Here is a 144,179-nt window from a genome sequence, read left to right on the forward strand (position 1 = left end):
TTTGGAAGGGGAAACTTCTATCATCATGGACAAAAACTATTAGGAATTATATTCTACAGGGTTCGGAGAGTGTAACAGCTAGAATTTTCAAAACCTAAGGGAATGACTTGTACCTTTCTATTTGGGAAAATATGTTTGTGAGAAGATAATGTTCATGTTATGAACCCAAAACCACAGGATTCTGAAAAACTGTATGTCTAAAGGGAGAATCATCCCAGAGAACCTGAGAAGTAGGTACGAGCCATTAACCTGAGCTGGGAGGATTCAAGTGAACTTTGGGTCCCATCAATATAAGTCATCTTTGCTGTTCAAATGAGTACAGAGCTGCCAAAACTCCTCCATTAAATCAGAACACAGAGGGCTTCAAGGAAGATCTATTAATTCATTCAATTTAAAAATATTTATTGAGGGCTTCCCTGGTGGCGCAGTGGTTAAGAATGCACCTGCCAATGCAGGGGACACGGCCCAGCCCTGGTCGGGGAAGATCCCGCATGCCACGGAGCAACTAAGCCCGCGTGCCACAACTACTGAAGCCTGGGCACCTAGAGCCGGTGCTCTGCAACAATAGAAGCCACTGCAATGAGAAGCCAGCACACGGCAAGGAAGAGTAGCCTACCACTCGCTGCAGCTAGAGAAAGCCCGCATAGCAACGAAGAGCCAACGCAGCCAAAAAAAAAAAAAAAGACACCTGTTTCACCTTTATTGCTCTGAAACCGTTTCTGGAACCAAGGACAGAAACCAAATATATATATATATATGTATTTATTGAGCACCTACTACTTAGGCGAGGCGCTGGGAATATACAGATGAGTAAGATTCAGTCCTTGCCCTTAAGGAGCTTACACTCTGGTGGGGAGGGGTATGGGTGAGTCCAACATACAGATAAATAAATGCACAAATCTATTATGAACTTTAAAACAGACGTTTAGATAAGGTACGGCGGTAGCATTAAAAAGGAAGTGGAAAAGTCTCTGTGGGGAGCCCAATGATTCAAGAAAGACTCCTTTGAGGAGGGGCAGGACTGATGGATTGACAGGTTGCCATCGGGCGACGTTCTGGGCAGAGGAAACCACTGGGCAAGCGGAAACAGCTAGAAGAGAGGCACTGAGGCGTGAAACTGCTTGTTCTGCCCTGGGATCACCCTTACACCCCTTTTTCTCCAGACAAGGAGTTCGATCCCTCACGGTAGGGTACGTCTAAAGAAGATTGGAACTATAAATCCTAGCAAGTAGGGCTGCGAGGCAGAATCTAGCCTGAGGAGATTTCTAAGAGCTGAAACGAAAGCGGCCAAGTTTGCAAAAGAAGGGGGCTCCGGTGGCGGCTTGCCAGAGTTTAATCGTGCGGTCGCGGACATTTGGTTCTCAGGGAGCCCTGCTCTGGGTCCCCGCCCCGACGGCTGACCCTGTGGATCTGCCGGGTGCGCAAATTCCGTTTCCTGAGCCTGGAGCACCCCTGCTCTCCCGTCCCTGCTCGGAGCCGCCAAGAGACGGCGGCAAATTCTACTCCCCTCCCCGGCCACGCCAAGCTGCTCTGGGCAGCGTGTCCAGGTCCGACGCTCGCAGCCCGCCTGCGCAGGTCTCTTGCGCAGGGGCCCGACGCACGTGGCAGCAACTTGCGCAGGCCCAGACCCGCGCGACAGTTCTGCGGCGCTCGCCGCCTCCTTCCGCTCTAGGCTCACGAACCGCCGCGCTGTCAGAGGCTCGAGGGCGGGCGAGCGCCTCAGCTGCTGCCAGAGTGCACCTGTGGGTGTTTTTCCCCTCACCTCGGTTTTTATTTAATTCTTCCCCATCCCCCGATTTTGAGAGGTTTCTTTCTACGATCTGTATGTCAGGCAGTCTAACAATAGGAGTGGCTCGAGGCCTACACGTCTGAGAGCTCCCAGGGCGCCGGACGGAAAAGGTGGGTGTGTAGAGTTGTCACCTCACAGAGTCGCGATCCGGAGCCTGGAGGAAGGGCCCACCTTACCGGGTACTGCGGGCCCACTCTAGGCTTCTCCTGGGGAGCAAAGTTCGGGCTCCACTTCCTCGCTCCAGGCTGCGCCCCTAGGAGACCCACGCGCCCACAGCTCCGGCCGCCATTTCCCACCAGGCCTCCAGGGGGCCTCCCCGCCGCGGCCTTCCCGTCGGCTGCTCCAGGCATGGGGGCGGCTGCGCGGCAGAGGGACGCGCCTCGGCGCCCGGGCCAGTGCGTGGACAATGACTCTTTCTCCCCTCGCCGCCTCCTCCTCCTGACACCGCCCCCGTCGCAGCCCCCAGGCAAACCTATTAGCCATTCAGACCGACAAAACCCCGCGGCCCCGCGCATTGTCCCGCGGAGCGCCCGACTACCGTCATTAGCCCTGATTACGCTGAGCCGCCTGACAGCCCCGCGGGCCGCTCGGCGGACCACCCCCCCATTCACCGCCGACCCCCGGCCCCGCCTCACAATAGGAGCGGAAATCGTCGGCGCTCCCGCGTCCTGGCTGAATAGAGCGAAAAGCTGCTTCTTTTCTCCTCCCGCCCCATTCACTCTGTCGTTGGATACAATATTTTTTTTCCTTTTTGTTAAAATTGGGGAGAAGGAACGAGGTCAAGGAAGATTTTGCTTGAGCTCTTTGCCTGTCATTTGTTTAATGTAAACAAAGAGCAAGTCCTCCCCCATCCCCAGCCTCTCATCCCCTCCCTCCCAGATTTTTATAAACAAACTGGTGTTGGGAAAGGCGGCGCGGGGAGTGGGGGTGGGATGGGGTACGAGGGAGGCCGTGGAAGCCGAGTGGGTCATTAAAGTGGAGGACAGAGGAACTGCGGCATTTGGGGCGCAGGAGCTGTCGCTCTTTCGGTTTAACTGGCGGGTGGTTGAAATATTTATTACCCGTAAAGGAGCCCGAGCTGGGGCTGAGGGTTGAATCCTCACACTGGTCAGATCTGTTGAAATGTAAAAATGCAGCTTCCTTCTACTGTGCTGCAGTAACTGCTTTTGGGGAAATTGTTATAGGAAAAGAATTTTAAGAAAAGAAAGAAAAGAAACCCATCATCATAAGTATTTCTCCAGATTCAGAAACCTTCAGCACTGCTAGTAACTGGAATTAAAAACAACAACAACAACAACAACAAAACCCTTTCTAGACCAGGATAAAGCTGATAAGGAAAAAATATCTTAAAAAGAAAACGAAAAACTTTACAATACCTGTCCATGGGAAGATTTGGACCAATTAAAATAAAGTAAATCTGTGTGAAGATTCGGACCAATTTCCAACAAGTAATCATCAATGAATTGATTATTCACAAAGAATGATTATTCATAGTTAGGTGCCACCAGGTTTCAGATAAACATTTTAAAAAATCTTTTAAATAATGTGTCACCTCTTAAGATGCTAAAGTGAAATTATATAAATAAATCAACAAATTGATGAAACAGAATAGTTACTTTATAATGTAACCCTTAGGCAGCATGTTACTTTAAGCAAATTAGATGTACTTTAAAGGCTTTCACCAAAGCAGGAAGAAAAATCCTCCATCACTGTTTGGCCTTCTCTTTTTTGCCACACAATTAAGCATTATTTAAAAATTATTTGTAAAAAGAAAGTTTAGTTCTTGCTAAGAACTATGTTTATGTTATGTTACCCCCCCTTTTCTTCCCCTTGAGAATGCAGAATGGACACTTCCTTCTGCTTTTAGGCATCATTTGAACTGCCGAGTGGAGTAGGATTCTTAGAATCTTAAATTCCTTGACATCGTTCTGCTAATTAGTCCTTTTCCATACCTCTTAGACCTGGAAGCATCAGCTTAAGAGATAAAATTTGCCAGCTATTTTCTCCAAATGCTGGTCTAGACAGCTGTGTAGTTAGGATGGAGTCTGACTGGGGAACAAGACTGGAAATCTGTTGATTTTTCGTTGAAGTGCGATACTCCTTAGCAGATTCAGGACTAGGGTGAGGCAAGGGAGGCACCTAGAGTGCAAAATTTGAGGAGGTACTCACTCCCAGATGCTGTGCACTTGCTTGACCTTGAGAGTGAATGCCTCTTTAAATTTTGTAGTCTAGATGCCTCCCTTCTCTTTGGAGTCCCGGTCCTGCTTCTTGGCATTCTAGGAAGTACCAGGGGCTCTAGGAAATAAAATAGAGCCTTGAGGAAGCTCTACCATCCTAGCCTTTCAGGACCCACAGAAGGGCATTTGGTTGCTTTCCGGAAGAACACCAGCTTGATCACAAAGACTTCCCCACTCCTTCCATGTAGAGCTCTTGTGCAAGAGAGTTTTGATTGTCAACAATTCTCTGGATAAGGGCCCCGGTATAAAAAGACAACCATTTATAAAGCCCAAATGAGGCCAAATCTGTTTAAGTGATTTAGAAACTAAAAATCAGCCCTTATTCATGTCCTGGGCTTTCCCCATATATCTTGCCATTTGACTGCTTTTTGTATTCCATGACTTCACTTATTTTTGTTTGGTTTGCACATTGGCACTTCTGCCCAAATAATTTAGCAGGCTTCTGAACCAAAGAGCATCTGCTAAGGACAGAGAGGCAAATTGAAAGAAGTCCAATGGCGGAAGTGAGGGCGGGTGCTCCAGGAGGAAGTTCAGCTCAAGTGATTTAAAGATCAATGTCAAATTTTATAATATGCAATCCATTTCACTAGGAAAAAGCTTAGAGACTCTTCCAGGTAGCATTTACTTTTACTAAATGTAGTAGCATTTAGTGCTATGACAGTAGGTGGTTTGTTTTGTTTTGTTTTGTTTTTGGTATGTGTGTCTATGTGCCTGTGTGCACCTGCACACTTTGGGAGGACAAATTTAATCCTGAGAATATTTGATATTTTAAATAGAGGCCATTACAGGACAACGAGGCTCTAGATAACTTGTTTCATGTTCAATACAACGATCAGATTTTTTAAATGCCAGTCCTTTCTCTGCAGCCTTCTATTTGACCTCACTATGGAACATGATTACATCCTTTCCCCCATCTCAGTATCAGTTTTGTTGAAAACAATGCATTTGATTAAAACCTGCTTCTGCGTTGAGAAGATGCTAGTCTAGTTATTACAATCTCTCCTATCTTATTTTGTCTTATTTTAGTACAAGTTCAATACTAAATGTAGTATGTGCTCACTTGCATGATTATGGGTACCTACTGCTTTTGTATGGGTGGGGGGGCCTCAAAGGAGATGGAAAACCTTTCTCATTGCAGAGCGTCTGTTGGAATAGTCTTGTATTTTTATAAAATAGAACTCACTATTGAGTTCCAGAGTTTGGCTTCCAAAATTGTTCCTGAAAGCTGAGTGAGTATCAAGTGGACAAGCCATAGTTAGTTATCTGTGCTGGGGATGCAGGGAGTTGCCTTATAGGGGATGATCATGTTGCCAATTTCTAGGTTTGAATATATCACACATGCACGCATATGTATGTACATACATACACACATGCATACAATTTGACAAGGAAGTGGTTATGGACCTACCTTGGGCTGTTTTAAAAATATACCAGGAGACATCAGAAGAGGCAAAAGATACAGAGAAGACTCTTCTGAGACCATTTGCACAAGGACCCCTACCTGGGGTCCCAAGAGAAAGATCCCTCTGTTTTCTTTTTAGGAATCTGAGAGCAGTTCTCTTAATTAAGAAAGGTTGCTCACCAGGTTTTTATTGTTTGGCTTCTTCACACAGAACCCATCAGCTTCACCCTGCACCTTTAGAAACAGCAAGTTCTCTGGATACAGAGAAACCTACCATGCAGTCTTTTAAATAAGTAAATAAACAACATATATATGTTTTGTTAAAAAAAACTTTAAAGCAAAAGTTATACATATGTAACAGCGTCCTTTCGACGTGAAATACCCACGGGAGATTCAGGGCAGGCTCTCAGCGTGCAGTTCGGGTTCTGGAGGCATCTTTGCAGCAAAATCCTTGGGAAACAGCAAAGCAAGGAGAACGTGGAGCTGGGTCTGGCCTCACCGCGGGCCCCTGTGGTAGCAGACGGAGGGTGCCAGTGGAGCGGGTCAGGCCGCGGGGCGGACACGGCAACCCGAGCCCGCGGGTCCCTGGCCACCTGGATTCGCAAGCGCTGGGTTGCTTGGTCTCTCGTCCTTTCTCTCTCCTTCATTTTGTTTGTCTCGTTTTTTACACCAAATTCTGTTTCTGAGCGTGCTGGGCGGGCAGCTCAGATGTCGCACTCGCTGTCGCTGGACGTGATGGAGATGGCAGAAGTGGCTGCCTTGCTGGATAGGCTGGCGGCCGGGCTGGCGGCGGTGCCCAGCACCTCGGGCGTGCCCTCTTCCTCGGCCCTTAGCGCCCGGTCGGGGCCCTGCGACAGGACCTGCTGCTGAAGCCTATGGGGAAGGAAAGGAAACGAGTCACTGTGTGTAACATAGCCGCCGGTACCCCCACCCCCCGGTCTGCATTCCTTAAGCCCAGAAGTCAGAGACTCTCCCTCAGACCCGGGCAGTTAAAGCGGGTGAGACAAGGCAACAGAGGCTGGGCAGGAGGCGTGCGGTGGCTGTTCTGTGGAGCCCTGCGGTTGCCCCCTCCTCCTTCTTAGTCCTTTCGTGGCTCCCTATCTCCCCAATCTTTGGGATGCTGTGCTCGCAAAGTCGTTCCTGGTGTTGGTCACCTTTGGGACCATTTTATCCACACTCTCAGGATAAATGAGGTGTGGGTGACAAGGAGCTGTCAGGCTCTGGGACAGGAGACACCTTTCCCAGGCTGCGTCTGCCTAGGGCATATGCCTGTGTGAGTGCCCCCGAGGCCGGCAGGAAGGGAGGCCGGCAGGAAGGGCGGCCTGACGGTTGCACAGAGGCTTTGGACCTGGGAGGAAAGGCTGGGTTCTTGGTCAAAATATTTGGCTGATTGAGAGCCACATGTTGGGGAATGAAAAACCTCTGCCGACTAGTTTGCTGTTTTGAGACAGGGCTGCCCACACGAGGGAAGAGTAGAACTCGACTTTCCACTTCTTACAGACATAAGTTAGAAATTTCAAAGCATTAGAGAAGGATGCATCTGGACTTTAAAAATGACAACACTAAACTGCCACACTGCTAATAAGCCAGGCTTCACTTAATAATAGGAGCCTGGGCCCAGGCTGACAAGAATTAGCTTTGGGCCTTGGGGTCTGTAATTGTTTATGGGATTTTAATTTTTCTTTCTTTCTCCCTCTCAATGTAGCCTTGGTTTGGTGACTGGAACCAGCTGCTAGAACGACCCCCAGGCGCCGAGAACCAAAAAGAAAGGGTGGGGAATCGAAAGTCTGGAAGGAAATCCTGACCCAGGATCCCAGAACGCAGTGGGCTCAAAACCGAAGACCTCAATCCCATCCCAATTCCTACGAAATCCAAGTCTCCAGGCCTTGGGTAAGGGCGCCGGGGGTGCTGTCACCTACTCCCTCCCTGGTGAGTTCAAGGCTCAGAGAAGGCCTTTAGGTACCGACCTGTTCTTGGCTGCAGCCGCCCGGTCCCTTTGTCGGCGGTTTTTGAACCAGTTGCCCACCTGCGTAGGGGTCAGTCCGGTTGCCTGGGCGAGCTCACGCTTTTTGCTGGGGTTGGGGTATGGGTCCTGCAGGTACCATTCCCGAAGCAGGTGCCGCGTGCGCTCCTTGAAGCAGTGTGTCTTCTGTTCGCCATCCCAGATGGTGCGCGGTAGCGGGAACTTCTTCCTCACGCGGTACTTGTCCACCGGCCCCAAGGGCCGTCCTCGCAGCTTCTCAGCCTCCTGGTAATGCGCTTCGAGCCACAGCGCCTGCAGTTTGGCGTGCGACTCCTTGGTGAACTTGTGGTTTTCCAGGATATGGTAGAGCTCGCGGTAGTTGCCACCGTGGAAGGCCACGATGGCTCTCGCGCGCAGCACGGATTCATTCTTGTTGAGCGCCTCGCAGGCCGCAGGGGCCACAGGCAGCGACCAGAGGAAGCGACCTAGGCGCTCCACGTCGCCGCTCTCCTCTAGCGTCTCGCATACCCCGGCCACTTGCTGGGGACTGAAATTCAAGATAGGCAGCTGGAACATCGAGGCAGTGACGGCGGCGGCGGAGGCGCTGAGTCCGCAGCGGGACACGCAGCAAATGCCCGCGGGCGCTGCCGGGTACGCCAGACTCTCCTTGGTGGAGCGGCTCGGGGCCACCAGGACGCACGGCCGGGGCAGCGGCGGCGGCGCAACCGCGGGGAGCGAGAGAGCGGAAGGGATTGGAGGAGGTGCCGGCTCCGCAGCTCGGGTTCGGCTCGGCTCCGTTAGGGCACGCAGGCCAGCTAGCGGGCGCCGCTACTGGGGTGGGCGGATTGGCGGCGCGGGCGCCATGGAGACCCCCTGTCAGTCACTGGCCGGCTCTGCCAATCAAGACTGCGACCGGAGCGCCCCGGCCATTTCAGCACCTCCCCGCTCTCGACAGCGCCCGCCGTTCTCCGGTAGATTTAGTATTTTGCAGAACTTGGAGGAGGAAAAGACGGGCGAGAGCCGCAGCTTTTCACTACCACCCCCAGCCTTGTTCCTCTCTCTTCCCCCGCAACCCTGCCCCAGCGCCCCCCGCCCCAGGCAGTGATGCTACAGAAATCCACTTTGGGGCGAGGCGTTGCCTGGGTCAAGAGGGCTCCAGAGGACAAAGAGGACTGGGTCAAATCAGAATCCTCCAAGAGAACTCACCAAGTTTAGTTGTAGAAACAGAAAACCTTGAGGGAGAGCACGAATGGGGAGGGAGGGGAAGTGGATCACCTCTCTTCTTGCCAGCACCCATCCCTGCATGCCTTGCCGGCTGCGAAAGCAGCCGAGTGCTAATCGAATGTGAAGCAGAAGGAACAGGACCCGGGATCTGTAGAAGAGGTCAGTTTGGACTCTACCCCCATCACCTTCAAAAGTCTCCTGATATCATTTAAAATACGAGCTAGGACACTCTCATTCCTGATAACACAGGTGCTGACCATGAAGTAAAACACTCGTTAACAAAAGCGGCGCCGCAAACCCCAAGTTTATACTTTTCAGTTTTATCTCCCCAGCTTAATGGACTTCAACAAATGTGCAGCATAGCCACAGCCACATCTAGAGTGAGAAGTCACTGGTAGGTTAGGACAGCAACTTAAAAGCTTGTTTCAAAGACCTTTTAAAAGAAGTATCGATTTGCTCTTCTTGCAGGCTAATTTTGCCATACCCTGTGTTAGAATGTTTAACTCTTGAGCTGGAGATAGAAACTCTAACCTTGGCCTTTGGACCCAAAAGTAATTCAATAAAAGTAAAATAGAGAAGGGGGAACCACACCAATAGAGAAGGGGGTGTAGAAAGCACTTCTTAAGCCCCTGAGCCCTGACCGCTCCTGAAGAGAGAAAGGGCCTTCTTGGCGGCTCTGCCTTGGGGCCAGCAGTTGAATTGGCAAATTTATTGATTCTCAGTTGACATGCTCATCATACCGTTTTCTGAGACCTAGGTCAAAAGTAACTACGATATCACCTGGGCTTTTGATAGGGGTTTATTTAGTTTGAAGAAAATAATTGGAAGAGGGCAGTCCAACGAAAACGCCAGGAAAAATATCTTTGGAGGTCCCATCCCCAGAAAGGAATCAAATGGGAATGTTCGCCCAAGAACTGGACTGGGCCCGGCTGTCTTTTCTTTAGTATCAAGTACAATTTGTATGTGGCTTGTACAGCTCTGGTAAATCAGAAGGCAGATAGATAGCACAGATGGTTGGAGGTGTCGGGTCAGATCATGCTACGCCTGAATGCAGGGCAAAGCTCATTCTGACGGAAAACCCTGATATTATTTTCACAGATCTTCACAGTTCACTCAAAAAAAAAAAAAATAGCAGAGAGGAAGAAAAAAGCCCTGCAACCATTTACATCATTTCTGTGAGTTTGCTGCCACCTCAACGGAGAGACTTTCTTTTCTAAGAGCTTATTTTCATGAAATGCGACAGGCAGAGAGGCAAAATGGAGAGGGTGATGAGGATAATGTCAAAGCACAAACCTTCTCTAGCTTGAGGAGACTTCCGAATCCGCCTCAAGGACAACTTTTAGTGAGAAACATCACAAACGAGGGCCAACAGTACACGGTGTAGAAAACCCGGCAGGCGGGGAAGGGGTGAAGAGGGGCCCCAGCAGGGCTGCGTTCCCGGCACCCCTGGCCAAGGAAGGAAAGCATCCCCCTTGCTCCAGTTTGCAGAGGTTTCCTAATTTTCCCTCTCGGGGTGTCTCCCCTATGGGCTCTCCCTAGCCCAATAGCTTCTTGATTGCTCTCCTCGAGCAGGAGCAGCCGCGGGTTCGCGGGACCTTACAGCCCTCGAGCGCAGAGGGGACCCCCAACCTCTGCTCCTAGCCGCCGGAGGTGAGGAGAAGTTGTCGGTGCCCCAGGGGACCGCGCCTCCGCATGCCTTTTTGCTGCACAATTTGAAAGTGGTGAATTCCGGCTTCTTACCCTAAGCAAGTCGTGTAATTTTCCGATTCTAGGTGCCCTATGAAAGAAATGGGAATGTTTCTTTCCAGATGTCCCCTTTGGCTTCTGCGTGTCTGGGGCTCTCCGGCGACTGAGACCAAAAGCCTGGGTTGGCCTTGGTGGAATCTCGGGAAAATGACGCTGGCTGCTGCCGCCGAGTCCGAACCCCGCCGGACGCTGTGTCTGGGCGCCGGGGCGGGCAGATTGTGAGAGGTGTCTAGAGACCCGGGTCTACTGTCAGGATATCCTGTCTTCACCATCGCAGGGGGCTTGGCTTAATTTTATCAACTCAAGGGAAATAAACTTCTCCAAGGCACACTGAGGTAGCACGTTCGTTCATCAGCTTCACTCCGGGTAGGGACAAAGGGAAGAAATTTGTGAGCCCCCGTCCCTGAGAATGAGGAGCTTCGAGGATTTCCTTAGAGATAATTCTACTGTGAAGAAGATGGCCCCCCACCCCACGGCTGAAGCGCACTTTTCCGGGTTTGCCAGGCGAAGGCTGGAGCTTTTCTTAATTTTACGGAGGGATAGATTTTTACCAATTTTGGAACTTTGCGCCAACCTTGCAGAGAACTCGCTACACCCGACTTCATTTGTCTTACGTGCTTGACCAGGTAGCCTGGAAAGCGCAGCGGCAGCCTTTGGCCTCGGCCCATCTGGGCAGGTTTGCAACTTTCTGTGGTTGGTTTGCAGCTACTAGTAGATTTGGGAGGCCTTGGATTCTCACTGGGAATACGTAGATGGCTATTCTTTCTGCAAACTCAAGACTTTTATTTTATGGAGAAAAAGCGGGTAGAGGACAATGACCTCCCGGGAAAAATTGTGTCTAATTGTTCATTGCAGAGGCACCAGGGCAAAGCGCCTCCAGGGAGTTGTGAGGTTCATACCAGAAATCTTGAGTTCAGTCTAGGACTTCTATCTTTCCCCTCGTTTTGCCCCTTCTGATTTTGCTCTCTAGAGTAGAGGGACACTTGGAGCCCAGGTTACACTTTGCTGAAAGATTTGCCAGTGGAGAGCACTTTGTAGAGGTCAATACATTCTTATGTCTAGTTTCCAGTCTCTTGTCGTGTTGTCTTTCTTTTCTTTGATTTCTCCTAAATCAAGCTGTAAAATAAATGATGTGTCTGTTTTCTTTCCTATACAATTCACATAGTCAGGGATTTTAACGATATCGTAATTGAATGCATCTGAATTCCTTGATAAAGACGTTTGTGCTGCATGTGAGAGTCACAGACTGGAAAACAATGAGGTCCCAGCCTTTTGTGTATGTCCATTTTGACTATGTGGGGAGAGATCTTTGTTTTCCTTTCCTGGGCCTCAAAGCCATGTGTTGCGAATAGGTGAAAATAATGTAAAAAAAAAAAAAATTCAAGATTAGAAGGGTGTTTTATTGCCTTTGAAATTACAGTATTAAAATTTCACACTCTCATTTATTCATGAATTTAGAATTCTGATTTTTAGATGATACTGTATAAATATAGACATATTTGTTTATGAATTTGGTGGTCCAGCTCTTCAGATTATGAAATTAATTCAATATCCTAGTTTTAAAATACTAACTATCCTAATAAGTTCCCAAGATATATTGCTGTCTTTCATGCATTCTTCCCCTGACTGTATGTATGCACCTTGTAACAAAGAACAGAGATGCCTCTTTGAGAAATGTTTTGTAGATTTCTTGGTGCTGTAAAATTAACTGGATATTATACAAAAATACAAAAAAGTATTACAATCAAAATATTGATCTAATTTTAATAGATGAGATATTTTTGTTATTTGCAAAATTATTTACCATCTGTTTTTTAAATGATGCAAAATTGCTTGTGTTGTTAATTGGAGGAAATGTTTATAAGTTTAAATGTGAGGAAGTTTACCGTTTGAAAGTATTGGTTAATTGGCAGTAATGGTTTTTTAAAATGTTAGGCTGACTATGTAACTTTGTTTTGACCTCCAGTTTGTGGCTGCTTCTAGGCATTTGGATGATAGTTTGTATTTAAGCCAAGGACTGTATTGCAAGTTATACCCCTTATTTAAACTATGGTTTTAAATTCACTTTTCTCTCTCTCTTCTGCTTCTGTGAGGGTAAGTCTAAATCTTCAGAGGGCTAACCACACCACAGCATAGCTTGCTTAGGGCTATGTATCAATGGGTTCTTATGTGAAGGATTAACTCTTAAAATGTAACCAGCATGTCATTTATAAACACTTTATTATCACTAATGAAACATTAGTTTAATGACTGAAAGAATAATTAATTCATAATTCTCTACTAGAACATTGTTTTTTTCCACTAGCAGGTTATTTTTGACCATTTTCAAATCTAAGATCAAAGTATCTTTCTAAAATACACCTAGACACCTTATAATTCAATGAAGTGAAAGAATGTAAATTTGTTTATGCCTTCTGGCATGAGTCAAACATTATTCACATTCGATTTTATGTATTGTATGTCATATATATGCATTAATTACATGTATTATATGTGTAATAAATGATCATTTTCTTCCAAGTAGTGTAAAATCAAATAGAAACATTAGCCTCCAATAAATACCTTAAATTCTGCATTAATCCAGTTCATTAACAGAAAATACTTTTAAAGAATTATATTAAAAAATATAATTTTCATGGCATCTTACCCTTCAAAGTAGCAAATCTCAGGAGGGCAATTATACCCCCTCCTTCCAGGGGACATATGGCAATGTCTGAAGACATTGTTGGTTGTCACAACTGGCACTGAATGCATGGAGGCAGAGATGCCGCTAAACATCTTACAGCGAATTGCCACAGCGGCCCCCACCCCTAACCAAAAATGTCAGTAGCATCACTGTTAAGAAACCCTGCTTCAGAGGAGCTCAAAATAATCAACAAGACACAGACATACAAAACCTGCTAAAATTCTGTTTATTTTGGAGTTGAAGCACTTTTAAAGGAATCAGTGCCCTTTTAATTTCATCTTAGGTCTAGGCCACACCAATAAAATCTCTTCCTAAGGACCCACTGTAATTTTGTTTCTTTTAAAACTTTATTGTAATTGATACTTATGGTGACTGAATACTTAAAAATTTAGAAATATCTCTGGGGAAAGTGGAGTTTTGTTTCTGTTTATGTTCTTTGAGTAACTGGTGGGACAGACAACAATGGTTGAAAGTTATTGCTCAGACCCTCTCCATTTTACAAGTGAGTAAAATACGAAGACCAAGAGGTTAAATGATTACTCATATTATACAACTAGTTAGTGGCAGAGATACATTTAAAACACAGATGCAATCCTGTATTTATCACATACCTTGCTTTCCCTACCCAAGGAAGATGGTATAATTCCCGTTGAGTTTGAGGGTGAGGATCTGAATCACACATGAATATTTATTGGTGGCTGCCATGTGTAAGGTCCTATGCTGTTTCCTAATGCTGTGACTTTCATAGTTTGATGCACACTAGTTCATGGATCTCAGGGAGGCTGAAACTATTCTGGGTGGTGTCAAATGGTGTACCCTTGCAAACCCTAAAAAGTCCTGAACTCTCAAACGTGATTCTCTGACTTCAATTATCTTCATTGCAGGGTGGCAATGTTGGAGTCTGGGTTTATTGATGACCTTTCTCTGAGTCATCACACCGTATGCTGGCAGGAAAATGGAACTGAATTCAGGCTCATTGGGAAGGAGAGATTGGACTCGAGGTGCTGTAAGGCTTGGTTTAAGTAAAAAAACCTCCGAACTCTTTTGTCAGGTCTTTCAAAAGAATAACAGTGATGCTCACTAGCATTTCTATAATTAACAAGCTGTCAACATTTCTACTACAACCACAGAAGTCTATTACAGACAGAGAATTGTGATAAATGTTTCTTTAGGTCTGAAATGTTAGCCTTCATCTTTTCAGCCTAAGGCAATTTTTGAAACCAATTTTGTTTCAATCATTTTGGATCAGTTGTATGGTAATTTTGGAAGTGCAGATGCTCTAGGCCCACCTCTTGAAATAAAGACTTTTAAATGGAAACACAGAGAGGAGTCTGCTTAAGCCGTAGTGGGGACCAGCTGCAAAGCTCTGGCACGGAATTATATAGGCAGACAGTGACAGTAGGTTTAGAAAAAATTAAGAGGCAGAGAAATGTGTGCATGTTTCCTTTAACAGTAGATTTTTCCCCCTCAGATCCTTCACACTATGGAATTTTAATCCTCTCTTTTTTCTGTTTTGTATTTTATCGGTTACTTTCCCTATTATTCCTAGGTTTTTGTGAAAGTAATGTAAGAGAATTTGTCTTTACAGTGATTAAAATTGGGGGCTGAACTGATTTTTTTTGAATTTTAATAGTTAATTTCAACCTTCATTTAGTTAAATTTTCTTTCTACCCTTCTCATCTTCTTTCTGCTTGACCATCTTTTTATCCTTGTCCTTGAAATAATAATTTAGAAGTTCTGCAGTATTTTCTAGTCCATCAATGGTTATCTTTCCTTTCCTTGCTCTCGTTACATATGACTCTATTATTGTCTATAAACTCTATTATTGTCTATAATATCTTCCCATCAAGATGCAGTTTTTCCTACTATGGTATTACTTTCCCCATTGTTCTCGCCATCCAAATAGAATTAGACTTTTACAGTATTTTCACTTCCCCACTTTCCTCCTCCTCTGTTACCCCAATCCCAAAGTTTTCTGAAATGATGTAGTACCTAGAGTTTTCTTGTAGTGTATCCCTTGTGTTTTAAAAATACTTATTTAGCAATTATGTCACACACTTTTAGACAGTCTATTCTTATTACACACACATACAGACACATATTCCTCTCCAATCTTTCCCTCTGCTATGGTTCATTTGTTGATATTTAGATTTTTTTTCTCATATATTTTCCTCATCTAGAGTGTTATTTTTTCCCCTACTGGAAATACCTTTGTGTTTTTCTCTTTATAAAAGCAACACATGCTCACTGCAATAAATATCCATATACTTATGGAGTCAAAAGTGAAAGTTGGGCTTCCCTGGTGGCGCAGTGGTTGTGAGACCGCCTGCCGATGCAGGGGACACGGGTTTGTGCCCTGGTCCGGGAAGATCCCACATGCCGCGGAGCGGCTGGGCTCGTGAGCCATGGCCGCTGAGCCTGCACGTCCGGAGCCTGTGCTCCGCAATGGGAGAGGCCACAACAGTGAGAGGCCCGCGTACCGGGAAAAAAAAAAAAAAAAATGGAAGTTTTTTGCAATGTCATTATTCCATAGATATATCCTTATATACTTTTTTTTTCTACACACAGAGATACAGGTATTTTTTCTTTTGACAGAAATGCTGTCATATTATTCATACTGTTTATAGCCTTCTTTTTTAATGATAACATTTTATGAACATTTTTCCTGATAATAAATACATGTTATCATTTTGAACGGCTACACTGTATTCCACAGCGTACATACCATAACTTATTTAACCAGTCCCTATTGATGATTGTTTAAATTGGTTCCAAATTTTCACCATTAGAAACAATGAAACAATGAGCATCTTTTTGTATTGTCCAATTTTTCCTTCAGATTCTTGGAAGTAAGATGAATGGGTTAAAGAGTTTACATATTTAAAAAGTGATATGTATTTCCAAATTGCCATACAAAAGGACTTTTACCAATTTTTACTTATATCCACACCGTGTGAGTGTCATTTTCCCCCACACCCTGGCCACTATTCTTCTTTTAAATCTTTGCCAGATTGATAGATGAAAAATGGTTTCCTTGGGACTTCCTTGGTGGTCCAGTGGTTAAGAATCCGCTTTCCAATGCAGGGGACGCGGGTTCGATGCCTGGTCAGGGAACCAAGATCCCACATGCCGCAGGGCCAGTAAGCCCGTGCGCTGCAGTTACTAAGCCCTCGTGCAGCAACTACAGAGCCCATGTTCTCTGGAGCCTATGCACGACAACTAGAGAAAAGTCTGTGCAACACAACGAAGAGCCCGTGCACCACAATGGAAAGATCCCATGTGTCACAACTAAGACTCTACACAGCCAAAAATAAAGATAAATAAATAAACAAATATTTGAAAAATAGTTTCTCATGTTTTCAAAATAGCCATTTCTTTGGTTATTAATAAGGTTATGCAGTTTTACATATTTACATGTCATTTGTATTTCTTCTTTTGAGAATTTCCCAATTAAATCCCTTGATTTGGGATGTTTATTCTTTTTATTCATTTGTAGTATTTCTTCCAACATTAAGGATACATTTTTTTCCTGTCATATATTGCAAATATTTCTTCCTGCTTTTTCACTTTATGGTGTTATTTGTCCTATGATTTTTATAATTTTCACATAGATCTATCAAATCTGTTTCTGTCTCGGGTGTTATACGTAGTACAGTGTCCCTTCCATGTTATAGATAAGCTGTATTTTCTTCTCCTGCTCTTTCTAGATTAAAAAAAATTTAAGCTGGGCTTCCCTGGTGGCACAGAGGTTGAGAATCTGTCTGCCAATGCAGGGGACACGGGTTCGTGCCCTGGTCCGGGAAGATCCCACATGCCGCGGAGTGGCTGGGCCCGTGAGCCATGGCTGCTGAGCCTGCACGTCTGGAGCCTGTGCTCCGCAATGGGAGAGGCCACAACAGTGAGAGGCCCGCGTACCGCAAAAAAAAAAAAAAAAATTTAAGCCATCTGGATTTATTTTGAGGTCTCATGGAAATTTGGACTCTAACAGGGTTTTTTCCCCTTCAAATCATTTTCTAATTCTTCTCTCTCCCTCCCTCCCTCCCCCCACCTTTCCTTCCTTTCTTCCTTCCTTCCCTGGACAAAAAAAACTAGAAATGCATCCCCTTTCATCCCTGGCTCCATTTCCTTTCTAAGACCCTTCCTCCTTCAATCAAAAGAGTGTAAACTTTTCTTTGTGACTTTTCTTCCCCTTTCTGCTTCTCAGCTAATTCACCCCTGGCCTCAGAATGTTCTGGAAACCTTCAATTCCAGACCTGGGTTTGTCTTCTGACAGCTTGGGTTCTCTTCTTTCTCTGGCAGTCTTGTTTGGCCTGGATGTGTCTAGACTGTGCTTGTTCTTGGAATGTTAAGAGGGTGGAAGCAGGTGGGGTTGCCTAAGGTGCCAAGAAAACTTGCGCGGCTGGAAGAAGACAGGAGCGAGTGTGTCACCATGCAGGAAAGGGAAGCTCTTGACCTGGGCCTTAAGGACTTGTTGGGATGAGCAGAGATTCAGTGGTCTGGAGACAGTCTAGAGATTAAAATCAGTGGCTCTAAGAGATTTTTAAGACCAAAAAGTTGCCTCTGTTGTATATTTCCCAGAGTTTAGTTTTACCACCTCTGAATCCTGCCATTATTTATTGATTGATAATTCTTTTCCCACAGATATGAAACTCCACTTTTATCACATATTAAATTTCTATGTATACATAGGTATTCTTTTGGACTTTCTGTTCTCTTTCACTGATATGTCTATTTATTCCTATGGTTCCCCTGCTGTCGTTCAAATACATTTAAATATTTGATAGGGCAAGTTCTTCTTCAGTATTTTTGAAGAAAAATTCTTTGGCTGTTTTGTGAATATTTTCTTCCAGATCACCTTTAAGGTAAGTTTTGTCAAGTCTTTTTCACAACCCCAGATTCCAGTGGAGTTTTCATGGAATTGTGCTGTTTTGCAAACTGGCCCCATAAATGGAGGCAGGGAGAGACTGAAGAAAGAGGCAGACCACTCCAGATTGGTAGGTGGCAGGTTTAGTAACCAAGGGAACTTATTTATGAGACTTGTCTTGGTTGACTGCAAGACGAGTAGATCTCTGCATCTGCCTGCCAAAGATGAAACCGTGTCCCCTGCATCGGCAGGCGGATTCTCAACCACTGTGCCACCAGGGAAGCCCTACCTGTTAGTATTTTAATCTGCTGCTTTGATATCCTATTTTTGCTTTCTATCAACCTTGCTGCTTGCCAGTTATAGGGGCGATGAAACCTCCATTCAATGTCATGTTCTTTTGCCCAGTCCTGCATATCATAACCTTTGAAATGTGACCTCCAATTACTATCTATTTGATGAAGGTATCTGTACATGGTACTCAGCTTCTCTAATCCCCTAATGGTGGCAGCCTGGTTTGAGCCGTGGCAGGGGAAAGATTGGGTTAGGCCAGATTGCAGTGTTCATGAAAACCAAGGCATATTTAGAAGCCTTACTTGGAGGGAGGGGACCAATGTAATCAATTGCCAATACCTCACTGTTTGGGAACTCCAGTATATGGCCCCAGACTCCTTTGGTAATTGCCTTAGGTGTTGTTTAGAACACAAAGGGCATGTCGTTACTGCATAAACCAAGTCACTGTATTTGAAGGGCAATCCCGCATCCTTGACAATATGCCATCCCACCCATATGCTATTGTGGGTGGTCACTCTTTCTATGCAACCAATCTGCCATATATAGTGAAGAGTCAGTTGCTAGGGCTTGTACCTTAGCTAGGGCATCAGCTTCTTGATTGCCAGGGTGTGTCAGTGCCTTGTGAACCAGCTTGTGGAAGACAGTAGGGACAGCCTGAAGCTCTTCCAGGCAAACCTAAAAATCTTTCCACACATCCTGACCCTACAGAGGCTTTTTCATGATCATCCACTCCTTAGCTTCCCATTGTCCAAGTCATAGGGATCATCCCTTTATAATAGCCCAACTGTCATTGCAAAGGGTTAATGACCAGGGTTCATGAGTGATCACCAGCCAAACTGCTCTGAGTTCAGCCCACTGGCTGCTGTGGTTTGTTCCTGTTTCCAGGCATCTGTTTATCAGATATCAGCAGGAATTTCCTCCACTCCTTCTCTATAGGCTGCAGGGGCTGCCACAGGAATAGGGGTGGAGGCATTCAGAGCATCTTCATATTCTACAGGACTTAGTAGCACCTGTATTTCTAGAGACAGTGGGCTGGCAGACAGGGTGCTCTTCTGCTGCATATAGGTATGCCACTTAGTCAAAGTGGGAATTTGAGCCATGACAGAAGTGGGTTGATGAAACATATTCTCCATCCACCCTTTGATAGGAAGGGAAGTTCTTACCATGATATGCTGTTCTTTCATGAGAGAACCTACCCTGAGGAGCACTGTATACACTGTCAGGAGCTGTTGCTGTATGTGTGTGTTGGGGGTGGGATGGGTATATTGGGTTTCTGCCCCCTTCCAGGACTGGTACCAAAATCCTAGGGATACTTTCTCATTCTGTTGCCCCTGCCACAACACCCAACCCAAAGCTTCCAGAGTCACAGATACATCTAACTCAAATGGTAGCCCTGCATGAGAGATGCCCAGAGCTTTAATCTGCTTCACTAGTATTTTTGTCTTTTCAGAGGTAGCTTGTTGCTCTCATTCCCAGTCCCACACGTGCCCTTTCTTCACCAGGCAGTATAAAGGATGGAGACACTGTGCTAGGTAGGGAATAAAACCAAAACCCCCAAATTCCTACAAAAACTTGCACCTCTTTCATGTTCTTAAGGGTTGGATAGGCTTGCACCTTTTTGATCACAGCTACTATGATAATGCACATCTTACCCAACCAAATAACTCCCCCAAACTTTATGGCCGTGCCTGGGCCTTGAATATATAGGCCTTGAATATATCAAATAAGCCTAATTAATTTAATTCTCTTTTATAAGGAGAGATTACATATCTCTGAGATGTTCCAGGGGCCCTCTAGAAAATCCCAGTTAGTTCAAGGTCAACAGGACTTTGTTAAGAATTTGATTTGGGGTAAGTTTGTCAAATATATCAAAAGGTTTAAAACACTTGATTGAATAGGACCATAGGTCACCGTGAAACAGTACTTAGTTATCCAGTTAACCAAAGTGATAATTAGAGACTTCAAAGGCAAATACGTAAAGTTATGTAGTTGTAAAAACAAAACCAAACCACAACGTACCTCTTTTAATAGAGAAGACTCAGTTTTCTTAAGTAATCAAAGCATGATAAAGGTAACAAGAAGCACAGAAGATTATTTTGATAAAACACAGAATCTCTGTTTTCTAGGCAGATTACTTAAAAGGTGAAGAAAAACCTTTCACAGTCCCACTAAGAACAGACCAACAGTCCAAAACAACTTTGTCCTTTTAGCAGATGAAAAAAATTGTTTCATTTTTACACAAGTACACTATTGATATTAAAGCTTATTTTTCTTTAAGCCAATCAAATAGAGCTAATTTACAGATTAATTTTGGCAATACCCTCCAGAGGTAGAAAAATGTCACATATATGTAACATATATTCATAGACATCCATCAACATACAGACAGACACAGAGACTCCATAGCTTTCATTCTAAAACTTTAGCCAAGAATCAGGTACAACAATATAAAACTCACTGATTTATAAGCCAGTTGAATCCAAATGTGTTTCTGGTAGATGGAACAAGTTAAGTTTACCCACTCACATGGCTAAAGCTTTTTACTAATATTTGTGGAGAAGACTTTTAAAATTAAAATTTGTATTTGCCCTTTACCGGTAATCTTATGGAGCTGTGGACTAGATTTCGAGCAACAGCGCTTCTGTAGTCATCTGTATTTTAAATAATCTCTTTCCCTCCTTTTTTCTGTTCAGTCTCAGGCAATCATGGGCTGTTTTAGTTATCTCCTGAGGTATTTCCATTTCAGATAAAATTTACAACTTGAAGGGACAGAAAATGAATGCAAGTTTTCTCCTGGGAGTTTTGGGGTATATTTCTCTATTATCAAAGTCTAGGGTAATTACTATTTAAAATTTTTCTTTGCGTTAAAGGTCGGATGGCATGGGTCTACTCTGCCTATTTCATTGTCAATCACAACAATATCCTCCTCTTTGCTCTCCTCACTTTCCCAAAGATTCTACCTCTTACTGTCCTAATCAGGCTTTATCACAAGCACATGGACTTTAATCAATGGCAGCTTGTGATCTCCTAGCTTTCCAAATTAGCATTCTAAGGTCTCCAACTTATTATTTTGGTCTTCCAAAATTGTCTGCCGCTCCTGAAACTAGCAGAGTAGTAGATAACTGCATGTCCTTTTCTAACTTCAGCTCTTCTTCCAACTTTCTAACTCAAGTTAGTCTCTAGTTGGGCATTGATGGTCAGTCAAACTGCCCACAGTAGAGGCCAGCCCACTGTGGCAGCCATTTGTTTCCCTTCTTTACTTAAGTTCTCTCTTAAGTGTAGTTTCTCAAAGAAGCTCATTAAAACAGCCACGTTTTTGGGGTGTCCTCATTCTCATGGGGTGGTCCACATGCATCTGACATATGGGCCACCTCTCCTCACATAGAGGTCAATGGCCAACTCAGGATTTCCCCCACAGATGACTCTTTCTCAAGGCCCATTTATTCCATCTCCTGGCTGGCTCACCAGTTGTTGGTTTGCAAACTGGCCCCCTGAACACAGAGAGCAAGGAGAGAACAAAGAAAGAGGCAGACTACTCCATATTGATAGCTGGCAGGTTTAGTAAGCAAGGGAACTTGCTTATAAGACTTGTCTTCGGTGATTGCAATTTGAGTAGGTCTCTGAACCAACCCATCAAATCTTAAAAGTTTATAATAGAGGCCTTAACTGGGTTCAGTCACATATACAATCCAGATGGTCTCAACAACACCTCACTCTCTTAAGGCTTCATCCTTGAAAATGACTCCCACTGTTGGAATGGTAAGCAAAGTGTACATTCCATGGACAGAGGAGGGGGTGAGGACCTTCCAGTTGCCTGGGTCCAGCTCTTGGGTCAACTGGCGGTCATGTCCTCTTGATGACCTCCTGCAACAAGTTTCATTACATAGATTAATTTGGGATAAATTGCATCTTTACAATGTTGAATGCTCCCATTCAGGTACATAGACTGGCTCTCATTTATTCAAACGCTCTTTTATGTCCTTCAATAAAATTTTATACTTTCCTCATGTAGGAAAAACAGACATGAGAATTGAAAAAGCATCATGGCTTGAGGTTATTATTATAAAGGTCTTAAGTCCTATACAACTCTGTGGATTTTGAAGGCATCATTGTATTACAGCATGGTACAATAATTAACATTTACTATTGTTTAAAATGAATGAGGAAGTTTTTCCGTTGAGTCCCCCTGAGTTGGTAGATATAGATAATTGGAACAGGAAGAGGAGTAGAAAATGAGGTTAGAGCTTGAGGAATTGTCTAGGGCAGGGTCTTGATAATTGGCCTTTCCTATCTGCCCCCTACTCCTGTGAAAGCACCCAGACTGAAACCTAAGAAATAGTCTTTAATGAAATTGAGTGGTTAGCCTGGGAAGGTATAGGTCTTTCAAAGTGGAGAATTTATGCTTACTCAGGGCTTAGAAATTATGCTAGTGCATTCAAAAATCAGTATGGAGCCTGAGGGATTTAGTGATATGGTAAAGAAGACATATGGTTCTTCTGTATACAGGGGGAAAAAGTACACTTAGAAGCTCTGAAATATGGCATGATTATAATCAATTGGTGGAGACTAAACAAAGAAAATTTAATAGATTTTGATGCTTGGAAATTTTTTTCTTTTAGATTTTCTTTTTGATGTGGACCATTTTTTAAAAACAAATTTTGTGACACTTTGGTTTTATTTTATTTAATCTTTAATATTTAGTTATTTATTGTTTATTTGGTTGCACTGGGTCTTAGCTGCGGCAGGCGGGCTCCTTAGTTGTGGCATGTGAACCCTTAGCTGTGGCACATGAACTCTTAGTTGTGGCATGCATGTGGGATCTAGTTCCCTGACCAGGAATTGAACCCGCACCCCCTGCAATGGAAGGTGAAGTCTTAACCACTGGACCGCCGGGAAGTCCCAATGCTTGGAAATTTGATGCAAGTAAATTTCAAATGGCATGTGTAGTGACACGAAATTTCATCATCTCTACTTTTCTGCTTTCTTTAAAAAGACTCTATAGGTGCAGGCAATATAAACCCAACTTAGGCTATCTGGAATGAAAAGAGAATCTCTTGACTTACAGAACTGACTAGCTGACTCTTCTGTATCTTGCTTATGTGTTCATTGGTGTTGCCTTCATTATAGGGCAGCTTTTTCCATATGGTGAGAAAGATAGTTATCACCTGCTCCATCTTTACAAGGTTTTTGGAGTTCACCAGCTCAGAGAGACAATATTCTTCTATTATTCTACATGTACTAGTTAAGGAAAGACTGACCTCAGAGGTGGAGTGCTGTGATTGGCCAGGCCATTCCTTACCTAGTCACATGTCCATTTCTGAGATCAGAGCCCTGTGGGAGCTAGATAGTAGTATTACTGATTACTGTTATGAAAGAGGAGTTCTGTTGTCTGAGAAGGGAGTCTTGGATGTCCTGAGACTTTAGCTCTTTATAACTGATCGAATCTTTCTTGCGAGCTTCTACCCTGCTGGATACCAGGGGCAGTCAGGGGGACAACTTTAAACTTCTGATAGATACTGCCAATTTAAAAGTTTCTTTTAAGATAACTCAGTCTGCTTCAGAGGTATGCTAAATCTTTTAGATTTCCTTTGCCTTCCTCTCTAAAATGGCATTTTAATGTATGGGGAATGGAGTAAAAGTGACCTCATTGTGGGGTAGATGGGGCTTCAGATACATTTGGTTTTCTTTGGATCCTTTCTGGTCTCTTCTTTGGAATGGATGGTTTTACAATATGGATTGGCCCCATACGGCTTTTTGGAGTATTGAGCAGCCACCTGTTGCTAGAATCTGGGTTTGTAGACATTTACCTTTATGAGTGAAACACCATACACCTTGTCCTCTGCCTGTACATTTATAAGTAGTCTCTTCAGTAAAGTCTTATCATTTGAATCATCTGGGGTGATTTTTGTTTCCTGCTGAAACCCTGACTGGTACAGAGTTGCTGACTGACTTTGAATTAAAGGTCACTGAAGTCATTAATTTAATATCCCCAAACTATCATCCAATCACATATGTGTATCTCTATGATAGCAGTCATAACTATCAATATCTGTCTTCACTGTCAAATGGTGAGGTTTTTGAGAGCAAGGACTTTCTTCATCTTTATAAAACCAGTGTTTGTTAAGTAGTACACACAGTGCCATATACTTCAGAGAAAAGGACTATCTATAATAGTGAGGGAAGGCTTTCTTGGGAATTGAACTCTGAAGAATGGGTAGATCTTGACTGGATCAAGGAGAGAAACTTTCCAGTTGGGAGGAACATTGAACACAAAGCCATGGAGGCTTAAATAAACATAGTATCTTCATGGATCAGTGAGGGAACGGTTTAAAATAGAGAGGTTTTGTTGAGAAATAAAGTTGAGGTCAAATTATAGAAGATATTAAAATAGTACAGAAGCATTCCAATTTGAAGCAGAGGAAAATATAATCTTTAATTTCTTTGAATTATATGAGAATCATGATGAAATGCATGTAAGAAAAAGCAGTATTGTTATAGGATGGAATAGGAAAAATAAAGAATAGATCAAAGGGGAAGGGTTGTCCCCAGCCTGTTACAGTAATCCAGATGTGAAATGATGTAACCACTTTTTGAGCATTTACCATTCATTCATTTACTCCTTAAGGTATCTGTTGAGTTTCTATCATGTATTAGGCACTCTGCTTGGTGCTGGGGATAAAATGGTGAGCAAAAAAAGAATAAAATTAAAGAATTATGTGACATAAAGGATAGTATAATGAAGAGTAAATTAAAATTTAAAATCCCACTTAATAGGATTTTAGAAGTAAGTAGACATATTTGAGGGAAATAGGCTTGCACCAAGAATAAAATCAAAGGTACATGAACAGTAAAGCAATGAATGAGTCAGATTAATGTTAAATGGCATCTACAAGAACAAAAAAGGCTGTTTTTTTTTTTTTTGCCTAATATGGTTTGCACACACTTGGAAACCTACTAGTGTTAGAATTACTGTCAAGAAAGGTCAGCAGAGTTGTCAGACAACTACCTATATTTTATTGACTTGGTAATTCAAGGAGGTGATGAAGGTATAGACCTAATTTGACCGGGAAAGTCAACTAATTTCAAAACAGGGGACCAACTGAGAAAACAAAGGAGAGATTTTTGTTTTAATATTAAAATGTAAATTTAATCATACATATTTGAAAATCCTGGCACACTTTAATCCTGTTGTTTTTCCCACTGACCTGATTTCTATTCATGTAAATAAATTTGTGTTAGCAGATTCACATTTCTTCACTTCCTATTTTATGACTATTTTCCCTATAAGGACTGTTCTTAGAATGAAATGGCATTTATTCCCTTGGAATTGCTTGTGAATTGAATTAGGACTATAGCCATTATAACAAAACTGCTGTAACCTATTCTTTGTGGCTGCCAAGATATTTGTGTGTGTTGGGGGAGGGGAAAAAGGGGAGCCTGTTTTCATGGAGCCTACAGTATGGTAGATGATATAGATATTTATACAACAACTGTACAAATAATTTAGAATTATAACCATGTGAAAGGCTATGAAGGATAAGTACAAGAATTTTGAGACTTGATAATGGGCATTGCTGAGGCTGTGATACTTTAGTTGAGATTTGAAAAATAAGTAGGAGGTTATTAAATGAGGAAGGATAGAGCATTCCATCCTGAGGAGCCAGCAAGTGCATTGTCCCTGTGATGGAAAGAAGCATGTTAATGCTGGATTTCAGGAGGAAGATAAAGTTGGTATAATATGAAGAAGCAGAGATATATGGGGACAGGATCATAAACGGCCTTGTAAGAATTTTGTCCCCTATTCTTAGAAGCATAGGAAGCCATTGATTGTCTTAAGGTGTCTGTGTATGTGTGTGTGTGTGTGTGTGTGTGTGTGTGTGTGTGTGTGTGAGAGAGAGAGAGAGAGAGAGAGAGAGAGTGAGAGAGAGACAGAGACAGAAAGAGGGAGAGAGACAGAGACAGAGAGAGAGTCAGAGAGAGTATAAAATTTGCAATTAAGAATTGCTTTGTTGAAGGATGGATGATTAATGGACAAGAGGGCCAGAGTAGATATGCAGTAAAACCATTTTGGAAGCTATTACAATAATCTAAATGAGAGAATGACGGTAACTTGGCCTAAGATGGTGGCAACTGAGATGGAGAGAAATGGATGGATTTGAAAGATATTTAAAAGGTAAATTTGGTAGGATTTGTGATGGATTAGATATGGGGGATGATAGGAGAGGAAGGCTGTCAAGGATGATGCCTAGGTTTCTGGTATGTACAGCTGGATACTGATCCTATTCATGAAAAGAGAGATGATAAAAAAAGGTACAGGATTAGTGGAGGGAACACACGAGTTGTGTTTTGACTTATCATGTAGGCAGTTAGATATGTGGGTTTAGAATTCAGAGGTTAAATATCATGGAAAGTCGCTATTATTTTTGACTTCCCAGCATTTAAATCCACTTCTTATGTTTGGAGAAGTTCACACCTTAACAGTCTGAAAGGACAAAGAAGTGGAGTATGAGCCTAGGCTTCTCTAATCAAATGTATCCATCCAAAATTTTGGATTGGGAATAAGTGACACAAAGAAGTATGCCCTAGGAAGAACCCCCTCTGGCAGTGGTGGCAGTTGAAATAAGATCAAGTTTTTAGGGCGGTTGTGGTACTGAAGCATCTTGTGCCGGTAGTAGTGGTGTGAGCTGCAGCCTGTAGTGCTTGGTTGTGATTGGGTATCTTGACCACCAGTTCTGTAGTGTGAGTTTGGGCACTGCTCCTTGCTATGCTGCTTCCTTGCTAGAGCTTGGATCTCAAGCTATTCTGGGGATTTTGTGTTACACAACATCCTCTTTAACAAATTTGATTTTTGCTTAAATCAGCCAGAATCAACTTCTGTTATTTGCCACTAAGGACTTGAATTGATACTAGAGGTCTGTGCTAGAGATACACATTTGTGAGTCATATGTATAGCGGTAAGCTATAGACAGGGATGAGATTACTTAAACATAGAAAACAGAATGAGAGAAAAGGGCTAGGATTGAACCTATGAAATTTATGACAGTTAATGATTGAGTAGAAGAGGATGAATCTGAAAGAGGAGATAGAAAAATTATTAGAGATAGAAGAAAATTCAAGTAAATACTGTGTCTTAGAAGCCAAGATGTAGAATTATTAATTCTCACTTTACATTTGAGGAAACTTAAGTTTAGGTTAGAAACTTGCCCAAAGTTTTGACTTAACAAATAACAGAATCAGAAGTTGAATCCATATCTAACTACAAAGACTATTTACAGAGTTGATTGGATGTATACAAGGGATATGTCAAAGAAAAAAATCAACAAGATTTTGTGAATAATTATTTATAAGAGGAGAGTAATGAGTCATGTAAGATACCAACTCTTCATGTATTGATTTTGTGGAGAATTACTCTGCCACTGAGACAGGTATGTCAGAGGGAGAGGAAGAGATGACTTTGGATTTGGATCGGATTGAACCCAGATTGATGGAAAAGCATGTAAATGTAAATATTGGATAACTCTCAGATAATAGGATGCAACTGGGCATATAGATTTGGGAGTTTTAAGCACATTTTGAATGAATAATCCAAAGAACATATAGAAGGGGGTATAGTTAAGGAAAAAGCTTAGATAAGAGTCTATAGTTGGGTAGTGATGGTGAGAGGGAAAGAAGTAGAAGCCAAAATCAGAAGGGCAGGTAAGAGATATGGGAGAACTTTAAGAAAGTAGTGTTTTGGAAGCCAGGGTTAGGGTTGCAAAGAATTTTAATGGGACCAAGTATGGAAGAGAGTTAGGAAAAAAAGAGGGAAGGGTAAGACTGAGAAAAGACCATTATATTTGGAATAAAAATATTTTATTGATTATTTGAGAAAGCAGTTAAATGTGATGGGGTACAGTGGTTGAGTTGAAAAAGTCAATGAAGAAAGGAGTGGAAAGGAACTGTAGGTAGGAGACGTGCTTTCTATTGATAAATTTAGCGGTAAAAGTAACAGTAATACAGTGCAATTAGAATGGGCAGCAGTTTTAAACTAAGAATTTCTTTAGATTCTGATTTACATGTGTGGAGCAAGAGGGGAAGTTGCTAATAATAGGTAGGGAGAGATTTTAATGAGTTGTTAGGATAAATGCTTACCTGAGTCAACATTCTATAATTTTTCAAACAGAACATTATATTTCATTGAGGGGATTTAGACGAGAGAATAAAATTTATTATTTAAAACTCTCCAGTAGATGGAACATCTTCATCTTTATTGCTTTTCCAGAAGGAATTTTCGCAATGGAATAAGGGGTAGTGGAGTTGGTAGAACTCAGGTATATTTTTATGAGAGTATTAGGATATGCATAAATGTGAATGTAAATGCAAATAAATTGATTTTCAGGTCTCAGTAAGGTGGTGTTTCTAGGTTTCCACAATTTTACCTAAGAGAATCTACTATTAAGTTGAAGTGGATCAGCTCTTTTGACCTGTCACATTTTCTTGACAGTCATAGCAAAGCAGTGCTAGCAAGACTAATGATAATTTAGCCTTCATATCCATTCTCTCATACCTTCCTAAAAAGGGATAGCTAATAAACATAAACAAGTAAAGAATAAAGCTTCTAAATCTCTTATGTCATCAAATTTACATTAAATTAGCCTTGATGACTCACTATCATTAATACTAATGAGCAGCATTACATCATATTATAATAAAATTGGTTATACATATATGATCTGAAGTACTTAAGCAAAAAAATCTCTGAAAGTATCTTTTTCATTTTAATCTGTGAAACAACTTAGGTTGTTGGGAATTGAGGCAACTATTTACATCATTTAGTATTAAAAACATTTTCACCAGAAATATACCAATAATGAAGGCAGTTTGGGGACTATTTAATTATTGTGAACAAGTTATAAACCATAATTAATTTATAAATTATAAATAAAGTGAACTCTATTTCACTTGTATATGCAAAGTCTAAGAGCATAAAATACTCAAAGACAGCATTTTGGACAGAAAATATTAATGTGCATTTTATTTGAAACTAAATAAATGAGTCACTCTCAAAACATTTTGTTGAATGAAAACGTATTTGAATTCTTATACTTGCTTTTCAAGAAGTTTTGAATGCTGAATGCGAAATTGAATTTTGACGATTCGAGTGGTTTTTGTTGTCATGTTAAAAGTTAATATCAATTTTAGTGTGTTCTCCACAATATGTTTTAAACTGTTATTTCACAAGCGGAATGGATTAAAAAAAAAAAAACAACAACCCAGCGCCTGACAGGTTCCTAGTTTGGCTCTAGGGCTTCTGACCCCAGCACACCCTTCTGGGCGGTGGGACGCTGGATTCTTGCTTCGCCGCGGGAGGGAGGAGGGAGCGCCGCCGCGCAGGTCTCGCGGGGAGTTGCGTCTTTCTCTTCAGCGCGATCTCCAACTCCCGCGGTGGGCTTCGCCGGGCCAGTTGGGACCGAGCGGGGCCGAGCGGGGTCGAGGTGGGGGCTCGGGTCGTTCTGTGTCGCGACCTGCTGTAGTGTCGTCGGCGCTCGCGACCCCGACTAGAGTCTGGGATCGGGGAAGGAAGGGTGGGCGTTCGGGTCCCAGAGGGGCCTCTGAGGTGGGTGGGAAAGAACTGCGTGTGGCGGTTGCGGTTATTCCTTAGGCAGGCGGCCCTGAGGGGGTTGGGGGGCTGGCGGGCCCTGTCCCTGAAGTACGACCGGAGGTCGCGTTCTGGTGGCTTCCCAGCGCGTGGCCTCGCCCTCGGCCCCACTGCCGCCCGAGGCTTCGGGGGCCGCCCTGTGGCTGGAGTGTCGGGGGCGGACTCGGGTGAGGAGAAGCGAGTAGGCTGTGAAGGTAGTCGGCGAGCGAACTCCCCGCTTCAAAACGCGCGGGAAGAGTAGCTCCTCGACTCTGCGGGTAACGAGTGATCCAAACCCCGCCATACGCGTATTTTTTTTTTTTTTTAATGCGGCTTGGTAGTCCAGTGAATACCTACACTTTTGGATTCTCGGTGGTAAATTCGCAAGTGTCAAATTGCAAGGTTCCTGTAGGCTTTACTTCGCTGTTGGTGACTGACTTTCTCTAAGAATTTTTCTGCGTGTAGTAGTACACACTCCGAGAAAGGACATATTCAGAGATATTATTTATTTTAAAGGCATATCCTTTTGAGAAATCTGGATGTCCGTGGACTCCAGAATATCCAGTGACTTATGGCACGACCATGTATAAACAATTATGAAGTTTCAGTCATGTAACGACATTCAATTTATTATAGATAACTGTATACATTTATTTTAATATATATAACGACATTCATTTATTAAATACCTGCTATTTATTAAATACCTGCTAGGGCTCTGCCCAGTACCAGGATGAAGGTGTCTCTTCCCTCCCCACTTCTTGCTCCACCCACATTTTTCTGTAATAATGCTATGTCAAAAGGTTGTTTTTAGAAAACTCTTCCTTATTATTATTTTTTTAGCAACGTATCCGAGATGAATGACAGCCTATTTGTGAGTTTGGACAGACTTTTGCTAGAATTTGGTATGTATAAAATGGAAATAAAAAGTAGGTAACTATTTGTATTATCACTGGACATTGTAACAATGAAATGAAGTCACAAAAGAGTAATTTATTTTAGTTTTCCAGTATGAGCAAGATATAAGTACTAAAGAAGATATGATTCAACGAATTAATAGTAAGTAGTTTTGCATGACAAAGATGTTTTAATTTTTTTATGGAATATAAGATATTATGCTGTTGCCTTGTTTAGAGTAATTTATAGTTGGCATTAGAACTTTTCCCCTGGTTCTATGTAGTGATTAATAATGAGCTATTTACCCTAACTATTTTTTCAATAATTTTCTGTATTCAGCGTTTAATTATTTTGTGTTTAAGCATTTTGTTTTAAGTAGAAATCACCCTTAATTAAATACAATTGAAAATGTTATTTTTCTCAAATAACACAGGTTATTTTAAACATTTGAGGGAAAAATTTTAAATATTTTTAGAAATCAAAAGTCAGTGGCCAGGATTAATGGAAGCCACATTTTCAGGAATGCTAATTATGAAAATTAATATTATGAGTGGAATGGCAAAGCAAATTACATAAATATAGTATTTTAAGATCCTACATAAAAACTATCAAAAGAAAGTACACATTAATTTCTTAATAGTTCTGAAAGGTATTATAGAATTTGATTATCTTTTCTGCAGCAAAAAAGAATATTGGATATTAAGAATTTATTTTAATCTTTTTAAGAAATTACATTTTAATTTTAGCTTGTGTTTACTCACTGTAACAAAGAAATAAGTGAGTTGAAGGTGCATTAAATAATGACATGGAATTGATGAATAGAAATTCCACATTTGTCAAAAACAAAACTCTTATGTTAGTATCATATGAGTAAATGTTTGCATGAACTCATAACATCATAAGACGCCATTGATCTTAGATATTACTTAATCCAGCCCGCTTACATGAAAGATGTGGGACAGGGGACGTTTGTTTCTCTTCAATCTAAAACACAAATTCTTAGCTTCTGGGTCTAGGAGCAAGCCTGACTCTGGTCCTGTGCTTTTTAGTATAGGGCCCTTCCCATTTCAAGCCTCACTTCCTCTCCATTCTCTGGTTCTCCTTTTCTAGGTCAGTTGCCATTTCTACTGTATTTATTGTGAATTTATGATTTCCAGAATGCTTTGAAGATATTAAAGAAAACAAAGCGACTATTTGTAAGATACATGAAACTATAAAAACAACAGATGAGGAAATCAGTCATTACTGTAAACATAGTAAGGAGACCCAAGACAACTGTAGTAAGTGAGTATTTTAAAGAAACTTTCAATAGTTGTCATTAGATTCTTTTATTCAAGGTTTTTGAGTTTATAGTTGAAGACACTGTTGCTTTAAAGTAGTATTTTATATTAGGAAAATGATGAATCAAGTCTTAAATTTCCGTGTTACATACCACTGTAAAAGGGATCACAGAAGTTTCAAAAGAAAAACAGAAGAGTTGTAAGATCTCTAATTCAGATCCAGTTAGTCTAAATACAGTATGTTGAATAACCTAGGCTCAGTATAGAAAATTCCGATTAGATAAATAAATTTGAAATAATTTCCATCTTCGAATTTTCAAGATCTTATTTTTGTCAAGGAAACCTAGCCTAAAATTAGTAGCTTTTCAAAATAAAACTATTTAGTAAGTTAAGAATTCTTTCATATAGATTCAGGTTCTGGATTCTAGTAGTTACATCTATTATAAGACAAACATTTTGAAACAAAGACTTGTTAATGGAACTTAATTGTATGGACAGGTACTTACAAGAATAAAATGTTTAGTTTTCTGTATTTAATTTTATGAGGATCACTGTCTTTGTATTAAGTACTATATTAAGAATTATTTGTTTTAAAATATTTTGTTATTTAAAAATTTCATAAACTTTTTGGTTTTCCTTCATTACTTTTTTATATTGGTTTTAAAATTTTATAAAAGTAACACATGCCTAGTATAAAAATTCAGGGCTTCCCTGGTGGCGCGGTGGTTGAGAGTCCGCCTGCCGATGCAGGGGATACGGGTTCGTGCCCCGGTCCGGGAGGATCCCACGTGCCGCGGAGCGGCTGGGCCCGTGGGCCGTGGCCGCTGAGCCTGCGCGTCCGGAGCCTGTGCCCCGCAACGGGAGAGGCCGCGGCGGTGAGAGGCCCGCATACCACAAAAAAAAAAAAAAAAAAAATTCAAAGACTATACAAATGTATGGAGTAAAATGTTTTTCCCTGCCTGTAGTCCCCATCCCCACCCCGTCCTCTTCCTTACAGGTGATCACTCTTAACAGTGCGTATCCTTCCAGACCTTTTAAAATATATATTCAACATCACTATTACATATGCTTATATATACATCTACCTGTATATCTGTCTTTCCTTTTTTAAAAAATGCGATCATACCAAACTTATTTTTCAACCTGTTTTTAGAATTTAACAATATGTAATGTAAATGGTACTATACATGTAATGATTATGTATGGATTTCATTCTTCTTTTTAACAGCTCCATAGTATTTTATAGTATTGATGTATCCTAAGTTATTTAACCATTCTCCTATTAATAGACATTTAGGTTATTTCCAGTTATTTCCTATTATAAACAACATGTACAGGTATCCTTCCATATTTCTAGACCAGTTGCTATAGAATGACCTCCTGGAAGTGAAATTGCCAGGTTGAAGAGTATGCATGTTTAAATATTTGATAAGTAATGCCAAACTTCTCTCCCCCCAAAATTATACTAATTTATACTTTCACCAACAATATATGAGAGTTTCTATTCCTCACACCCTTGCTAACACTGAAATTATGTTTAATTTTTTAAATGTTCAAATTTTTTGGCAATCTAATCAACAAAAAAACTACATATTGTTGAACTTTTTCTTTTAGTTTGATTTAGGTTTATGGTAGTTAAGTTTTACCAGTGGTTTCCCTCAAGTAGCTGCAAAGGGTGCTAGAAAAGTACTGGTAGTTTCCCCACAGAACCTACTGTGTCCAAGATGTACTTTACTTTATACAAGATTATTCTCTGCTGGGTTCTGAGGGCAGTTAGTAGGATCTGTTGATTTTAATGCATGAATACCTCTAGTTCATGATTTCAGCATGCTGGTTAAGAGGTTTAAATGTGAAATATGAATTCATGAAAGTATTAGAAGAAAATATAGGTGACTATAATCTTTGAGAGAGGAAGGCCTTTCTAAGTATGTCATCAAAGGTAGAAACCACATAGGAAACAATGGATAAATACGACACATGCAAATTAAAAATAAAAACACCTCAAATTGATACAAAAAGCAAAAGGATAAGGTAGGAGAATGTCAAAGAAGGGTTAATTTTTAAAATATAAAGTGCTTGTAGAAATTAATAAGAAAGAGCCAAAGTCCCATTAGAAAAATAAGCAAAGAAGGTAAACAGGTGAATACCAAAATGAAGAAATGTATGTCTAATAAACGTGAACAAATGCTCAATCTTACTAATAATCAAAGACATCCAAATTAAAGCAATAATAAAATACTATATATTCTTTTGCCTTTAGTTTTGCAGAAAATTAAAGAAGGATAATACCCAATGTTGACCAGGAAATAAGAAAATCACCTCATACACTGTAGGAATGTACACTGGTATATACCTTTTGGATGACATATAAGTATACTTTAAAGGCTTTAAAAATAAGCATGACTTTTGGTTAAACAGTTCCATTTCTGATAATTTTTCACAAGGAAATAATTAGGCATTTTCTCAAAGATGTAATGTACAACAAGGTATTTATTTCAACTTTTTTATGATAGGAAAACATTGGAAGCAACTCAAATGTTCAAAATTAGGTGATTGTTTAAATGAATTTTGGTATATCCATATGAATGAACAGTAGGCAGCCCATTAGTTTATGATATAAGTGAATATTGACATGGAAAGGTGTTAATAGTATATTACAAATTGAACAAAACATTAAAACAACATTTATAGAATAAACTCAATTTGGTAATTGTGTATTTATTTATAATTTTAAAAGTCTAGAAATATGTACATCAAAATGGTTACAGTGAATATCTTTTCAGTGAACGTGTATTTCTTATGGAATTTTAAAAATATTCAAAATGTATGTATATATAACCTTTGACCTTATAATTCCATTTTGGGGAATATTGCCTAAGGAAATGATTGTAAACTCAGACAAGTGTTTAAGTACAAGTTCTTAAGAGAAACCTAGACTAACCAAAATGGCCAACAATATTGGAATGGTTAGATAAATCGTGTAATATGTTGTATTTATTAAAACCTTTACAGTGAATTCTTAGTGACAAAGAAAATGTATATATTGATAGTTTAAAAGTGATAAAGGATGATATGTTGTATATGTGAATATGATCTCAAAGATGTTAAACTATGTACTTTTACTAAAATCTGGAAATAATTTATTAAAATAATATCAATATTAGTAGTTATTATTCAGTGTTGAGAATATAGATGATGATTATTTTCTTATGTATACTTTTCTGTTCTTCCAAAATGGGTATGCATACTTTTTGAGTCTGAAAAAGTAAATAAAGATTAGAAAAAAGAGCTAGAGGAAATATTTGAACAATACTTAGAATGTAAGCTGCCATGGTGTATACTTAATTTTAGATTTTTCACACTGGCAACATTTTTCGAGTCATGTAATAAATGTATAAGTTGAATATTCATTTTATTCTTACTATCTGATTTTATAATTCATTATGGTCTAGTTTCTTTCAAGTTCAGGAGGGTATAAAACCTGACTTTCTAAATTTCAAAGGAGAAAAAAGCCTCTTTTTATCCCTTATCCTAGTTCTTTATTTATTTTTTTAAAAATTTATTTTAATTAATTAATTAATTAATTTGGCTGTGTTGGGTCTTCATTTCTGTGCGAGGGCTTTCTCTAGTTGCGGCGAGCAGGGGGTCACTCTTCATCGCGGTGCGCGGGCCTCTCACTGTCGCGGCCTCTCCCGTTGTGGAGCACAGGCTCCGGACGCGCAGGCTCAGTAGCTGTGGCTCACGGGCCCAGTTGCTCCACGGCATGTGGGATCCTCCCGGACCAGGGCCCGAACCCGTGTCGCCTGCATTGGCAGGCAGATTCTCAACCACCGTACCACCAGGGAAGTCCTATCCTAGTTCTTTAAGTGTTTACTCCAAAAGAATTTCTTAACTAAGATCTTAGAAGTATGATGAGAAACAAAGCCTGATGTTGGAGTGTTGCAGAGTATATTCCAGAAATGCCATAGTAATACATAGTCCATCCATGTCACGTTTGTTCCTTCCCTAGTCATGGTTCCAAAACAGGCTTTATGTAAAAATTAATCGATATTGATATTTCAGCATATGTATGATTGCATGAATGGTCATAGTGGTGGTGATCGGAATGTTTTTCTTGATGTAACCTTGTTTTTTCCAGGAAAGGAAAGATTTGTTTATCTTTAAATGGTTACATTCATTTATATTATTTCTTAAATTTGTTTATCATTCTGAGATGCTAATTACAGTATTGTTTTTCCATAGCTGGAGGCCAACATGTGATATATTTCACAAACATGAAGACTATATGCAGGACCAGTTTACTATTTATCAAGAAACTGTTGAAAAAGACAAGTACAGTACATATATTAATTTAAGCTTATCAATTCTATAACTTAGTATTAATAAGATATTCTTTGCAAAAATATTAATTGAAAAATACAATTTTTTTTTTGTTTATTTATTTTTATTTTTTCTTTTTGCTTGAAAGCTGTTCATTTTTTTAAAAACATCTTTATTTGAGTATAAATGTTTTACAATAGTGTGTTAGTTTCTCCTTTACGACATAGTGAATCAGTTATACATATACATATGTTCCCATATCTCTTCCCTCTTACATCACCCTCCCTCCCACCCTCCCTATCCCACCCCTCTAGATGGTCACAAAGCACAGAGGTGATCTCCCTGTGCTATACGGCAGCTTCCTACTAGCTATCTAATTTACATTTGGTAGTGTGTATATGTCCCTGCCACTCTCTCACTTCGTCACAGCTTACCTTTCCCCCTCCCCCTATCCTCAAGTCCATGCTCTAGTAGGTCTGTGTTTTATTCCCGTCCTACCACTAATCTCTTCATGACATTTTTTTTCTTAGATTCCATATATATGTGTTAGCATACGGTATTTGTTTTTCTCCTTCTGACTTACTTCACTCTGTAGGACAGACTCCAGGTCTATCCACCTCATTACAAATAACTCAATTTCATTTCTTTTTATGGCTGAGTAATAGTCCATTGTATATATGTGCCACATCTTCTTTATCCATTCATCTGTTGATGGACACTTAGGTTGCTTCCATGTCCTGGCTATCGTAAATAGAGCTGCAATAAACATTTTGGTACATGACGCTTTGAATTATGGTTTTCTCAGGGTAGATGCCTAGTAGTGAGATTGCGGGGTCGTATGGTAGTTCTATTTGTAGTTTTTTAAGGAACCTCCATACTGTTCTCCATATTGGCAGTATCAATTTACATTCCCACCAGCAGTGCAAGAGTGTTCCCTTTTCTCCACACCCTCTCCAGCATTTATTGTTTCTAGAGTTTTTGATGATGGCCAATCTGACCGGTGTGAGATGATATCTCATTGTAGTTTTGATTTGCATTTCTCTAATGATTAATGATGTTGAGCATTCTTTCATGTGTTTGTTGGCAATCTGTATATCTTCTTTGGAGAAATGTCTATTTAGTTCTTCTGCCCATTTTTGGATTGGGTTGTTTGTTTTTTTGTTATTGAGCTGCATGAGTTGCTTATAAATTTTGGATATTAATCCTTTCTCAGTTGCTTCATTTGCAATTATTTTCTTCCATTCTGAGGGTTGTCTTTTGGTCTTGTTTATGGTATCCTTTGCTGTGCAAAAGCTTTTAAGTTTCATTAGAACCCATTTGTTTATTTTTGTTTTTATTTCCATTTCTCCAGGAGATGGGTCAAAAAGGATCTTGCTGTGATTTATGTCATAGAGTATTCTGCCTATGTTTTACTCCAAGAGTTTGATAGTGTCTGGCCTTACATTTAGGTTTTTAACCCATTTTGAGTTTATTTTTGTGTGTGGTGTTAGGGAGTGTTCTAATTTCATACTTTTACAGGTAGCTGTCCAGTTTTCCCAGCACTACTTATTGAAGAGGCTGTCTTTTCTCCACTGTGTATCCTTCCCTCCTTTATCAAAGATAAGGTGACCATATGTGTGTGGGTTTATCTCTGGGCTTTCAATCCTGTTCCATTGATCTATATTTCTGTTTTTGTGCCAGTACCATACTGTCTTGATTACTGTAGCCTTGTAGTATAGTCTGAAGTCAGGGAGCCTGATTCCTACAGCTCCATTTTTCGTTCTCAAGATTGCTTTGGCTGTTCGGGGTCTTTTGTGTTTCCACACAAATTGTGAAATTTTTTGTTCTAGTTCTGTAACAAATGCCAGTGGTAATTTGATAGGGATTGCATTGAATCTGTATGTTGCTTTGGGTAGTAGACTCATTTTCACAACGTTGATTCTTCCAATCCAAGAACATGGTCTATTTCTCCACCTATTTGTATCATCTTTAATTTCTTTCATCAGTGTCTTATAGTTTTCTGCATACAAGTCTTTTGTCTCCTTGGGTAGGTTTATTCCTAAATATTTTATTCTTTTTGTTGCAATGGTAAATGGTAGTGTTTTCTTAATTTCCCTCTCAGATTTTTCATCATTAGTGTATAAGAATGCCAGAGATTTCTGTGCATTAATTTTGTATCCTGCTACTTTACCAAATTCATTGATTAGCTCTAGTAGTTTCCTGGTAGCATCCTTAGTATTCTCTATGTATAGTATCATGTCATCTGCAAACAGTGACAGCTTTACTTCTTCTTTTCCTGTTCGGATTCCTTTTATTTCTTTATTTTCTCTGATTGCTGTGGCTAGAACTTCCAAAACTAGGTTCAATAAGAGTGGTGAGAGTGGGCAACCTTGTCTTGTTCCTTATCTTAGTGGAAATGGTTTCGGTTTTTCACCATTGAGAGCAATGCTGGCTGTGGGTTTGTCATATATGGCCTTTATTATGTTGAGAAAAGTTCCCTCTATGCCTACTTTCTGCAGGGTTTTTATCATAAATGTGTGTTGAATTTTGTCAAAAGCTTTCTCTGCATCTATTGAGATGATTATATGGTTTTTCTCCTTCAGTTTGTTGCTACGGTGTATCACGTTGATTGATTTGTGTATATTGAAGAATCCTTGCATTCCTGGGATAAACCTCACTTGATCATGGTGTATGATCCTTTTCATGTGCTGTTGGATTCTGTTTGCTAGTATTTTGTTGAGAATTTTTGCATCTATGTTCATTGGTGATATTGGCCTGTAGTTTTCTTTCTTTGTGACGTCTTTGTCTGGTTTTGGTATCAGGGTGATGGTGGCCTCATAGAATGAGTTTGGGGGTGTTCCTCCCTCTGCTATCTTTTGGAAGAGTTTGAGAAGGATAGGTGTTAGCTCTTCTCTAAATGTTTGATAGAATTTGCTGTGAAGCCATCTGGTCCTGGGCTTTTGTCTGTTGGAAGATTTTGAATCACAGTTTCAATTTCAGTGCTTGTGATTGGTCTGTTCATATTTTCCATTTTTTCCTGGTTCAGTCTCGGCAGGTTGTGCATTTCTAAGAGTTTGTCCATTTCTTCCAGGTTGTCCATTTTATTGGCATAGAGTTGCTTGTAGTAATCTCTCATGATCCGTTGTATTTCTGGACTGTCAGTTGTTCCTTCTCCTTTTTCATTTCTAATTCTATTGATTTGAGTCTTCTCCCTTTTTTTCTTGATGAGTCTGGCTAATGATTTATCAATTTTGTTTATCTTCTCAAAGAACCAGCTTTTACTTTTATTGATCTTTGCAATTGTTTCCTTCATTTCTTTTTCATTTATTTCTGATCTGATCTTTATGATTTCTTTCCTTCTGCTAAATTTGGGGTTTTATTGTTCTTCTTTCTCTAATTGCTTTAGGTGCAAAGTTAGGTTGTTTATTCGAGATGTTTCCTGTTTCTTAAGGTATGATTGTATTGCTATAAACTTCCCTCTTAGAACTGCTTTTGCTGTATCCCATAGGTTGTGGGTCATCATGTCTCCATTGTCATTTGTTTCTAAGTATTTTTTGATTTCCTCTTTGATTTCTTCAGTGATCACTTCGTTATTAAGTAGTGTATTGTTTAGCCTCCATGTGTTTGTATTTTTTACAGATCTTTTCCTGTAATGGAAATCTAGTCTCATAGCATTGTGGTCAGAAAAGATACTTGATACGATTTCAATTTTCTTACATTTGCCAAGGCTAGATTTGTGACCCAAGATATGATCTATCCTGGAGGATGTTCCATGAGCACTTGAGAAATATGTGTATTCTATTGTTTTGGATGGAATGTCCTAAAAATATCAAGTAAGTCCATCTTTTGTAATGTATCATTTAAAGCTTGTGTTTCCTTATTTATTTTCATTTTGGATGATCTGTCCATTGGTGAAAGTGGGGTCTTAAAGTCCCCTACTATGATTGTGTTACTGTTGATTTCCCCTTTTATGGCTGTTAGTATTTGCCTTATGTATTGAGGTGCTCCTATGTTGAGTGCATAAATATTTACAATTGTTATATCTTCTTCATGGATCGATCCCTTGATCATTACGTAGTGTCCTTCTTTGTCTCTTGTAATAGTTTTTAAAGTCTATTTTGTCTGATATGAGAATTGCTACTCCAGCTTTCTTCTGATTTCCATTTGTATGGAATATCTTTTTCCATCCCCTCACTTTCAGTCTGTAAGTGTCCCTAGGTCTGAAGTGGGTCTCTTGTAGACAGCATATATATGGGTCTTGTTTTTGTATCCATTCAGCCAGTCTGTGTCTTTTGGTGGGAGCATTTAATCCATTTACATTTAAGGTAATTATCGATATGTATGTTCCTATTACCATTTACTTAATTGTTTCGGGTTGTTCTTGTAGGTCTTTTCCTTCTCTTGTGTTTCTTGCCTAGAGAAGTTCCTTTAGCATTTGTTGTAAAGCTGGTTTGGTGGTGCTGAACTCTCTCAGCTTTTGCTTGTCTGTAAAGGTTTCAATTTCTCCATCAAATCTGAATGAGATCCTTGCTGGGTATACTAATCTTGGTTATAGGTATTTTTCCTTCATCACTTTAAATATGTCCTGCCACTCCCTTCTGGCTTGTAGGGTTTGTGCTGAAAGATCAGATGTTAACCTTATGGGGATTCCCTTGTGTGTTATTTGTTGTTTTTCCCTTGCTGCTTTTAATATGTTTTCTTTGTATTTAATTTTTGACAGTTTGATTATTATGTGTCTTGGCGTGTTTATCCTTGGGTTTATCCTGTATGGGACTCTCTGTGCTTCCTGGACTTGATTGACTATTACCTTTCCTATATTAGGGAAGTTTTCAACTATAATCTCTTCAAATATTTTCTCAGTCCCTTTCTTTTTCTCTTCTTCTTCTGTGACCCCTATAATTCGAATGTTGGTGTGTTTAACGTTGTCCCAGAGGTCTCTGAGACTGTCCTCAGTTCTTTTCATTCTTTTTTCTTTCTTCTGCTCTGAAGTAGTTATTTCCACTATTTTATCTTCCAGGTCACTTATGTGTCCTTCTGCCTCAGTTATTCTGTTATTGATCCCATCTAGAGTATTTTTCATTTCATTTATTGTGTTGCTCATCGTTACTTGCTTCCTCTTTATTTCTTCCAGGTTCTTGTTAACTGTTTCTTGAAATTTGTCTATTCTATTTCCAAGATTTTGAATAATCTTTACTATCATTATTCTGAATTCTTTTCAGGTAGACTGCCTGTTACCTCTTCTTTTGTTAGGTCTGGTGTGTTTTTATCTTGCTCCTTCATCTGCTGTGTGTTTTTCTGTCTTCTCATTTTGCTTATCTTACTGTGTTTGGGGTCTCCTTTTTGCACGCTGCAGGTTCGTAGTTCTCTCTGTTTTTGGTGGCTGTCCGCAGTGGCTGGGGTTGGTTCAGTGTGTTGAGTAGGTTTCCTGGTTGGGGGGACTAGTGCCTCTGTTATGGTGGACGAGGCTGGATCTAGTCTTTCTGGTGGGCAGGGCCATGTCTGGTGGTGTGTATGGGGATGTTGGTAGCCTTATTATGATTTTAGGCAGCCTCTCTGCTAATGGATGGGGCTGTAGACCTGTCTTGCTCTTTGTTGGGCATCGGGTGTCCAGCACTATTCATTGCTGGTCCTTGCGTGAAGCTGGGTCTTGGTGTTGAGATGGAGATCTCTGGGAGATTTTCGCCATTTGATATTGCGTGTAGCTGGGAGGTCTCTTGTGGGCCAGTGTCCTGAGGTTGGTTCTCCCACCTCAGAGACACAGCCTTGACACCTGGCTGGAGTGCCAAGAGCCTTTAATCCACATGGCCCAAAATAAAAGGGAGGAAAAAATAGAAAGGAAGGAAGGAAAGAGGGAGGGAAGGAAGGAAGGAGGGAGGGAAGGAAGACAGGAAGGGAGGGAGGAAGAAGGGAAGGGAGGAAGGAAGGAAGAAAGGAAGGAACGAAGAGGAAGGAAGGGAAGAATAAAGGAAGGAGGGGAGGAAGGAAGGGAAGGAGGGAAGAAAGGAAGAAAGGTAGAAGACAAAATAAAGTAGGATAAAATATAGTTATTAAAATAAAAAATAATTATTTAGAAGAAAAATTTCTATTAAACCAAAAAAACGGGTCGGTCTAACAAATGATGACAACAAAGCTATACATGGTGAAATGGTGAAAACAAAGCTATACAGACAAAATCTCACACAGCAGCACACACATACACACTCAAAAAAAGAAAAAAGGGGAAAATAATAGTATATCTTGCTCGCAAAGTCCACCTCCTCAACTTGGGATATTTCACTGTCTATTCAGGTTTTCCACAGATGCAGGGCACTTCAAGGTGACTCTGGAGCTTTAATCCTCTGCTTTTGAGGCTGCTGGGAGAGACCTCCCCCTCTCCTCTTTGTTCGCACAGCTCCTGGGGTTCAGCTTTGGACTTGGCCCCACCTCTGCGTGTAGGTCGTCCGAGGGCATTTGCCCTTCGCTCAGACAGGACGGGGTTAAAGGAGCAGCTGATTCGGGTGCTCTGGCACAGGCCGGGGGGAGGGAGGGGCACGGATGTGGGGCGAGCCTGCGATGGCAGAGGCTGGCGTGACGCTGCACCGGCCCGAGGCACACCGCGCGCTTTCCCGGGGAAGCTGTCCCTGGATCACGGGGCCCTGGCAGTGGCGGGCAGCACGGGCTCCCGGGAGGGGCGGTGTGGAGAGTGATCTGTGCTTGCACACAGGCTTCTTGGTGGCGGCAGCAGCAACCCTAGCGTCCCACACCCGTCTCTGTTGTCCGTGCCGACAGCCGCGGCTTGCGCCCGTTTCTGGAGCTCCTTTACGCGGTGCCCTTAATCCCCTCTCCTAGCACCCCAGGAAGCAAAGAGGGAAGAAAAGGTCTCTTGCCTCTTTGGCAGCTCCAGCCTTCAGCCGGACTCCCGCCCCGCCTAGCCGTGGTGCACTAACCCCTTCAGGCTGTTTTCACTCTGCCAACTCCAGACCTTTCCCTGGGATCCGACTGAAGCCCGAGGCTCAGCTCCCAGCCCCGCCCGCCCCGGCAGGTGAGCAGACAAGCCTCTCGGGCTGGTGAGTGCTGGTCAGCACCGATCCTCTGCGGAATCTCTCCGCTTTGCCCTCCGCACCCTGTTGCTGCGCTCTCCTCCGTGGCTCCGAAGCTCCCCCACCTCCGCCACCCGCAGTCTCCGCCCGCGAAGGGGCTTCCAGTGTGTGGGAACCTTTCCTCCTTCACGGCTCCTTCCCACTGGTGCAGGTCCCTTCCCTATTCTTTGTCTCTGTTTATTCTTTTTTCTTTTGCCCTACCCAGGTACGTGGGGAGTTTCTTGCCTTTTGCGAGGTCTGAGGTCTTCTGCCAGCGTTCGGTGGGTGTTCTGTAGGAGAAGTTCCGTGTGTAGATGTATTTCTGATGTATCTGTGAGGAGGAAGGTGATCCCCGCATCTTACTCTTCTGCCATCTTCTCGCCTCCCCTGTTTATTTATTTTTAAAGTTAAATTTAGTGTTTTGGACTCTGGTTGTCACTGTTGGCCTACCTGTTTGTTATAAAGCTCTATCCAACCTTGTATATGTTTAAATATGTCCTTAGATAAAAACTATTTATCAGTAGCAGTTATAAGGCAGAGTGTTTCAATTAATATTTTTTATGACTGAATTGCTATAGTCAAACATCTGGGGGAGTAGTTGGCTGTATAATTAGCTTATGAAAAATTTTGAGTATTGACTTTTGAAGGGTATTTTTATTTTGAACTTGTTTTTCAGAATGCTGATTTAGTGGGGTGTTATATTTTGACAGAGAAATACTATTAGGTTGGCCAAAAATTAAGATATTACAGAGAAATCCGAATGAACTTTTTGGCCAACCCAATAATATTTGTGTGGGCTTATTTTATTATGTGTTAAATCACCTGGTTTGGGGGACTAAATGTAATTAATGAATATAATGAAACAAGGTGAGGAACTTTGAACACATTATATAGCATTATAAGTTCACTTAATTTTAAAAATTGAAATGTTTTTATTTTTAACATAATTGGACAAGAGCAGTGTTGATTTAATTTTTAATTTTTATTTATTTATCTTACTACTTTCCCCCCAGCTTTATTGAGGTATAATTGACACATAGCAGTAAGTCTGAGGTGTAAAACATGAATTAATACATGTGTGTACTGTGAAATGATTACCACAATAAGGTTAGGTAACACATCTATCACTCTATTATATTTTTTGTAGTGAGAATATTTAAGATTTACTCTTCTAACAACTTTCAAGTATATAATACAGTATTATTATATTCACCATGCTTTATATTCGATCCCCAGAACTTACTCAGCTTTTAACTGGAAGCTTGTACTCTCTGACCAACATCTTTTCATTTCCTCTACCCGTCAGCCCCTGGAAACCACCATTATACTCTCTGCTTCTATGAATTCAGCTTTTTAAAAAGATTTTACATATAAGTGAGCTCATAACAGTATTTGTCTTTGTCTGACTTATTCAGTTAGCATAACACTCTCAAGGTCCATCTGTGTTGTCACAAATGGCAGGATTTCCTTCTTTTTTAGTCGCTAAATAACATTCCATTTTTATATATATCATATTCAAAAAATCTATTCATGTGTTTGGACACTTAGGTTGTTTCCATGTCTTGGCCATTGTGAATAATGCTTCAATGAACATGGTGCAGGTACCTCTTTGGGATAGTGATTTTATTTCCTTTGAATATATAACTAGAAGTGGGATTACTGGATCATATGGCTTTTCTATTTTTAATTTTTTGAGGTGCCTCCATACTGTTTTCCATGATGGCTGTATCAATTTACATTCCCACCACCAGTATACAAGGGTTCCCTTTACTCTACATCCTTGCCAACACCTATCTTTTGTCTTTTCAGTAATAGCCATTCTACACATATGAGGTACTATCTCATTGTGGTTTTGATTTGCATTTCTCTGATAATTGGTGGTGTTGAGCATTTTTTCATGTACCTGTTGACTATTTGTCTTCTTTGGAAAAATGTTTCTCAGCCCTTTGCCCATTTCTAACTTGGATTATTAGTCTTTTTGCTATTCAGTTGTATGAGTTCCTTATGGATTTTGGATACTAACCCCTTATTGGATATATGGTTTGCAGACATTTTCTCCCATTCTATAGTCTGCCTCTTCATTTTGTTGATTGATTCTTTTGCTGTGCAGAAGCTTTTATAGTTTGATGTAGTCCCACTTGTTTATTTTTGCTTTCTTGCTTTTGCTTTTGGTATCATATCCCCAAAAATCATTGCCAAAACAAACATCAAGGAGAATTTTTCCCTAGGAGTGTTTTGATTTCAGGTCTTACATTTAATTTAAATCTTTAATCCATTTTGAGTTCATCTTTATGAGTGGTATAAGATAGGGGTCCAATTCCATTCTTTTGCATGTGGCTATCCAGTTTTCCCAGAACTGTTTATTGCAGACTATCCTTTCCCCATTGAGTATTCTTGGCTTCCTTTCCAAATATTGGTTGACTGTATATGCATAGATTTATTTCTGGACTCTTGATTCTGTTCCATTGGTTTATCTGTCTGTTTTTATGCCAATACCATACTGTTTTGATTACTATATCTTTGTAGCATAGTTTGAAATGAGGAAGTGTGATGCTTCCACCTTTGTTCTTTTTTGAGATTTCCAGGAATTGACTATTTGGGGTCTTTTGTGGTTCCATACAAATTTGGGGATTTTTTTTTCTATTTCTGTGAAAAATGCCATTGTAATTTTGATGGGATTGCATTGAATTTATAGATGGCTTTGGGTAGTATAGATATTATAACAGTATTAATTCTTATCATCTGTGAGCACAGAATATCTTTCCACATTTATGTCTTCTTCATTTTCTTTCATAGTGTCTTATAGTTTTCAGTGCACAAATCTTTCACCTTCTTGGTTAAATTTATTTCTAAGTTTTTAAATGTGTTTGATGGTACTGTAAATGGGATTGTTTTCTTTATTTTTTTTTCAGGTAGTTCGTTGTTTGTGTATAGAAGTGCAACTGATTTTTGTATGTTGATTTTGTATCCTGAAACTTTATTGAATTTGTTGATTAGTTCTAATAGGTTTTTGGTGGAGTCTTAGAATTTTCTATATATTGATATAAGGATATACTGTTTACAAACAGACCATTTTACTTTTTCCTTTCCTATTTGAATGCCTTTTATTTCTTTTTCTTGCCTAATTGCTTTAGCTAACTCTTCCAATATTATATTGAATAAGAGTGGTGAAAATGGCACCTTTGTCTTATTTCTGATTTTGGAGGAAGAGCTTTTAGCTATTTACCATTGAGTATGGTATTAGTTATGGACTTGTCATATATAGCCTTTATTATGTTGAGGTATACCCAATTTATTGAAAGTTTTTATCATGAAAGGGTGTCAGATTTTGCCAAATACTTTTTCTGCATCTATTGAGATCATAAAATTTTTATCCTTCATACTATTAATGTGGTATTTCATATTTAATGATTTTTGTATATTGAACCATCCTTGCATCCAAGGATAAATCCCACTTCGTATTTGTGTATGATTCTTTTAAAGTGCTGTTGAATTTGTTTGCTAGTATTTTTTTTTGAGAATTTTTTCATCCACATTTATCAGGAATATTGGCTTGTAGTTTTCTTTTCTTGTAGTGTCCTTATTTGGCTTTTTATCAGGGTAATGCTGGCCTCATAAAATGAATTGGGGAGTGTTTTCTCCTCTTCCATTTTTTGGGAAGAGTTTGAGAAGGATTGATGTTAATTCTTCTTTAAATGTTTGGTACAGTTTATCAATGAAACCATCTGGTCCTGGGCTTTTCTTTGTTGGGAGGGTCTTGATTACTGCTTCTATCTCCTTACTAGGAATTGACCTGTTCAGATTTTTAATTTTTTCATAATTCAATCTTGGTAGGTTGTATGTTTCTAGAAATTTATTCATTTCTTTTAAGTTATCTCATTTGTTGTCCTATAATTGTTAATGGTAGCCTCTTAAGAGCTTTTGTATTTCTTTGGTGTCAGGTATAGTATCTCCTCTTTCATTTATAACTTTGTTTGAGTCTCTATTTTCCTTGGTTAGTCTAGCTAAAGGTTTGTAAATTTTGTGTATCTTTTCAAAAAAGCAACTTTTTGTTTCATTGATGTCTTCCTGTTGTCTTTCATGTCTCTAGTCCATTTATTTCTGCTCTAACCTTTGTTATTTCCTTCTTTCTGCTATCTTTATGGTTAGATTGTTATTCTTTTTCTAATTTCTTGGGAAGTGACCTTCTTTGTCTCTTGTGACTGATTTTGACTGAAAGTCTATCTTATCTGATATAAGTATAAGCACTTCTGATCTTTTTTGGTTACATTTGTATGGAATATCTTTTTCTATCCCTTCACTTTCAGCTCATGTGTTTCATTAATGCTAAGGTGAGTTTCTTGCAGGCAGCATATTGTTGGGTGTTTTTTTTTTTAATCCACTTAGCCACTCTTTGTCTTTTGAATTTAGTCTATTTACATTTAAAGTAATTATTGATAGGTATGGACTTACTATTGCCATTTAATTAATCATTTTCTGAGTGTATCTTTAGTCCCTTTGTTCCTTTCTTCCTCTCTTGCTGTCTTCCTTTGTGATTTATTTTTTGTAGTGGTATGCTTTAATTCCTTTCTCTTTCTCTTTTGTGTATCTACTATAAATTTTTTCTGTGTGGTTACCATGACGCTTACATAAAACATCTTATAGATATAACAGTCTTATTGATAACAAGTAACCTTCAATTGCATACAAAAACTGCACTTTTACTTCTCCTCCCCCCACATTTAATGCTATCAGTGTCATACTTTATATCTTATATTGTACATCCATTAACAAATTATTGTACCTATAATATTAATAATATTTTAAACTTTCATACTAGAGATTAAAGTGATTTTCATACTATCATTACAGTATTATGGTATTCTGAATTTGAGTATATATTCACCTTTACCATTAAGTTTTATTCTTTTATATGTTTTCATGTTGTTACTTAGCATCCTTTTATTTCAGCTTGAAAAGCTCCCCTTAATATTTTCTAAAAGGCAGTAGTAATGAACTTCTTTAGTGGTAATGAACTCCATTAGCTTTTGTCTGTCTGGGGATGTCCTTATTTTTCCTTCATTTCTAAAGGACAGTTTTGCTGGGTGTAGTATTTTTGGTTGGCAGTTTTTTCTTTCAGTACTTTGAATATGTGATCCCATTCTCCTCTGGCCTGGCAGGTTTGTGCAGAGAAATCTTCTGATGACATTACAGGGGTTCCCTTGTGATGAGTTATTTTTCTCTTGATGCTTTTAAAATTCTTTTTGTCTTTGCATTGATTATAATGTGTCTTGGAGTAATCTTCTTTGGGTTGATCTTGCTTGGGGTCTTTTGGGCTTTCTGTACCCAGATGTGTATCTCTTTCCTAATATTTGGGAAGTTTTCAGCTATTATTTCTTTTCTTTTTAAAAAATTTTTGTTGGGGTATAATCAATTTACAATGTTGCGTTAGTTTCAGGTATACAGCAAAGTGAATCTGTTATACAAATACATATATCCACTCTTTTTTAGATTCTTTTCCCATATAGTCCATTACAGAGTATTGAGTAGAGTTCCTTGTGCTATACAGTAGGTCCTTATTAGTCATCTATTTTTTAAAAAATAAATTTATTTATTTATATGTTTATCTTTGGCTGCGTTGGGTCTTCGTTGCTGCGCACAGGCTTTCTCTAGTTGCAGTGAGCAGGGGCTACTACTCTTCTTTGTGGTTTGCAGGCTTCTTATTGTGGTGGCTTCTTTTGTTGTGGAGCATAGACTCTAGGTGTGTGGGCTTCGGGCTCAATAGTTGTGGCTTGCAGGCTCTAGAGTGCGCGCTCAGTAGTTGCGGTGCACGGGCTTAGTTGCTCCGTGGCATATGGGATCTTCCCGGACCAGGGCTCGAACCCGTGTCCCCATACAGGTGGATTCTTAACCACTGTGCCCCCAGGGAAGCCCTAGTTATCTGTTTTATATATAGTAGTGTGTATGTGTCAATTCCAATCTTCCACTTTATCCCTCCTCCCCCAACCCCTGGTAACCATAAGTTTATTTTCTACGTCTGTAACTCTGTTTCTTTTTTGTAGATAAGTTCATCTGTAGCCATTTTTAAGATTCCACTTATAAGTGATATCATATGATATTTGTCTTTCTCTGTATGACTTACTTGACTCAGTATGAGAATCTCTAGGTCCATCCATATTGCTGCAAATGGCATTATTTTGTTCTTTTTTATAGCTGAGTAATCAGCTATTATTTCTTTAAATAAGCTTTCTGCCTCTTTCTCTCTTTTCTCCTTCTGGGACTTCTGTGATGCAAATATTTGTTTGCTTTGCAGTGTTCCATAATTTATGTAGATTTTCTTCACTCTTTCATTCTTTTTCTTTTTGTTCCTCTAAGTAGCTAATTTCAAATGAATAGTCTTTGAGTTTGCTGATTCTTTCTTTTGTATGATCAAGTCTGTTATTGATGCTCTCTATTGAATATTTCAGTCCTGCTATTGTGTTCTTTAGCTCCACAGTTTCTGTTTGGTTCTATTTTATGGTTTCTATTTCTTTATTAAACTTCTCATTTTGTACATGCATTGTTTTCCTGATTTCGTTTAGTTGTCTGTGTTCTCTTGTATTTTATTGAGTTTCTTTAAGATGATTACTTTGAATTCTTTGCAAGGCAAACTGTAGATCTCCATTTCTTTGGGTTCAGTTACTGAAGATTTATTACTTTTCTTTTGATGGTGTCATGTTTGCCTAATTCTTTGTGATATACTTAGCCTTGCATTGGTGTCTGTGCACTTGAATGAACAAACACTTCTTCCAGTCTTTACAGTCTGGTTTTGGGAGGTAAAGACCTTCTCTTGTTGGTTTTCTGGGCTTATGGGATTACCTATAGAACTGCAGTTGTGCTGGGTTAGAGCTGATTTTGAAGCTGTCATTGATTTTGTAGTGGGATCCATGGTTGGTGTGCTTGTTACCAGGGGCTCAGGCAGGTATGCATCCTGTTTGGTCCCTGGGTGGGTGAGACTTCCTCCAGTACTTTGTTCAGTAGGATAGTACTAGGACAAAGGTCTGATTCAGGTTCCACAGTTGGGTCCTTAGCAGCAGGCATATTACCAAGTGTGTAGACAAGTTTGTCTCCCAGCAAGTCCCTGGGAGAGTTCATGCCTAGTCACTGAATGGGCTCATGGGTGGTCAGGACTGGCCCTGGACTGTGGCTGAGAAGGGCTAGAGCTGAGTTTCAGGGCTGTTTCAGATTCTACAAACAAAATTGAGGTCTACAGTCCTGGTTCTCAAGGCACAGATAGGCATGTTTCCAACCAGGTCCCTCCATGGGCTGGACTGCTCCCTGATGGTGGCTAGAGGGGCTGGAGCCAAGTATAGGGCCCTCTCAAGATCTTCAGGGGAGCATATAGCAGTATCTCTTTGCATCCCCGGGCCAGAAGTTCTGTTAGTGCTAGACTGCTTGAGATCTAGAACTAAGTATGGGTCCTTTCAGGATCTATGAGGTGCAGACAGGAGTGTCTCTTGCTTGAACCCTGGACCCTCAGTACTGTGGACAAACTGTGCTGTGAGATGGCTGGAACCAACTATAGAGTGCTTTAGGATCTTTAGGAGCATAGACAGGAGTGTCTCCTGCTGGGTCTGTGTGCCAGCAGGATTCTTCAGTGACTGTGGCTGGGACAGGTTGGAATCCAGTTACAGGGTCCTTTCAGAATCTACAGTCTCACTGAGTTTGGCAGGTTTATCTCCTGGTATTCCCAGACCATGGCCATGAAGGGCTGGAACTGCCACTTCTGAGACTACAGCCAGGACCAGCATCTGTATGCCTATTGCCTGACACACAGGTGGGTGTGACTTCTCCCAGGTCCCTTGGTTTATGGGGCTGGTTACAGACCCAAAGCTAGATAGGCCTGTAGCTGAGTTCTCAGGGGTACACAGATGTTTTCTGGGTCTGTAGCCAGGACCACAGTCAGCAAGTTAAACCACCAAGATGTGAGTCCATCTTCTCAAAATGGCTTTCCTCAGTCTTGGACTGCACCAGGATTTCACAGTCTCCTACCTGGATTCCAAAGCTTCCACAAAGGCACTTTTGTCCAGAGTTGGATGGCAAACTTTTATTGCTGAGGGGGTGATATGCACAAGGGACATTTATTCTGCCATCTTGCTGATGTCACTCCTGTTCTAATATTCTGATTAAAAACACCCACACAAAATCTAGAATGCAATACATTTCATATTAAAAAATGGGTCTTAAGGTAGGGACTGAGGTATAGATTTGGACTTCATTGGCATTTGAAATCATAAAAATAGATGAGATTGCCCAGGGAAAGTATAAAGCAAAAAGAAGAGAAAGCTGGAGTACATGACCATCCAAGAAATAGGCAGAGGGTAGAATTAACAAAGGAGACTTACTTTGTTATTTATAGGCCCCACTTCAATTAAAAAAGAATTTGAAATGATTTATATAAATAATACCATAGTGTTAAAATAAAGTTAGACATACAAATTGAGGCTATAGGGAAGTAAGGGTAATATAGGAAGATGAAATCTTTGATCTGGATAGAAATTCATACTATATGGTCTTACACATTTGTTAGATATAGGCAAAATTAGGCTTTGAAATTCCTAATAGTAGTCAAAGCATTGTGGAAGTGTGATCAATTTGGAATTCAGAATATTCGTTTAAAAAACAGTTCAGTTGCTTAGGATAAGCAGAGGTTTTTTTCCTAGTACTCAGACTTGAGAGAAATGTGTTCCCTGGATTCTCATAAAGGGGAAATTGTGCAATATGATAGTCAGTATCTTCAGTGACCTCCCCCAAATAAACACAATATGTATTACTGCTTCTTATAACATCTCTCAGTGCAAGCTATAGCTATAAAATATTATTTTAAATGATTCTATGAGGGGCTAAAGCAAACCGGTCCAATAAGTACCTCTCTGATAGTATTTGTTGTGGATGACTTCTCTTAGCTAGCCAGAGGTATGGAAGTGAAAACAGCTCTTTCTTTCTTAAACCAGCCACATCGGTTGATTGACTTGATGACTCAATACTATGTATTTATAAGAAGAAAAGAGTCCATTTGTTGGTATCATGGGTAATGAAGGAAGTAGAGGCATCAGCTACTTATTTTTCCTAATCTTCCATCCCTGTCCCAGGCATTCATGAAGACTAGCATCTCTGGCAAGAGATGAGATAGTAATGGCTCTTCTTGAATCATGGCTTGGGCTAGCAAGGTTCTTGTATGGAGTATATTAGAAGAGTTGCTGTGAATATGCAGTCTGAACAGGGTAGATGGGGTATGCTAATCTCATCTGAAACTGGTGTCCCAGACTCAGTTTTCTTATAGGTATTTCCCTCCTTTTGGACTATTTTCCCAAGAAGTGAAGGCTTAATTAGCAAATATGCATTTAGAAGAATAGGAAGAAACTTGTTTTGGGCTAAACTACTTTATCTTGCATAAGGGGATAGAGTTTAGTAATATTAAGAAATTAAAACATTCTTAAGATTCAGACCTGCTGACCAGTAGAAGACTATTATCCTTACTTTTCTTCTTACTATACAGGCAGTTTATGAATACTTCTTTTCTCATCTGCTAAGGCGAGATAATCATTGAAGTATGTTTTAAGAAATTCCCCCATATAGTATGGCTTGATTTAGAAAATTTATAAAATTTTGAGGAATATAAGGACTATATATTTTTAGAAAGTTTTCTATGAATGTTATTTCTTGAAAGTATGTATTTGTTAATAACTGGGTAAAAAAAGGATCCAAGAATATATTTTCTTTTTTTAAATTGAAGTATAGTTGATTTACAATATTTTCAATATTGTGTTAGTTTCAGCGTACAGCAAAGTGATCAGTTATATATATATAAATACATATATTTATATATACATATACACATTTTCTGATTGTTTTCCATTATAGGTTACTATAAGATATTGAATACAGTTCCCTGTGCTATACAGTAAAGCCTTGTTGTTTATCTGTTTTATATATGGTAGTGCATATCTGTTAATCCCATGCTTCTTATTTATTCCTCCCCGTCTTTGGTAACCATAAGTTTGCTTTCTATGTCTATGAGTCTGTTTCTGTTTTGTAAATAAGTTCATTTGTACTATTTTTTTTTTAGATTCCACATATAAGTGATATCATATGGTATTTGTCTTTCTCTGTCTGACTTACTTCACTTAGCATGATAATCTCTGGGTCCATCCCTCTTGCTGCAAAAGGCATTATTTTATTCTTTTTTATGTCTGAGTAATATTCTATTATATATATGTGCCACGTTTTCTTTATCTATTCATCTGTTGATGGACACTTAGGTTGCTTCCATATCTTGCCTATTGTAAACAGTGCTGCTATGATCATTGGGGTGCATGTATCTTTTCAAATTAGAGTTTTCATCTTTTACAGATATACGCCCAGTAGTGGTAACTCTATTTTTAGTTTTTAAAGGAATCTCCATATTGTTTTCCATAGTGGCTGCACCAATTTACATTCCCACCAACAGTGTAGGAGGGTACCCTTTTCTCCACACCCTATCCAGCATTATTATTTGTAGACTGTGAGGTGATACCTCATTGTAGTTTTGCTTTGCATTTCTCTAATAATTAGCAATGTTGAGCATCTTTTCATGTGTCTGTTGGCCATGTGTATGTCTTCTTTTGAGAAATGTCTATTTAGTCTTCGGCACGGTCTTTGATTGGGTTGTTTGTTTCTCTGATATTGAGTTGTATGAGCTCTTTGTATGTTTTGGAAATTAAGCCCCTGTCAGCTGCATTCTTTGCAAATATTTTCTCCCAGTCCGTAGGTTGTCTTTTTGTTTTGTTTATGGTTTCCTTTACTATGTGAAAGCTGTTAAGTTTGATTAGGTCCCATTTGTTTATTTATTTTTTATTTTTATTTTTTTGCGGTACGCGGGCCTCTCACTGTTGTGGCTTCTCCCATTGCGGAGCACAGGCTCCGGACACGCAGGCTCAGCAGCCGTGGCTCACAGGCCCAGCTGCACAGCGTCATATGGGATCTTCCCAGACTGGGGCGCGAACCCGTGTCCCCTGCATCAGCAGGCGGACTCTCAACCACTGTGCCACCAGGGAAGCCCCCATTTGTTTATTTTTGCTTTTATTTATTTTGCCTTGCAAGACTGACCCAAGAAAACATTGGTATGGTTTATGTCAGAGAATGTTTTGCCTATGTTCTCTTCTAGGAGTTTTATGGTGTCATGTTTTATATTTAAGTCTTTAAGCCATTTTGAATTTATTTTTGTGTGTGATATGAGGGAGTGTTTTGACTTCATTGATTTACATGAGTCTGTCCAGCTTTCCCAACACCACTTGCTGAAGAGACTGTCTTTTCTCCATTGTATACTCTTGCCTCCTTGGTCAAAGATTAATTGGCCATAGGTGTGGGGGTTTATTTCTGGGCCTTCTATTCTGTTCCATTTCTATATGTCTGTTTTTGTGCCAGTACTACCGTTTTGATTACTGTAGCTTTGTAATATTTCCTGAAGTCTAGAAGTAACCCTTCTTCTTTACCTCAGGATTGCTTTGGCAATTCTGGGTCTTTTGTGGTTCCGTATAAATTTTAGAATCATTTGTTCTAGTTCTGTGTAAAACGTCATGGGTAATTTGATAGGGATTGCATTAAATCTGTAGATTCGTTTGGGTAGCATGGCAATTTTAACTATATTAATTCTTCCAACCCAAGACCATGAGATATCTTTTCATTTCTTTGAATCATCTTCAGTTTTCCTTATTAGTGTTTTATAGTTCTCAGCATATAAATCTTTCACCTCCTTGGTTAGGTTTATTCCTAGGTTTGTTTTTTTTTTTTTTTTGAGCAATGTGATTTTAAACAGGATTGCTTTTTTACTGTCTCTTTCTGATACTTCATTGTTAGTGTAAGGAAGTGCAACAGATTTCTGTTTATTAATCTTGTATCCTGATACCTTGCTGAATTCGTTTATCAGTTTTGGTAGTTTTTGTGTGGAGTCTTAAGGGTTTTCTGATAGAGTATCATGTTATCTGCATATAATGACAATTTTACCTCTTCCCTTCTAATTTGGATGCCTTTTATTTCTTTTTTCTTGCTTGATTGCTGTGGCTAGGACTTCCAATAGTATGTTGAATAAAAGTGAGAGTGGGCATCCTTGTCTTATTCCAACACGTAGTGGGAAGGCTTTCATCTTTTCACCATTTAGTATCATGTAAGCTGTAGGTTTGTCATAAATGGCTTTCATTATGTTATGTTCCCTTTATACCCACTTTGGTGAGAGTTTTTATCGTGAATGGATGTTGAATTTTATCAAATGCTTTTTCTGCATCTATTGAGATGATCATGTGGTTTTTGTATTTTCTTTTGTTGTGGTGGTGTATCACATTGATTGATTTGTGTTTGTTGAACCATCCTTGTGACTCTGGGATGAATCCAATTTGATTATGGTGTATGGCCCTTTTTATGTGTTGTTGGACTTGGTTTACTAATATTTTGTTGAGGATTTTTGCGTCTACATTCATCAAAGATATTGGCCTGTAATTTTCTTTTTTAGTAGTGTCTTTTTCTGGTTTTGGTATCAGGGTGATGGTGACTTCATAGAATGACTTTGGGAGTGTTCCCTCCTCTTCAGTCTTTTGGAAGAGTTTGAGAAGGATAGATATAAGTTCTTCTTTGTATGTTTGGTAGAATAACCCAGTGAAGCCATCCAGTCCTGGACTTTTGTTTGCAGGGAGCCTTTTTTTATTACAGATTCGATTTCACTTCTAGTGATCAGTCTGTTCAAATTATCTGTTTCTTCTTGATTCAATGTTGGCAGGCTGTATATTTCTAGCAACTTGTCCATTTCTTCTGTGTTGTCAAATTTGTTGGCATATAATTGTTCATAATATTTTCCTAGTAATTTTTTTGTATTTCTATGGTATTGTTACCGAGTCCAAGCTCACTCTGCTTGCCACATGGCAAGCCAATAAATCAGGAGAAGAGGTGTTGAGGCAAGGAATAGTGACTTCATTCAGAAAGCCAGCAGACCAAGAAGATGGCAGACTAGTGTCTTAAGGAACCATCTTATTGGGGTCTGGATGCCATTTTCTTCTATAGAACAGAGAGGGGGCAGAGGTGAGGAAGTAAAGTAAAAAGGCCATAAGTCTTGCAAATATCTCCTGGAATAGCCAGTCTTGGGAAGGGGATGTGTTAATTTCTTCTTTCTTGCAGCCACTCACAGGTGGACAGGGTCAGGATGTTTCCCTGAACAAAGGCACTTTGGTTTAACATTCAGGCAGAGGGGCAGGTTCCCTGAAGCAGACCATTATGTATAGACAGTAACCTTTTAGTGAACAAAAGCAGCAGGAAGCAAAAGTTAAAGTAAGAGAAACAGATCCAACATGTAGTCAGATTTGTTCTTCCCTGTAACAATATCGGTTGTTATTTCTCCTCTTCCGTTTCTTATTTCATTCATTTGTATCCTGTCTCTTTTCTTTTTGGTGAGCTTGGCTATAAGCTTGTCAGTTTCATTTATCCTTTCAACTATCTCTTGGTTTTATTGATTTTTTTCTATTTTTTAAGTCTCCACTTATTTATTTCCTCTCTGATCTTTATTATTTCCTTCCTTCTGCTGAATTTAGGTTTTGTTTGTTTTTCTTTTTCTAATTCTTTTAGGTGATAGGTTAGGTTGTTTATTTAATATTTTTCTTGTTTTTGGAAGAAGACCTGTATTGCTATGAACTTCTCTCTTAGAACTGCTTTTTCTGCATCCCATAGATTTTGTATGGTTGTGTTTTCATTGTCATTTGTTTCAAGGTATTTTTAAATTTCCTCTTTGATTTCACCACTGACCCATTGGTTTTTTAGTGGCACGTTGTTTGGTCTCCATGTAATCATTTTTTTCTCATTTCTCTTTCTGTGGTTGATATCTAGTTTCATACCATTGCACTCAGGAAAGTTGCTTGAAATAATTTCTGTCCTCTTAAATTTGTTGAGGCTTGTTTTGTGTCCTAGTATATGGTCTATTCTAGGGAATGTTCCACGTGCTCTTGAAAAGAATGTGTGTTCTGTTTTTTTGGATGTAGTGTCTTGTAGATATCAATTAACTCTAACTGTTCTATTGTGTAATTTAGGATCTCTGTTACGTTATTGATTTTCTGTGTGGAAGGTCTGTCCTATGATGTCAGTAGGGTGTTAAACTCTCCTACTATTGTTGTATTCCCATCAATTTCTCCCTTTTTGTCTCTTGGTATTTGTTTTATGTATTTTGGTCCTCCTATATTGGGTACATATGTGTTAATGAGTGTGATATCCTCTTCTTGTATTGATCATCTTATTCTTTGTTGACCTTCATTGTCTTTCTTTGTGGCCTTCGTTTTAAAGTCTGTTTTGTCTGATGTGAGTATTGCTACCCCCACTTTCTTGTCATTTCCTTTTGCATGAAGTATCTTTTTCCATCCCCTCACTTTCAATCTATATGTGTCTATCACCCTGAAGTGGGTCTTTTGTAGGCAGCATATTGTAGATTCTTGTTTTATTATCTAATCTGCCACTCTGTATATTTGATTGGTGCATTTAGTCCATTTATATATAACATAATTATTGATAATATGTATTTATTGCCATTTTAAACCTTGTTTTCCAGTTCATTTTGCACATCTTTGTTCCTTTCTCCTTTTTTTTTTCCGTTTGTGGTTTGTATTATGCTTGAGTTCCTTTCTTTTTGGTTTTTGTGAATCTATTTTATGTTTTTGATTTGTGATTACCCTGGTTTTCAAGTATGTTATCTCATGACTGTATCTACTTCCTTTAGATTCATAGTCATATAAGCTCAAACACATTCTAAAAGATCTGCATTTTCTTACTCCCCTCCCCCACACTTTGTGATTTTGATGTTCTATTTTACATCTTCATGTTTATCTTTTTGCTGTTCATTGTATTTATAATTGCTTTCACAGAATTTTTTTGATTGTTTTTTAATCCATGTACTGGCTTATTTAAATGATATTCAATCCTTTTATATATTTACCTTTCCTACTGTGAGTTTACCTTTTTTATTGATTCCTGCTTCTTTTCTATTTAGAGAAGATCTCTCAGTATTTCTTTTAGGATAGATTTAGTATTGCTGTCTCCTTTTAGTTTTTGCTTGTCTGAGAAATTGTTTATCTCTCCTTCTATTCTAAATGACAGTCTGGCCGGGTAGAGTATCCTAGGTTGCAGGCTTTTGTTTTTCAGGACTTTGGATATATCTTGCCTCTCTTTATGGCCTGCAAAGTTTCTTTAGAGAAATTAGCTGGTAGCTTTATGGGGGTTCCCTTGTAACTGACTCTGTTTTTTCTCTTGCTGCCTTTAGAATCCTCTCTTTATCTTTCACTTTTGCCATTTTAATTATGATATGTCTTGGATTTGGTCTGTTTGGGTTTCTCTTGTTTGGGAACCTCTGTGCTTCCTGTACCTGGACTGCTGTTTCCTTCTTCAGGTTTGGGAAGTTTACAGCCATAATTTCTTTGAAAACATTTTTGATCCCCCTTTCTCTTCTTTTTTTCCTGGGATTCCTATTATGTGTAGATTGGCTTGCTTTTATTATCCCATAGATCTCATATCTTTCTTTCTTTTTTTCATTTGTCTTTCTGTCTGCTGTTCTGCTTGGGTGATTTCAGTTATTCTGTCTTCCAGATCACTTCTTATTCTGCATTATTTAGTTTACTATTTATGCCTTTTGCTCAGTTTTCATTTTGGCAATTGAGTTGTCTAATTTTGATTGGCTTTTTTTAATAGTTTCTAATTCCTTGTTACAGTGATCTGCATTTCTATTGATAGTCTTTCTTAGTTCCTAAAGCATTTTTACTACCTCCGTTTTGACCTCAGGGTCTGGTAGATTGGAGAGGTCTATTTCATTGTTCTTTCAGGGAATTTCTTTGGTTCTTTTAATTCAGAGTAGTTCCTCTGCTTTTTTCACTTTACTTATATTTCTCCAACTCTATGAATTTTGGAGAAACAGTTATCTACTGTGGTCTTGAAGGTCTGTTTTTATGTGGGAGTGACCCTTGTGTAGACTGTGTGAGTGCAGTATTTTTGGTGCGAGGGCTGTTTGTGGTATGGATGATTACCAATACTTTCCTCAGGTTGTGCTGGCCCTTGTCCCCTTGATAGGGGATGTGTTTGGTGTTGTGGTGACCAGAGCCTGCACTGGATGTTGAGTGGGGCCTCCTCTTTGCTCTGGTGGTTGTCACAGCCCTGTCAAGGTTGGGGTCTGCTCCCCAGTTGTTGGAGTAGAAGCCCCCAGATCTGGTTCTAAGCTGTGATGTGAGGTAGGTGGGACTGGGAGCACTCCCTCTGAGAAAGGAGCCCACTGCGTGTTCTTCCCCAGGAGATGTCCACTGGGACATGCAACTCTATGATGCCACCTGCCACTTGGTGTGCACACCCACAAAGAAGTCTGTTGTTGACACTGCCCTCAAGGGGCCACATCCACTGTGGAAGTGCTCATAATGAGCTCAGAGGTCCTTTGGGCATGCATGTGTGCTCGCAAATCTGCCTGCACAAGAACCTGCCCAAGCCTCACCCCCATGCCAAAGGGGAAGTGCAGGTAATTGGCTCAGATTTCAGCCCTTCTGCAAGAGCAGTGGTTACGTGGGAATTTTTCTTGTAGCTTTGGTTGTATGAGATCTTCTGCAAGCTTTCAGTAGGTATTCTGTGAGAATTGTTCCACTTGTAGATGTAGTTTTGATGTGTTTGTGGAGGAGGTGAGCTCCACATCCCTCTACTCTGCCATCTTTTTCTCCTCCCAAGAATATGTTTTTTGCAATGGACCTGGATTGAACATGTTCAGTGTAGTAGATGAGGACTGACAAACTTTTTTTTGTAAAGGGCCATATTGTAAACGTTCCAGGCTTTGTGGGAATAGACAGTCTTTGTCACAGCTACTCAAGTCTGATACTGTGGTACAAGAGCAACTTTAGGCAGTATGTAAGTGATTGACTGTGTTCTAATAAAACTTTATTTATGGACATTACAGTTTGATTTTCATATAATTTTAATATGTCATGAAACATTATTATTATTTTGATTTTTTAATCATTTAAAAATGTAAAAATTCTTCTTAGCTCATAGGCTGTACAAAAACAGCCTATGAGCTAAGAACAATTTTAATCTATGGCAGATTAGATTTGGCCCATAGATCATAGTAATTGACCCCTATTGTAGATCAAGGAAAGTTCAAATGAGAAGCAAGAGTTAATATCCTTTCATAAGAATTGACCATCTCATTCAAGACTGGTTCCGAAATAGATGACCATGCACCTCTACCTTAGTTGTACTTGAAGGAGTACCTCCAAACAGTGCTGAAATTTTCTTATAAAATAGTTCTGGAGTATACAAGAATGATTGTGAACCCAAAGTTCTATCACCTAGAACATGATAACTTTAGCTTAGAAAGCTGAAGGAGATTTAATAGCATAGTTATAGAGGTAGCTGAACTGGGAAGAATAGAGATTCAGAACTCAGGGAGGATAGAGATTCAAGAAGTCATCAAAAGAACCAGGTTCTGCAGTGTCATTTAGAATGAAAAGTGAAGAGATCACTAAGGTGGACAAATTAGATCATTGATAACCTTGGGAAGGATAGTTTCATTAAACTGGTGGAAGTGGAAGTTTAATTGAAGATGATTAAGGAGTGAGTAACTCAGGTAGTGAAGAAAAAGAGTAGAGAATTGAAAAGTGTAATAGAGTTAAGAAAAGTTTGAAGGACAGACGGTATTGAGGGAAGCAAGAATAAGTAGATTTTTAACTTATCTGTTATGCTTAATTTAGCAGACTTTAACAAGTGATTTTAGATATACTTTTGTTATATTGACATCATTTCTTTTAATTTTAACAGAAAAATGTACCACAGTTATATATGTCAGTATAAAGATGTTTTAAAGCAATACCAACAAAAATACTCAGAAACACCTCTTTCACATGAGTATTATGAGAAGAAAAGAGAACATGAAGAAATTCAAAACAGAGTGTTGGCATGTACTGAACAACTAAAAATGAATGAAACTATTTTTATGGAATTTTTAGGTATTAATTGTTTTGTTACATACTGTTTTAATAACATTATCTTTATAATAAAAAATATAATAAATTAATCTAAAATATGACTTTGTTTTTCAGTGCCTGCTCCCTTTCCATCACTTACCAGTTGGACATTACATATGTATCCACAGTAGTATTTCTACTTAGGATTTTTATTGGATAAGTATTATTTCTGTATTTTAATTATTATTGCATTTCCCTGTGAGAATCACATTGTTTTGGTATTTTGTTTAATTAAAAAATTTAGAGATTACTTTAAAGATCATCTGAGATTAGTTTTCATACATGTGCATGTCATCAGAAGCAAGAAATTTTAATGCCAATAAGTGGCATATGAATCTGTCTTTAAGTGGCATATCTTATCAACCAAACCAATGAAAAAGTCATCTTGCTCTGTCTTACCAAAGAGTTCCAGTTAAATCAATTGATTATTACTTGTTAAGATGGAAGATGGTAAAGAGGTGAGTCACAATTCATTGGGTACCTACTTTGTGCCAGGCAATACTCAAGAAGATATAGAGCTTTCTTATAAGGAGCTCACAGTTTAGCAGAGGAAACAGACATGTAAACAAGTAATACAGTGGCATTGTATTAGATGCTTAAGTAATTCTTAATTGGTCTTAAGTCTCATCTGTTTGTCAAGGAGATCTTCCCTGATGATGAACTTGGAACTTTAATCCTCTTCCAACCTCCACAATCCTTCATATGCTTTCCTATCAGATTATAACTCCACTGTTTGTACAAAGTCTTCTTTATCCCTGCATTCTACCTTGCTTCATTCTACTTCATCCCAAATCATCCTTTTAACTCCTTTGCTGCTTGCTCTCTCCATGTTTGGGTTTTAGCTTATTCTGTACGTAGTTGTTCATTTGCTGCCCATCTGTGTTTTAACTTCTCAATAGAAAGAGGCAGAGGTTGGTAGATGCATAAGGCACAGCAGGGGTTTAGGGAGTTGGATGTAGAAATGGATGAGACATAAGATTACATGACAAACATGAAGAGGTGATGGAGGTAGAGAGAATTGAAGATTAGGATTTAAATGTCTATATCTGAAATTTTAAATTGATACTTTTGATAACAGCATAGCATTATAAATATGTTCATCTGAAATTTCATGTGCTAGCATATAAATCATAAATTTTAGCGAAATAGGAAAGGTCTGATAAAGATTTTCTCTGGAATTCTTGTTCATTAACACTGTTTTATTCACTTTTAAATTCTCCTAAATGGATTGTAGAGTAGCTTAGGAAATGGTAGTAGCTAATAACCATGCAGGGTGTCTGTTAACAGCTGAGAAATTCTCTACTTGAAATTGGGTATAAATCCAGTTCAAGCAGAAAGTTCAGATAGAAGATGCAGCTCTCTTTTGAGTTCTGCAGGATGCACTGATAGACCTTAAAGAGCAAGAAGAGGAAAATTGAGTGGATTTTTAATGTTGACTTTGGAACAAATAAATTATAGAAACACAAGATGTTAAGTTTGGACCTGAATTGATTATGTTCATCATGCCAAATGACATGGTAAAGTTGGGTAAAAACCAAAAGTTAAAAACCACCCTGTGAAAATATTTAACCGAAATAAAAAATCCTGACATATTTTTGAAGAAATGTTATTTTTAAGCTAAATATATAACATAGACGAACAATACATTGTCTGTCAGTTTGCCAGATGTTTTTACTAGTCTTACAGCTATTTTCAGATACTGTTATTGATATTGCTTACATGATACATATACAAATAATGTTACATAATACTAATTATTTTTGATATAGTGTATGTAAGTGTGAAAGTTACTTGTATAACATAGTTCCTTAACATAAAAGGGTTAATTTGAGATGTAAAACACAAGATACTCTTAAACATGCCAACAAATTTTCCAAAAGATCATGTGAATTGAAGAAAGAAGTAGATGATGTGGAAATAGAAATTAATTATTTAAACCAGGTATTAATTTTGTTATATATTTCTAATATATGTGTTAATGTATAAGTGTAATGGTGTGTTAGATGAACGTCTAAGAAGAGCTGTTTCTAAAGAGCCTCAATATGGAGAAAAGCTTATAATAATTTATTTGCCTCAGATTACCATTGAAGCCAAAATGTGTTTTAGGTGTTGAGTGTATTCAGCTCTGAGTTTTGGGGAATGGTTTAACTTTCTTTGGGTGCTAAGGAAAGAAGATAGGAAGGAACAAGATGGAGCTTAATAATAGGTATTTAAAGGCATTAGCAGAGCTTACAAACAGTGTTGTCAAAAAAGAGAACAAGGCAGTAAATAATTTAAAAGACTTAATCTAGAAAATTTATGACTATAATCTTTATAAATCTAGTTTAGCCTTTAAGATTGATGGTGCATGATATTTTCATGAATACATTTTTAGTATTGAATTGAAATGTGGCTTTCATTGATGAGTATGAGAACCCATCAAAGTCACTTACAAGTTTTGAAAAAAAGTTGAATAGCTGATTTTCTAAATTTTCTGAAAACTGTGTAAAGATGGTGTATTTATCATTCACAGGCATGAGGTTCCAAGTAGTATTAATATCATTTTAGTAATGAGAAGAAAGTGGATGCCACTTTCTTTAAAATATATGGTAACTACATCTCTATGTAGGGAATCAATGTCTACTTTGCTTCTCACTGTCCTTTTTAAAAAAGAAGATGAAAGTTCATTGAAATCTAATAGATTTGCTAGTGGAGTTGTAAGAAAAAATAAAAGGAGTATGATTTATTGTTAATTTTGACTCTTTTCACTAAAAGATTGCTAATACTACCAAAAATACGTCTTGTGATTATGTAGAAAAAATAATATTCATTAGTTAGGATAAACCATATGTTCCTTAATGCTTTGCAGGTAATTATTTTGTTTTGCTTTATCATTTTTCCTTTTAGCAGATTGCAAGACTTTATGAAATGAAGAATCTTTCAGAAACTCTGGAAGAAAAAAATAAAAATATAGAAGAGAGAAAGGAATTGAAAGAAAGGTATAAGTAAACTTTAAAATGGGATTTTATGTGAACACATATTCTGCATTTAAAATTTGATTACATATTCTAGCCCAAGCCACTAATATTACATAGTATCTATAAACATTTATTGTGCAGGCTGTTTTCTATTCATTTCTTATGAAAGATATTAATTTATACCTTTAAATATTATGGACTAATATTCAAATTTGCTTATTATTTAGTAAGGTAAAGGATAATGTGTAGAGAGAAATAGGGTAGCAGCAGCCCATTTGCTGTTCTGTAACCTGTTGGTTGTACATTTCATCCAGTTTTCCATTATGGGTCACCAAAAGGAGTAAAACAAGAGGAAAAATGTTGGGAACAGCAATGTATTTGCCTTTTTATCATCCTGTCACCAGCTTGAGCAGTTCTCCTTTGCCACAGAGAGTGAAGATGAATCAAAATGTTACTGAATCTGTGGCATCATATGTTTCCTTGTCTTTCATCCTAATGGTGATAAAATAGACATCAGTGATGGAGGCACTTAAAAATAAAAGATTGATTTTTTCTGTTATTGTGTGACAGAAAAATAGATGTATTGCTGTTGCTGTTTTTGATAAACTTTCTACTTTTTCTCTTTCTGCCTATACCCTTTTAAAATCTTAAATTCCTCTTCTCAGGCTATATTGCTCTTAATCTGATTTTTCAAAACACTCTTCTCCCAAGTTAATTTCCCTTATCCTATTTCCTTGGATCTGTTATATTTATTGATTTCCCTACTCCCACATCTCACATCCATGGTAATGTGTCTTTAATTTTATAATGAAATTGATTAGAAAAATAAGTAAATGTACAGAATTTCACTTTATTGATAACTTTTTAATATAAAAATTCTCTGTTGAGAGAAACATATAACTAGTTATTTTTACTTACATTTTGATAGTTATTATCAAATAATACCAATATTTAAATTATTATTTAACTATCAATAATATAAATTATTTCTCTAATTTAGGAAAAATTCAATGAAATTATTCTTCCAGTAAAATACTTAACAGATCCATTTATGATTGTAATATTGCTTTAATGATGTCTGTGTTCATACTAGTTGATTTTTTCTGAATAAATCTTTTTAAACTTTGAAGTAGTACTTCAAAATCTAAAGCATGCTATTTGCAAATATAGTTTTGGTTTAAAATGTTTTTCACAGGTTTAGAAAGTCTTTTAAAATGATTATGTTTTAAAAATGAGAGTGTGGTACATTGAGAAGAACACTGGACTTAATCAGGAAAAGTGTGTTTTAGTTGTGACACTAGTAAGTAATTTAATAGTATTGGGCAGATTTGTTAAATCCTCTGGAACTTCTTTTCATTATCTACAAATTGAGGAGTTTTAACTATATAATATCTAAATATCTCTTCTAGCTTTAAAATATGTTAATTTTTTACTTAGCTAATATTTATAATTCACCCTTTAGAATTTTTGAAAAAGATGAACAGCATGTACTTATGTTGAATAAAACCCCTCAAAACAGTCAATTATTTCTTCCATATGAATCTCAGAAATTAGTCAAACCAATAAAGATGCATCCTTCAGAACCAAGAGTTAAAGGTACAGTATCTATTTATTATTCAAAAATATAGTTTTCTTTGAAAACACATAAAAGAAGAAATAGAAAGGAGCAACTTTAGTTATCATTTGGTGTAAGAAAGAGCAAACAATACTGGAGAGCTATAGACTCAGTAAAGTGCCACTTTGATTTTTTCTGAGAGCAAACAAGATGTGCCTTCTATACATAACATTTTTCTCTTTGAGAAAGAAATCACTCATGTGATATTTCTTTAAAAAGTGTTTCAGTCTGGTTTCCAGCTGTCAGGGGAGGATGAATAATTATATATTTTTCATTTGAGAGGTTGTATTATCAGTATGTATGATTAAAGTGGGTGGCAGACTTGTGATAATGACATTTATGACTTAGTCACTGAGATATTTGAATGTTTCATTCAATGGATAGATTAACTACATTGTATTAGCTTAACTGCATTGGCTGTTTTAGTCCCCCAGTCATTAATATCACCACTCTTTGTTCTTTGGTTCCCCATTATAAAGATGTAGTCCCATTATAAAGATGTAGTTTTGTCAGCTGTTTTTTTTAAATTTAATTAATTTATTTTTGTCAGCTGTTTTTCATTTTACATTCATGGTTATTGTAATAGCTATTATATATTGAGGAATTAAGAATATGTAGTGACTCACAACTCTTTATTTTAATTTAAATATTAATGTAATTTGATTTTTTAAAATTACAAGGTTAGATTAAATATTGGGCATGCTATTTGATTCTATTTCTGAAATTGATTTGAAGTTATACCATTTAATAACCTAGATAAAAAAGAAGAAAGTTCTGTGAAGCAGTCAAAACTTGCCAATATTGACATCAGACAAAAAGAAAGTGATACTCAGGTAGGTATTTCTTTCTTTCTTTCTTTTTTTTTTTTTTTTTTTTTGCGCAGTACGCGGGCCTCTCACTGTTGTGGCCTCTCCCGTTGCGGAGCACAGGCTCCGGACGCGCAGGCTCAGTGGCCATGGCTCACGGGCCCAGCCGCTCCGCCGCATGTGGGATCTTCCCAGCAGGCCACAAACCCGTGTCCCCTGCATCAGCCGGAGGACTCTCAACCACTGCACCACCAGGGAAGCCCGGTATTTCTTTTTTAATAGTACAAATTAAATGCTTACTTTAAATGAGATAGTGAATGTATTGCATTTAGGACGTGTGTGTGTGTGTATGTGTGTGTTATAAATATATTAAAGTAGCCATTAGTACAATCTCAGGATCTAAAAGAGTTTCAATGTGGCAGCCTGAGCATATACTGTAGGCTTCTCCCTTACTTCTAAAAATAAAAGATATTTGAAAATACCAATCTCTGTACCCAGTAGACCAAAAACAGTAAGACACTTCTAAAGGAATTGTATTAAAGAGGGAAATTGTGGCACCATCTCCACAATGTCATCATTTCTCAAGCTCCATTGGTGTTTTCTTTTCCTGCTATCCTTAATGCTAAACTTTCACCTCAAGGTTATTTCATGGTCAGAAGCTAACCACTACCACTTGCCATCATATCTTCCTTCTAGGCAGGAAAGAAGGGGAGAAAGGCTAGTTGAGTCAGCCTCATTTTAGGGATCTTTTATGGAAGCTTTTTAAACAATTTATGTTAATGTTTCATTGGCTGGAACTTTGTAACATGGCTACCTCTATCTGCAGAAAGGTTGAGAAATATGATGGGCTTTTTTGTTTGTTTGCTTTTTAAATCAGAACACAGAGGGAATGTAGATTTGTGATAGGATAGAAAACTGGCAGTTTCTGTCATAAGAACGAATCAGATAGATGAAAAATGAGTAAGGATGTAGAGGATCTGAGTAGCACAATTAGCAAACTTTGTACCCAACATACACAGAATTCAGTTAAATTTTGTTTGCAGTATTCACGAAAATTGACTATTTACTAGAACAAAAAGGATATCTTAACCAATTCTAAAAAGCTGCTATCTTCACTAACCACAGCATAAAAAAATACAAGTTAAACAAAAAGATAGCCCTCTCCTCAAAAAACTATTTGGCTGAGAAAAAAGAAATTCACATACTTTGAAATTACTTTGGGGTTATAGAAGAAATCAAAATAGAATTTAAAAACTATTTAAAAGAATACTATAAACCCAGACCTGTGAAATGTAGCCAATTGGTCCTCAGAGAGACATTTATATTTGAAAACAAACATACTAGAAAAATAGGAAAGATTAAAATTAGCTGAACTTTAAGTATGAAAAGTTGCACTCAAAGTATGAAAAGCTTAACTCAAAATACAGAAATAAAATAATAAATGCAAAGAAAGTAGAAATTAATGAAATTTAAAAGTTGGGTTAATTAATATAGCCAAAAGTTAGTAAGTTTCAGCAAGTGTAGAGAAAAAGGAGAATATCCACCCCAACAAAAGAAAAGAATAAAAGGGGGAAAAAGTGCATATCTCTACACTTATGTAAGACATCTTTTCTAAGTCCTAAAAGGATACTATAAAACTATATACCCATATTTTGAAAATTTAGGTAAGATGGACAGTTTTTTAGCATAATATAAATTGCTAAATAAACTGGAAAAGGAAAACATGAATAGATTAATAACCTAGAAGAAACTGATGTAAGTGAAACTGAAATGTATATAAATATCTATTTCCCTCTTTTCTCCCTTATTTCCCTCCCTTTTCCTTCCACCACACATGCCCTTCAGAACATGCCAGACTCAATTTTTCAGGTGAATTCTACCAAACCTTTAAGGATTAGATCAGAGTTTCTCAATAGTGGCACTGTTGACATTTTGGATCAGATAATTCTTTGTTGTGGGGTCGTCTTGTGACCCATTAGAGTCCAGTAGCACCTCATCCCCAAATTATGACAATCAAAAATATCTCCAGACATTGTCAAATATCTCCTAAGAGGCCAAATTGCCCCCAGTTGAGAACCATTGGATTAAATAATCTTTTTATACAAACAATTCCAGAGTATAAAATTTGAGTCAGAAACTATCCAACAAATTATAAATGAATAATCCATTAGATAGCAAGGACAAGGATAGTGAAAGAAAAGAAAAATTATGGTATGTAAGTCTCAAGAATGAACATAGATGTAAAAATCCTAAATAAGTTACTAGCAAACCAAATTTTGCAATGTAACATTGAAAGAGTAATATATTATGACTAACCTTGGTTTTCCCAAAGAATACAATGATTGTTTAGCATTTTAAAAAATCTAACAATATGATTTACTACATTAATAGTTTAATAAATGATTTTTGTGTGTGTGTGTGTGGTACGCGGGCCTCTCAGGGTTGTGGCCTCTCCTGTTGTGGAGCACAGGCTCCGAACGCACAGGCTCAGCAGCCATGGCTCACGGGCCCAGCCGCTCCACGGCATGTGGGATCCTCCCAGACCGGGGCACGAACCCGTGTCCCCTGCATCGGCAGGTTGGACCCTCAACCACTGAGCCACCAGGGAAGCCCAAATAAATGATTTTAAATAAAGATTTTTAAAAGAATGTTAGGGAGACTCTTACTACCAGATATTAAAATGTTTATATTTAAACTTTAGTTACTGAGATATAATTCACATATAAAATTGATTGTTTTAAAGTGTACACTTCAGTGGTTTTTAGTATGTTCACAAGATAGTGTAACCATCATCACTGTCTAATTTCAGAACATTTTCATCATCCCCAAACATTTTTAAACATTATCAAAATGCAGTTATTATAACAGTGTGGTGCAATAAAAGACAGATTGATCAATGGAGTATATCAAAATAAAAAAGCTTTTGTATGGTGAAAGACACTAACAGAGTTAAAAGAGTGACAGAATTGTCACTTGGGGGATTGGTATCTGGAATGTATAATGTACAAAGAAATACATAATAATTCTTAAAAATTAATTTAAAAAACTATAAAAATGGTCAAAAGAGAAGTCAGCTTACATAAAAGGAAAGACTAAGGGTCACTAAACATAACACGATGCCTGACCTTAGGAGAACAGGGAAATGCAAGTTAAACCAATGAGATACCTGGTTTCTCCTGTCAGATTTGCAGACATTAAAACATTTGATAATGTCTAGTGAAGTTAACAACAGTGGGAGTATAATTTGGGACAACTGCTTTAGAGGACTGGTTCACAGTACTCATTAAAAATAAAAATGCACATACTCAGCAATTTCACTTCTTGGCACCTACTCTAAACAATTACTTGAAATACTTGTACAAATACTTGTACCGGGAGGAATATACAAACATGTATATTGTTTAAAACATACATAAAAACTGTAACAACACTTGTTCTTTAAGGGCCAAGTGTTCTTTGAGGGACAAGGTCTTTTTCTTATGATCTAAAGGCACATAAGATGACAGAATTAAGACCAGTGGCTGTTATAACAAATATAAATGGATAAACTTTCCTATTAAAGGTATTTTAATTTCAGGTCAAATAAGAAAAATCAGTGACTCTTCAAAATGAGTGACTCAGGGAGAATGAAAGACTTGAAACAGACAATACAAACATTAGTAAAGTAGCATTTTAAATATTAGTATTAAATAAAATTTAAAGTTAAAAATGAAATATTAGCTTTGTCATACATATCATACATATTTTAAAAAGAAAGTTTCAGGCTTTAATCTTTTTACCTACTGTTTTCCTTTCCTATAGTCAATTTGTGAGATTATAAGGGATGGAGAGACACAGACATCAGGTTATTAGTTGAGAAAATGATAAGATTCACTTGATTAATCATGAGTAAGGAAGAAAAAATTTAAAGTTTACCTTAAATGAAAAATACTATCAGGCATAGTTATTATACTTGTCAAAAACATCAAATTCCTTGAAAGTTAAACCTTTTGTTTCCCAGTGTTTGACTTAATGTTTTGTATGTAGTTGTTTCATTTAATTTAATGTTTTGTTTGTAGTTGCTGTTGATGTTGATAATAACAGTGAGAATGAGGAAGGTGACAGTGTTCTTGGAGAGCCCTGAGTATCCATGGCAAGCAAAACGTTTTACTGTTTTGTGTAGTCAATTTTAATGCTTAATTTCTTTTGTTCAGGTATTGAATGACTCTGCTGTGAATAACCATTCAAAGTGTTCACATGTTACGGCTTTCAAAAGTTCACAAAATTTTATGCAGTTCAGGTAACCTTTAAAAATAAAATGCTTTCATTTCTGAAATAATTTATCAGCTCAGTAAATAATATAAAAATTTTGTTTATTGTATTTTAGATTGTTAACTCCACAGAAACAATCAAATTGCAATCAATGGTTGGAAAAGGGAGATACAGGTATTTACTGTTTATATTTTTCCTAAGAAATGGGAGTAACAAGTTATATCAGGTTTTTATACTAGTCAAATAAATTATTTGTATTGGTTGCCTCTCTGGTTAACTGACCATGCATGCCTGGTTTTTAAATACATTTTTCTTAAATATAAAACAATTACATTTTATTGTCGAAAATTTGGAAAATGGAGAAAAATATAAAAGAAACAAAAATACGACCACCCAGATATAACTGACACTACATAAACTGTTGTATATTCTTATATTTTTTCTATGCATATCTGTGTTTTGTTCTTTTAGTTTAGTCCTCCAAATTTGAAGCATACTATGTATATATTATTTTGTATCCTTTTCTTTCCACTTGATGTACTGTTGAGGATATTTTTCCATGCCATTAAATAGATTTTATTTGTGATGACTTATAATAGGTCTTTGCATTGGTATGCTGTAATTTATTTAGCCATTCTCTCACAGTGAATATTTTGTTATTTCCAGGTTTTTTGCTGTTATAAATAATGCTACTATATTCTTTTATATATTTTATTATCTTGGATTATTTTCTTTGAATAAAATCATAGAAAGGTCACAGTTATATATCTATGAGTTTATTATCCTAGAATCAACTAGCTATTGGAACTTTGATGCACCCTTGAGAGACAGAGACTCATTCTCTGTCTCTCTATGTATATATGTGTATGTATACATGTATGTATATGTATATATAAAGTATATAATATATCATAGAGACACATAGATATATATGTATATATATATATTTTGTTGGTAGCCCAATAAAGAATAGTAATTATTCCATTCATTAGGCTATATAAAAGTCTTTACCTCTTCTTGTCTATAGCATGTGGATTACTGACTTATTTTGAAATTTAAAAAATGGCTCATCTAGCAGTATAAAATTCTGCAAATATATGCACATTCAGAATGGTCATATAATATACTATGAGTCTATTCCTCACACTCTCAATATAGGGTTCAACCAAGACAATGTGCTTATTTAATGCAGATGGATATTCTTCTTGCTTTCTTCTGGAAAAAAGAATTATATCTTATCTACCCAGGTGATGTATTTCACCTGTTTATAATCCTCTGTATATGCTAAGCTGACAGAGTGTTAGACAAAGGAGGAACAGATAATCTCTAGGAACAATATACCCCCTAATACAGATATATGGGGAAATGCATGTATCTGGCATAGTCCTAGCTGCCATTGAGCATGTATGGTGAGACTTCACACCCAAGAAGGCATATAATTATCTTGGAAGAAGAAAAGACTCTCTTCAACAATCTCCAACCCTATCTTTTGAAGAAGTTAATAAGTGGTGAAAATAGTAGTGTGACTGAACTCAAGAGACAAAACTGTAAAGCATTCAGATGACCAAATAGGGAAACATTTATTCAAAATAGGAAAGAATTTCTTAAAAAGAATTAAAAAGCCCAATCATAAAAGAAAAATTGATAAATTTGGCTATATTAAAATTAAGAATTTCTACTCATCAAAAGACACTACGAAAAGAACGGCAGGCAAGAGATTATATTTCCAATACATAAAACTGTCAAAGGACTAGTTTCCAAAAATGTATAAAAAACTTCTACAAACCAAGAATTAAAATACGGACAACCCAATTAGAACTATCTGCCAAATAAATGAATAGGCACTTCAAATAGAGAAACTTTTGTGGCAGATAAACATATGAAAAGATGTTCAACAAATCAGGAAACTGAAAAATAAACCCACAATGAGATATTACACACCCATCAGATGAGCAAAAATTCAGAAAGTCTGACAATACTAGATGTTGATGAGACTGTAGGACAGTTAGAACTCTCATAATTATTGGTAGGGACTGTCATTTATAAATGAAATATATTTTCATATAACTAAATTATAATTGGAACTAGTAATTTTGGTGAAATCGAATGATTTCCTAGGGTAGCTCAGGATGGCTAGCTGCCACAACAAAAATTGGTGAATAGTTTCAAAACTAAAGTTTGGAAAATAGTTTAACATCTGGTAAAATGAAAGATACACTACCCTATATTTTGTAATTCCACTCCTAGGTACATACCTAGAGAAATACAGATACATATATACAAGTATATATGTAGAAGAATGTTAACAACATTGTTTGTAATAGCCTCAAAGCAGAAACATCCCAAATGTCCATTTGCAGTAGAATGGATAGATAGATATATTGTGTTGTGTTTGTACAATGGAATACTTTACATCCGTAAAAGGAAGCAAACTATGTCTATATGCAACAATACATACGAATCTCATAAGTGTATACTAAACAAAAAAAAGCACGACAAATGTATTATTATTTCATCATATAACATTTTAAAATAGGAAATAAAAATCTGTATTGCTTAGGTGATAAAACTGTATAAAGCAAATCAGGGTATTGATTATTTCAGAAGTCAGGATAGCGTTTACCGATGAGGAGGAAGATATGTGGAATATGGGGCCTTATGGAGAACTTATAATGTTCTATTTCTTTACCTAGGTGGTGGTTACATGGGGTGTTCTCTTTATAATTTTGTTCGTTAAGCTGTTCATATAGGTTTTATTCTCTTATCTTTATGTATTGGGTTGAATTATCTAAAATTTCCATTTTTATAGACCCAGAATAGTTAAATATTGTCAATTTCATATGGTTTGGCTAATATGTTTTATTTACAATTAAATTACAAACAAAAAATATTTTGTTCTTGTATAACAAACAGATGCTGAGTGTAAAGATAAACGGACAGTAAAACAATTGAGAGAATCAAACTGTACTTCACAAGTAAGTCAAATGTTTGGTTTCTAATTTCTAAGTAAAATATTACAATTTAAAATATTCTGTTTCCATTTTAATTTCAATTTGGTATAATGAAGTTTATTTATATGAGGTCTAGATCTTATTAGTTTGGTAATCAAGTTGCTGTGATGTTACAGTTTCTATCCCTTGGAGGAGTTATAGATTTTAAAATGAAGCCACAAAACGTTTACATGAAAATTTACACAAAAAATTGTCATTAATAATTGACTATATATAAGTGATACCACAACAACTAAATCATAACTGAAGAAAACAATTTTGTTTGGTAAGATTGAATTATTTGCCCAGGCTGCCACAAAAGTATCTTCAGAATATTTTTTAATAGTGGAAAGCTTTAGCGATGATAGGTGTAGGCAATGTACCGTAGCTACTAAGGGATAAGACAAGAGAAATAAGAGTAGTATTCTGCTGTAAAGAAATACAGGTAAAAAGCACATTTTCATTTTTTTTGCTGGAGGGACCCAGACTGTTTCCGTAATGGGATTTGGTAACAAACATTTGAGAAATCATATTCCTAGCCTACAAAATGGTATAAAGGAAATTAGTATTCAAGTTCTCAATCTTTGCAGTGAAAGTAGTATAATGAATTTATTAGGGCAAAAAGTACAAAGAACATAACCAGTGAGAGCAAGATTGCTCTTTCAAGGGGATATCATATACAAATCTTGACCCAGAGCATGATGTGGAAATTTTGAAAGAAAAATCATTCCTAACCATTTTTCTTCAGCAATCTGAGTATGTCCTGGTTATGAGTTACTTTTTCAGGTAGGGGTAGGTGAGATAGAGCTGGGAAGAAAAGAAAAATTGGAAAATTATAAATAATTATTTTCCTGTTTTTTGAACAGATATGTTTTGGTATCACTTTCACCAATTATTCTTATTTTACTAATTTTTCTATGAAATGATAACATCATATGTTAATATGATGTTTTTAACCTCATATTTTTATATATGTGAGTTTATTAATGAAATAACATTCATTATTATAGTTTTCTGTTACTTTGAATTTGCAGGTTACATATGCTGAACATTTGGGGAAGCCAATAGAAAGTAATAGTGATGAAGTAGAAGAAGGGGCTGAGATTTTTCCACGAACTCCTGAAATTCCTTTATTTTTAAGGACTCCTGAAGCTGTGAGAACATCTGACTCTGTGGAGAAATTACCTAAAACCCCCTCATTTGAAATGTAAGACTTTAATTAGTAATTATAATAAAAGAATCTACATATTGAGTTATGTAAGTAATTGATAGGAATAGTAAAATGCCTAATACCTGTAACTTTTAAAAGTTATTTTGGAATATTTCAAATATACAAAGGAGAGAGAGAGTAGTATAATGAACTCTCATGTACCTATCACTCTGTTGGAACAGTTATAAACATTCTGCCATCTTGTTTCATAGATCTCGTCCCCATTTTCCCTGAAACATTTAGCTGAAGGTGGACTAGATCCTGAGTACTTATCAAGTTCAATTGTATAAGATTTAAGATTTTCAGAAGAATAAAAAATGTATGGAAAAATTTTTAATGTCAAGCTAAAAAGTTACTATCACATTTAGTAGGTTGTGGACATCATTGAATAATGTTCCAGAAGTCATTTTTCCTTAGTGTTATAGTGTCTAAAACAAGAGTTACCATTCTTTTAAGTAACCTTGGTAGGCATAAATATCTGTAACATCATTATTTGAAAATACAGATTTGTAGTTTACAGCCAAGAAAATAGTGCTGCATTCAAGCTCTCTGTTTAGTTCAATCTTTTCTTAAATCTGAACCCTGAGATTCTTCTAAAATATATGTCAAACAGATTTCACTTCATCAGGAATCTCTCACCTGTGTTCTACTCTGTTTTTTAAATTGCTACTAAGATTTTTATATATGAATGTCATGCTGTTGACTCAAACACAGCATGTTCAAAGTAGAACTCATTATCAAATCTGAGAACTGTAAAAGGATGTGGCAATAGTATACTAAAACCTCTCTTTATGGATGAGAAAACCAATCTGTAAAGTGACTCGTTAATGGTCATGGAGAGAGTTATAGAAGTATCTTCAGACTTCTATTATTTAACACGCACTTAATAGCACTATGTGTAAGCATTTAATAAATATTGCTCCTTTCAAATCCACAACGGCTTTATGAGATGTAAGTACATTATTATCCTTATTTTATAGATGAGGAAACAGAATCACAGGTGATATAACTCGTCGGTGACAGAGTTGAGATTTAAACCCAGGCCATTCTGCCTCCAGAATTCATGCTTTTAACCACGTGTTATATACTGTCTTGTCTAATTATTTTTCCCAAATCATTTTATAACTTAACTCCCTTATGAAACAGTCTGTCATGGCTGGCTTCTCATTAAGACTAAAATTCTGTGACTGCTTTCAAGATCTTGGGGACAGTATAGCATCAGGCTTAAGAGCTTAGACTTTGAATCTTTGTTGCTACATTCAAATCCCAACTCTGGCACTTACATTCTTTTGAACAAATCATTTAATCTTCCTATGCTTCAAAACCCTCTTCTCTGAAATGGAGGTGATAATAATGGTAGCTATCTCATAGGGATATTGTGAGGAGTAAGTAAATTAATGATGATGAAAATACATAGAATAGAGCCTGATAGTATATTCTTAGTAGGAATTCTTTATTATCATTTCATGATTGATTATTCTACTTTAGTTAATATTATTCTCCACCCAAAACCATAGGTTTGTTTTATTCTCCATAGGTTTGTCACTTCAATAACTACTTCCTCACTTTTCCTGCTATGCTAATTCTTACCTCTATGCCATTGCCTATGGTGCTTACCAGTCTGCAATATTTAATAATATGTATTTAACATTTTGATGATTTCTTATTTCTCTGTATCAGAAATAGAAATACAGCTACTGAATGTCAAACACAAAAGGAATCCCCTGGATTTTCTTTTTATATGAGTTATACTTCTAGATCTCCTGGATTGAATTTATTTGATTCTTCTGTATTTGACTCAGGAATCTCATCACATCAGGTAATATGAGAAGCTAAAGTTTTATTTCTAAAAAAATTGTACACTGAAACCTCAAAACTTTTAATTCTTTAATGCTAAACTTCCTTGGAGCACAGTACAAAACAGAGGCAATTTATTTTATTTTATTTTTTTAATTTATTGATGTATAGTTGATTCACAATGTTGTGTTCATTTCTGCTGTACAGCAAAGTGAGTCAGATATATATATATATATATATGTATATTCTTTTTCATTTTCTTTTCCATTATCGTTCGCCACAGGATATTGAATATAGTTCCCTGTGCTGTACAGTCAGAACTTGTTGTTTATCCATCCTATATACAAAGTCTGCCTTTGCTAATCCTAGACTCCCAATCCTTCCCTGCCCTCCCCCCTCCTTGGCAACCACAAGTCTGTTCTCTATATCTGTGAGTCTGTTTTTGTTTTGTAGATACATTGACTTGTGTCATATTTTAGATTCCACATGTAAGTGATATCATATGGTATTTGTATTTCTCTTTCTGACTTACTTTGCTTAGTATGATAATTTCTAGGTTCATCCATGTTGCTGCAACATGGCATCATTTCATTCTTTTTAATGACTGAGTAATATTCCATTGTGTATATATATATATATATATATATATATATATATATATATATATATATATATGTGTGTGTGTGTGTGTGTGTGTGTGTGTGTGTCACATCTTCTTTATCCATCCATCTGTCAATAGACATTTAGGTTGTTTCCACATCTTGGCTATTAAAAGTAGTGCTGCTGTGAACACAGGGTTGTATGTATTTTTTAGAATTATAATTTTGACTGGATATATGTCCAGGACTGGGATTGCTGGATCCTATCACAACTCTATTTTTAGTTTTTTGAGGAACCTCCATACTGTTTTCCATTGTGGCTGCACCAATTTACATTCCTACCAACAGTGTAGGAGGGTTGCCTTTTCTCCACAGCCTCTCCAGCATTTTTTATTTGTAAACTTTTTAATTATGGCCACTCTGACTGGTGTGAGGTGGTATCTCATTGTACTTTTGATTTGCATTTCTCTAATAATTAGCAATATTAAGCATCTTTTCGTGTGCCTATTGGCCATCTGCATGTCTTCTTTGGAGAAATGTCTGTTTAATTCTTCTGCCCATTTTTTGATTGGGTTGTTTGTTTTGTTGTTGTTGTTGAGTTGCATTAGCTCTTTGTATGGTTTGGAAATTAAGCCCTGTCGGGCACATCATTTGCAAATATTTTCTCCCAGTCTGTAGGTTGTCTTTTCATTTTGTTTAAGGTTCCTTTTGCTGTGCAAAAGCTTGTAAGTTTGATTAGGTTCTATTTGTTTATTTTTGCTTTTATTTCTATTGCATTGGGAGACTGACCTAAGAAAACATTGGTATGATTTATGTCAGAGAATGTTTTGCCTATGTTCTCTTCTAGGAGTTTTATGATGTTTTGTTTTATGTTTGTCTTTAAGCCATTTTGAGTTTATTTTTGTGTATGGCATGAAGGTGTGTTCTAACTTCGTTGATTTACATGTAGCTCTCCAACTTTCCCAATACCACTTGCAGAGGCAATTTTTTAAAAGATTCTGAGTATTGATAACATAACAACATTCCCCCATTATCTTTATGTTTTCAACTTCAGGTGGCTCAAAATTGACATCTGTTCATAAAACAGAATCTCAGGGTAGCAATGATTTAAATTGCAGTTAAAGGCAGTTTAAAAATTAATTTGGCTTTGTAATTCTAAACAAACTTCATATATTCTCAGTGTGAAAAAATTTTCTGGTAGGTAGTTGGTCTTTTCAACTACATGTGTATGTAGAAACAAAAATTGACAGGATTAAAGGGAGAAATAGACAAAAACACAAACTTAGTTGGAGATTTTTAATACCCCTTTCTCAGCAATTGATAGAATTAGGCAACACAATCAAGAAAGATCTTATATAAAATCTGAACAACCCCATCGACCCCCTTGACCTAACAGACATTTATAGAATACCACATCCAACAACTGCAGCATATTTATTCTTTTCAAGCACTGATGGTACATTCACCAAGATAGACCATATTCTGGGCCATTAAATGGCTCCTAATAAATTTAAAAGGATAGAAATTATATGGAGTATGTTATCTGATCATAAGGGAATTAAATTAGGAATCAATAAGATATTAAGAAAGTCCTAAATATTTAGGCCATGGATCAAAGAAGAAATTAGAAAAGATTTTGAAATGAATGGTTATGAAAATTCAGCATATCAGAAATTGTAAGTTGCTGCCAAAACCAGAGCAAAATAACTTTAAATAATTTAATTAACCAGTTAAATAATTAAATTAATAAAAAAGAAGAAAGGTCTGTAATCAGTGACCTAAAGTTCCACCTTGAAAAGCTAAAAAAAGAAGAAAGTAAACCCAAAGTAAGTAGAATGAAAAACTATGAAAAATAAGAAGTCAATGAAATAGAAAACAAACAATAGAGAAAATTAGCAAAGCCAGAGTTGGTTGTTTGAAAAAAATTGACAAAATTTATAAACTTACTAGATTGACAAAGAGAAAGATAAGATTTACCTATATTAGGAATTAAAGAGAGGATATTATTATGGCTCCTACTGATTTTAATAATAAGAGAATATTATGAAATAGAAGACTGATAAGGAGGAAGGAACTTCACTTTTACATATTAAAATATCCTATAAACCTAGAGCAATCAAAACAGTGTGGTAAAGGTACAAGGATTGATTGATTGATCAATGGCATGGGAAATGTCTTGAAACAAAAGAATTTAGAATGCGATGTAGATAGGACCACAAATTAGTGAGGGTAAATTAGGCATTTGTCTTACACTGTACACCAATAGATATTATAGATGCATTAAATTTTAAAATGTTAACCATAAAATATTTCAGAAGAAATATAGGTGAATATTTACCAGATCTTAAGAGAAGGAAGTATTCTCTAAGCATAAAAACAGTGGGAGAAGAGCCAAAAGAAAATAAAGTGGGTTTTGGTTTGGTTACATACAAAATTTTATATGTTAAAAAATTTTAAAGGCAAAATGATAATGTGATATAAAATATTTGCAATAATATGACAGTTAATATCTTTATTATATAAAGAGCTTATATGTACCAGCAAGAAAATTACTGCCTCAATAGAGATAGGGACAGAGTCTATTTGGTGAATAGATAATTCACCGAAAAAGAAATTCAAGTGCCTTATAAAATCTCTGGGAAAAACAGCTTTCCTTATTAATTGTCAAAGAAGTATAAATCTGTGCCTCATAGTATATATTCAAGTGTGATTTATATTAGAAAAAAATAGAAACAACCTAAATGTTTTAAACAAAAGAATGATTGAAACTATATTGTATGTCCATATTAGAGGAATATTAAAATGCCATAAAAAGAATAAGGTTTTGGAAGAATAGTTTTGTGGAAAAATGCTCATAATGCAATGTTAAGAGGAAAAAAAGAGGGCAGAAAACTATGTTTCATGATCCCATTTTTTGAAAACCCTGTTTTACAGAGAAAATGGACTGTTTTAGTAGCAAAACTTTATTTGAACTGACATGAAGCTGTAATACTTTTTATTATTTTTATAGTCAGGAAAACAATAACAACAACCTGATTTGTAAAAGGCCTTCAGAATAAAACAAAGTTAATTAGAATTTTAGGTTATATTAATATTCCAAAGTAGGAAGTATCCTTGGTATAATATATATATATATATAGCCTATTAATATTTTATCTATTGCCAGAGTCAGATCAATAAACCTTATTTTGATATAAGTCAATGATAGTTTTGAAGATCTCTTTTTAATAACAATAATGTGCTATATAGAATGTTGCAATTTTGTCTACTCTAATTATGCTTATTAGAAGAACTAGGCTTTAGAGTCTAATATAAATGCTATACCTACTGTTCTACTGATTTCATGAGTAATATTTAATGGAAATTATTTTTCAGTTTAATGAACATAATTCTGCAGGAAATTTAAATCTTCTCTCATCACAACAAGAAATTGGTAAGTGATTTGAAGTTTGCTATATATAAAATCATGTTAACTTTCACCATTTGTGTTTAGTTTGTCTCTGATTTTCTTAGGTACTCAGTTTATTCTTTAAAAATAGCTGTTACTTCTGCACCATTCACTAATTATTATTATCATTTTTTAACAATTTAGCTTCTTCTCTCATTACTCTACCAAAACTTGCTTTTTCCAATATTACTAATGACTTACTAATTATCAAACATTTTGAGTATTTTATATTTATTATCATATTCAGTCACTTTGCAGCGTTTGATATTGTTGACTATTCCCATCTCCCTTCTGGAGTTTTTGGATTTCTTCTTATCTCGCTGGGGCTTACTTTTTATTGGACCTTCTTTCTTCATTTATCTGTTGATTAGTTCATTTATTCAACATATAAAAATAAGTGTATGTATATATAGTATATTTTATATCAAGTACTGCTTCTGGCTCTGGTGATAGAATAGTGGACAAGAATGCAAGTTCTCATAGGGTTTATGTTCTAGTGGGAGAAACTGAAAATAGACAATGATTATATGTAAGGTAATGCACTAAAAAACAGTTGATATGGATTTGAATTGGCAGTCAGACTCACTGTCACAATTTTTAGTCTTAGATTTACTTAACTTTATAGAAAGATACAGGATAGGAGATAACAGCATGTACAGCATCTTTATCTTATTGAGAGGCCCACCGGCAACCCAAATAATAAACTTTCTTTTGCTACCTCGTCTACATGGGATATGTAAAGCTGCTATGGACAAAAAGCATGGTGCAGGTAAATCACCTTGACACACAAAAGCTGCAGCCTTGGTTTCCCACCTGAGAGCTAGGAAGGACTATATACCAAGTCACAGGTCCTCTAATTCAGGTGTAGTCCCACCCAGTAGACTAGTCAAACACATCATTATACATTTACCTTAATTCTTATTTTCTAAGAAAACAGTGCTGTGAGGAGTCAGACTCCAGGGTCATTCTTCTGGGTGGGCCTGGATCAGCACAGGCCTGATGTTAACTCTACTCACTTGTGGGGATAAATATTATGAAGAAAACTAAAGCAGAGTAAGGGAAATAGGGAGTATTTGGATTGGGAAGATAGTTGCTGTGTTCCAAGGGAATCAGAGAAGGCATCACTAAAAGGCAGCATTTGAGCAGAAACCTGAAGGAGGTGCAGGTACGAGCTACTGGGATAACTGTTCTAGGCAGAGGGTTCAAAGGCCGTGAGATGGGAGTGTGCTCAGCATGTTCATTGAACAGCAACTTAATTGATATGATTGGAATCAAATAAGGAAGGAAAAACTGGTAAGAAATTAAATCAGAAAAGTTGGAGGGAGAGCAAACCATAGGGGACACTTAGACCATTTAAGGACTTTGGAGTGGTTTTTTTTTTCTGTTTGAGATGGGAAGCTATTGGAGAGTTTTCACCAAGGACTGAAATGATCTGACAGGTTTTAAAAGAATTGTTTGGCTCCTATACGGAGACCAGACCATATGGAAACATGGGGGAGATCAGGGAGATTGATTAGGGAGCTATTGAAATAGTACAGGTGAGAACTGATAATGGTGCAGATGATGTCAGTGGAAGTGGTGAGGTCAGATTTTGGTTATTAAGTTTTCTGAAGGTAGAGTTGTAAGGATCTGCTTATGGAATGGATGTAAGGATTAAGAGAAAGAAAGATGATGCCAATTATTTGACCCGAATAATTTTAAGAATGGAATTAACATCTTTTGAAATATAGAAGGCTGTAGAAGTTAATTTGAGATTGACAGGAGTTTAATTTTATAGGTGTTATCACTGAAAAGCCTATATTAGATACCTGAGTGAAAGTAAGTAGGAAATTTAATATATGAATCTGGAATTCGTTGGGGTGAGACATAAATTTTGGAATTGTCATAAATGATTATTAAATGCCACAAGACCAGAACGAATCCAGCAATTGTAGACATTCTTTAAATGCGACTATCTAAAATATTAAATCTATTTACATTCTCCCCTTTGACACTCTCATTTGACACTCATTCACTTCAGCATTTTCAAATATTATAATACATATCTTCCCTCCCTGACTTCTCCTAATTCTCTTAAACTCCTGGACCTTACTTTTCTTAGCCTCCCCCCACATTTTACTGAGATAAAATTGTCATACACTGCTGTATAAATTGAAGGTGTGTTACATAATGGTTTGAAGTACTTATATTGTGAAATGATCCCTGCAGTAAGTTTAGTTAGCATCCATCATCAAATATAGATACAATTTAAAAAATTTTTTTTCTTCTTTGTTATGAGAACTTTTAGGATTTAATCCCTTAACAATTTTCATATATATAACACAGTAATGTTAACTATGGCATCATGTTGTACATTACATCCCTAGTACTTATTTATCTTATAATTGGAAGTTTGTACCTTTTGACCACCTTCTCCCAATTTCCCCTCTCCATACCCTTGCCTCTAGTAACCACAAATCTGATCTCTTTTTCTGGGAGTTTGGTTTCTTTCTTTTCTAATTTTTTAGTTTCTACTTATAAGTGAGATCATACAGGTCTGACTTATTTCACTTAGCATAATGCCCTCAAGGTCCATCCATGTTGTTGTAAATGACAGGATTTTCTCCTTTTTTATGGCTGAATAATATTTGTATATGTATGTATACATATTTAGATATCTCATAACTTCTTTATCCATTCATCCATCATTTCATACACAGGTTATTTCCATATCTTGGTTATTGTAAATAATGCTGCTATGAACATAGGGGTGCAGATATCTTTTCAAGTTAGTGTTTCATTTCTTTTGGATATATTCCCAGAAGTGGAATTGCTGGATCATACAGTGGTTCTATGATGATGGCCATTCTAACAGATATGAGAAGATATCTCAGTGTGTTTCTGTTGTTGTTTTTTTCTTTTTTTTTTCAGCTGCACTAGGTCTTCATTAATGCACGCAGGCTTTCTCTAGTTGTGGCAAGTGGGGGCTGTCTGTTGCGGTGTGCGGGCTTCTCATTGCAGTGGCTTTTCTTGTTGTGGAACATGGACTCTAGGTGCACGGGCTTCAGTAGTTGTGGCCCATGGGCTCAGTAGTTGCGGTGCGCGGGCTCTAGAGTGCACGGGCTTCGGTAGTTCTGGTGCACAGGCTCTAGAGCATGAGCTCAGTAGTTGTGGTACATGGGCTTAGTTGCCCCACAGGCTGTGGGATCTTCCCAGATGAGGGATCGAACCCATGTCCCCTGAATTGACAGGCGGATTCTTAACCAATGGGCCACAAGGGAAGTCCCTCATTGTGTTTTTAATTTGCATTTTCCTAGTGACTAGTGATGTTGAGCATCTTTTCGTGTACCTGTTGGCCATTTGTATATCTTCTTTGGAAAAATGCCCATTCAGATTGTTTGCCCATTTTTTAATTGAATTATTTGTTTGTTTGCTGTTGTGTTATATAAGTTCTTTATATATTTTGGATGTTAACCCTTTATTGAATATATGGTTTACAAATATATTTTCCCATTTTGTAAGTTGTCTTTTCACATTGTTGATTGTTTCTTTTGTTGTGCAGAAGCTTCTTAGTTTGATGCAATCCCATTTATTTTTCATTCTGTTGCTTCTGCTTTAAGGTGTCATATCCAATATTGTTGCCAAGACTCATATCAAGGATCTTTTTTCCTATATTTTCTTCTAGGAGTTTCATGGTGTCAGGTCTTACATTTAAGTCTTTACTCTGTTTTGAGTTAATTTTTGTGAGTGATGTAAGGTAGTGGGTCTAGTTTCGTTCTTTTACATATGAATATCCTATTTTCCCAGCACCATTTATTGAAGAGACTATCTTTTCTCCATTGAGTATTCGTGGCTCCCCTGTCAAATATCAGTTAATTGTGTGTGCTTGGTTTTATTTCTGGGCTCTCAGTTCTGGTCCATTGATCTATTTGTCTGTTTTTATATCAATACCATTCTGTTTTGATTACTATAGCTTGAAATCAGGAGTGTGATGCCTCCCTCCTTGTTCTTTCTCAGGATTGCTTTGGCTTTTCTTTTGTCGTTCCATATAAATTTTTGGATTTTTTTTTCTACTTCTGTAAAAACTGTCATTAGACTCTTGATAGAGATCATCCTGAATCTATGAATCTTTTGGGAGTATTGTCATTTTAGCGATATTAATTCTTCCAATCTGTGAACTTGGGATACCTTTCCATTTATTTCTGTCTTCAGTTTTTTCACCAGTGTCTTGTAGTTTTCAGAGTAGAGGTCTTTTACCTCTTTGGTTAAGTTTATTCCTAAGTATTTAATTGTTTTGGTGTAAATGGGATCATTTCCTTTATTCCTTTTTCAGATAATTTGTTAGTGTACAGAAATGCTACTGATTTTTCGATGTTTATTATGTGTCTTGCAACTTTAGTGAATTTGTTGTTTAGATATAACAATTTTTTGGTGGAGTCTTTAGGATTTTCTATATATAAAATCATGCCATCTGCAAATAGAAATAATTTTACCTCTTACTTTCCAATTTTGAGGCTTTTTATTTCTTTTTCTTGTGTGAATGCTCTGACATGTACTCTCAATACTGAGTGGACACTCTTGTCTTGCTCCTGATCTTAGAGGAAAAGCTTTCAATCTTTTATTATTGTGTATGATGTTAGCTATGGGCTTATCATATATAGCCTTTATTATGCTTATTATGTTGAGGTGAGTTTCTTCTATACCTAATTTTTTAAGTTTTATCATGAATGAGTTGAATTTGTCAAATGCTGTCTCTGCAACTATTGAGATGATCATATGATTTTTTTAACATCTTTATTGGAGTATAATTGCTTTACAATGGTGTGTTAGTTTCTGCTTTATAACAAAGTGAATCAGTTATACATATACACATGTTCCCATATCTCTTCCCTCCTGCGTCTCCCTCCCTCCCATCCTCCTGATCCCACCCCTCTAGGCGGTCACAAACCACCTAGCTGATCTCCCTGTGCTATGCAGCTGCTTCCCACTAGCTATCCACTTTACGATCATATGATTTTTTTCTTTCATTCTATTAATTTGATGTATCATGTTGATTGATTTGCATACATCAAACCATCCTTGAATCCCAGGTATAAATCCCACTTGAGCATGATGAATGATCCTTTTAACATGCTGCTTAATTCAGTTTGCAAGTATTTTAGTGAGAATTTTTGCATCTATGTTCATCAGAGATATTGGTCTGTAGTTTTTTTTCTGGTAGTGTCCTTTTCTGGCTTTGGTATGAAGGTAATGCTGGCCTCATAAAATGAGTTTGGAAATGCTCCCTCTTTGATTTCTTTGAAGAGCTTGAGAAAGATTGACAATTAATTCTTCTTTAAATGTTTGGTAAAATTCACCAGTGAAGTCGTCTGGTAGAACTTTATTTATAATTGTATAATTGATATCCTTTATATCTAAGGCATCTGTTGACATTAAAAACTCAGTATATCTGAAATCAAACTTGTTCTCTTTCTGATATACCTAATGGTCTCTCCATTATTCTAGTTGCCAAGACTCAGAACATCAGTGTTAATTTTAATTTCTTTCTGTTCCTGTGACTACATTCAGCTAGTCATCAAGTTTTATCAGTTCTCTCTCTGAAATATTTATTTTCTTTTCTATTTTCATTGTATGGAAATCATTATATTTCAAAGTCTTATTACCATTCACTTGAACTATTGCAGTAACATTGTGATTGGTCTTTTCATCCTTTTAGCTTACTTATAGATCATACCCCAATTACTCTCCTTATGCATAATGTTGGCCATCTCATTGCCCTGGTTAAATACCTTTAGTGGCTCCCCTGGAGTAGCAATTTATGCTCCCAGTTTTCTAATCTAGCTCCTAAACCTTTTCTCCTATAAAAATAATCTGTGCTTTGGCCATACTGAAGAACTCACTGCATCCCAAATCTGCCCACACTTTCTTACCCACTTTTTCTTCCTGAAATCCTCAACTTCTATCACTTTCTAACCATCTTTTCAAGACCAAGTTCTCTTCCACAGAACCTTTTATTTTTCCCCTTTGACATTCCATTCCAAAAAGGTCTCTCCCTAAAAGGGCCTAGATGAAGACTATTCCCCAAGCTGTAAAACTTGGGGCTCTGGTTGCCTAACAGAAAGTAAAGATGATATTATCTGAAGACTAAGTAACTGAGTCTATGAAAACTTCCCAGATCAACAACAGACAGACAGCAATTGGAATTGACTTTCCATTAGTCATTTTTAAAACATGGTAAAAGTAAAGTAGCCATATTTAATTAGGTTATTTCTAGGTATACGACTTCTGCACATACTATTACAAATTATAAATTTTTAAGATATTTTTCTGAATTTTTAGTCATCGTTAACATAGAAATAAAATTTATTTTCTATTTTGAAAAACAAAGCTCTTTCCCTCACTTTTCTGAATGTCTTTTTAGTATCTGTACCATTATTATACTGTCATTATTTATGAATATATATAAAATCTTTTCTAATCATAGGTTCTTTGAGGGCAGGGACTCTTGTTTACCTTTGAATTCTCCACAGCACCTAGACTACACAGTAATCTTGCACAGTAATCTATTATTTTATTTAAGGTGATCACAGCAGTTTTATGAAGACTTCATATGAACTTCTTTTGTTCTGAAATTAAAATAATGTCAAATTCATTTTTGAAAGGCAGATTCAAGGTTTTTAGTTCTTTCTGGATCTATAGCTAAGTTATAGCTGTTTTCCTTTGTTTAAGTCTTATGGATATGTACTGAAGTGAGAAAGGGAGAGAGGAAGAACCCAAGGATCAGTCCATCCATCTGTCCATCCCTCCAGCCAGCCATCTACCCACCCACCTTATTGCTGGTTGGCTCAGCTTTATTTGAAAATATATGAAATTTCAAAGTGGCACAAAGTAAATTGTTTTGCTTAATGTATTAATTGGTTCTCTGTGGAAAAAATATAGATGCTTTAAAAGACTTATTTCAAGTAAGTCTTTGGATTACTGTACACTTAAAATTGTTTAGTAATTAAAAATTCTAATTAGATGTTGAAAATATATTTTTATAATTATAGTATTAAATAATATAATGAATGAAAAACAATATTTTTCCTTAAAGGCAATTCTGGGAATCATTAACCAAGTAATTCTTTATGTAAAGTTGATTTCAGAAATTCCTTTTAAAACTATAAAATCCTTTTCACTGTTCTGTCAATTTCCTTGAACAATGCCATAAACAGTATATTGTAGTTATGCAATAAGTAATAGTTGAATAAATTTGACTTATACAGTATGTCTCAAATCTAGCATTTCTTTCTCCATTCCCTTTTCTGTGATTGTAGGTAATGCCAAGCTTTCATCATCTCTTTCCTGTTAGCCCCATTTCTAAACATTTTCCTGTTCCAGGCTTTCTACACATTCTCTCCTGAGTAATCCTTATAAAGCAGTTCAAATCTTGTCATATCTCTGCTTGTAAACTTTTAATGGGTTCATCTTATCAAATAAAGTCCAGATTCTATAGCTGGAAATTCAGCAGTCTTTACAAGCTCATCTTTATTAATTCCATTTTAATAACTCTTTGTTATTTCTCAATGCTTCTGATAAGCTGAATTGACTTATGTTACCCTTCTATTTCCTATGCACACCTATTTCTGCTCCTCTGTGCTATTCTCTTCATTTGAGATTTATTACTCCTCTTTCTACCTTATATACTAGTTCTTTATATACTTGAATTCAAATTACATGAAAGTGGGGTTTAAGTTTGGACCTGTTTAACCTTCCACAGTACAAAGGACAATGCTTTACACATAAGAGAAAAACAGTTAAATATGTGATTCAGTGTTACCCTATTTATTGTGTGCAGTATACTATAATTTGGTAGATTATAACCAAACTAATCATATTATGTAACATGAATAGCATGATATGGTAATATTTATCTTCCTCAGGAAACTTATTTGGGAAACCAGAAGGAGAAGATACCTTTACTTTTTCTTTTCCATCGGACTCTTCAACTCATACATTTGCAGCTGGAAGAGATGATTTTAGTTTTCCGTTTCCATTTGAACAGGATCAAAACTCAACACCTTCTTCTGTAAAAGAGTTTTCATCCTCCTCACAGAATACCACACAATTTACTTTTTTTTGACCTAGTTACTAATTTATTGAATTATTTTACTACTTTGTAATCATCTAGGTCAGAAGTTTGCATTATTACTTAAACTATGAAGACCACTTTCTTTTGTTGATTAAAGAAATAATGGGTTACCAAAGTAACATTATTTGGTTATATTTATTTAAATATTGAAGGAAATTAAGACTGTCATCTCCTTTTGTTTTTATTTGTAGCATTAGCTATCATTATTTATTTTGGTTTTGATTTTGCAAGCTATATTCATACAGAACCTATGCTTCACTGCTGCAGTAAAAGAGTGGTACTTTAATAATGATCTCAAAGAATTTATGTTATTGATAGTGAATAAAATGTGTTATTTTCTTCTAATACAACAAAAATTCAAATATTATCATTTATTCTAATAGCTTTAGTAGAAGAAAATTAAATGTGAAAGGCTAGAGTAATTTCTGAAAATTGGTTGGTTGCATTAATTGTGATGCTGTTAATATTTATTTTTGCTTAAACTTTTTTGAAGAACATTTAAAATTTTCTTTCCTGTCTTCAACAAAAAATTCACCTTTATGTTTTATATGTAGTATTTGCTTGTCAATCAATTATATAGCTTAAATGAAGATAATTAAAATTTAATGAAATTATATAAATATAATTGCTTAATATCTTTGTATTTGTGCTTTTTAAAATTAGTTGTATTGAGTTATCAAGAAATAAAGAGTCTGATCCATATCTTGATGTGTGACTGCTGAAAGATTTTGAGCCTCACCCTGTTTTCTTCCCCTTCTGCCCCACATCTGGTCAAGCTGGTAAGAAAGCACAGGTGTTTCCTTCTTTGGCATCAGTGGGAAGTTCAAACCATATATAGGAACTTTTGCCATGGCTCACCCCTAACCACCATAAAAACCCAAAGCCAGTCTCCCTTCTCTGCTCTATCAAGCCATTTTCAGACCAGCTTGTGAGGCCTGGTCTGCTCTCCCCAGAAAATGTTATTATATGAGTAATAACTTTTTCATACCCTGTTGGAATGTGTGGTGTCATCAATCTCAATATCCAAACCAAATTTTGGGTGAGAATCAATCTTGCTTCTTCAGGGTGTCCATAACATATCACAATTGTATTAAAGTAAACCTTCCCAAACTTTTTAGAAGTCAAAAGGATGGTGTAACTAATGATAGAAAGAATTTAAGGAAACTTTGGATTGTGTTTTAAAAAACCTTCAACAGTTGGTTGAAAGATGAAAATTTCAGTTAAAAATTCGGAATTTTTCTTTTTATACCAACTATTAATTTTATTGTCCCTATGATTTAATTAATTGGTAGTTTTGATGTAATAAAGACATTTACTATATATGAGAAAGGATAAAAATGTTGTAACTGGCTTATTACTTAGAGGTTCAAAACTGGTTTTAGCCTTGGGAAACCCACTGATTCCATGGTTTATTTTTACCTTAAATCGAGAAATGTCTAGCAAACCAGTATGGTTAGATTTATCATGTATCAATAAAAGAGGTAAAATAAAATAAGTGCTTTCAAAGTATCTGTAGTGTGTGTGACATTTTGAGGGCATATAAAAGAGCTAAAAGGGCTTCCCTGGTGGCACAGTGGTTGAGAGTCCGCTTGCCGATGCAGGGGACACAGGTTCGTGCCCTGGTCCGGGAAGATGCCACATGCCGTGGAGCGGCTGGGCCTGTGAGCCATGGCCACTGAGCCTGCGCGTCCAGAGCCTGTGCTCCGCAACAGGAGAGGCCACAACAACAAGAGGCCTGCATACCGCAAAAAAAAAAAAAAAAAAAAAAAATAGCTAAAAGATAGTCTTATACCCAAGGAACTTATAATTTAGTTGAGGAGACAAAACTTAGGAAACAAAAGCACATGCGAATAAAATGGTTGATAATCAAATTCTACAGCTTATAACTTCGTTTCTGATAGAGAAGAGATTCAGTGCTTTAAGAATTAGAAAAGAAAGTCCATCATAGACCGGAAAGCCTAGGAAGGATTCATTGAAGAGGTAGGACTTGAATTAGGACTTTAAAGGTATGTAGATGATAAAATTCTTGAGGATAAGGTTGATACCTTTTTCTAGTTTACATTTTTTATTGCTTAACTTTAGTGGCTAGTGTTTAGTAGGATTTCATTAAATGCTTGTTGAATTTATAGAGTTGAACTGAATTGGTAAAGGAGGCAGGGAGGACTTTCTACGTAAGGGAGACAGTATGAACAAAAGAAATGCAATCACAAATTTAATGTATGTGGAGGAAATTCAAGAATAGGCCTAATTGGAGTGAAGAATAATATGTAGTAGGAAATTGGGTTTAATAGATATGGTACTGATTTGTAGAGGATCTTCAGTGTTTTGACTTGATTTCTGAGGCCAATAAGGAACTTATATCTTAAATGCCAGAGTTGCAAGAAAAAAGAAATGGCTAAGAAAGATTAAACAGACAATACAGTTAGAGTTGGGAGAAATTAGAGTTAAACCAATTCGGAGGCATTATGCAGTGATAAGTTCCAGGTGATAATAACTGATTGTCTTGTTTGATACTCCTAACACCTAAAATTGGAAAAGTATACCTTAAGTACAGTTGATTGAATACCATCTAGGTATAAGGTAAGAGGAGGAAGGAATCAGTTATTTGGTTGTGTTTGAATGTCACAGGTCCTCCAACTGGTGAAGGCAAGTGCAGTGTTTCTAATACAGATCACAAAAATAACTTTGTATGATCAAATAGCCTTCTCAATGTAATTTTTAAAAGAGCGGTATTCTCCTAAAGATAGATGAAATCTGCTGTAATCTTCAGAACAGCAATTTGTCTCTACTTCTATTCAAAATGATTTCAGAAATATGAGGTCTAGTTCCAGAACCCTCTCTCATTTAGTCTAACAACTAACACTGCATATCTTATCATGTTTAAGAAAAAAGCTATTTTACTATGTTTAGAATAATTTTTTCTCTACAATTAGGAAAGGTATTCTCAGTCATCTGCATTTCATCTTGAGTTTATCTGAATTCCTGATTGATTTTTAAGAAGAAGTAAAACTTCTAATTTGTGATGTGCAGGTTTTAACAAATAGAGTTTCATATATCCAGCATTACAGAACCATACAGAACAGTTTCCATCACCCCTAAAGTTCCCTAGTGTTGACCCTTTGTAGTCAACCCCTCTCTCTACTTCCAAAGCCTGGAAACAGTGGACCTGTTTTCTGCTTCTGTAGTTTTGTCTTTTCCAAAATGTCATATAAATGGAAATATATTCTATGTAGCCTTTGGGGTCTGGCTTCTTTCACTTAGCAAAATGTATTTAAGCTTCATTCATGTAGTTGCATTAGTCAATAGTTTGTTCCTTTTTATTGCTAAGTATTACATTGTATGGATGTGGTACAGTTTTATTCGTTTACCTATTGAGATGCATTTTGGTAAGTTTTAGTGATTATGAATAAAGCTGCTATAAACATTTATGTATGGGATTTTATGTGAATATAAATTTTATTTCACCTGAGTCAGTACCTGGGAGTGGGATTATTGGGTTGCACAATAAGTATATGTTTAACCTTATAAGAAACTGCCAAACTTTTTCCAAAGCAACTGTACTATTTTGCATTCCCACCAGCAGTGCATGAGGGTTCCAGTTGCTTCACAGTTTTTTCAGTACTTGGTATTATCAGTTTTTAAGATTTTAGCCATTCTAATAGGTATAAAGTGGTATATTGCTGTAGTTTTAATCTTTATTTCCCTAAAGTCTAATGATGTTGAGCATCTTTTCACATGCTTATTTTCCATCTGAATATCTGTTTTCATTAAAAATTTGGGTTGTTTTCTTATTGTTGAATTATGCAAATTCTTTATGTATTCTGGACACAGGTCCTTTATGTGCAAATATTTTCTCCCCATCTGTGGCTTATCTTTTTATTCTCTTAACAGTATCTTTCACAGAATAAAAATTTTTAATTTTGATAAAGTCTGATCTATAATTGGAACATGCTTTTGGTGTCATATTTAAAAGCTCTTTGCCAAACCCAAGGTCATAAATTTTTCTCCTATGTTTTCTTTTAAAAGAGAGTTTTGTATTTATATTTATGTCTATGGTACATTTTAGGTTTTTATATAAGATGTGAGGTATGTATCAAGATACATTTTTTTTGGCATCATTTGCTGAAAAGACTACCCTTTCTCCATTGAACTGCATTTGTACCTTTGGCAATAATTTTTTTTTTCCTTTGGCTGCACCGTGCCACTTGCGGGGTCTCAGCTCCCCAACCAGGGATTGAACCTGGGCCACGACAGTGAAAGCCCAGAATCCTAACCACTAGGCAACAAGGGAGCTCCCTGGCAATAATCAATTGACCATGTTTGTATGGGTCTATTCCTGGACTCTATTCTTTTCCATTGATTTGTATGTCTGTCCTTTTACCAATACCACATTGTTTTGATTACTGTAGATTTATAATGAATCTTGAGATTGGGTGGTGCAAGTCCTCTATCCTTGTTCTTTTTACTTTTATTTTCTAAAATGCTATTTTTCTTCTTTTTTTAAAGTTGAGGTATAGTTGATTTACAATATTATAAAAGTTTCATATGTATAACAGTGATTCACAGTTTTTAAAGGTTATACTCCATTTATAGCTATTCTAAAATATTAGCTGTATTCCGTATGCTGTACAATATATCCTTGCAGATTATTTATTTTATATATAGTAGTTGGTACCTCTTAACCCCCTACTCCTATCTCGTCTCTTCCCTCTTCCCTCTCCACACAGGTAACCACTAGTGTTCTCTGTATCTGTGTCTGCTTCTTTTTTTGTTATATTCACTAGTTTGTTGTATGTTTTAGATTCCAAATATAAGTGATATCATACAATATTTGTCTTTCTCTGTCTGACTTTCTTCACTAAGCATAATAACCTCCAAGTCCATCCATGTCGTTGCAAATGGCAAAAGTTCATTCTTTTTTATGGCTAAGTTGTATTCCATTACATATATATCTATCTCACATTTTCTTTATCCATTCATCTGTTGATGGACCCTTAGGTTGCTTCCATATCTTGGCTATTGTAAATAATGGTACTGTGGACATTGGGGTGCATATATCTTTTCAAGTTCACGTTTTTGTTTTCATATATATACCCAGGAGTGGAATTGCTGGGTCATATGGTAGTTCTATTTTTAGTTATTTTAGGAACCTTCATACTGTTTTCCATAGTGACTGCACCAGTTTACATTCCCACCAACAGTGTACAAGGGTTCTCTTCTCCATATCCTCGCCAACATTTGGTTTTTGTGGTCTTTTTGATGATAGCTACTCTTGCAGATGTGAGGTGATATTTCATTGTGGTTTTGATTTGTATTTCTCTGGTAGTTAACGATGTTGAGCATCTTTTCATGTGCCTGTTGACTATGTTTATGTGTTCTTTGGAGAAATGTCTATTCAGGTCTTCTGCCCATTTTTTAATCAGGTTTTTTTTTTTTTTTTGAACGTTGAGTAGTATGAGCTGTTTATATTTTGAATATTAATGCCTTATCAGTCATATCGTTTTGCAAATATTTTCTCCTATTTAGTAGGTTGTTTTTTTATTTTGTTGATGGTTTCCTTTGCTGTGCAAGAGCTTTTAAGTTTAATTATGTCCTATTTGTTTATTTTTGCTTTTTTTCCCTTTACCTTAGGAGACAGATCCAAAGAAAGTATTGCTACGATTTATGTCAAAGAGTGTTCTGCCTATGTTTTCTTCTAGGATTTGTATGGTTTCTGGTCTTAAATTTAGATCTTTACCCCATTTTGAGTGTTGGTATATGATGTTAAAAATGTTCTAATTTCATTCTTTTACATGTAGCTGCCCAGTTTTTCTGGGACCACTTACTGAAGAGACTGTCTTTTCTTGCCCCCTTTGTCATAGATTCTTTGACTATAAGTGTGTGGGTTTATTTCTGGGCTCTCTATTCTGTCCCATTGATCTGTGCATCTGTTTTTCTGCCAGTACTATACTGTTTTGATTTTTGTACCACTTTGTTCTTTTAAAAAATTATTTTAGCTCTTCTAGTTTTTTGGCCTTTCCATATATATATATATTTTTAAATTTTATTTATTTATTTATTTATGGCTGTGTTGGGTCTTTGTTGCTGCATGAGAGCTTTCTCTAGTTGCAGAGAACGGGGGCTACGCTTCATTGCGGTGCATGGGCTTCTCATTGGCTTCTCTTGTGGAGCATGGGCTCTAGGCACGTGGGCTTCAGTAGTTGTGGCATGCAGGCTCAGTAGCTGTGGCTCGCGGGCTCTAGAGCACAGGTGCAGTAGTTGTGGTGCAAGGGCTTAGTTGCTCCACGGCATGTGGGATCTTCCTGGACCAGGGCTCGAGCCTGTGTCCCTTGCATTGGCTGGTGGATTCTTAACCACTGCGCCACCAGGGAAGTCTCTCCATATATATTTTGAGTCAGCTTGTTAATATTTTTAAATGCCTGTGGGATTTTAATTGGGATTGAATTAAACCTATAGGTGCAACATTTTACCAATTTTGAGTCCTTCAGTCCATGAACATGGGGTATTTCTCTATTTACTTACATCGTCTTTGATTTCCTTTATCAATATTTTGTAATCTTCATAATGCAAATCCTGCACATATCTTGTTGGATTTATACTTTTATTCTTTTTTTGTTTTTTTTACTATTATAAGTGATGTTGCTTTTTGATATTTTATTTTGAATGCCCATTATTTATTGCTAGTATATAGAAATAGTTGATTTTTATATTAACCTTATATCCTGTGATCATGCTAAACTCACTTAGTAGGTTTAGTAGCTTTTTTGTAGATTCTTTGGAATCTTCTATGTAAGCAGTCATGTTGTCTGCAAATGAAGACAGTTTCATTCCTTCCTTTTCAACACATGTGCCCTTTATTTCTCTTTCTTACGTAATGGCATCAGATAGGACTTCCAGTAGGATGTCGAATAGGAGTGGGGTAGGAGGATATCTTCACTTTGTACCTAATCTTAGGGGTAAATGACTCAGTATTTCACCATTCGGTGTGATGTTAGCTGTGGTTTATTACATAGGTGCCTTGTATTACTGATTTAAGACCATTCTTCTTTTCTTATAAGCACTTAATGCTACAAATTTTCCTCTAAGCCCTGTTTTAGCTATATCCCTCAAATTTCAATATGTTTTATTTTAATTTTCACTTAGATAAAAATATGGTTAACATTCCTTTGAGACATACTTTGGTACCCATGGGTATTTAAAAGTTTGTTGTTTAATTTCCATACATTTAGGGATTTATAGATATCTTTCTGTTATTAATTTCTAGTTTAATTTCATTATGACCAAAGAAATACTTTGTATGGTTTCTTTTCTTTTAAATTTGTTAATTATTTGTTTTATGATGCAGAATATGGTGTATCTTGGCGTTTATGTCAAGCTTACTGGTTTTCTGTCTAGTAGTTCTATCAAGTACTGACAGAAATATTGACGTTTTCAGCTACTGTTGTGGATTTTTCTCTCCTTTCAGTTCTCAGTTTTTACTTCATGTATTTTGAAGCTCTGTTGTTATATATATATATATATATATATATATATATATATATGCACTTAAGTTCATGTCTTATTAGAGGATGACCCTTTTATCATTACACAATGCCCCTCTCAAGTCTACTTTGTCTTATATTACTATAGTTTACTTTTGGTTTAAGGTTTATATGGGATATCTTTTCTCATCCTTTTGACTTTATGCCTTTGTATTTAAAGAAGTTTTCTTTGTAGACAACATATAGTTGGGTCTTACTTTTTTATCCAATCTGATCATATCTTTTTGTTGGTATGTTTAGGCCATTCAGATTTAAGGTGATTATTGATTGTTGTATTAAAATCTACCACCTGGCTTTTTTTTTCCACTTGTTACATGTGTTCTTTGTTTCTTATTTCCTCTGCCTTTTCTTGAGTTAACTGAGTTTTAAAAAATATAATTCTATTCTATTTATTCTATTGAATTATTTTGTATGCCTCTTTGTAAATTTTTTTTCTGTTTCCCTGGGGTTTACAATATATGTCTTTAATTAATCAGAGTCTACCTTCAAGTACTATTATACCACTTCATGTGTAGTGTAAGGATCTTATGACAGTCTATTTCCAATTCCCTTTTATCCCTTGGGCTATTTTACTTTTACATATGCTATAAACAGACAATAATACATCACTACTATTTTTTCTTGAGTCAGTTATCTTTTATATAAATTAGATGGAAATAATTTAATTTTACCATCTTTTATTCAATTTCTAGGGCTCATATTTCTTTGTGTAAGTCCAAGTTTCTGTCTGAAACTGAAGAATTCTTCTACCTGAAGAATTTCCTTTAATGTTTTTTATAGGTCTGCTGACAAATAACTTTTGCTCTTTTTAGGAATTATTTGTTTCTCCTTTATTTTTGAAATATATTCTCACTGGGTATAGAATTCTGAGTTGCCAGGTATTTTTTTCCCTTCCTCTCAGCATTTTAAAGATATTTTTCCATTGTTTTCTAGTTTGCATGGTTTCTGAATGGAAGTCTACTGTAATTCTTATCTTTGTTCTCTGTATATAATGTCTTTTTCCTCTTTGGGTACCTCTAAGATTTTCTCTTTGATTTTTATTTTCAGCAGTTGGAATGTGATGTACCTAGGAGTTTTGCTTATTTGTTTATTTGTTAAGTATTTATCCTGCTTGGAATTCTGTAAGACTTACTGATCTCTGTTTGTTGTTTAGTCATTAATTTGGAAAATTTTTAGTTATTGTTTTTTTAAAACATTTTTTCTGCCCTGTTTTCTCTCTTCTTTCCTTCTAAGATTCCAATTATGTGTATTTAAAGCCCTTTGATATTGTCCACAACTCATGGATACTGTTTCTCTCAACTCTTTTTCCTTTGTGTTTTAGTTAGCGTAATTTCTATAGACTTATCTTCAAATTCACCGATTCTTTCCTCTGTTGTGTCAAGTCTACTGATGAACCCATCAAAGACATTCTTCATCTTTAATTTTTTTCCTTCTCTAACATTTCCATTTGATACTTCATATGGTTTTCATTTCTCTGCTAAAATTACCCATCTGATCCTGCATGTTGTCTATATTTTAAAGTAGGGTCTTTAACATATGATTCATTGTTAAATTCCCTAACACATTGTTCCAATATCTATGTCATATTTGAATCTGATTCTGATGATTGCTTTGTCTCTTGGGAGTGTGTTTTTATTTTTTCCTTTTCATATGCTTTGTGATTTTTTCCCCCTTGCTCAAAGCTCCTATCTTGCATAAGATAGGAGTGGCAAGAGAAAATAAGTTTTTATGCCCCCAAATGGAAAACGGTTTTTTTTTGCTATACCTTTAGTATGATGGTTTTAGTTCAACTAAGTAGGAGTTTGTCTTGGCTTGAGATTTCTTGTTGATAGGGCTCCCTTCAGTGCACCCCAGGCTTCAGATTCCTTTAGTGACATCTTGTGTTTAGGATGATAGCTTGTGCTCTAGAGAATTTTCCCCCAACATCTGTTCTATTCTCAACTTTAGGTATTTCCTTTGTGTGGAATCTCCTAAAGAGTATGTCTAACCCCAATGCTTATTAGCCTGGTTGAAGGGAGTGAAGGAAAGAGGAGCATGCTACTGATTACTCCTTGTCTTAGGCAGACCTAAGTCCTTGGGTCTTAGGGGTGTGGTCTTCTTAGTGTTCCTTTCCTGCCTCTGGCATTGTTCTAAGCCCAGAGATATTCCTGCCATCTTCCTAATTGTAGAAGTTTTGCCCTTTTCCTTCTCCCCAGCTTCAGTGGATTTTTGCCAGTGCTTTATGAGTGACAGTGTTTGTTGTCCTTCCATGCACAGATTAAGGTACATAGGGGAGATAGAGGTACAGGTTACTAGCAGACTTTTGTGTCCTTCTTGCCACCGCTGGTGTTCTACACCACAAGGGAGACTTTCTCAGAACTCTCTCAGACTTTTCTATGCCACCTGGTGGGATTGTGAAGTAAAGGCCTGCAAGATGGTGCAAACTCTCCAGTGACTTAACTCTCCCTATTTATACCTAGCTGACCTCCATAAATTTGCCATTTGTCTGAATTCTTTGTACAAGTGTCCAGCTACATCTTGCTCAGTTAAGCTATTGCTCATATCCAGTGTCTCCCTGCAGGTCCCTGTCTCTCTAGATTTTGGCCACTTGGTTGCTCTCAGAACTTTAATGAGTTGAAGATGTGAACTTAGTATTTGTCCAGCTTTTTGTTGTTGTTGTTGTAAGGCTGTGAATGATGCTCCTTCTAGCTCTCTATATCCCTGAGTGGAACTGGGAGAAATGATAAATTGTACTTTTCAAAGAGTTTATCAGTTTCATCTAATTTGCTTAATTTATTAGTATAAAGTTGTTCATAATATTTCCTTATCCTTTCAGGTCTGTAGTGATAATCCATCTTTCATTCAGGATTTGGGCAATTTCTGTTCTTTTTTATCATTCAACTTGGGGCTTATCAATTTTGTTGATGTTTTCAAAGAACCAACTTTTGGCTCTATTAATTGTTTCTATTGATTGTTTTCTATCTTGTTGATTTCTACTCTTATTTTATTCCTCTACTTACTTTGGGTTTACTTTTGTCTTTTTCTAGCTTTTTAAGACACAAACATAGATCATTTATTTTATTCCTTCTCTTTGATACAGTTGACCCTTGAACAACATGGTGGTTAGGGGCGACCCTCCATGCAGTCAACAATTCTGTGTAACTTTACAGTTGGTTCTCCATATCCACGGTCCTGCATCCACAGATTCGACCAACTGCAGATCATGCAGTACTATAGTACATAATTACTGGAAAAAAATTGTGTATAAGTGGGTCTGCACACTTCAAAACTGTGTTGTTCAAGGGTCAACCCTATAAGCATTTAAAGCTAAAGATTTCTCTCTAAGCATGTCTTCTAGCTGCATCACAGAAAATATATTTTTTTCATTATCAATTAGTTCAAAATATTCCTTAAATATCTCTTTCAGTTTCTTCTTTGACCTATGAATTATTTAGAAGTGCATTGTTTAATTTCCAGCTATTTGGAGTTTTGTAAATATTTTATTTTTATTGGTACCTAATTTAATTCCTTTGGGATTATTTAGAGTATGATTTCCATTCTTTTAAATTTGAGACTTCTGTGGACCCACATATAGTTTATCTTTGTAAACAAATTATGTGTACTTGAAAAGAATGTATATTTGGCAGTTGTTGGTTGTAATGTAGTAGTCTGTATCAGTTCGGTCAAGGTGTTTGATGGTGTTGTTCAGATCATCCTTATCTTTGCTCTCAATTGCTGAGAAAAAGCTATTAAAAACTATGACTATGTTTCTGCCTTTAATTTTTTTCATTTTTGTTTCATGTATTTTGAAATATTGTCATTGTTTATATACATTATGGTTTTATCTATCTGATGAATTGACCCTTTTATCATTATGAAATCTCTCCCTTTAACTCCCCTAGTACACTTTTTCTTGAATTCTGTTTTATCTGATATTAATATAGCTCCTCCAGCCTTCTTACTATTGTTTTCATGATATATCTTCTCCATCCATTTATTTTCAACCTGTCTGTATCTTTATATTTAAAGTGTAACTCTTGCAGATAGCATATGGTTGTCTCTTTCTTTTAAATCATTCTAATAATTTCTGCACATAATTCCTCTAATAGTCCCACATAATATTGTGGGACTATTAACATATATTATATAAATTATAATATAATTTTTATATATATCATATTATATATATAATATTAATATATATCCCACATTTTTCTTATCTGTTCACTTATCATTGGGCACTTAGGTTACTTCCATATCTTAGCTATTATAAATAATACTGCAATGAATATTGGCATGTGTATATTCTTTTAAATTATTGTTTTCATTTCCTTCAGATGTATACCTAAAGGTGGAATTGCTGGATCATATGGTAGTTCTGTTTTAATCTTTTCAGGAACCTCCATATTGTTTTCCATAGTGGCAAAACCAATGTACAGTCTCACCAACAGTACACAAGCATTCCATTTTCTCCACATCCCTGCCAGCACTTGTAATTTCTTGTCTTTTTTATAATAGCCATTCTGAAGGGTGAAAGGTGATATCTCATTGTGGTTTTGATTTGCCTTTCTGTGATGACTTTAGTGATATTGAGCATATTTTCATGTGTATGTTGACCATCTTTATGTCTTCCTTGGGAAAAAAAGGTACTCTGCCCATTTTTAAATTGGATTTTTTTTTGATATTGAGATGTATGAATTTGTATATATTGGATATTAACCCTATGTCAGATGTATCATTGCAAATATCAATTTGGTAGGTTGCCTTTTGTTTTGTTGATAGTTTCCTTCAGTGTGCAAAGTATTTTAGTAGTCCCATTTGTTTATTTTTACTTCTGTTTCTCTTGCCTGAGTAGAGAGATACAAAAAAATATTGCTAAGTCCAACATCAAAGAGAGTATTGCCTATGTTTTTTCTAGAAGTTTTATGGTTTCACATCTTATATTTAAGTCTTTAATTCATTTTGAGTTTATTTTTGTGTATGATGTGAGAAAGTAGTCCAAGTTGATTCTTTTGCATGTAGCTGGCCTGTCTTCCCAACACCATTTATTGAAGAGGCTGTCTTTTCCCTGTTGTATCTTCTTGCCTCCTTTGTTGTAGATTAATTTGATCAATATGGATTTATTCCTGGCCTCTCTATTCTGTTCCATTGATTTATGTGTCTGTTTTTGTTTTTTTGTGTGTTTTTTTTGTTTTTTTGTGGTATGCGGGCCTCTCACTGTTGTGGCCTCTCCCGTTGCGGAGCACAGGCTCTGGACGCACAGGCTCAGCGTCCATGGCTCACGGGCCCAGCCACTCCGTGGCATGTGGCATCTTCCCGGACCAGGGCACAAACCCGTGTCCCCTGCATCGGCAGGCGGATTCTCAACCACTGCGCCACCAGGGAAGCCCTATGTGTCTTTTTGTGGTAGTAACATAGTGTCTTGATTACTGTAGCTTTTTAGTATAGTTTGAAACAGGGAGCATGACACCTCCAGCTTTGTTCTTTCTCAAGATTATTGGGGTCTTTTGTGTTTCCATACAAATTTTAGAATTATTTATTCTAGTTCTGTGAAAAATGCCAGGGAATTTTTATAGGCAATCTGTGGATTACTTTGGATAGTATGGTCATTTAAACAGTATTGTTTCATGTAAATTAGATAGCTAGTGGGAAGCTACAGCATAGCACAGGGAGTTCACCTCTGTGCTTTGTGACCACCTAGAGGAGTGGGATAGGGAGGGTGGGAGGGAGGGTGACAAAAGAGGGAAGAGTTATGGGAACATATGTATATGTATAACTGATTGACTTTGTTGTAAAGGAGAAACTAACACACTATTGTAAAACAGTTATACTCAAATAAAGATGTTAAAAAATAATAATAAAATAAAAATAAACAGTATTGTTTCTTCCAGTCCATGAGCACAGTATATCTTTCTATTTGTTTGTGTCATCATCAATTTCTTTCATCAGTGTCTTATTTTTGAATACAGGTCTTTTACCACCTTGGTTATACCTATTCCTAGACTTTTTATTTTTTTCTGATAAAATTGTAAATGGAATTGTTTTCATTTTTTTAATTAATTAATTTATGTATTTATTTTTGGCTGCTTTGGGTCTTTGTTGCTGTGTGTGGGCTTTCTCTACTTGCGGTGAGCAGGGGCTACCCTTCGTTTTGGTGTGCGGGCTTCTCATTGTGGTGGCTTCTCTTGTTGCAAAGCATGGGTTCTAGGCTCATGGGCTTCAGTAGTTGTGGCACGTGGGCTCAGTAGTTGTGGCTTGTGGGCTGTAGAGCGCAGGCTCAGTAGTTGTGGCACATGGGCTTAGTTGCTCCATGGCATGTGGGATCTTACTGGACCAGGGCTTGAACCCATGTACCCTGCATTAGCAGGTGGATTCTTCACCACCAGGGAAGTCCCTGGAGCTGTTTTCCTAATTTCTCTTTCTAATAGTTTGTTGTTAGTGTATAGAAATGATTTTAGTGATATTGAACAATAGATTTCTGTATATTAATTTTGTATCCTTCAACTTTACTGACTTCATTAATGAGTTCTAACAGTTTAGAACTGGTGGTGTCTTTAGGATTTTCTATATGTAGTATCATGTCATCTCAAACAGTAACAGTTTACTTCATCCTTTCCAATTTGCATTCCTCTTATTTCTTTTTCTTGTCTAATTCTGTAGCTAGGAATTCCAATACTACATTGAATAAAAGTGGTGAAATGAGACATCCTTATTTTGTTTCTGATCTTAGACGAAATGCTTTCAACTTTTAACCATTTAATATGATGTTGGCTGTAAGTTTGTCATATATAGCCTTTATTATGTAGAGGTATGGTTCCCTCTATACCCACTTTGTTGAGAGTTTTCTTCTTTTATCATAAACGGTTGTTGACTTTTGTCAAAAGCTTTTTCTGTGTCTATTGAGATGACCATATGATTTTTACTCCTCAATTTCTTAATGTATCACATTGATTGATTTGTAGCTATTGAATCATCCTGGCATAAATCCCATTTGATCATGGTGTATAATCTTTTTAATGTATTTTTAATTTGGTTTGCTAATGTTTTGTGAGGAACTTTGTATCTATGTTCATCAGTAATATCGGCCTGCAGTTTTGTTTTTTTGTGGTGTCTCTGATTTTGGTGTCAGTGTGATGCTGGCCTTGTAGAACGAGTTTGGAAGTGTTCCTTCCTCTTCGATTTTTTGGAATAGCTTGAGATGGACGTTAGTAACTGTTCTTTTAATACTTGGTAAAATTTAGCTGTGATGCTGTCTGGTCCTGGACTTCTGTTTGTTGGGAATTTTTGATTACTGATTCAGTTTCATTGCTGATAATTGGTCTCTTCACGTTATCTATTTCTTCCTGACTCAGTCTTAGGAGATTATGCATTTCTAGGAACTTATTCATTTCTTCTAGGTTGTCCATTTTATTGGCTTATAATTATTTGTAGTAATCTCCTATGATTCTTCGTATTTCTGTGGTTTTGATTGTAACCTCTCTTTCATTTCTGATTTTATTTGGGCCCTCTCTCTTTTTTTCTTGATGAGTCTGGCTAAAGGTTTAACAGTTTTGTTTATCTTTTCAAAGATACAGCTCTTAGTTTCATTTATCTTCTCTGTTGTTTTTTAAACTCTATTTCACTTATTAACGCTCTGATCTTTACTATTTATTTCCTTCTATTAACTTTGGGTTTGTTCTTTTTCTACTTCTACTTTCTACTTTAAGTGTAAGATTAAGTTGTTTTTTGGGATTTTTCTTGTATCCTAAGGTAGGCTTCTTTTGCTACAAACTTTCCTCTTAGAACTGTTTTTGCTGTGTCCTTTAGGTTTTGGATCCTTGTGTTTCCATTTTCATTTGTCTCCAGGTACCTTTTTTATTGAGGTATAGTTGATTCAGTTATTTTTTGATTTCCTCTTTGATTTCTTCAGTGACTCATTGGTTGCTTAGGAGCATATTGTTCATCCTCCATGTATTTTTGTTTTTTACAGTTTTTTCTTGATTTCTAGTCTCATACTATCAGTTAAGAAGCATGATATGATTTCAGTTTTCTTAAATTTGCTGATAACTTATTTTCTGGCCTAGCATGTAATCTGTCCTGAAGAATGTTCCATGTGTACTTGAAAAAAATGTGTATTCTGCTGCTTTTGGATGGAATGTTCTAGATATAGCTATTAAGTCCATGTGGCCCAGTGTGTTGTTAGGCTAGTGTTTCCTAACTGATTTTCCATGTGGATGATCTGTCCATTGATGTTAGTGGGGTATTAAGATTCCCTACTATTATTGTGTTAACTATCAATTTCTCTGTTTATGTTTGTTAATATTTGCTTCTTTATTTTGGTGTTCCTCTGTTGAGTGCATGTATATTTACAACTGTTTTATCTTCTTGTTGGATTGATCCCTTGATCATTATATAATGTCTTTCTTTGTCTTTTGTTACAGTCTTTGTTTTAAAGTCTATTTATTCTGATATAAATATTGCTTCCTCAGCTTTCTTCTTGTTTCCATTTGCATGGAGTACTTTTTTCCCTCCCCTCACTTTCAGTCTATCTTGTGTCTTTAGATCTGAAGTGAGTGTCTTGTAGGCTGTATATATATATGGGTCTTTTTTTTTTTGTCTATTCAGCAGCTCTATGTCTTTTGCTTGGAGCATTTTTTTAAACATCTTTATTGGAGTATAATTGCTTTACAATGTGTGTTAGTTTCTGCTTTACAACAAAGTGAATCAGTTATACATATGTTCCCATATCTCTTCCCTCTTGCATCTCCCTCCCTCCCACCCTCCCTATCCCACCCCTCTAGGTGGTCACAAACCACCTAGCTGATCTCCTTGTGCCATGCGGCTGCTTCCCACTAGCTATACACCCTACGTTTGGTAGTGTATATATGTCCATGCCACTCTCTCTCTTCATCACAGCTTGCCCTTCCCCCTCCCCATATCCTCAAGTTCATGCTCTAGTAGGTCTGTGTTTTATTCCCATCCTACCCCTAATCTCCCCATGACATTTTTCTTTCTTAGATTCCATATATATGTGTTAGCATATGGTATTTGTTTTTCTCCTTCTGACTTATTTCACTCTGTATGACAGACTCCAGGTCCATCCACCTCACTACAAATAACTCAATTTCGTTTCTTTTTATGGCTGAATAATATTCCATTGTATACATATGCCACATCTTCTTTATCCATTCATCTGTTCATGGACACTTAGGTTGCTTCCATGTCCTGGCTATTGTAAATAGAGCTCCAATGAACATTTTGGTACATGACTCCTTTTGAATTATGTTTTTCTCAGGGTATATGCCCAGTAGGGGGATTGCTGTGTCGTATGGTAGTTCTATTTGTAGTTTTTAAAGGAACCTCCATACTGTTCTCCATAATGGCTGTATCAATTTATATTCTCACCAACAGTGCAAGAGTGGGCCCTTTTCTCCACACCCTCTCCAGCATTTATGGTTTGTAGATTTTTTGATGATGGCCATTCTGACTGCTGTGAGATGATATCTCACTGTAGTTTTCATTTGCATTTCTCTAATGATTAATGATGTTGAGCATTGTTTTATGTGTTTGTTGGCAGTCTGTATATCTTCTTTGGAGAAATATCTATTTAGATCTTCTGCCCATTTTTGGATTGGGTTGTTTGTTTTTTGTTATTGAGCTGCATGAGTTGCTTGTAAATTTTGGAGATTAATCCTTTGTCAGTTGCTTCATTTGCAACTATTTTCTCCCATTCTGAGGGTTGTCTTTTGGTCTTGTTTATGGTATCCTTTGCTGTGCAAAAGCTTTTAAGTTTCATTAGGTCCCATTTGATTATTTTTGTTTTTATTTCCATTTCTCTAGGAGGTGGGTCAAAAAGGATCTTGCTGTGATTTACGTCATAGAGTATTCTGCCTATGTTTTCCTCTAAGAGTTTGATAGTGTCTGGCCTTATATTTAGGTCTTTAACCCATTTTGAGTTTATTTTTGTGTATGGTGTTAGGGAGTGTTCTAATTTCATACTTTTACATGTACCTGTCCAGTTTTCCCAGCACCACTTACTGAAGAGGCTGTCTTTTCTCCACTGTATATTCTTGCCTCCTTTACCAAAGATAAGGTGACCATATGTGTGTGGGTTTATCTCTGGGCTTTCTATCCTGTTCCATTGATCTATATTTCTGTCTTTGTGCCAGTACCATGCTGTCTTGATTACTGTAGCTTTGTAGTATAGTCTGAAGTCAGGGAGCCTGATTCCTCCAGCTCCATTCTTCTTTCTCAAAATTGCTTTGGCTATTCAGGGTCTTTTGTGTTTCCATACAAATTGTGAAATTATTTGTTCTACTTCTGTAAAAAATGCCAATGGTAGTTTGATAGGGATTGCGTTGAATCTGTAGATTGCTTTAGGCAGTAGAGTCATTTTCTCTATGTTGATTCTTCCAATCCAAGAACATGGTATATCTCTCCATCTATTTGTATCATCTTTAATTTCTTTCATCAGTGTCTTATAATTTTCTGCATACAGGGCTTTTGTCTCTTTAGGTAGGTTTATTCCTAGATATTTTATTCTTTTTGTTGCAGTGGTAAATGGGAGTGTATTCTTAATTTCACTCTCAGATTTTTCATCATCAGTGTATAAGTGTGCCAGAGATTTCTGTGCATTAATTTTGTATCCTGCTACTTTACCAAATTCATTGATTAGCTCTGTTAGTTTCCTGGTAGCATCCTTAGTATTCTCTATGTATAGTATCATGTCATCTGCAAACAGTGACAGCTTTACTTCTTCTTTGCTGATTTGGATTCCTTTTATTTCTTTTTCTTCTCTGATTGCTGTGGCTAGAACTTCCAAAACTATGTTGAATGAGTGGTGAGAGTGGGCAACCTTTTCTTATTCCTGATCTTAGTGGAAATGGTTTCTGTTTTTCACCATTGAGGACGATGTTGGCTGTGGGTTTGTCATATATGGCCTTTCCTCTATGCCTACTTTCTTCAGGGTTTTTATCGTAAATGTGTGTTGAATTTTGTCAAACGCTTTCTCAGCATCTATTGAGATGATCATATGGTTTTTCTCCTTCTTTTTGTTGGTATGGTGTATCACGTTGATTGATTTGCGTATATTGAAGAATCCTTGCATTCCTGGAATAAACCCCAATTGATCATGCTGTATGATCCTTTTAATGTGCTGTTGGATTCTATTTGCTAGTATTTTGTTGAGGATTTTTGCATCTGTGTTCATCAGGGATATTGGCCTGTAGTTTTCTTTCTTTGTGACATCTTTGTCTGGTTTTGGTATCAGGGTGATGGTGGCCTCATAGAATGAATTTGGGAGTGTTCCTCCCTCTGCTATGTTTTGGAAGAGTTTGAGAAGGATAGGTATTAGCTCTTCTCTAAATGTTTGATAGAATTCGCTGTGAAGCCTTCTGATTGTGGGCTTTTGTTTGCTGGAAGATTTTTAACCACAGTTTCAATTTCAGTGCTTGTGATTGGTCTGTTCAAATTTTCTATTTCTTCCTGGTTCAGTCTCAGCAGGTTGTGCATTTCTAAGAATTTGTCCATTTCTTCCAGGTTGTACATTTTATTGGCATACGGTTGCTTGTAGTAATGTCTAATAACCTTTTGTATTTCTGCAGTGTCAGTTGTTACTTCTCCTTTTTCATTTCTAATTCTATTGATTTGAGTCTTCTCCCTTTTTTTCTTGATGAGTCTGGCTAATGGTTTATCAATTTTGTTTATCTTCTCAAAGAACCAGCTTTTACTTTTATTGATCTTTGCAATTGTTTCCTTCATTTCTTTTTCATTTATTTCTGATCTGATCTTTATGATTTCTTTCCTTCTGCTAAATTTGTGGGGTTTTTGTTCTTCTTTCTCTAATTGCTTTAGGTGCAAGGTTAGGTTGTTTATTTGAAATATTTCCTGTTTCTTAAGGTATGATTGTATTGCTATAAACTTCCCTCTTAGAACTGCTTTTGCTGCATCCCATAGGTTTTGGGTCGTTGTGTCTCCATTGTCATTTGTCTCTAGGTATTTTTTGATTTCCTCTTTGATTTCTTCAGTGATCACTTCGTTATTAAGTAGTGTATTTTTTAGCCTCCATGTGTTTGTATTTTTTACAGATCTTTTCCTGTAATTGATATCTAGTCTCATAGCATTGTGGTCAGAAAAGTTACTTGATATGATTTCAATTTTCTTAAATTTACCAAGGCTAGATTTGTGACCCAAGATATGATCTCTCCTGGAGAATGTTCCATGAGCATTTGAGAAAAATGTGTATTCTGTTGTTTTTGGATGGAATGTCCTATCAATATCAAGTAAGTCCATCTTGTGTAATGTATCATTTAAAGCTTGTGTTTCCTTATTTATTTTCATTTTGGATGTTCTGTCCATTGGTGAAAGTGGGGTGTTAAAGTCCCCTACTCTGATTGTGTTACTGTCAATTTCCCCTTTTATGGCTGTTATATTTGCCTTATGTATTGAGGTGCTCCTATGTTGGGTGCATAAATATTTACACTTTTTATATCTTCTTCATGGATCGATCCCTTGATCATTATGTAGTGTCCTTCTTTGTCTCTTGTAATAATCTTTATTGTAAAGTCTATTTTGTCTGATATGAGAATTGCTATTCCAGATTTCTTCTGATTTCCATTTGCATGGAATATCTTTTTCTATCCCCTCACTTTCCGTCTGTACGTGTCCCTGGGTCTGAAGTGGGTCTCTTGTAAACAGCATATATACGGGTCTTGTTTTTGTATCCAATCAGCCAGTCTGTGTCCTTTGGTGGGAGCATTTAATCCATTTACATTTAAGGTAATTATCGATATGTATGTTCTTATTACCATTTACTTAATTGTTTTGGGTTTATTCTTTTTTTTTTTTTTTTTTTTTTTTTTTTTTTTTGCGGTATGCGGGCCTCTCACTGTTGTGGCCTCTCCCGTTGCGGAGCACAGGCTCCGGACGCACAGGCTCAGTGGCCATGGCTCACGGGCTCAGTTGCTCCGCGGCATGTGGGATCTTCCCGGACCAGGGCACGAACCCGTGTCTCCTGCATCGGCAGGCGGATTCTCAACCACTGCGCCACCAGGGAAGCCCATTGGGTTTATTCTTGTAGATCTTTTCCTTCCCTTGTGTTTCTTGCCTGGAGAATTTCCTTTAGCATTTGTTGTAAAGCTGGTTTGGTGGTGCTGATCTCTCTTAGCTTTTGCTTGTCTGTAAAGATTTTAATTTCTCCCTCAAATCTGAATGAGATCTTTGCTGGGTAGAGTAATCTTGGTTGTAGGTTTTTCTCCTTCATCACTTTAAATATGTCCTGCCACTTCCATTTGGCTTGCAGAGTTTCTGCTGAAAGATCAGCTGTTAACCTTATGGGTATTCCCTCTTGTGTTATTTGTTGTTTTTCCGTTGCTGCTTTTAATATGTTTTCTTTGTATTTAATTTTTGACAGTTTGATTAATATGTGTCTTGGTGTGTTTCTCCTTGGATTTATCCTGTATGGGACTCTCTGTGCTTCCTGGACTTGAGTAACTATTTCCTTTCCCATATTAGGGAAGTTTTCAACTATACCGTCTTCAAATATTTTCTCAGTCCCTTTCTTTTTCTCTTCTTCTTCTGGGACCCCTATAATTCGAATGTTGGTGTGTTTAATGTTGTCCCAGAGGTCTCTGAGACTGTCCTCAGTTCTTTTCATTCTTTTTTCTTTATTCTGCTCTGCAGTAGTTATTTCCACTATTTTATCTTCCAGGTCACTTATCCGTTCTTCTGCCTCAGTTATTCTGCTATTGATCCCATCTAGAGTATTTTTAATTTCATTTATTGTGTTGCTTGCTTTCTCTTTAGTTCTTCTAGGTTCTTGTTAAATGTTTCCTGCATTTTGTCTATTCTATTTCCAAGATTTTAGATCATCTTAACTATCATTATTCTGAATTCTTTTTCAGGTAGACTGCCTATTTCCTCTTCATTTGTTAGGTCTGGTGGGTTTTTACCTTGCTCCTTCATGTGCTATGTGTTTTTCTGTCTTTTCATTTTGCTTATCTTACTGTGTTTGGGGTCTCCTTTTTTCAGGCTGCAGGTTTGTAGTTACCATTGTTTTTGGTGTCTGTCCCCAGTGGCTAAGGTTGGTTCAGTGGGTTGCGTAGGTTTCCTGGTTGGGGGGACTAGTGCCTGTGTTTTGGTGGATGAGGCTGGATCTTGTCTTTCTGGTAGGCAGGTCCACGTTTAGTGGTGTGTTTTGGGGTTTCTGTAGCCTTATTATGATTTTAGGTAGCCTCTCTGCTAATGGATGGGTCTGTAGTCCTTTCTTGCTAGTTGTTGGGCATAGGGTGTCCAGCACTGTAGCGTGCTGGTCGTTGAGTGAAGCTGGGTCTTGGTGTTGAGATGGAGATCTCTAGGAGATTTTCACCGTTTGATACTACGTGGGGCTGGGAGGTCTCTTGTGGACCAGTGTCCTGAAGTTGGTTCTCCCACCTTAGAGACACAGCTGTGACGCCTGGCTGGAGCACTAAGCGCCTTTAATCAACATGGCTCAGAATAAAAGGGAGAAAAAAATAGAAAGGAAAGAAAGGAAGGAAGGAAGGAGGAAGAAAGGAAGGAAGAAAGGACAGAAGAAAGGAAGGAATAAAGGAAGGAAGGAAAGAAGGAAGAAAGGGAGGAAGAAAGGAAGAAAGAAAGAAGATAAAATAAAGTAGGATAAACTAAAGTTATTAAAATAAAAATAATTATTAAGAAGAAAAATTTTTTTAAGTTAAAAAAAAAAAGAAGGGGTTAGTCAGAACCCTAGGACAAATGGTGAATGCAAAGCTATACAGACAAAATCTCACACAGCAGCACACATGTACACACTCACAAAAAGAGAAAAAGGGGAAAATAATAATATATCTTGCTCCCAAAGTCCACCTCCTCAACTTGGGATGATTCACTGTCTATTCAGGTATTCCACAGATGCAGGGCATTTCAAGTTGATTGTGGAGATTTAATCCGCTGCTTCTGAGGCTGCTGGGAGAGACCTCCCCCTCTCCTCTTTGTTCACACAGCTCCCAGGGTTCAGCTTTGGACCTGACCCTGCCTCCACATGTAGGTTACCCGAGGGCGTCTGCTCTTCTCTCAGACAGGACAGGGTTAAGGGAGCGGCTGATTCGGGGGCTCTGGCTCACTCAGGCCGGAAGGAGGTAGGGGCACGGAGTGCAGGGTGAGCCTGCGGCGGCAGAGGCCCGCGTGACGTTGCACCAGCCTGAGGCGTGCTGTGCGTTCTCCCAGGGAAGTTGTCCCTGGTTCACGGGACCCTGGCAGTTGCGGGGTGCACAGGCTCCCGGGAGGGGAGATGTGGAGAGTGACCTGTTGCTTGCACACAGGCTTCTTGGTGGCAGCAGCAACAGCCTTAGCGTCTTATGCCCATCTCTGGTGTCAGCGCTGATAGCCGCAGCTCGCACCCGTCTCTGGATCTCCTTTAAGCAGTGCTCTGAATCCCCTCTCCTCGCGCTCCAGGAAGCAAAGAGGGAAGAAAAGGTCTCTTGTCTCTTCGGCAGCTCCAGACTTCTCCTGGACTCCCTCCCCGCTAGCTGTGGTGCACTAACCCCTTCAGGCTGTTTTCACACCGCCAGTCCTCTCCCTGGGATCCTACCGAAGCCCGAGCCTCAGCTCCCAGCCCCCGCCCGCCCCGGCGGGTAAGCGGACAAGCCTCTCGGGCTGGTGAGTGCTGGTCTGCACCGATCCTCCGTGTGGGAATCTCAGCTTTGCCCTCTGCACCCTGTTACTGCGCTCTCCTCCGTGGCTCTGAAGCTTCCCCCTCCACCACCCGCAGTCTCCGCCCATGAAGGGGCTTCTAGTGTGTGGGAACCTTTTCTCCTTCACAGCTCCCTCCCACTGGTGCAGGTCCCGTCCCTATTCTTTTGTCTCTGTTCTTTTTTCTTTTGCCCTACCCAGGTATGTGGGGAGTTTCTTGCCTTTTGGAAGGTCTGAGGTCTTCTGCCAGCGTTCAGTGGGTGTTCTATAGGAGCAGTTCCACGTGTAGATGTATTTCTGATGTATCTGTGGGGAGGAAGGTGATCTCCACGTCTTAGTCTTCCGCCATCTTCTCTCCTCTTCCATCATTTTGTATTCTGATGTAAATAACCTTCTGAGAATTTGTCTCTTAAAACATTTCTTTAATAGTGTACCTTTTTTGATTTGATATGAATATGATAGTCTTCTTAGAACTTTAAACTACTGTACTTTTTAGAAGGTTATTTTGCCACAGTATCAGCTGACTTTTTAAGATTTTTTTTGGTGTGTTTTAGGAAGTGTTTTCTCATGAAGTATTTGTAGCTCCAGGTTGATGAATCACAGAGAGTATAGCAGAGGAATGTTTGATGGATTATTGAATACTGGCTGAGAGTGTGGACCCTGGAGTTCCTCTCTGGGTTAAACACTGAGAGATTCATGCCAAAGTGTGACTCTGAGCCAATCATTTTTCATCTTTGCTTCAGTTTCCTCATTTTAAAAATGGGGTTGATGATCCTACCTATCAAAGAGGGTTGTTGGGAGTATTAAAGTTTTTGGCTTGGTGCTTAGCTCATGGTAAGTGCTTGAAGAATGGTGGTCAATTTGTTTAGAGATAGATGATAGAGATTTTCAAGTATAACATGATAATTTGAACATGTTCAGATTTTAAAACATGTATTAAGAAATGCTAAACGCATCAAATGATAGAGACAAAAGATACTTAAAATTATCTTTCAGAGTCTGTCCAATAATAAAGCATCTATTCAATAGGAAAGCATTTTATATTAGTTCAGTTGTAACATGGTCCAAATGGGTGTGAAAAACAATAACTTGCAAAAGTTGTGCATGTGTTTCCTAGCCAAGGAAGTAATAATTCTGTCTGCCAACACATAATAAAAGAGTAACATTAAAATATTTACTCCCTAATCTCATTTTTATTCTTTTGCCCTTCATAACTAATTCTGATGATTTTAAAATACTTGAATTGTGCATTGAGTTTTTTATAATTAATAATAGCCTACATCTTTTGAATTGGTCTGTCTCTTTCTTACTCTCTGTACTTGCTGGGTAGAACAATAAAGGGATCTGAATAATGGGATCTCAAAATGTGGAAAACTAATAATCATTAATTCAAAAAATGTTTGTTATGGTCTGCTGAGTGCGAGTGATAGCCAGTACACAAAACTTGCATAAATACTTTAAATGTTCTAGGTAATGGCTATAAAATGGGCATAGGTCCTGAGGTAGCAACTTGGCATTTCTAGGTGGTGGAATTCATTGTGGCCAGAGCATGGTGAATGAGAGGAAGAAAAGAGAGGGAAAATAGTAGTGTATTTTATCTGAGTGAAACAAAAATTAATCCTCCACAGTAATAGTAGCACCTCTATAAGAACCTGAGTTTATTCATACACAGAACCAACCTGGTCTTAAAAACACAGTTAAGACTATAATACAAATGTTTATTTCAACATTACACAACAAGAATAACTTATTATAAGTTTATGTCTAACAGATAGCTTAAACAGAAATGTAATTAAGATTCCATGCCTACAAAAACAAAATCAATACATAGTGTACATCTTTTTCTTTGTGATTAGAAAATTATGGGGAGAAAAATTTCTTATTTGCTTCCAGTGATTAAAATACTCATATACTACTTACTCCTACTTATCCTTTACAGTTCAGCTCAAAGACATTTCTGCAAAACATTCTCTAATTTCATTAAGCATATCTCAGCTTATATGCTTCAAAAATACTTTGTTCATACCCATTAACATAGCTTTTAAAATATTCACTTATTATTTATCTATTTGTAAAATTAGACTTGAGTTCCACAAGGACAAGGATTATGCTCTAGGTATCTAAGGATCCCCAAATGCAATAATGCTTTAATTATATATATAATTCTTGAGTGTTTCCTGTTTCCCCCACTTGACTATATCTAATTTGTTTGCTACTGCTACCTCAGATATAATCTAGCATGGTATGTGTCCCTTGTAGGTGCACAATAAATATTTGTTGGAGAAAGGTGAATGGCATAACCTAACTATGCCAGTAAGCTAGTCAATCCTACAGATCAAAGACTAGCTCTTAATCATTTTTATGTCACCAGTGTCTAGCACTACTGTTTTATAGGATTCAATTTTTCCTGAGAACTTTTCTCATAATCCTAAATATGAGCTCCTTGAGTTCAGGACTTGGTCTTTAATCTTTATTTCCCTAAGGCCTGGTTCTTAATAAGTGACCTATAAATGTTTACTAAATTGCTATGTAACATGTAGTATATACACTTGGTAAATGTATGTGCAGATGATAATTTGAAAAGTGTTCTTAGATATTATGTAAAGTTATTTATAAATACTTGAAATAGTTATATCTTAATAGATAATTAGCCTTATCTAAAGTGTACTTTTTCTGTGTTTTTAAGTAAAAAAATGTGTAGCTCTGACTGAATTATTACATTTTCTTTAGGGAATGAGCTTGAAAAAAATTACCTGAGAAAAAATGAATTGCAATCTGAAATTAACTTCAAATAGCAACCTAAACTCTAATAATTATGGCCTTCTCTTTAAGTATCTTGAACAAAACTGATTTTACATCTTATTTAGCCTTAAATGGCATGTTAGTTAGAATTCTCAGATGTAAGCAGCAGACACCCAACTCACACTAGCTTAAACACAAAAGAAACCATAGGTTTGGCTTCAGGTCTGATTAGAACCATAGACTTTCTTTCTATAAAAATAAATTTATTTATTTATGGCTGCATTGGGTCTTCGTTGCTGTGCGTGGGTTCTCATTGCAGTGGTTTCTGTTGTTGCAGAGCATGGGCTCTAGGTGCGCGGGCTTCGGTAGCTGTGGTTCAAAGGCTCTAGGGCACAGGCTCAGTAGTTGTGGCGCACGGGCTTAGGTGCTCCGCAGCATGTGGGATCTTCCCGGACCAGGGATCAAATCCGTGTCTCCTGCATTGGCAGACGGATTCTTAACCACTGCACCACCAGGGAAGCCCACCATAGACTTTCTTACTAGTATTTTCACTGATTCATGTCACTTCCTCAAAGATGCTTTCTCTCCTTCTCATAGACTGTTAGGATACCTCTCATAACATCCTGCATAGCTCCTTCATATAACATCACAATTTTAATTATATAAAGAATTATGTACTTAATTGTTCAATATTTAATAGTGTTATATCATTGTTAATTTCTGCTTTTGATAATTGTACTATGGTTATATAAGATATTAACATTAATGTAGGACTAAAATTATTTTTAGTAAAATGAATGTTAATAAAACAATTTCTAGCTTCTCTTGAAAAATGGGGTGATTTGATAAGATTATTCTGATGGAATGAATGATTTTCTAAGAAAATATAAATTATCAAAATTGACTCAAGAAGAGAAGTAATCATGTAACAAATTGAAAAGTTTATTAAAATTTACCTCTATAAAATATACTAGGCCTTAAGGTTTTTAATGGTTGTTACTATCAAATTGTCAAAAACAGATAACTCATATGCTTTTAAAAGTATTTCTGAGCACAGAAAAATTATGGGAGCATCTTAGTTCACTTGAATAATTCATATCAAAATCTGACAAAAATTATGCATAAAAGAAAACTATACAGAATTCACCATCTGATTTGGAACAACTTCTAAATAAAATATTAACAAATTAAACCTAGAAATATAATAAATAAATAAATGATTACCATAGAGAATTTATTTCATAAAATTCAATGATGGCTTAATATTAAGAAAGCTATTAATATGATTTATCATGTAAATAAGTCAAGAGACTAAAACAATATGTTGTATTGGTAGATATCAAAAGGGCAGTCATTGAAGTTCAGCATCTTTCCCTGACAAAATGCACACAGACACCTCCAAAAAAAAAAAAACTATCTCAAACTTGTAACCAACATTGTATTTAATGGTAAACCCTAGATTAGAGAAATAAAACAAGAATGATTGAGAAAACCAATGTTCTTTAGTATTATTTTGGAAGCTGAAGCTTTAAGCTAATCAAAGAAGAAAAAATAAAAGAAGCTACAAGCTAGAAATCCAGATCCAATATTTTGTATTCAACTTATATGATTGTTTAGCCAAGAAAATCAGTGGAAAAAACTATTAGAATTCATGAGGTATTTCATTCAGTATGGGAGCCAGATGTAAATATTGGGTTGGCCAAAACATTCGTTCAGGTTTTTCCATAAGATGTTATGGAAAAAGATTTTATGGAAACCCAAATGAAGGTTTTGGCCAACCCAATATAAATACAAAAATCTATACTTTTATATACTATCAGTAATCTGTTACAAAACATAATGGAAAAAAGTACCAATCAGACATATCACTTTACATTAAGGCATAATTTTAATCATATTATATACATTTCAATGCATTCTATCTTTTTTTCTTTTCCTCTTTTCCTTTGCTCTACTTTTCTTCCCTATTCTGCCACAATGATGTCCCCAAACCCTCTTTCTCTCCAGGTAATTCACATCAACAACCTGATATGTATGTTTCCATATTTTTTCTATGCTCATATTATCATAAGAAGGCATATAAACTCATATACATACATACATATACTCACAATCAAATAGGAGTTTGTCATTATTTGATTTATTAAAAGGGAATTATATGACATATTTTTCTTCATCTCATTTTTCTTACTCAATGTTGTGAAAATCCCTTCAAGCTAACTAGTATAGCTCCAATTCATTTTTAATGGATACATATTGTATATCATAATTTTTCTATCACTACTAAATTGATGGGTAGTCACTTTGTTTCTAGGTTTTGCCATTAGAACAAATTCAGTAAATATTTATATGTTTTTATATACCCTGATGGCTTATTTCTATGGGAGAAATTCTCAGGCCTGGTATTAATAAGACCATTAATATCTCATGAGAGTTATTGGGTTTTTTTTTTTTTTTTTTGGTACTGTCTTTATTTGACTTTGGTATCAGTGTAATAGTAATCTCAAAAAATGAGGTGGGAGGTGTTCCCTCCTCTTCTATTTTCTGGAACAGATTGTGTACAATTGGTGTTAATTCTTGAAATGTTTGATAGAATTCTCCAGTGAATCTATCTGGGCCCAGTGATTTTGGCGGGGTGTGGGGGGGGAGCTTTTTAATTATTAATTCCTTACTTGTTATGGGACTTAGGTTTTCCATTTCATTTTGGTTGAGTTTTGGGAGTTTGTGACTTTTGAGAAATTGGTTCATTTCTTTTATGTTTTTGAATTTATGAGCGTAAAGTTGTTCATAATTGTTATGGTTAATTTTATGTTTGTCAACTTGCCTGGGCCACAGTGCCCAGACATTTGGTCAAGCATTATTCTTGATATTTCTGTAAGGATGTTTTTGGATGAGATTAACATTTAAATTGCTGCACTTTGAGTAAAGTAGATTGCCCTCCATAATGTGAGTGGGCTTCACCCAATCAGTTAAAAGCCTGAATCAGTTAAAGAGACTTACCTCCCCTGACTGAGGAAAAATACTGCATAAGATGGCTTTTGAACTTGGACTGCAACATCAGCTCCTTCCTGGGCCCCCAGCCTGACGGCCTTCACGCTTGAACTGCAACATTGGCCCTTTTCTGGGTCTTTACTGTGATAGCTTTTGGACTTGAGCTGTAGCGTTGGCTTTTCTCTGGATCTCCAGCCTGCTGGCCCACCATGTAGATTTTGGACTGGCCAGCCTCCATAATCACATGAGTCAATTCCTTAAAATAAATATTTTTATATGTATACATATCCTATTGGTTCTGTTTTTCTGAGGAACCCTAAAAATTATTTTCATCTTATTGGCTGCTGTATCTGTAGTGATATTCCTTGTTTAATTGATAGTCTCTCTTTTTATCTTTGTTGGTATTGCTAGAGATTTATCAGTTTTATTCATTTTTTAAAAAAAGAACGAGCTTTTTGTTTTATTGATTTTCTCTATTTTCAGTTACATTGATTTCTATTCTTCATCATTTTATTCCTTCAGCTTGCTTAACTTTATTTTGTCTTCTTTTTCTAGTTACTTGAGATAGGAACTTAGATTTCTTTCTTTTCCTGATATTAGCATTTAATACTCAGCACTGCTTTAGCTGCATCCTACATATTTTCATATGCTGTCTTTTCACTTTCACTTAATTCTGTGTATTTCAGATTGTTCTTTGAGCCTTCATTTTTGACTCATGGATTATTTAGAAGTGTGTTATTTTATTTCCAAGTGTGTGAAGACTTTCCTATTGTTTTTCTATTAATTGATTTCTGTTTCAGTTCCATTGTGGTTAGGGAATATACTCTATATGATTTTAATTCTTTCAAGTGTATTGATGTTTGTTCTGTGGCCCAGGATATGGTCTTTCTTGGTGAAGGATGCATGGGCACTAGAAAAAAAATGTGAATTTTGCTGTTTAGGTAGAGTGTTCTGTATATTTCAATTAGATTCTGTTGACTGACTGTGTTGTTCAGCTCTTATATATCTTTGCTGGTTTTTCCATCTAGTTGTTTAGTAGTAATTGCTGGGAGTGGGATGTTGAAGTCTGCAATGTGATTGTGGATTTTTCTATTTCTGCTTTTACCCTATCAGTTTTTGTTTCAAGGTTGTGCAGCTCTGTCATTTGGTGTGAACACATGTAAGACTAAGTCTTCCCAGTGGATTAATCTTTTTATCATATGTAATGTCCCTCTTTGTTTCATAATTTTCATTGCTCTGAAGTCTATCTTATCTTATGTTAATATAGCCACTTCTGCTTTAAAAAAAATTAATGTTTAGGGGCTTCCCTGGTGGCACAGTGGTTGAGAATCCGCCTGCTGATGCAGGGGACACTGGTTCGTGCCCCGGTCCGGGAAGATCCCACATGCCGCGGAGTGGCTGGGCCCGTGAGCCATGGCCGCTGATCCTGCATGTCCGGAGCCTGTGCTCCACAACGGGAGAGGCCACAACAGTGAGAGGCCCGCGTACTGCAAAAAAAAAAAAAAAAAAAAAAAAAAAAAAAAAAAAAAAATTAATGTTTACATGATATGTCTCTTTCTATTATTTTACTTTTCTTTATAAATTGCTTTTTTATTAAAAAAATTTAAACTATTTATTTTCTTAGTCAAGAACTTTGTGCAAGTTCGATTTACTTGACTTCTAAAATTCAAATACAAATATATTAAGTTCAGAGTAAAAAAAAAAAGAACATAAAACAATAGGTGCTTTGCAGAACACATAGCTACATACAATTCCTATGTGATTTTTTTTTAATCCAAAAGATTAATCATAAGTAAGGACCATTAATAATTCCCTATATCTTTCAGGCTTACATAGTATTCTTCCGTATAAAATTTCAATAAATGTAAATTCAGAGATATTGTAGTATTTCAATGCTAAATAACAACGAAATTCCTAAAGAATAAAACTGAAAGAATCAAAAGTTCAAAACATCTATGAGCTTGTCTTGTATGGGCTGTGTTGTGTTGAGATAAATTCCTTCTATACCTAGTATGTTGAGAGTTTTTATCACGAAAGGGTATTGAATTTTGTCAAATGTGTTTTCTGCATCTATTGAGATGATCATGTGATTTTTATCCATCATTCTGTTGGGTGGTAACACCTTACTCCCTTCAATGCTAGAAAATCAATCTGGCAAAATGGGGTTTGGGCCCCTCAGAGCTCAGCCCTGTACCCTTGTACAGTGTCTGTGCCATGGATTTTGTTTTTCTTAAGGTACTCTTGATGTGAAGATAATTTGCATACTCTATTGTATTATTTGGAATTAAATCCTCATTTTGGGGAAAAAAAAGAAAAGCCAAGCAGACCAATAGTGATCCTTTGTTTTGTATTCATGCTGTGATGATTAAGTTTGAAACTTTTTTAAGTTTGAAGCTTTTAAGTTTCATTAGGTCCCATTTTGTATTTTTGTTTTTATTTCCATTTCTCTAGGAGGTGGGTCAAAAAGAATCTTGCTGTGATTTATGTCATAAAGTGTTCTGCCTGTGTTTTCCTCTAAGAGGTTGATAGTTTCTGGCCTGACATTTAGGTCTTCAACCCATTTTGAGTTTATTTTTGTGTATGGTGTTAGGGAGTGTTCTAATTTCATACTTTTACATGTACCTGTCCAGTTTTCCCAGCACCACTTATTGAAGAGGCTGTCTTTTCTCCACGGTATATTCTTGCCTCCTTTATCAAAGATAAGGTGACCATATGTGCGTGGGTTTATCTCTGGGCTTTCTATCCTGTTCCATTGATCTATATTTCTGTTTTTGTGCCAGTACCATACTGTCTTGATTACTATAGCTTTGTAGTATAGTCTGAAGTCAGGGTATATGTATTTTAATAGCTGTTTTTAGATTGCTCTAATATGTACTCAGTAGGATGCAAATACCTCTGGCTTTGATGGCATATTCTAGTGCTAGGGAAACTTAAGAGAATGTGCATACTTTTTTTTTTCAGTACTGACAAATGAGATAATTATGGTAAAGAACTAATACATTTATTTAAGTGTTCCTTCTTTTCTAATCACAATTTTACTGATATTCACTTTGAAGCACATTTAAATAAAAGGTGCTAAATATTTTCTCAGCACTATCTTTTTTGATTTACTCTGTGTAAATAACATTCAAGGAAATGAACACACTGGGACTCTTTTTAACTCATTAGAATAGAAATATTCTAATTTTCTTTAACAGAAGGAAAGTACAGAAACAAGAAACAGAAGGAAATAAATATAGCTGTTTTGCTGGATATTTGCATACATTCTCAATGAATATAAACTGTCATTTAGGTTATGCAGTCCAAATACCCAGTCTGAAGTATGGTACCTGAAATCAAGCCATGTAATGAAAGAAGAAGTTTCTACATCCAATGTTTATTTTAAAATGAAACAAACTACACACATGTAGTTCTATATCTTTGTTTCTATATCCATATATAATCAAACACAGTAAGTTGAATTAAAGAAGTTAAAAAGTAAATAGAAGAAGAGAAATAAAAGAAAGAAAGAAAGGAATAGAGGGAAAGAGAGGAAGAAAGAAAGAGAAGGAAGGAAGGAGGAAGAAAGAAATAATCTTCATAATGATTACAAAATCCATTAAATATTTAGGAATAGAAGCAATAAAAATGTGTGGGGTAACATGAAGAAAAGCATAAAATTTAATAGAGACATAGAAATCTGGAATAAATATTATAAAGATCTCAATTCTCCCTAAGTAAATCTGTAAAGTTGATGGAATTTAAAATTCCAACAAAATTTTTTCAAATAATTTAACAATATGTTTTAAAGTTAATTTGAAAAATAAATGGGTGTGAAAATCAAAGACACTTTTGAAAAGGGGATGAAAACTTACTAAAAGGATATAGTTAAAACAATTTTATAGTGGTATGGAAATAAATCTGGGAGACGTAGTAGAATTATCATAAAAAACACATCTAAAAATCCCTGGGCAAAGGATTTGATATATCTGGAAGGAAAGTGTTAAGGAATTCAAAAGTGAATGATCACTGAAGACTAGTATTTGAGTAGGGAAGTGGTAAGATAAAGGTGATGATCTTAAAAGATTAATCAGTGGTGTAAAGTTTGAATTGAATGTGATAATAGACCAGAAACAGGAAAGTAAGTTAGGAAATTATTGTAATAATTGATGTGTTTCTTTTTTTTATAAGTATGGTTGATTTACAATGTTGTGTTAATTTCTGCTGTACAGCAAAGTGATCCAGTTATATATATGTGTGTATGTGTATACACACACACATATATATATATATATATATTCTTTTTTAGATTCTTTTCCATTATGATTTATCTCAAGATATTGAGTATACTTCCCTGTGCTATACAGTAGGACCTTGTTGTTTATCCATTCTATTAAAAAAATCTTTTAAGTTTATTTTTTATTGAAGCATAGTTGAATTACAATGTTGTGTTAATTACTGCTGTACAGCAAAGTGACTCAGTTATACATATATATACATTTTTTTATATTCTTTTCCATCATGGTTTATCACAAGATATTGAATATAGTACTTCCCTGTGCTATACAGTAGGACCTTGTTGTTTATCCATTCTATATATCAGTTTGCATCTGCTAATCCCAAACTCCCAATCCAACCCTCTCCCAACCCCCCACGCCGGCAACCACAAGTCTGTTCTCTATGTCTGTGAGTCTGTTTCTGTTTCATAGATAGGTTCATTTTTGTCATATTTTAGATTCCACATATAAGTGATATCATATGGTATTTGTCTTTCTCTTTCTGACTTACTTCACTTAGGATAATCTCTAGTTACATCCATGTGGCTTCAAATGGCATTATTTTGTTCTTTTTTATGGCTGAGTGATATTCCATTGTATATATGTACCACATCTTCTTTATCCATTCATTTTTCAATGGACATATAGGTTGTTTCCATGTCTTGGCTATTGTGAACAGTGATGAACATAGGGGTGCATGTATCTTTTTGAATTATAGTTTTGTCCAGATATATGCCCAGTAATGGGATTGCTGGATCATGTGGCAACTCTATTTTTAGTTTTTTGAGGAACCTCCATGCTGTTTTCCATAGTGGCTATGCCAAATTACATTCCCACCAACAGTGTAGGAGGGTTCATTTTTCTCCATACCCTCTCCAGGATTTGTTATTTGTAGAATTTTTAATGATGGCCATTGTGACTGGTGTGAGGTGGTACCTCATTGTAGTTTTGATTTGCACTTCTCTAATAATTAGTGATGTTAAGCAACTTTTCATGTGTGTATTGGCCATCTGTATTTCTTCTTTTGAGAAATGTCTATTTAGGTCTTCTGCCCATTTTTTGATTGGATTGTTTTTGTTGTTTTTGAGTTTTTTGAGCTGTTTGTATATTTTTTGAAACGAAGCCCTTGTTGGTTACATCATTTGCAGATATTTTCTCCCAATCCGTACATTGTCTTTTCATTTTGTTTATGGTTTTCTTTGCTGTGCAAAAGCTTGTAAGTTTTATTGGGTCCTATTTGTTTATTTTGTTTTTATTTCTATTGCCTTGGGAAACTGACCTAGAAAAAACATTGGTACATTTTATGTCAGGGAATGTTTTGCCTGTGATCTCTTCTAGGAGTTTTATGGTGTCATGTCTTATGTTTAAGTCCTCAAGCCACTTTGAGTTTATTTTTGTGTATGGTGTGATTGTGTGTTCTAAATTCATTGATTTACATGCAGCTGTCCAACATTCCCAGCACCACTTGCTGAAGAGACTGTCTTTTTACCATTGTATTTTCTTGCCTCCTTTTTTGAAGATTAATTGACCATAGGCATGTGGGTTTTTTTTCTGGGCTCTCTATTCTGTTCCATTGATCCATCTGTCTGTTTTTGTGCCAATACCACACTGTTTTGATTACTGTAGCTTTGTAGTATTGTCTGAAGTCTGGGAGGGTTATGGCTCCTGCTTTGTTCTTTTTCCTCAGGATTGTTTTGGCAATTCTGGGTCCTTTATTGGTTCCATATAAATTTTAGAATTATTTGTTCTAGTTCTGTGAAAAATATCATGGGTAATTTGATAAGGATAGCATTAAATCTGTAGATTGCTTTGGGTAGTATGGCCATTTTAATAATATTAATTCTTCCAACCCAAGAGCATGGGATATCTTTTCATTTCTTTGAATCATCTTTAATTTCCTTTATTAATGTTTTATAGTTCTCAACATATTAGTCTTTCACCTCCTTGGGTTTTGGTTTTTTTTTTTTTTGGTTTGATTTTAAAAGGTTTTTTTTTTAATGTTTCCTTTCTGATATTTAATTGTTAGTGTAAAGGAATGCAACCAATTTCTGTATGTTAATCTTGTATCCTGCTGCCTTGCTGAATTTGTTTTATCAGTTCTACTAGTTTTTGTGTAGCGTCTTTAGGGCTTTCTATATAGAATATCATGTTATCTGCATGTAATGACAGTTTTACCTCTTCCCTTCCAATTTGGATACCTTTTATTTCTTTTTCTTTTTGATTTCTGTGGCTAGGACTTCCAATACTGTGTTGAATGGAAGTGGTGAGAGTGGGCATTCTTGTCTTGTTCCAGATTTTAGTGAGAAGGCCTTCAGCCTTTCCCTGTTATGTATTATATTAGCTGTCATTTTGTAATAAATAGCTTTTATTATGTTGAGATATGTTCCCTCTATGCCCACTTTGGTAAGATTTTTTTTATCATGAATAGATGTTGAATTTTGTCAAATGCTTCTTCTGCATCTATTGAGATGATCATGTGGTTTTTGTCTTTCTTTTTGTTGATGTGGTGTATCACATTGATTGATTTGAATATGTAGGACCACCCTTGTGAACTTGGAATGAATCCCATTTGGTCATGGCATATGATCTTTTTTATGTGTTGTGGATTCTGTTTGCTAATATTTTGTTGAGAATTTTTGCATCTATATTCATCAAAGATATTGGCCTGTAATTTTCTTTTAGTGGCGTCTTTGTCTAGTTTTGGTATCAGCATGATGGTGGCTTCATAGAACAACTTTGGGAGTGTTCCCTCCTCTTCAATATTTTTGAATAGTTTGAGAAGGATCAGTAAAAGTTCTTCTTTGTATGTTTGGTAAAATTTGCCTGTGAAGCCATCTGGTCCTGGACTTTTGTTTGTAGGGAGTTTTTTTTTTTTTTTTAATTACAGTTTCTATTTCACTTCTAGTGATCAGTCTGTTCAAATTACCTATTTCTTCTTGATTCATTTTTGGTGGGCTCTATTGTTTCTAGAAACTCATCCGTTTCTTCTAGGTTGTTGAATTTGTTGGCATATAATTGTTCACAGTATTCTCTTATGGTTTTTTGCATTTCTGCTGTGTTGGTTGGTATTTTTCCCTTTTCATTTATTATTTTGTTTATTTGGATTCTTTATCTTTTCTTCTCAGTGAGCCTGGCCAGAGGTTTGTCAATTTTGTTTACCTGTCAAAGAACCAGCTCTTGGTTTTATTGATTTTTTTCTATTGTTTTTAAATCTCTATTTTTATTTATTTCCTCTCTGATCTTTATTATTTTCTCCCTTCTGTTGACTTTACGTTTTGTTTGTTCTGCTTTTTCTGATTCTTTTAGGTGGTAGGTCAAGTTGTTTATTTGAGATTTTTCTTGTTTTTTTGAGGAAGGACTGTATCACTATGAATTTCCTTTAAGGACCACTTTTGCTACATTCCATAGATTTTGTATGGTTGTGTTTTCATTGTCATTTGTCTCAAGGTATTTTTAAATTTCCTGTTTGATTTCCTCATTGACCCATTGTTTTTTTTTAAGTAGCATGTTGTTTAGTCTTCATGTAATTGGCTTTTTCTCATTTCTTTTCCTGTGGTTGATTTCTAGTTTCATGCCATTGTGGTCAGAAAAGATGCTTGAAGTAATTTTTGACGTGTTTCTATGCAAAGTTCAAAGGGGTGACTGGAGATGGAAAAGAAAGGACAGGTGAAAACTATTAAATGGAAAGCACTGAAAAACTTACTCACTAATTGGCTATGACAGATGAAAAAGGCCTGAATTATGATTTCTAGATTTTTGAGCCAGTGTTACTGGAAAAAATTAGGGGTTAGGAGGAGGAGCTGAAGACAATAGGGAGGAGAGAAGATAGTAAGTTTAGATTTTCATATATTAAGATTGAAATGGTGATTGATGACTCATGAATGTAGAAGGCATTTGAAGTTATATGACTTGTGTTTAGAGAAAGGGTTAGGGCTGAGAGTATTTTAAAATTTCTCACTCATTTCACAAAAGATAAATGGATGGGGATATATATAAATTTTGAAATCCTACACTTAGAAGATGGTTGAATTTATATTTAGGTTATGAATCACTGGTTCTATAAGGCAGAAGCAGCAAGCAGAACAGAAGACAAACAGTTGGGTCCTGAGTCTTATGGAATACTCATGGTTAGGGGTAAACAAGGAAAGAAGAGTCAGAATAGGTAGTACGAGAAGTTGAAGGAGAATGAAAGCCAAGTGCACAGGGAGTTTCAAAGGGGAGGTTGTAAATGGCTTTAACAGCTACAAAGAGGTAAGGAAAAATAAGGATTTAGAAATAATAAGGAGACCACTGATGGCTATGGATATGTGGTTTCAACAGAGTAATGGAGGTGGAATTATAGGATGATGGCTAGGTGCTGAGGAATGCTCAAAGGGTTTAAACCACATTTTGGTAGTAAATGAAAGAAGAGACTTTAATTCAGTAACATTACTTTAGTACTTACTATAAGACCTATACATTGAAAACTAAGAAATATTTCACAGGGAAATTTTAAAAGACCAAAATATGTAGAGAGATATGTACCATGTTTATAGATTTAAAACCTGATTCTCTCAAAGTTTATAAACATAGATTCAATTCAACTACAATCAAAATCTCAACAGGCTGTTTTTAGAAGTTGACAAATTGATATTAAAATTTATATGGAAAAACAAAACCCAATCTTGGAAAAAAATAAAACAAAGCTGATGGACTTACACTACCTGATTTCAAAATTTTACTACAGGGACTTTCCTGGTGGCAAAGAATCTGCCTGCAAATGCAGGGGACATGGGTTTGATCCCTGGTCTGGCAAGATCCCACATGCTGCAGAGCAACTAAGTCTGTGTGCCACAACTACTGAGACTGTGCTCTAGAGCCCGTGAGCCACAACTACAGAGCCCACACACCACAACTACTGAAGCCCACACACTCTACGGCCTGTGCTCCACAACAAGAGAAGCCACTGCAATGAGAAGCCCGTGCATCACTAAAAAGAGTAGCCCCCACTTGCCGCAACTAGAGAAAGCCCACACTCAACAACAAAGACCCAACACAGCCCAAAACAAATTTACTATAAAGTTATAATAATCAAAACAATGTGGTAGTATCGTAAGAACAGACAAATAGATCAATAGACTAGAACAGAAAATCCTGAAATAGACCCTCATGTGTAAGTCACTTGATTTTTGCAAAGGCACCAAGGCTATGCAACAGGGAAAAGTTTTTTCAGCAAATGGTATTACAGCAATGGGGAAAATATATGAAAAAAATTAACCTCAACCCCCACCTCATACACTTCACAAAAAATAATTTGAGATATATCATTGACCTAAATATAAAAACTAAAGCTATAAACTTCTAGAAGGAACATATGAGGACATCTTTGAGAACTTATGATAGGCAAAGATTTATTGGATTGACAGTGCCAAATGTTGTTGAGAATGTAGAGAAACAGGAGCTCTCATACACTGCTGGTAGGCATACAAAATGATGAATAACTTTGGAAAACTGTTTAGCAGTTTCCCATAATGTTAATTAAGCATATATCTTCCCTATGACTCAGCAATTCCACTCATAGCTATTTGTCCAAGGGAGATGAAAACATCTCCACACAAAGACTTGAGCAATAATGTTCACAGCAATTTTATTCATAATAGCCTCAAACTAGAAACAACTCAAATGTGAATGGATAAATTATAGTGTAGCCATATAGTGGACCACTACTCAGCAATGCAAAAGAATGAACTATGGATATAATCAACAACATGATGAATCTCAAAAACATTATGTTGGGTGAAAGAAGCCTTACACAAAAGAGTACATACTGCATAGTTCTGTTTATATAGTGCTTAAGAACAGTCAAATTCAACCTATGGGGATAAAAGTTTAATTAGTGTTTGTCTGTGGTGGGTGAGAACTGACTGGGAAAGGAGCATAAGGGAACATTGTGAAATAATGAAAATGGTCTATATCTAGATTAGGGTGGTGGCTACATGGGTGTATCCATTCATTAGTTCATAAAATTAACTTTAAGATCACTGCTATTCACTGGGTATTTTACCACAATTTTTTTTTTAATCCAGAGGGACCAACAACAGAATAGAACTGGAGAAGCAGGTGATATTTTTCAATTTTTTTCATAATATAATTAATTGATTAATATTTCGTTTTCACTTCAGGACCAATAACCATTTAAATGTTTAAACAATGAACCATTGTTTAAAGTTCATCATCTACTTGTTAGATTCCCATTGTACTTTGAAGAATTCTAAAAAAAGAATGGCAAGCTAATCATTCTCTTCTGTCAGTCATCTTTTGTGTATTCTTAAAACTCTCAGAGTAGAATTAGACTTAAAAACTAATCCAATCTAACAACAGATATCCTAAGGTTAATCACTGTTTTTTTCTAAGCCATAATTTTTTCTTAAGCATGATTACTAGAATAGTGACTGACTCTCAGTAGGCTTTCAATAAATATTTGTTGACTGACTTTTGACTAGTGACAAAAATAATCACCCCCCAACAAAAAAAACAAATAGATCATTGAATGTCCATTAGCATTATGAAGGATAAAGTTAAAAAGCTACAAGCTATTTATATTTCACTCATTTGCTATTAATATCAGAAAGTGTCATAATCTATTGTTTCAACAAAAATTTATTGAACATTCCCAGTTGCTGAGTCCTAGACATGGAATACTGGAGATAACAAAACAGTGTCCCTCCCCTATAGAGCTTACATTCAGTGAGTGAGAGAAAGTCAGTAAAAATAATATGTCAGGAAGTAATAAATTATATGAAGAAAATTGAAGAAGTAGGGTAAGAAGCTAGAGAGTAACAGAGGTACTATTTAGATAAGGTGACCTAGGAATATCTTACTCTGAGGAGGTGACACTTGAGTAATAACAAAAATGAAGCTTGCTTCTTATTACATTCCCACCGCACACTGGAAATTAGGCTTCAGTTTCTCCATTCACTAAGTACGTTGCTACTCATTTATCCTCCTTTCACCTTCTAAATTCATCAATCGGTGAATATGAATAAATATTTATGGTGATAAGAAAAAGTGTTCTGGGCCAATGGCTCATTCTTATATGGCTGAGTGGGAGTCAAAAGACTACATGCACAAGACTGTCTTTTCCAACAGTAGCCACCCTGATGGATGTGAAGTGATATCTCATTGTGGTTTTGGTTTGCATTTCTCTGATGATTTGTGATGTTGAGCATCTTTTCGTGTATTTGTTGGCCATTTGTATATCATCTTTGAAGAAATGTCTATTCAAGTCCTTTTCCCATTTTTAAATTAGATTACTTGATTTTTGTTGTTGAGTTGTAGGAATTCTTTATATTTAACATTTATCAGATATATGATTTGAAAATATTTTCTCCCACTCCAAAGTTGATTGTGTCCTTTGATATAAAAGGTATTAAGTTTGATGTACTCCCATTTGTCTAATTTTGATTTTGTTGTTTGCTTTTGGTGTCATATCCAAGAAATCCATTGTCGTAAATCTTTTCTGCTAGGTTTTCTTCTAGGAGTTTTATAGTTTTGAGTCTTACATTTAGGTCTTTAATTTGTTTTGAGTTAATTTTTGTATATGGTATAAGATAAAAGTCCAGCTTTAAGTTTTTCAATGAATACCCAGTTTTCCTGACACCATTTTTTTAAGAGACTGTCCTTTCCTCATTGAGTAGTCTTGGCACTCTTGTCAAGGATCATTTGACCATATTCACATATATTGGGGCTATTCTATTCCATAGGTCTATTTGTGCATCTTTATGTCAGTATCACACTCTTTTGAATACTGTAGTTTTGGTTTTTTTGTTTGGTTTTGTTTTTTTTTTTTTTTGCGGTACGCAGGCCTCTCACTGCTGTGGCCTCTCCCACTGCAGAGCCCAGGCTCCGGACGCGCAGGCTCAGTGGCCATGGCTCACGGGCCCAGCTGCTCCGCAGCATGTGGGATCTTCCCAGACCGGGGCACGAACCCATGTCCCCTGCATCGGCAGGCAGACTCTCAACCACTACGCCACCAGGGAAGCCTGAATACTGTAGTTTTGTAATATGTTTTGAAATCTGAAAGTGTGAGTCCTCCAATATTGTTCTTTTTCAAAATTGTTTTGGCTATTCAGGGTCCCTTGCGATTCCATATGAGTTTTAGGATGAATTTTTCTATTTCTACAACAGTTAGGATTTTGATGGGGAGTGAGTTGAATCTGTAGACTGCTTTGGGTATTATGGGTATTTTAATAATATTGTCTTCCAATCCATGAACATGGGGTATCTTTCCATTTATTTGTGTCTTTAATTTCTTTTATCAATAATTAGTAGTTTTCAGTATACAAGTCTTTTGACTCTTTGGTTAGGTTTATTCCTAAATATTTTATTCATTTTGATGCTATTATAAATGGAATTATTTTTTAAATTTCCCTTTTGGATTATTCATTCTTGATTAGAAAACAACTGACTTTTGTGTATTTATTTTCTATCCTTCATTCCTTTATTCTAAAAGTTTTTGTGGCTTCTGTAGGTTTTTCTACATATAAATTCATGTCCTATATGAACAGAGATAATTTTGCTGCTTCCTTTCCAATTTGAATGTCTTTTACTTCTTTCTCTTGCCTAATTTCTCTTGCTGGGACTTCTAATGCTATACTGAATAAAAGTGGCAAGAGCAGTTCTCCTTATTACTGATTTTAGAGGAAAAGATTTCAGTTTTTCACCATTGAGTTTGATGTTAGTTGTGGGCTTTTCATATACAGCTTTTCTTATGTCGAAGTAATTTCCTTGTATTCCTAGTTTTGATGAGTGTTTTTATCATGAAAGTGTGTTGAATTTTGTCAAATATTTTTCTGCATCACTTGATCATGTGCTTTTTATCCTTCATTCTATTCATGTGATGTGTCACATTTGTTGATTTGTGGATGTTGAACCATCCTTGCATTTCACAAATAAATTCCACTTGGTTGTGGTATAGAATCCTTTTAAAGTGCTGTTAAATTCAGATTGTTAGTATTTTGTTGAGGATTTTTGCATTAATAGTCATCAGGGAATTGGTATGTAGTTTTCTTTTCTAGAAATGGAAAGGTGCCAGGCTAATGCTGGCCTCATAAAATGAGTCTGAAAATATTTCCTCTTCTTCAATTTTTTGGAAGAGTTTCAGGATTGGTGTTAATTTTTCTTTAAATGTTTGGTAGAATTCTACAGTGAAGTCATCAGGTCCTGGAATTTTCTTTGTTGAGAGGTTTTTGACTACTGATTCAGTCTCCTTACTAGTTATTAGTTTGTTCAGATTTTCTATGTCTTCATGATTCCATCTTGGCAGAATTTTTTTCTTAATCTAACTAAGGGCTTATCAATTTTGTTTAACTTTTCAAAAAAACAATTATTAATTGACTTTTTTCCTGTTGTTTTTCTGTTCTCTGTTTCATTGATCTCTGCTCTAATCTTTAATATTTCCTTCCTTCTGCTTGCTTGGATTTAGTTTGTTCTTTTTCTAGTTTCTTGACTTGTAATATTGGGTTGTTCATTTGAGATCTTTCTTCTTTTTTATTATTTATTTTTTACTGAGTTGTAATTAACATACAGTATTATATTAGTTTGAGTTACACAACATAGTTACTTGATATGTTTATACATTTTGAAATGATCACCACAATAAGACCAGTTACCATCTGCCACCATACAAAGTTGTTACAGTATTATTGACTATATTCCCTATGCGTACATTATATCCCTGTGACTTATTTATTTTATAGGTGGAAGTTTGTACTTCTTAATCCCCTTCACCTATTTTGTCCGTTCCCTTTACCCCCTCCCTTCTGACAACCACCAGTTTGGATCTATGAGTCTGTTTCTGGTTTGTTTTGTTTGTTTATTTTTTTAGCTTCCACATATAAGTGAAATAATATGTTTTTTTCCTCTGTCTGACTTATTTCACTAAGCATAATATCATCCAGGTTCATCCATGTTGCCACAAATGGCAAGATTCCATTCTTTTTCATGGCTGAATAATATTCCTGTGTATGTATGTATCTATCTATCTATCTACCATCATCTATCTATCTATCTATACCACATCTTCATCATAGATGAATGGACATTTGGGTTGCTTCCATATCTTGGCTATTGTAAATAGTGCTGCAATGAACATAGGAGTACATATATCTTTCCAAATTAGTGTTTTCATTTTCTTTGGATGAATATCCTGAGGTGGAATTGCTGTATTTTGTGGTAGTTCTATTTTTAGATTTTTGAGGATTTTTATTCTTTTCTAAAGGAGGCATTTACAGCTATAAATTTCCTTCTTAGCACTGCTTTTGCTGAATTTCATAAGTTTTGTATGTTGTGTGTTTTTGTTTTCATTTGTCTCAAGGTTTTTTCTAATTTCTCTTGTGACTTCTTTGACTCATTGGTTTTTTAAGAGTATGTTGTTTAATTTCCACATATTTCTGGATTTTTCTGTTTTCCTTCTATCAATTTCTAGTTTTATTCCATTGTGATCAGAAGATACTTTGTTTGATTTCAGTCTTTTTGAATTGTTAAGACATGTTTTGTGGCTTAAAATGTAGTCTATCCTAGAGAATGTTCCATGTGTACTTGAGAAAAATACATATTCTGCTATTGTTGGGTGAAGTGTTCTGTATGTGTCTGTTAGGTCCAGTTGGTCTGTAGTATTGTTCAAGGCCTCTATTTCCTTATTTATCTTCAATCTGGTTGTTCTATCCTTTATTGAAAATGGGGTATTGAAGTCTCCTACTGTTATTGTGTTGCTGTCTATTTCTGCTTTCAGTTTTGTCAAAGTTTGATGTTTAAACTGGCCAGTTAGGAATCATATTATTAACATAATATGAAACCATATATAATCTATTAAAGTATTAAAAAACAGAAACGTCTTAGAAACATTTCCCTCCACTCATCTGTAGCTTTTTGAAAGAGATTGCCTTGCTTAAGTTAAAGTCACAGTGATTTTTCAGAGCCTTAAATACAGCAGTGGAACCTGGTCTTAAAGATAATTTCTAAATTTACCTCCTTTATATAATTTTTCTGGATCAACCTGGTCATTTATGATGGCTTCAGTCCAGAGGTAAATTTATGGAGAAACTACTGAAGCTTAAGCATTCTTTGACCCCTTCTGATGTGTTCACATAGTTATGCTTTTGTAAAATTTGTAAGACTGAGGCATTTTAACTGTAATCAGTTAAGACCACTTTTGTGAGGTGGTTTGGAGTAGCCAGTGGCACTTTTAGGGTCCAGATGAGGGACAAGTGAGTTGGGGGCACATTTTCTCTTTGAGTTTAATGGCATATATTTAGGTAGCTTGCAGTTACTTGTGTGTCTATCTAAGGCATTGTTAGATGTTAGAATGGTGTTGGAATGGCTTTCAGTATGCTCCTGTGGCCCACTGTGCCTGCTCAGCCAGTGGTGTGACAGAAAAGTGTTAAGTCCAGAGTCCACACTGCCAAATGAAGGCATCCTATGGCACTGTGAAAGGTAGTTCACAAGGATGCTGCCCCCTGGTATTGTTAACTGAAAGGTAAATTTTTAGCACCAAATGAAAAACAGACTCTCTATGTTTGCTGCAAAATCAAAGATAATCAGCCACCAAATATCAAAGTTTATTAATGAACTTTATTTGATAATTTTCTCTAATTATATAAGCATGACAAACTAATATAATAATGGCTTCCCATACATAAATATAACTATTTGTTACATTTATTTAAAAATTCATTTAACCAAAAGGAAAAAATATACTTTTCATACTTTTAAGCTTAAATTTAAAATTTGAGGTTTTTATCCATTTTTAATTGTCACAACCACCTAAATATTAGAAAGACTAATTTTTTTTATTTTAAACATTTCAAAGTTTTAGCTACTTCTCTTGAGGAAAAGGCAATGGATAGAAAGACTAAAATTATTTTTGTTTTGTTCCATCTCATTATGGATATAGGGAAATTAAACTGACAGGTTATCATTGCTGGACTTATTTTACCCCGTGATTATAAACCAACAACCAATCAAATCTTTACACAGTTCACTGAAAAGCCAAGAATTTATTAAAAGGAGAAGTACAGGAATGAAAATGAGAAAATTAAAAGTCAAGTTTAAAGTAATCTTTCAAATTCACTTTAAAGAGTTAGATTTTCATCACTTTAAGAAAACTACTAGAGAAGAAAGACTTCTAGACAACTAATGGTAGACACCAGCTTCTCCTTTTAATTATATTAATTTATTAATTCGTTTGCTCACCAACTTATTGTTCAATAAGATACAATATGAAGACCTACTATGTACTGAGCACTGTGCTAAATGCTGGGAATGTAGTGGTGAACCAGAAGATATGATCCCTGCCCTCATGGAGCTTCAGCCTCCAGGGATGCTTTATCTGGCAAACTAAAAAACATGCAATGGAGCCTCACAAATTGACTGCAGTTTTAAAGAGCATTTTATTAGTTGTTTTTGGAGGAAAAATCTTAGTGTCAAAATGTGAAAGAAGTCCAATTAAGATCATCACTTTGCCTTTCTGAAAAACAAGAAGAGAAAACTTATTGTTCTATCTACACCATACTTGAGTCAACAATAAGCAACAGAGAGTCAGCATGGAGCATGGGCTACAGGAAAATATACATGTGCTTCATTGCATTCCTGCTATTGACTCACCGAATCACCTTTGGCAGCTAAGTCGACAATGAGGCTTACATTTTCTCACTTATAAAATGGAATTATCTATGAAGACTTTTAAGATAGGTGAGATAATATAGGAGTGTTCAGATGAGCCACTTACTTCACACCATTATTGTACATTAGTTTATCATTGATGGTCAATAGGAAAGATAAGGAAACAATATCCTGAAATAAAGTCAAGTTCAATGTGTTGTGTAGGTTCTGGTGTTCTTCATAAGAGACTGGGACTTTTAGCTCACTCTCAGAATACCAGAAATAAAAGTTTTCTAGCTGCCTCATTGTGTTTGGTGGTGATAGGGGGCACTGATCTGAGCCCGCTTTCCGCAACAATGGAATTACATCTCCATTATCACACATGCACAGACTTTCAGGCAGCCATATTTCATAGACATGTATTAGAGAGAGCCAAAGGCAAAGAATTAATACCTGCATAAAGGATGCAAACCAGGCCATCACATTAAAGAGTATAAATTGATCAAATGAAAATGTAGTAAATGACAGCCTAATGGTCCTCATTCTGGCTTCCTAATTCTCTGTGCACTAGATGCTTTTATGCACCACTGAAGAAGAGCCATCACAACCTTCAACTAGCCCCAGTTATTCTAATTACAGCCTAATGCTCTCCAAATATGTCTGGCATAAAAGCCTGCATAACCTGCCTTTCCTTAATTTTCATGGTTCAGATTGAGCACTTTTAAAAATCTGAACTATGGCGTAAGCTTATAGTACACACAAAATATACATTTTTAAGGAAAATGTGCATTTAAACTGTCTTTGGTATAGTAACCTATCTCTGTATACAGATCAGAATTTGTGAAACTAGAGGAGTTTGAAGATTAATGAGAAAATGTGATTAAACTGCTATGAAAACTCTAAGTAAAAGGTATTATTAATTTCCATGTCTTAATATTTTTATTCACCATGGACATGCAGTTTTGTCTTATTAAGACTTGGAAAAAATTAGTCAGATAGTTGTTTCAGTATATTATCAGTATAATAATAACAATAGCTAATAAGCACTAATTGCTTTACCTGAGTTAACTCATTTAATCTTGTAACAACTCAAATCAGAAGGTACTATTATTATCGCTATTTTAGAGATGATGAAACCAAAGCATAGAGAAGTTGAGTAAATTGTCTCAGGCCATACAACATGTAAGTGGTAGACCTGGGATTTGAACCGAGGCAGTCTGTCTGCAGGTCAGATTTTTTAACTACTATGCTAACTGCCCCTTTGGGGGTTAGAAATGCAAGTCAAAGTCTATTGTATCAATAAGGGTTCTTAGACTGTATCTTAGCTCGCAGAATGTCCATGAGGGTCAGAGAGGCAGGTGCAGGGCCATCCAGTCAGGAACAGCATTGAACATCATGCCACAGACCTGGTTCCTTAAAGCCAGTTTGTTCTCCCTCGGGGCAGCACATCACACTTGAACTACCGACATCAGCCAAGCTGAATTCATGCTGCTGCTTGAATCTACTATGGCATCCCCCAGACACTGGATGTAGCCACCACCTCACCAGAATTCATTCTGCCAAGTCCCTACTTTTTTGCATCCCTAGCCTGCATCCAAGTCCAGCCTTTGTGGCTGATGATGATTACAGAAAATATATCCTGCAAAGACATTACAGGCAACGCATTTGTTTCAGGTGAAGCAATCATGTAAACCTTTGAGAAAGAAAGCAATTTTTGATGGTTGATTATGTGTCACCGCTGAGAGGAATTTAAAGTCATCAAGAACATCTCCATTAATTAGGCACAATCAAGCTGTAGAGATAATGGAAAACAGGAGTGTTTCTTTGAGAATGTATTTTCCATTCAGATTAGCAAAAAGTATCTGAAAATCCTCAGAGGAAGTGAGTAATCACACAATATCTACTGAGTCTACATCTTTCTTTGCACTATGTTTCCCTTCATATGACGCTAATGGAGAAAAAATAGTTTTTTGTTTAAGTGTAAAGACTAAATAATGATAAATTGGTTGCCTGAAGTGTGGTAAAAAAAGAAACAAATGGATGTGTGGCATTAACAGAGTTAATTATAGATGCAGATTAAAAGGCAAGATTAAGTAGTGGAAGAAAAGCAGAGAGTCACCTTCGGCCCAGACCCGCCAAGCAGCAGCGGTCAGTCACCTAGCAACAAGTTTCCTATCCCCGCTGTGCTCTTTAATTCAGCAAATCTGCTCAGGATGGCAGGCTGTTCTCCTGACAAAACGCATTATGTAGGAGACGGAGGGATACAAAAATCCACTGTACACAGCACTCTGCTCCCTATTGACCACTGATCCTTTCTCTCAATCCACAAAAGAGGCTCACATAATGCCCTGAAAGGAGAAGAGTCTCTACAGAGAAAACATTTGCTTGTAATTGAGATTGACTACATAATGAAAATGATGTTCTTTTTAAAATTCTGCTTGTTGAGGCCACACTTTTTGTCTCCTGGCACTCAAAACACATCCCCGCTGGGAAAAGGGGCAAACATTGTAAAAACTCAAAACTGTGATTTTTTTTCTTTGCATTGAAAACACCCATTCTATAACAAAATGGCCAGGTCTGTCTCCTTAGAACTTAAACAAGTGATAAGAAGGTAAACAGGAAAACTTCTTTTCAGAGTTTCTGTCACAAATGCTTGCTTTGCTGAAGGCACAGAGGTGATGAATGCTCATTCATTTGTGCAACTAGACAAAAATGGTAAATAGAATTTTGATTTCTTGATTGTGCCCTCTATGAAAAGACCATAAATTGCTGGTCAAAACTCAGTCACCATTGCAAATATGTGGGTTGAAGCACCTATTAAAATCTTAATCTGGCTCAGAGGAAGAGACAGAGACAAGGAGAGGGCAGAATAGCTCATTTCCTTAATCTGGAGGACACCATTAAAGTGACCTGTGTATGGCTTAAGTTGATTTCCTATAAAAAGATTATGTTGGGATCTTTGTGAAGACTGATCCAGCAAAATCAACTGTTTTAAAACTAGATCATTAAATCTATTAATTTTGAAATAATACTGAAATTATTTTTAAATGATTAGCAAGCGTTAATTTACATGTCTGGGTTCAAAGACTTTATTATACAAAATAAATGACTTTCACATAAAACAAATGATTTCCCTACACATTATTGAAATTCTCTTACTGGAACATGCATTCAACAAACATTTACAAGGCACCTACCTGTGCCAGGCACTGTTCAAGATGCTGGGGATCTAAAGATGAAACATACAGAATCCCAGCACTCAACAGAAACTGAGGAATATCACACAACTACAGCATGGTGTGAAGGACATTGGGGTAGAGTTTGGCACAGGTTGTAAGGGAGCACCTAGAGTGTTATATGGCCCAGAATGTAGGAGGAGTGAAATGTAGGGGGTTGTATGGTTAGAGATTGTCCAAGTGAAAGAGAAGTTCTTGGCAGAGAGAACCTTGTACAAAGATTCTAGAAAGAGAAAGAGCATGGTGTTTTGAGTGACTGAGAGAAGTTCAATATGGGGGAAGCTGGAGGTGGAGAGGTATTTAAGGACCAGATCACATGTAGCCTCATGAACCAGGCTAAGGCTTTTCTTGAAAGGAGTGAGGAAATATTGATAGATCTTACTCAGGGGTGATTAGATTTGCAGTGACATTCACAGGTAATTTTTTTTTGAAGTATAGTTGATTTACAATATTGTGTTAGTTTCAAGTGTACAGCAAAGTGATTCAGATATATGCGTGTGTGTATACATATATGTGTGTGTGTACATGTATATATATATATTTTTTTCTTTTTAAATTCTTTTCCAGTGTAGGTTATTACACAGGTGATTTTTATTTCTTCTTCCTGAGGAAAGCTCTCAGATTATAAAGGAATGAAAATTCCCCATTTTAAGTTACCATTTAGGTTAGATGATGGAGTTGAGATTTTGCTGAAAACTCTGATGGGAAAAGAGGATTGTTGGTTTTATTGAATGGTTGAAAGAGAAAAATAATACTTCAGTTTTCAGGGAATAGTGAGGTAGTGAGTCCTTGATGTTACTGAGGCTGCACCAAGTTGGCAGAGTGAAACAAAGCAGAAAATACTTAAGACATTTGTGCATCATTATTTTTTCTTTTTATAAATTTATTTATTTATTTATTTTTGGCTGTGTTGGGTCTTCGTTTTTGAGTGTGGGCTTTCTTTAGTTGCGGTGAACGGGGGCTACTCTTCATTGCAGTGTGTGGGCTTCTCATTGTGGTGGCTTCTCTTGTTGCGGAGCAAGGGCTCTAGGTGCGTGAACTTCAGTAGTTGTGGCATGTGGGCTCAGTAGTTGTGGCTTGCGGGCTCAAGAGCACAGGCTCAGTAGTTGTGGCACATGGGCTTAGTTGCTCTGTGGCATGTAGGATCTTCCCGGATCAGGGCTTGAACCCATGTCCCCTGCATTGGCAGGCGGATTCTTAACCACTGCGCCACAGGGAAGCCCCTGTGCATCATTATTATACTGATTAATACAATTGCATCAGTGACTAAATTAGAGTAACAAAATAGGTAATTTTCTGACTTTCTATCCTTGAAAGTGAAAGGTGTCATGCCCTATGGTAAAAAAATCACTGGTATTTTCTACTATCTTAGTAAGTGTACTGAATTGATGGGATGTGTGCACTACGCATCTGGGCTGAAAAGTGGAAGATTATGTAAAACACAAAACAAATCCCAAGAGACCAGTTTATTATCTATATGGAGACGTGGTTAAAAACATGTCAATATACAGCATAGCAACTATCTAGTAGTTAGTTGTCATAGGAAGGCAGTACTGTACTGTCTGTAATCATGAGCATCTGCCTGCCCTTTCTACCACCCTCCCATTCTCTCTTCCCACACTGTCAGGATACAGTTTTGCATAGACTAGGCACAAGAGGGCTAGTCCAGTATCCATATCAGGACCAAAGATGAATCAGTTCTAAATGATTTCATATCTCTGCTAGCTGGCACATCCCCATATTTGCCACACTGCTGATGGCACCCAATACAAGGCCCAGCACCAAGCAGTCCAGGCACAGCATTTCTTGCTTGGATGGTTAGCTAAATTTTTAAAAGGCACGTCAGAACTCAGAGGTAAAAGATCATGAAGGGTGACAAAATTGAAATACTCAGTGCTATAAGGACAGGAGCCACATTAACAGCAGACCCGAGGCCCGTCCATAAGCAAAGTTGTAACTTTTCCTTGAGGGGATTTTTTGTATATTCTGTGGTATAATTGACCCAGACTTTTAAATTGGCCCTTCCACTATTATATTTCAGCAGAGAGGCTTCTGAGATTAAACAGTTTTCCCATTGGTACTATATATATTCCATTGTTTCAGTAGAAATAAGTAGTTTTGAATATCTGCTCACTCATTAAAACTAGGACTAGTTTGTTGAATGGGAAGAGTTAATTTTTACCCTTTGTTGCAGTGAGCAGTGGCTAAACCAATGCTGATGGGCTTAGCAAACTTCATCATTCCCTTCTTCCTCTACCCAAAGCATATCCTTGCAATATTTCCTAGTGGGTATTTCAAGGGCCACTCCATAGTAGCTTTCTTCTTTACCAGGAAGAATCCATTGGGAAAACAGGGTCTCAGCAATGCCCATCAGTTCCCTATAAAAGGTGAATTTAAACTCTCAAATGAAAATGGGTCATATCAAGTCCTCATGATGAGCCACAGAGGATTTATGAAATAGAATTATGTCAGGGTCTGTGGAAATGTAAGAGTTAGGAGGAAGGCTTACTCCAATAGTTTCTTTCAGAGAGTATGCTTAATAACTTTGCACATTTATGTCTCATCAGTTAAACCACATTATCCTCCCTCTTAGCTTTCTCATAGAAGATTATCTGACATTTAGCATTCACCAGTTTTTCTGAAAAGGTTAATAGTTCACCAGCCGAAGTTAGAGCTAAACAGAATTGATCATTCCTAAAACTCTTGGTTGAAATGTGAGGGCTTTGTGTTGACAGCCTAGGGGTTGTAATGAGTCTCCAGTACATTCTTAAGGCTTGTTTCTTTTGCCCTGTGAATGGAGAGAGTAAAATTATAGTCTCTAGGTGTTTTCCACGGTTCTTTCACATGTAGGCTTCCCGACACCAATTAAAGAGATTATGTCATCAAGTGAAAGGAAAGCTATAACTTGTATGTTAATGCTGTGATTACTTGAGACAGGGTCACAGGACCCAATAGCATAGCAGCTGACCTTCAAAAAATTAACTTTGAGCTCAATTCCTAATTAACCTTTTTCAATACAAGAAAGTATAATTTCAGGCCATTGGCCTCCCCAAATATTCACTTTTTCTTGTACTATAAATGTGTTAACCAAAATTAATTAGTAATTGTCAAGAGATTTTTTTTTCCCTTAACAAAGTAATCTTTGAGGATGAATTTTTATTTCCACTTAAAGTATTCTGTTTTCTCAGTGAGCAAAACTGTAGGAAACACACTTATACCTACAAGAAACGAAGTGTTAAAATAAGTTCATGTTGGTGCACAAAAATGTCAAATAAATATTACACTTTGCTACTGAATAATCAACATTGTGAGATTATCGATCATGTGGACATATGGAAATATGTGTAAATTTTTAAAGGTTATATTGAAATCCAAAAATTTCATCACTTTGATTTAATGTTCTCTGTAATTCTTAAAACTTTGCTCTGCTATATAATGGTATCTTATTCCAGAAATTGCCCTTGGATAAAAGTGTTCTAATTATATTAGCTCTTATTTTAGTCAGACCTGAAATTGATAGCTGATGGACTTCACATTTCTTATCATCTCTGATACCCTCTGGCTGAACAAAAGAGAAAGTAACTTTTAAAGTAGTTCTATATAATGAATGGCTGAAGGGTTTGGTACTGATATTCTTGGTTTGCCTCTGGAGATTATAAGGCTTCTCTGAATAAATGATTTTTACGTTATTTAGTAATTACTCTCATGACCTCCATATTAAAGTGACATTTATCAAATTTTAAATCAAAATTAGCATTTTTTTGCCATAGATTTAGAAAATACTTAAATGTGACTTAAATGTAGGTTCTACTACTCACTCCGATGGCTGCTTTGAATCCAAATTGTACATAACACAGGCCAAAATGTTGTTTGATTAACAAATTATTCAGAAACTATCCTAGCAACATTTGTATTTTTCTGTTTTACATTTTCCCCAGTTTTTCAACAGCAGCACTTTTTATTGTTAGTTTTGGACAATATGGCACAAAATCCTGCAATATTTTAATGGAAAGAATTCATAATTATTACCCTTCTGGTTAAAATACCCCAATATTCAGGTCTGAAGTGTATCGTGGTAGAAATAGAGCAATAGACTTTTTAAAAGAGCCCCACAAAATGCTCTGAAATACACTGGCAAATATGAATTTTTGTATACTCTTTGCCTTGTGAACAGTGTACAGAGGAATACACTGCTGTTTTGTTTATCAGTTGTATTTCTCTTGGAGCATTCATACATAGCAGGATTGAAAAGAAGAGCAGGACCAGTAATGAGACACAATTACTGTCTTGCATAGGTTTCACTCAAATCAGAAAAATGACACCAAGGACACGGTAGTGAGCACAATAGAAAACAGTTGGAGCACAGCTGGAAAAGTTGCTTTGATATATAAGTATGCAATTGGCATTGATCCTTAGGCTTTTAGGATGAAGCTGGGAAAAAATTTTTCCAGCTGTCAATCCAATCTGTAAAATAAAGAAACACATAATGTTGGAAAAGCAAACAAAAAGTGCACATTTTTAAAGCAAATTTTATGTAGGTTTAACATTGTTCCAAAAATAAAAAATAATCCTGGATAGGGCAGTTCAGGGTCCTTGTACAATTTGTGTGTGTGTGTGTGTGTGTGTGTGTGTGTGTGTGTGTGTGTGTGTGTTTATGTATGTACTTGTGAATGGGGGAAGTGGGCACAGGAGGAGTTTAACATGGCTGTGAAATGGAATTTTCAATTTCAGGGAATGGCAAAATGACTTCTGAAATCACCATCAACACATTTGTCCCACTCCTGGTGGATTCTTTTGTACTGCTTGATTCCCTTGAATTCATTTAAAAAGGGACAGTGTTATGACAGGATTTGAGATATGCTAAATTAGTCCCATTCTTTACTTGGTGACTAGGGTGGCTTAGAGAGAGAGCAAGTAGACAGCTAACATGTTATTAACATTTACCCTTTTTTGGTCAGCTGAAATACATATCAACGCACAAAAGATATTTTGTAATTCTAGAAGGGTCAGTTATTAATACATTTTATTAAATCTCAGAAGTTAAATGTGTTAAAATATTTATAATATAAATGAAATAATTATTGGACTTTAGTCCTCCCCTAGAATTGTCTCCTTGGTACACAAAGGAGATGAAATGCAGGGATTCCTGGGTCCTTTTCTCAGCTCTCATTGAACTCTATTCCACTCTCCAAAATGTCCTGGATTTAGGAGGAAGGCATTGCTCTCAAGTTCCCAAAGAGAATGATTTCTTTAAAATATCCAGAAACAACCACCACTCTCAGTAATTATGCATGCCAGCTGTAGAATGCCACTCCACATAAACATATACATTTCCACCTTTCCCATAACCATTCTACTTTCTTGATCCCTTTAACAGCTGCTCACCTATTCATTAACACAGCTTAAAAGTTTCACTGAATTATTCTCCATCTTATTTAATTCACAAACATTTGATGAACACCTCCTATTCCAGTCCCTCTTCAATCTCTAGTTAGATTTATCCCTTTGAGCAAAGCCCATAACCATTCTGGGCCTCGATCTTTTCATCCTTAAAATAAAATGTTTAAAGTCCCTAGTGATTCTGTATGAACTCTCTTGTAACTCTGTCTTTTTGAAATCTTTTTCTGGAAAAAGAAAAAGCACAGAAAAATAGATATTAACACATATTTTCAATGTTTTTCTTTATTCACTAATGGATGCCTATGTTCATATAGCAAATCTCACATCAAAAAGTAAACTGCAGATAAAATATCTTGAGGTTTCTAAGTTATAAGTGATAGGAAGTAGATGGTATCACTTAATTCCTATTATTTATAACCTAGTTCCTTTCATTTAGTTAAAACATATTTGAGGTATCAAAATCCAAGACAATATGGGGAGTTGGATAATCCAGTGAAATTCACTGTAATGAAATTTGATACTTTTACAAAGGTATGCAAAAACCTACACACATGCAAAGACAAACGTTTGTATGTATGG

The 144,179-nt window shown here is 36.6% G+C and overlaps 2 protein-coding genes across 2 annotated transcripts; one reads left to right on the forward strand and one right to left on the reverse strand.

The window, feature by feature from the left end:
• Window positions 1-6,132: 6,132 nt before the first annotated feature.
• Window positions 6,133-8,045, reverse strand: SIX6 (SIX homeobox 6). Its single transcript, XM_059059703.2, has 2 exons — window positions 7,396-8,045; window positions 6,133-6,301 (listed from the first exon to the last, which is right to left on the reverse strand). The coding sequence occupies exons 1-2, from the start codon at window positions 7,965-7,967 to the stop codon at window positions 6,133-6,135; spliced, it is 741 nt and encodes a 246-aa protein (XP_058915686.1). The 5' UTR covers window positions 7,968-8,045.
• Window positions 8,046-30,675: 22,630 nt separating this feature from the next.
• On the forward strand, window positions 30,676-89,144 carry C3H14orf39 (chromosome 3 C14orf39 homolog). The gene is made up of 17 exons (XM_059059666.1): window positions 30,676-30,724; window positions 30,822-30,878; window positions 31,874-32,000; window positions 36,239-36,328; window positions 61,165-61,352; window positions 61,446-61,488; window positions 63,191-63,311; window positions 64,257-64,348; window positions 65,790-65,923; window positions 66,699-66,775; window positions 70,942-71,027; window positions 71,115-71,173; window positions 73,913-73,974; window positions 75,024-75,196; window positions 76,880-77,018; window positions 80,971-81,028; window positions 88,945-89,144. The coding sequence occupies exons 1-17, from the start codon at window positions 30,676-30,678 to the stop codon at window positions 89,142-89,144; spliced, it is 1,755 nt and encodes a 584-aa protein (XP_058915649.1).
• Window positions 89,145-144,179: the final 55,035 nt, after the last annotated feature.

This window comes from Kogia breviceps, chromosome 3 (assembly GCF_026419965.1).
Source record: "Kogia breviceps isolate mKogBre1 chromosome 3, mKogBre1 haplotype 1, whole genome shotgun sequence".
Classification (NCBI taxonomy): Eukaryota; Metazoa; Chordata; class Mammalia; order Artiodactyla; family Physeteridae; genus Kogia; species Kogia breviceps.

Excerpts from the sequence above, each read along its gene's own strand:
- C3H14orf39 (XM_059059666.1), top strand. The coding sequence starts at position 30,676 with ATGAATGACAGCCTATTTGTGAGTTTGGACAGACTTTTGCTAGAATTT. Across the intron at positions 63,312-64,256 it reads AAATTAATTATTTAAACCAG|CAGATTGCAAGACTTTATGA; the intron begins GTATTAATTTTG and ends TTTTCCTTTTAG. Across the intron at positions 66,776-70,941 it reads AAAAAGAAAGTGATACTCAG|GTATTGAATGACTCTGCTGT; the intron begins GTAGGTATTTCT and ends TCTTTTGTTCAG.
- SIX6 (XM_059059703.2), bottom strand. The coding sequence starts at position 7,967 with ATGTTCCAGCTGCCTATCTTGAATTTCAGTCCCCAGCAAGTGGCCGGG. Across the intron at positions 6,302-7,395 it reads GCGGCTGCAGCCAAGAACAG|GCTTCAGCAGCAGGTCCTGT; the intron begins GTCGGTACCTAA and ends CCTTCCCCATAG.